Source organism: Podarcis raffonei, chromosome 16 (genome assembly GCF_027172205.1).
Source record: "Podarcis raffonei isolate rPodRaf1 chromosome 16, rPodRaf1.pri, whole genome shotgun sequence".
NCBI classification, from domain to species: Eukaryota; Metazoa; Chordata; class Lepidosauria; order Squamata; family Lacertidae; genus Podarcis; species Podarcis raffonei.
Genome location: NC_070617.1, coordinates 26281030 through 26406388, shown reverse-complemented (window position 1 = coordinate 26406388; position 125359 = coordinate 26281030). Strand labels below are relative to the sequence as shown.

Here is a 125359-nt window from a genome sequence, read left to right as displayed (position 1 = left end):
CAGGATTGATGGAAGTCAAAAATTTGAATAAGATGTAAAAGTATGTTTAATTACTGTTGAAAATGATATGTTAAAAAAACTAATAAAAATTATATATATATATATATATATATATATATATATATATATATATATATATATATAAAATGAGTAAACACTTACAACTAATAAAATAAGCATAAAAGATAAGGAACAATGATCTGGAAAGCAATTAAGTGCAAGATGTAATCTGAATGATATGGTACAAAAATGATAAGAAAATAAGAGCATTTAGTTAAAAGATTTTGAAATTAAGGTAAAATAATGTAAGCAGAAGCAGCAAATACTTAAAGAACCAGAAGGGGAAGTTGAGGGAAGTCGCTGGGTGGGGGATGGGGGGGGGGAGAATGGGATTTATGCATTCTTGTTGTTTTTTCTTGTTTATTACTATGTTGATATAAAACTGTAAAACCCAATAAACAAATTAAAAAAGAGAGAAATTTGATTCATGTGGCAAAAAGTTCCGGCCTCCTTTGCTTTTGCCAGTTGCTGTGGAAGCAGTTAAATGATTCTGCCTCCACGGTGGCAGTTATGGAACTGTGTGAGAATGGAATGCTCAGGAATGCTTCATTCCCAGCAGCAAACTGACGCAGCCATTACCCTCCAGAACCTTCCTTCCTTACAGACCCTCTTGGTGATTCTTCTTGGTAATTTCTTCTCCCTTGGAGGCTTGCAGTGGGGCATCCCCCAGGGCAGGGCCTTCTCTGTGGTGGCCCCTAAATGGTGGAACTCCCTCTCAAAAGAGGTAGGTCTGGCACTTTCCTTGCACAGCTTCCAGAGGATACTGAAGACTCACCTCTAGAACCCGGCTTCTGACATCTGAGGTGTCTGTTTTTAGGACCCAGCTCGTTTTTATGCTTGTAAGGTAAAGGTAAAGGGACCCCCGACCTTTAGGTCCAGTCGCAGATGACTCTGGGGTTGTGGCGCTCATCTTGCTTTACTGGCTGAGGGAGCCGGCGTACAGCTTCCGGGTCATGTGGGTAGCATGACTAAGCCGCTTCTGGCAAACCAGAGCAGCGCACAGAAACGCTTGTAGGTTGTTTTAATACTGTGTTTTAATGTATCCCAAACTGGGACCTTAGGATGAAGGGCGGCAACTAGGGAGGGGACTTGGAATAAGCCCCAGACGAAAAAACTCCACGATTACACAGGAGTAGTAGCCATGCAACGCCCAATTCAAAGAGGTGACATGGTAGGAGTTGTAAGAAAGGGAAATGTCACTTTTCGGTAAAAGCAAAGGGTCTCAGAAAAGTTGAATCTGAGTAGAAGGATTGCAAACGGTGAGGTAATTGTGAATTAGAATGCTTCTATGGCGGTACCTCGGTTTACGTACAGCCCTGTTTACAATCTATTCGGTTGACAAACTCCACAAAACCGGAAGTAGTGTTCTGGTTTGCGAACTTTACCTCAGTCTGCAAACGGAATCCAAATGATGGAAGAGCACCAGCGGCAGGAGGCCTCATTAGGGAAAGTGCGCCTCAGTTTAAGAATGGACTTCAGGAACGGATTAAGTTTGTAAACCTGTTTTCAAAACCTCCACAGAAGGAGAGTCCACAACTTTCTGAAGGAGCCCCTTCCACTGTCAGACAGTTCTCACTATCATAAAGTTCTTCCTGGTGTCTCTTTCAGAATCCCCTTCCTTGTCATTTGAATTCATTGGTTGGGGTGACCCCCTCTGGAGCAGCAGAAAACAAGTCTTTCAGATATTTGAAGAAGGCTATTTTATCACATCTCAGTCTTCTCTAGGCTAAACATCCCCAACTTCGTCAACCCTTCCTCCTAAGGCTTGGTTTCCAGACCCTTGATCATCTTGATTGCCCTCCTCTGCACGTCTTGCAGCTTGTCAACATCCTTCTCAAATTGTGGTTCCCAGAACTGGACATATGACTCCAGCTGAGGTCTGGCCAAGGCAGAAAAGAGAGGGACCATTACTTCCTTGGATTGGGGCACCAAACCTCTGTTGATGCAGCCCAGAATAATATTAGCTTCCCCCCCTTTTCCTCCCCCCTTTTTTTTCTGCTGCTGCTGCTACTACTGCTGCATCACACTGTTGACTCATGTTAAGCTTGTGGTCCACCAAGGCCCCTTGATCCTTCTCCAGGTGTCCCTAATCCTATATTTGTGCATCTGGTTCTTCCTGCCTAGGTGAAGAACTTTACATTTGTCCCTACTGAAATTAACTCTGTTAGTTTGGGCCCAGTTCTCCAATCTGTTAATGTCATTTGGAATTCTGATTCTGTCTTCTGTGGCATTAGATACCCCTCCCAGTTTGGTGCGCATCCTCTCAATTCCTTCATCCAAGTCATTTAAGAAGACGTTAAACAACAACTTGCCCAGGACAGAACCCTGCGGCACCCCACTTGTCGCTTTTTTCCCAGGATGACGAACCATTAATGAGTACTCTGGGTTTGGTCAGTCAACCAGCTACAAATCCACCTAACAGTTACCTCGTTCAGCCCACATTTTACCAGCTTCCTCATGAGAATATCATGAGGGAATTTGTCAATAGCCTGACTGAAATCAAGATACACTATGTCCAGAGCATCCCCGATCCACCAAGCTTAATTCTGTCAAAGCAGATATTCTGCCACTGAGCTATGGCCCTTCTCAATGGGCCTTCAGGGGTGTGAATGTATGTTCGGATTCTGTTCTTTCCAAAGGAATTGATCTGAATATGGTTTGCCTTGGAGTACCAGAAATTCTCAGGCAGGGTGGGCGATGGGGGGAGAGAAAAGATTAGGATTGGCTCCACTTTGACCTTGGTTCCCCACTCCCTTGTTTTTTTGCAACAGTTAAAATGGAAGAACAATTTGAGGATGGGAACCTTGTGCAAGACCTGAAGGAAGATCCCGAGGAGCGAGACCTGGCCTCTAGTCTCCCCGATGGAACCCTCGCTCACAGCAGCCCAGAGACAGGAATTGACCTATGGATATGGGTCCCGTATTTGGAGGGTGAGGCAGAGTCCAGACAGGGTGGGGCGGATGGACTGGTTGGTTCAGAAAACATGGGGTGGGAGGGTATTTGAAGAGAGGAGTGACGCAGTCGCAGTGACTGGAGAAGGCAGAAGGGATCTACACTTGTCCACACTTAGCCAGGTCCTGTGTTCCACCAAGGGGGCTCATCCTGGCCTTGAAAACAGATATAGGAGAAATGAAAAGAGATCTAGGTGAAATGAAAAAATAAATGAATGAAAGGATTAAAGGACTAGAAGAGAAATTAGACAGAATGGAAGGAAGAATGGAGGAAAACTCAAAAGTCTTAGAAACATTTGTCGGGCAGGTGAATGAGCTTACAGTACACTAAAAAAATATACAAGAAATAAAAAACAAGACTCAAGGTTAGGAGGAAGTTGCGAAGAAAATAACAAAAGAGAATAGAGAACCAAGGAAAGAATATAATAAATTAAAAAAAGAAATAGATGAGTTTAAAATCAGACAAAAAGCTACCTAGGATACACTTGCAAAACTACAAATGCAAAGTACCGTGGTACCTCGGGTTACATACGCTTCAGGTTACAGACTCCGCTAACCCAGAAATATTACCTTGGGTTAAGAACTTTGCTTCAGTATGAGAACAGAAATCGCGCAGCAGCCGCACGGCAGGAGCGGGAGGCCCCATTAGCTAAAGTGGTGCTTCAGGTTATGAACAGTTTCAGGTTAAGAACAGACCTCCAGAACGAATTAAGTTCTTAATCCGAGGTACCACTGTAGAGAGAAAATACTGAGATTTTGAGGGATACCCGAGGAATCTGGGGAAAATTTACAGAAGAAAATAATAGAGAATCTAACCACCTGGTTAGGATTACAGAAAGAGGACGTACTCAGATACACAGAAAAAATATTCAGAGTCAACTCCGTGAAAGCGAAAGCTAATAAATGGCCAGGAGATTGTATTGTAAGGTTTACTTCAAACTGGATTAAAGATAAGATACTAATGACAAGTAGAGAAATGAAATAAAAATCAATGGAAAGGAGATTATAATTTTAAAGGAAATCCCACCCTGTCTGCTTAAGAAAAGAGACAAATTGCAATTTCTAGCGAAGGCATTAAAAGCTAAGTCTATTGATTTTAGGTGGGAATTTCCAGAGGGAATTTCTATTTCAAAGGGAAAAGAAAACGATTTGAAATGGTAAAGGATGCTAATATCTTCTGCATAAAATAGTGGAAAGAACTTGGGGGGGGGGGACACAAACAGCCCATAAATGGAGAATCCAACAACAAACGATATATCCGAACCAGAAGAAGATAGTGAATAACCTCAACTAGAGCCAGGACTTTTTCGGCTGCGGCTCCAATCTGGTGGAACGCTCTGTCACAAGAGACTAGGGCCCTGCGGGACTTGACATCTTTCCGCGGGGCCTGCAAGACAGAGCTGTTCCGCCTGGCCTTTGGTCAGGGAGCAGCCTGACTCCCTCCTTTGGCAATCTTTACAAAACTTTAGTTTATGGTTGCCATCAATTTGATTTTAATTAATTTTTATAATGTTTTTAGAATGTTGCACTATTTTAGTGTTGTTAGCTGCCCTGAGCCCAGCTTTGGCTGGGGAGGGCGGGATATAAATAAATTTTTTTTTTATTATTATTATTATTATTATTATTATTATTATTATTAACAGCTTATGAACAATGAAAACACGACTGACTGCTAAAAAAGTAATCATTATACTTGAACCTCAACCTAAAAGATATTTCCCTCCCTCACACTAGTAAGTGATGTAGCAGAGCAGATGCCCCTCAGTATAGCTGGAAGCTAGTTTGCAGATTCGTTTTAATCTCTTAGTTAAGTTTATTCCTGGTGTTCCCTTTTGATCCCTCTTAAAAGAATAAAGACACAAGAGACTTTCTGAGTAAAGTAACAAAAAGTTGACACATTTCAGTTCGCATTATGATCCCTGAAAGACAGACTTTGCTTGATAGTTACACAAAGAAACTGTGTGAGTTTGTTTCATATGGAGACTGAACTCGTGCTGCTGGCTGAGAGCCAGCAGAGAGCAAGATTATATTAAGATCACAAAATGGCTGCAGGAGAGCAGCGTGGCAGCAAAAGATCAGCAAGCAAGACAAGAGAAAAACAACAACCGAGAAAATGGCTGCATGACTCGGCTCTTTTATGGAGTCAGCCAGAGCCAGGCACATCTCCCAGGTCACGTGGAGGAGGAGAAGATCCAGACCAGTGGAACAGGCAGTTACACTGACTGGATGTCCGACTGCCTGTGCCCCTCTAGGCAGTGGCGTAGCAAGGCCAGGTGGTACCCGGTGTGAAAATATTGTTGTCGCACCCCCACATTGAAGTTTCCCCTCCCTCCCTCCATGCCCATCAAAGAATGCCATGCTGGCAGCTATCCGATGTAGATCCCACCTTCTCCTCCTCCCTCCCTCCACCCCTGTCAAATAAAGCCACGCCCTGCCCTCCTCCAGCAGCATATATAATGAATAAAAACAACTACGCAACAATAAAAACAACCCAACAATAAAAACAACCCAACAATAGAAACAGCATATATCATCAATAAAAACAACAACCCAATAACCCCCTCCCCATAATAGAACATCAAACATCGAAAACTTCCCTATACGGGGCTGCCTTCAGAAATAATAATAATTTTCAATGTTTTATGTTTTAGGGAACGGCTAGTCAAACTATTTTAATTGTTACGCTGTTTTAATGTACTTGTACATTATATATTTTAATTACGCATGTTTTATACCTGTTGTTTTACTGTAAATTTTAATTCCAGGTAGCTGTGTTTCTGCAATCGGTTTGAGTGTCGTTTTGTTGTTGCCCTTTCTTAAGATACTATCTCCGTCTTGCATGGGGTTGGTCTAGATGACTCTATGAGTCCCTTCCAACTCATGATTCCTCGTGATTCCATGATTCCTTGACTGTTTTGGTATTTCTTCTTGGAATGAAGTTGGTACCTAGATAATAAATGAACAGCAGCATGGTGCAGTTGTGTAGCTGACAGCTTTGCATGCCCTTTCTCGGTAGGACCCAGCTGGAACAGCGACCCCTTGCAAGACCTGGAGCGGTGCCTGAGGGAGCTGCCCCAGAACCCCCCCAGCCAGCTGTGGTTGCCAACTGCCAGCTCCTCCAACAGCAGCTCCCCGGAGAGGCAGCACCCGTGGACCATGGAGGAGGTGGAGGCCCTGAGTTCAGCCCAGGAAGGTGAGCCTCTGGGGTTGCACCTCTAGCAAGGCAGTGGGAAGGGCAAGCAATGGTGGTGGAGGCAGGTGATGTCGTCTGCCCTGCACCTTCTTGGTAGTGCAGGTATACATTTAAATCGGAGCTTACTAACATGACATCAGTACCTGGAAAGCCTCTGAGCACCTACATCACCCTTTAGTTGTGAAGGGCTGAGGAGGTTATATTTTTTTTCTCTTGGAAAGTAAATAGAGGTTTTCAGGGCGCAGATTCTATCGGATCTGACTTTGACCCAGATCCCTTGGAAAAGTTTGGGTGCAAACAATAATAATAACAATAATAAAATAATATTTATTTATTTATTTATTTATTTATTTATTTATTTATACATACCCCGCCCATGTGGCTGGGTTGCCACCTCCATGTGGCTCCCAATAGAATATGAAAAACACGATAAAACATCAGTCATTAAAAGCTTCCATAAACAGGGCTGCCTTCAGATGTCTTCTAAAAGTCAGATACTTCTTTATCTCCTTGACATCTGATGGGAAGACGTTCCACAGGGTGGGTGCCACTACCGAGAAGGCCCTCTGCCTGGTTCCCTGTAACCTCACTTCTAGCAGGGAGGGAACCGCCAGAAGACCCTCGGATCTGGACCTCAGTGTCCGGGCTGAACAAAGGGGGTGGAGATGCTCCTCCAGGTATACAGGGACGAGGCAATTTAGGGCTTGAAAGGTCAGCACCAACACTTTGAATTGTGCTCGGAAACATGCTGGGAGCCAATGTAGGTCTTTCAGGACCAGTGCTATGTGGTCTTGGTGGCCACTCCCAGGCACCAGTTTAGCTGCTGCATTCTGGATTGGTCGTAGTTTCTGGGTCACCTTCAAAGGTAGCACCATGTAGAGTACATTGCAGTAGTCCAAGAGGGAGATAGCCAGAGCATGTACCACTCTGGCGAGGCAGTGTGCTGGAGAACCATTGCTGCCAGCTGATGTAGTCTTTCTCAACCTTGGGTCCCCAGCTGTTGTTGGACTGCAACTCCCATCATTGCTAGCTAGCGGGTCCAGTGGTCAGGGATGATGGGAACTGTAGTCCCAAAACAGCCGAAGGCTGAGGCCTCGGAGAGGATAGGAGAGGCGTCCCATCCCTCAGCGCCTTCAGTTGGAGTGTTTTTGTTCTTCCTAGACACAGGATCAAAGGTGGATTGGACTTTGTGGCAGAAGGGGACGGAGTTCAGTCCTTGGAGCGCATTGCTCTCTCCAGAGGAGGAAAGGGGGCTTCCTTCCACCCAAAAACCAGAGCTTATCACCATGGGCAGCCGAGCTTTGTCGGCCTCCCCGCTCCCCATCCTGGACAGATTCCTGGCCAACATCGCCATGAGCCAGCTGCTCCCCTCCAACATCCCACCTGGCGATGCCAAGAGTCCGGGCAACGTGGCACCCAGGAGATCCTGGCAAGGGATGGTTGGCTCACATCCCACAAGTAAGTGAGGCTGTGGGTAGCCCTTTATGGCGGTAGGTTTGACCTGGGACCTGCACCTTGCCATTAATTCATTCATTAGTTTGCTGTTCATCCTCCATAGATCTCAGCGGGGTTCACAACATAAAAATACAAGGTAAAAACCCACAATGTATCCAAACCAAGCCTCCTCCTCAAGCCACGCCCACTGACCCTCTGGACCGCCCTGCAGCAGGAGAGGCGGAGCCAAGCAGAGGAGGTCCTGGAGGATCCCCCCACGGCGGTACGAAGGAGAGAGGGAACCCCACAGTCCAATTCAAAGAGGTGACATGGTAGAAATCGATAAACTGATGCCTGGCGTGGAGAGAGGGGATAGAGTCCCCCCCTCCCCCACTGGTGCACAGGGATGTCCCATGAATCTGAAAGTTGGAAGACTCAGGGGAGATAAAACAAAGTCCTTCCCACAGCACAAAGTTGAACTGTGGAACTCCCTGCCACAGGAGGCAGCAATGGCCAGCGACTTGGATGGCTTTGAAAGAGGGCTAGACAAATTGATGGAGGAGGAGAGGGCTGCCGGGGGCTCCTGGCCAGGATGGCTCTCCTCTGCCTCTCCTCTGCCTCCACAGTCGGAGGCAGCAATGCTTCTGAATTACCAGTTGCTCAAAACCGCGGGAGGGGAGAGAGCTCTTGGGCTCGGGTCCTGCTGCAGGATTCACCACAGAAATCTCTTTGGTCACTGTGAGAAGAGGATGCTGGACTAGAAAGGCCATTGGCAGGACCCAGCAAATTCCTCTTACGTTCTTACGTTTATTAAAGGTTAGGAAAAGAGTTCTATAGTCCTGGCTGTCTGGTTGGAGAGACAAAGAAGACAGCCTTGCCCCTTTCTTCTCAGGAGGGAGAGACAAGAGGACCTCTCCCCCTGGAGGTCCAGATTAAGAATGGGAAGAGGAGCAGGGAATCGTAAAGCTGGATGCAACCTCCGGTTTCTCCCTCTAAACATCAAAGAGATCAGAGAGATGTCAGCATAGAGAAAATGGTCCAGGGGAGCTGGGGTGGGGGTCCCCCACTCCATTAACCCATCAGGGCATGTTGAATTTCTTCAGCTTCCAGAAACAAGGGGTGCTCAAAAGTTGCAACGTGACTTGGAAACTCAACAGATATTTTGTTTAAATTAATACAATGTAGCTTTGCTTGGTATGTAAAATGTGTGTAAAATGGCATAGAAATCATTAAAAATGATTGCCAACTACTTGCAGTTGTAGGATGTTTTATTTTATTTTATTTATCATTTAGCATTACCTGACATTTCCAGAAGGTACAATTAAAATTATTTGGTTTTCCGAAAACGCTTCATGTTTTTCTTTGTCAAATGTAGAGTGGCCAAGCTAAACGTTGTCCAATCACAAAAATCACAGCAGATTTGAATTCCTCACATCCCAGAAACCTATTTTTAAGACCCTTCACTGAAGAAATGAACAACAGTTAAGGTTCACCTCCTAAACTGACGAACCCTGTTACCCCATGCAAACTCCTCTCAGCAAGCTGAGTTGCACCCAGATTTATTTATTTGGTTTTTCAGATTCAAACTTTACAGTCACATATCAGACATACAACATAGAAACAAGATTCCAAGGAATCTCCTGGACTTCCCTCCTCCCCTTTGTGGGTGCTGCTGTTAATCATCTCCTCCTTCATCTTTTATGATAATCCACATCTTTCACAGCTCCACTGTGTCCAAACTTCACCCTTAAACTGCAAGTGATATTCCAATCCTACTGACGATTTTAACTGTTTGCAATGCTTTTAAATATAGTTTATACATTTCCCCCATCCCTTATTGAAATTTTGGTCTTCCTGACTTCTCATTCTTCCGTTCATTTTGGCCATTTCAGCATAGGCCACCAACTTGATCTGCCATTCTTCTCTGGGAAGGACTTTATCTTCTTCCCATCTAATGGAAAGGGCTACACCTGAACTTCCAGCAGGACAGCCTAAACGCTGATGCAATGCATTCCTTTATTTCTTTTGTTTCAGCAGAAGCTACTGCAGATCCTGGCCACCAACCTGTACTAGATTCCTGGAAGGAAGAAGAGCAAGGTTTGTAAACTTGGGAAGGAGGAGGTTTGGGACAAAGGAATGGACCTGTTCTCTTGGCTGTGGTCTGTGATGCTTGTTCCACCATCAAAGAGCTCTTCCCGTCAGAAAGTCTTTTCTGTGATTGAGTCAGAATCTCCTCCCTTCTCTTTTTGTTTTTTAATAATTGTTTTAATTTGATTTTTTTAAATATAAACATACAACAAACAACAATTCAAAATCCAAATACTGAGATTACTCTGAATCTCCTGACTTTCCCCCATCCCTTCCATAGGTCCTAATGAAATAATTACAACTGCATATAAATATTTATCGAAATATTTTTCCTGCTGAATTGTCCATAGTTTCCTTTACATTACAAGTGTGTTTAAAATCCTGCCAATGTTTTAACCTGCTTGCAGTGGTCTCGTATATAAATTATAAACTTTTTCCATTCTTTTTTAAAGTTCTTGTCTTCTTGATTTATGAGCATCCCAGTTAATTTTGCCATTTTGGCATAGTCCATCATCTTGATTTGCCATTCTTCTCTGATCGGGGTTGTCTCTTCCTTCCATCTCTGGGCCAGTAGCATCCGTGTGGGTGTTGTCGCTTACATAAACAATATTTTCTGATCTTTTGGAAATTCGTTATCTGTAATTCCTAATAAGAAAGCTTCTGGTTTTTTAACAAAAGTTATTTTGAACCTTTTTTTTTCATTTCATTATACATCAACTCCCAATTTTTTCTTTACTACTTTACATGTCCACCACATATGATAAAAGATACCTTCTTTTTGTTTACATTTGCAGCAAGTATTTGTACTCGTTCTGTACATTTTTGCTAATTTAACAGGAGCCAAATACCTCTGGTACATCATTTTCATGTACCGTAGTTTTCTTTTAGTGAACAACATGCCATGAATTTCAAATCTGTTTTCCATAGCCTCTCCCAATCTGAATCCATTGGTTCAGGTCCTGCCCTCTGGAGCAGCAGGAACCCATCTTGTTCTATCTTCCATGGTGAGACAGCCTTTCAGATATTTGAAGACAGCTGTTTGGGGGGCTGATGGGAGTTCTAGTCCAAAACATCTGGCAGGGACCCATTTGGGATGTCCGAAGGCTGACCTGTTTGCACTGCCCCTCTGGATAGCAGTGAAATTCCTGAGTCTTTTTCACCTTCCTTTCCCAGCCTGGCTTGGTGCCGCTTTCCCAAACAGTGACATGGCTTGTTATTCTTCTTGTTCAGAAACAGCAGCAAAGAAGAAGCCCCTGAAAGGGGTGCTGAAGCGCCTGAAGGAACTGATTAACCGCCACCCGCCTCACATATTCCGCAGGAACCTCAACAGCAGCCGGCAGTCAGCCCTGCAGCAGAAGACAAGGAAAGGGACCTGTAGGTCTCCCCATGGCCAAGGTGGGTCTGAACACAGCTACAAATCCACCTAACAGTTACCTCGTTCAGCCCACATTTTACCAGCTTCCTCATGAGAACAGCATGAGGGACTTTATCAAAAGCCTGACTGAAATCAAGATACACTACGTCCAGAGCATCCCTCTGATCCACCAAGCTTAACTCTGTCAAAGCAGAGCTATGTCCCTTCTCAAAGGGCCTTCAGGGGTGTGAATGTATGTTTGGATTCTGTTCCTCCTAAAGGAATTGATCTGAATATGGTTTGCCTTGGAGTACTGGAAATTCTCAGGCAGGGTGGGAGGTGGGGGGAGAGAAAAGATGAGAGCTGGCTCCACTTTGACCTTGGTTCCTCCCCCCCCCCTTGTTTCTTTGCAACAGTTAAAATGGAAGAACCATCTGAGGACGGTAACCTTGTGCAAGACCTGAAGGAAGCCCCTGAGGAGGAGCGAGACCTGGCCCCTAGCCTTCACTTGGCTGTGGAAGAAACGAAGGGACAAAACTTTTATTAATTTGGACACAAATGAGAAGTTATTAAACATTTTCCTTATGTGGGTTTGAGTCTTCCTAGAGGTTCACATATCCTGTTTGAAAGGAAAAGTTATTTCCTGGAAAATCTCTGTCAGGAATGATGTTCCTATAATGCATAGGTATATACACACAAAACAAAACCTGATCAATCAATAAAAATCTATTAATAACAACAACAACGAGACAATTCAGAGTGGGAGAACTCTGAAATTTAGCTGTGGAAAGAATTTTGCATGTTATAATTGGAACTTGGCAACCTTTTTTGCATTGTTGATGGTTCAGTACTTAACCATTGAGGCCAACAGAGGCCAACCAGAGAATATTGAGAAGCAAAGCAACTAGTAAGCCTGATCTTTATGAAAGCTGTTGCAACAGGGTGCTCCCTCACACGCAGGAGGGAGGAGGAGACCAAGAACAAAGGTGTGCAAGCCCCCTTATATAGACTTTGAAATTGCCACCCTGTAGCTCAGTTGTTGTTGTTTAGTTGTTTAGTCGTGTCCGACTCTTCGTGACCCCATGGACCAGAGCACACCAGGCACACCTGTCTTCCACTGCCTCCCGCAGTTTGGTCAGACTCATGTTTGTAGCTTCAAGAACACTGTCCAACCATCTCATCCTCTGTCGTCCCCTTCTTCTTGTGCCCTCAATCTTTCCCAACATCAGGGTCTTTTCCAGGGAGTCTTCTCTTCTCATGAGGTGGCCAAAGTATTGGAGCCTCAGCTTCACGATCTGTCCTTCCAGTGAGCACTCAGGGCTGATTTCCTTCAGAATGGAGAGGTTTGATCTTCTTGCAGTCCATGGGACTCTCAAGAGTCTCCTCCAGCACCATAATTCAAAAGCATCAATTCTTCGGCGATGTAGGTCAGTACCACCCCCCAATACATACATCACAGAAGGAAGTGGTCCCCAGCAGAAATACATCACAGGGGTGTGGTCTACAGCAGAAAACCTGTTAATCTGTCTGCCAGGATACCTGATAATGGTTGCAGATTGCATTACCTGGGCAGTCTGGCCACTCTTTTGTGATGAAAAATACTTGATTCCTGAGCCCAGGTCACAGGCTGACTCTATTCATACACAGATACACCATTAAGACAAATACATATACAGATGTTAAGACTTATTTTGTATCCATAAAAAGAAACTTGGAAAATATTTTATATTACAGATATATGCTCATAACCACAAGGTATATTTCAATCTAAAGCATTAAGACAATTTCTTCATATAGTCGCTGTTGTGACTGAGACGGAAGGGAGATTACTATTGTTATAGAAATAGGAGGGGATCCCCCTAAACACTAGTTACAAATAAATACTAGGATTTTGACTGGGATATGGATTAAAACATAAACTGCAGGGCTGTGTCAGTCAGGGAATTCCTGGGCTGCCTTATGCAAACCAGCCTGGCTAGCTGAGGGAAGAGCATTACAACAGAGAGCCATTGAGGGTCTTCAGGAACTTCTTGTCCTAGTTGTGACCAGGGACTGAGATTTGGAAGGTTACCAGGGTAACTGTTCTGCGGGAGGACAAGGTGCTTCTGGGAAGAAGAAAGGGGAAGAAAGGCCGAGATCCATCTTGGCGAGGTAGAAGGAAGGACTGCCTGCAATGCTTTGGGTCATGCTGTAAGATCTGGACCTCCTCCATGCAGACTGAGGGTGTAAATAGGCGAATAAACCCTATTTCTTAAAGCACAAGAGTCTCCACAGTGTCTTCTATTCTCCAAAGGGACACCTGTTGGCACCTGTGACCCCATGCACTCTGGCCACTGTTTGGTAGAAAGAGGGGGCAGGCACTACAGTGGTACCTCAGGTTAAGTACTTAATTTGTTCTGGAGGTCCGTTCTTAACCTGAAACTGTTCTTAACCTGAAGCACCACTTTAGCTAATGGGGCCTCCTGCTGCTGCTGCGCCGCTGGAGCACAATTTCTGTTCTCATCCTGAAGCAAAGTTCTTAACCTGAGGTACTATTTCTGTTTTAGTGGAGTCTGTAACCTGAAGTGTATGTAACCCGAGGTTGTTGTTGTTTAGTTGTTTAGTCGTGTCCGACTCTTTGTGACCCCATGAACCAGAGCACGCCAGGCACTCCTGTCTTCCACTGCCTCTCGCAGTTTGGTCAAACTGTATTATTAATAAATGTGAAATATACTCAGAGTCGAGCGTGGATTTCATGCTCTTTATTCAGCTCACAGTAGTGAGGAGGAATGGAAGTTCCCCCGAAATGTCTGCTTTATATACATTATTTACACAATGAGCCCCACGTGATTGGCTAATTCCGGGATTCTCCTGTAGGCCAATCAGGTTGCGGATTCACTTCCACCTGGAGTTGGATTGGGTGGTTCCTGCGGAACAATCAGACTGCTGCATTCTGAATCCTATTGTTCTAGGCATAGCTGTCAACTTACAGATTTGAAAATAAGGGACCAGCAGCCTTGAAAATAAGGGACCTGCAGCCTCACCTGTTCCAGGCACTCCAGTCTTCCTGTCCTCCTGCAGTCTTGTCAAACTCATGCTGGGTAGCTTCGAGAACACTGTCCAACCAACTTTGTAACCAGAGGTTCAACTGAATAGAATCTGAATCACATGCACCACAAGGCCTATGCAGCCTCAACTTAAGATGGCTCCCCGGCCTGGCTTTGCACTGCAAAGTTTGCAGCAGCACGTGCAACAAAATGGCATCCAGCATTCAAAAAACCCCTCAGCTTGCATTAACTAGCCACACACAAGGCATGCAAGCTCCACCCCCAGTCATTCTTAGACTTCTTATTGAGTGAGCAACGCAGCCAAGCAACACAGTTGGAGCCTCCCTCCTCCCTGGCCGGCAGGGAGGGAGAGGAGCTGCTTCCTTTGAAATTTAAGGGACATCATTTAAGGGACATTTAAGGGACATCCATCAATAAGGGACAGCAGCGGGACATGGCGCTGGAATAAGGGACTGTCCCTTCAAATAAGGGACACTTGACAGCTATGGTTCTAGGACCAATCAGACTGCTGCATTCTGAATCCTATTCTAGGACCTATCAGACTGCTGCAACTTGGATCCTATTCAACTCAGTACATAACAAAATTATATAAATTAAGTCAAACCCGCCTTTCTTTGGTATTCTTCTTATCACTCTCTGAAAGGAATTAAGTGTTCTGTGTTCTGTATTCCACACATATGCTGACCATCCCAATGAAGACATTTAGGATCATTTTCTCCAACAGTTTTGGACTACAACTCCCATCAACCCCAGGCAGCATTGTAATGCTCCCATCGGCCCAAGTATCATCTGGCTATGCTACTGGGAGTTGTAGTCCAAATCCAGCGGAGAGCACCAGGCTAGGGAAGGGCTGAGCAATGAAGCCTGGACCACAGCCCCCAGGATGCACTGCGACCGATAGGATTTCCATCATGCCGGCTACTAGGGGTTCCCGCAGCAGCAGCAGCGAGGAGAAGGATTTGGGGCGCCTCCGGGAGGCTGCCTGGGATCCGGTGCTGCAGCGAGCAGCAGCAGCGGCCCTGCTGGTGCCCAAAGGCAGTAGGGAGAGCCCTGAGCGGCAGGTCTGGCAGCACCTTCCTCTCTCTAGATAGAAACTTTACCCATCCCAAAAAAGCCCTGCAGGAAACCCATTTTTGTGTGTGCCAGAAATAGGGTTGTATCCAGTTGATCTCTTAAAACCAGGAATGAGGAACCTGCAGCTTCCTTGGACTGCAACCCCTGTCATCCCTGGCTGGGGCTGATAGGGGCTGGGCGCTCCAAAAGCCAATGGCCACATATACCTGCCTTAGACTGATGGATGGATAAGAAGCCTTTAAAGTCAATTAAAGATTGGCTCAAGGCACGTGACTCAAAGAAAAATGATCCACAAAGGGGTGGTTGCGATGCTTTTTTTTGAAACAACAAGAAGAATCTTTTCGTGTAGCAGCACCTACACTGTACTCTTACTCTTCGACGTCTGATAAGAACATTTTCGTTTAGGCAAGCCTGTGAGGTTGGAAAGGTGTTTTCGTGAATTGTGTGCAAATAAAGGTGTTATGGTAATATTAAAGGTATTCTTTCAACAGAGTTGGTTTCCAGTTCCCCATTCTCTGTGATGTGTGTGTGTGTGTGTGTGTGTGTGTGCAGTGTCAACCTGTTGTGTGTGTTGGGTTCATGCTTGTGATGGGATGATGAGCTGCTTGTGCGTAAAATTCCTAGTCCCTCAGAGTTTGGCTAAGTCCACAAACCTCTGTCTGTGACGGAGCTCCTTAAGCATGGCTCCGTCAGTCGCTTGTAGAATCAGACAGTGGGCGTTTACGGAACTTCTTCCAGCATAAAAGTTCCTTAACGGAAACGCGTCTTCTGGACTCTCGGCGTGACAGTTTCCGGCGAGGAGTGGGTGTCCCTATGGGAGGTCCTGAAACCTCCCCACTGTTTTCGCTTGAAGTGTCTCTGAGCCCTCCCTCCGACTCACTTTCCCTTGGAGCTCCTCCTCTCCCCCTGCTGGTCCCCTCCTCAGCTGATAAGTCTCTCTCAGCCTCTGTGAGCCCTTTCACCTCCTGTTTCTCCGATGGCAGTTCCCTGACATCCACCTCCCCTCCAGGGCCCCCTTCACCACCTCCCCTCCCCTCCTCTGCGGGAGGCGAGGGAGCAAAACCCCTGAAAGAACCTCCCTCATCTTCCGAAGTCTCGAACACTTCCCTCCACCGGTTGCTGTTTCTGGTTTCTAAGTACTCCTCCTCATCGGAGTCTATTCCTTCTTCCAACTCCGATTCCCTGAATCCTTCCAGTTCCTCCTCCTCGTCGTGCAGCTGTTTGAGTACTCTCCCTCTCAATTCCCCTTCGGGTATATATAGTGCCCCTTTGTAATACAATGCCCCGTTTCTTTCTTCAAAACCTCCGGGGTCTTCTCCCTCTCTCCTTAAACCTCTGAGCTTATTCTGGGCGTATTCATCATTCACCGTTCCCTCTACCAGTTCCCTTTGCCCCACCCAGGCCGCCCCACACACCCAGCGGTCCTCTGGGATGATATGTCTCTCTTCGGGTGCTCCCCCCCCTTCCAAATATTCAGGTTTGCGTGAGAGAGCGTCCGCTCTGACGTTTTCTGGACCTGGCACATAGCAAATTTCAAAATGGAATTTGGAGAACTCCTGTGCCCACCTCACTTGTCGTTGGTTGAGCACTCGTGCCGTTCTCCAATACTCTAAATTCTTGTGGTCCGTGCACACTTGCACCTTATGTTGTGCACCAATTAGTAAGTGTCTCCATCTCCGGAACGCTTCGTGAATGGCGAGTAGTTCTCGGTCATATACGGTGTAGTTCCTCTTGGATTTGTTTAGCTTACGCGAGAAGAAGGCACACGGTCTCCACTCCGACTTATTCTTCCCCGGCTGAAGAAGCACCGCCCCCACCGCCCGGTCTGATGCATCAGTTTCAACTCTCATTGGTTTTTGTAAATCCACATGCAGGAGCTGTTATTCCGAAGCGAATGCCCTTTTCAATTCCTCAAATGCTTGCTCCGCCTCCGCCGTCCAAACAAATTTCTTCTTGCTGCTGAGACAGTCCGTGATGGGAGCCGTTAAGTGGGCAAAGTTCTTGATGAACTTACGGTAAAAATTCCCAAACCCTAAGAATCTTTGCACATCCTTTTTTGTTTTCGGCGTCTTCCATTCCAGCACCGCCTGGACCTTGCCTGGATCCATGGCTAATCCCTTGTCTGACAAGCGGTACCCCAGGAATTCCACCTCCTTGGTGTGAAACTGACACTTCTCCAATTTCACCCACAGCTGGTTTGCTTGCAGTTGGCTCAGCACTTCCCTGACATCCTTTACATGCTGCTCCTCATTCTCTGAATATATTAACACGTCATCTAGGAAGGCCACGCAATTCTTGTAGAGCAGAGGTCCCAGGACGTGGTTCATGAACGATTGAAAACATGCTGAGCCTCCTTGTAATCCGAAGGGCATAACGAGATATTCAAAAGCCCCCAAAGGGGTGAACATGGTGGTTTTCCATTCATCCCCCTTCCTTATCCGTATCAGGTTGTATGCCCCCCTCAGGTCCAGTTTAGTGAATATCTTTCCCTTCCTCACCCTGGTCAAAATGTCATCAATTCTGGGCATGGGGAAAGCCACTGGTTCTGACACTGCATTTAGGACCCTAAAGTCCACTACAAGTCTGGGTTTATCCGTGTTTTTTTTGTCCACAAAAAACACTGGGCTGCCCCCCACCGCTCTGGACTCTCTGATGAAACCTCTCTTCAGGTTTTTATCAATAAACTCCCTTAACTCCTGCATTTCCCTGTCTGACATGGCGTACAGCTTGCCCACTGGGAGCTGGGCCCCAGGGACTAGATTGATTTGGCAGTCAAAGGCTCTATGCGGTGGTAGTTTGTCTGCTTCCCTTTCGCTGAAGACCTTGCTCAGGTCAGCGTATTGTTTGGGCACCTTCCCTTTGTCCGTAACTTCCGTCCCTGCTATAAAGGCTTTTGCCCCTTCCGGCGCCTTCCCCTCTTTGCAGTGTTCCAGGCAATGTGCTGACCCAAAGGAGACCACTCTCTGATGCCAGCCCACTAGCGGATCATGCAACGCTAGCCAGCTCATTCCCAAAATAATGGGAGCCCCTCCCAAGGTGGCCACATTGAACGCTATTCTTTCGGTGTGCCTGGCAACCCTCATAACCATTGGGACGGTCTGTAGGCTAACTTCTCCTCCCAACAGCTCCCTCCCATCGATCGTGGTCACCTGCAGGGGGTTACTTAAAGGGAGTGTCTGTATCTGGTGTTCAGCTGCAAACTCCTTACTCATAAAATTACAGGAGCTGCCTGAGTCCAATAGCGCCTTTGTCTTTAGTGGGTGTCCGTTTGCCAGCTCTAGCAACACCTCTATCACTAGGGCTGGTCTTGGAGGTTCCGGCGTGGGCACTTTTACTGCTCCTTGGCCTGGCTGCTGTGCCCTGACGGTGTCAGCCAGGCGTTGGCTTTTACTTGCTCCTGGACTTCCTCCTCCTTCCCCCCAACAGCTCCCGCCATCCCTTGCCATTCCTTTCTTTGCGGGCAGACTCTGGCAAAGTGACCTGGCTGCTGGCAGAGATAACATTTCTTGGCGCTCTTCCCCTCCTTCTTCCGCCCTTCACTGGGATTTGAAACTGGGCGCGCGCGCGCTGTTCCATTTTCTATCGGCTCTCCTGGCGGGAAAGTTGGCTCCGGAATCTCTGGAATGCGGAAATCCCTCCAACGCTCTCCTTTCCCTTCCCGCTTCTCCAAGGCTCTTGCCTCCTGGCGCGCTCCAATGGTCAGCGCTGATTTGGTCAGCTGGTCCATAGACTCCGCCCTGGGCGCCCGGGAAAGTTCGTCTTTCACCGCCGAAGAAAGCCCCTCTTCGAAAAGCATTTGAATGGGTTCCGCCGATAGGTCCCACCCCAGCTTATGTATCAGCATGGTAAACTCAGTCCAGTACTCACGAACAGATCAGCTCCCCTGTTTACAAGCCATCAACTGTCTGCGCACCACTCCCTGCTCAATCTCGCTGGAAAACATCAAGTCCATGGCGCGAAAAAACTTCCTCGTGTCCTTCAGGATTTCATTATTCCCTGCCATCAGGGGTCTAACCCAGTCTCTCGCCCCCCCCCCTTCGAGATGGCCAACCACAAACGCCACTCGCGATTCCTCATCGGGAAAGTCGTCAAACTGCAGATTGAGAGCATACTGCATCTCTGTCCTAAAGGCTTGATAGTTCCTGGGGTCCCCCCCAAACTTCTGCACCAATCCTGGCATCTTTCTTGCTAGTGGGGCGCCTTTTGCCTTTTCTGCATCCTGGGCCCTCCTCTCCTCTAGCCTCGCCGTTTGCAGCGCTAGCTGGACCTCCAACACCCGGTACCTTTCTTCCAGGCTTGGACCCTCTCCAGCTCCTCCTGCTCCTCCGGTTCCAGCTGGGTTGCTCATGATGCCTCTCTGCACAAGCTGCTTTCAGGGACTGTCTGATTGCTGTGATGGGATGATGAGCTGCTTGTGCGTAAAATTCCTAGTCCCTCAGAGTTTGGCTAAGTCCACAAACCTCTGTCTGTGATGGAGCTCCTTAAGCATGGCTCCGTCAGTCGCTTGTAGAATCAGACAGTGGGCGTTTACGGAACTTCTTCCAGCATAAAAGTTCCTTAACGGAAACGCGTCTTCTGGACTCTCGGCGTGACAGTTTCCGGCGAGGAGTGGGTGTCCCTATGGGAGGTCCTGAAACCTCCCCGCTGTTTTCGCTGGAAGTGTCTCTGAGCCCTCCCTCCGACTCACTTTCCCTTGGAGCTCCTCCTCTCCCCCTGCTGGTCCCCTCCTCAGCTGATAAGTCTTTCTCAGCCTCTGTGAGCCCTTTCACCTCCTGTTTCTCCGATGGCAGTTCCCTGACAATGCTGCTCCTTCAGTTACAAAACAGATGCTCTTATAAGAAAATAAGAATTGATAAGAAGGACTCCTCATAACCTCATGACACAATATTAATACTAATGTTCAGGTATATGCTGAATCTCTTGCAGAATATATGTGATATACTAAGATGTTTTTAAGTCACAGGAATACTCTGTGAGAAGCAAATGTGATATATTTAGTATGTTTGATGGGTCTGAATGCAGATATGAATTTAGTCCAACCCCCTTCAATACAAGACAATGTAACCATATGGGAACCTGAGACTATGTAAGGACCTGGAAGGCCATGGGAACTTTGTGTGCTTTCCTACTGCAGAGGATGCCGTCCAGAGACTCATAAAAGAACCTGGCCAATTCATTCAGTGAATCTGACCATCTGGTAGGTATGAAAGGAATGAATGAGTGATGAATTAATGAGTCCTTCTTGCTTAGTGCTTAGTGCTTATTACTTGTTAATCAATAAAGGGTTGTAATCTTAAGAGAACTCTGTCATTTTGTCTTTCTTGAAAACACTCTGATAGAGGTAAAAAGGGAATTAACTCTGTTTTCATAAGAAGCCTACCCCAATATCTAGAACGCTGATGGATGGATGGATGGATGAATAAAACTTTATGTGCGTTAGTTAGCGATCGGCCATAGGAACAATAACACTGTTGTGTTTTTAGTTTGTTGCTGGTTTTAATTTTTTAAATAATTGCTTTTACTAATAATTTTAGTGCTTTATTCTTTTTGTAAACTGCTTTTGTAAAGGGTCATCTAGTCCAACCTCCTGCAATGCAGGAATCCCACCTAAACAAAGGGCACCTCTGGGATGTGAGATGCCCTCAGCAGTGCCCCCTCCGAGCAGTCCAGTTGATGGGCACTGATAGAGGAAATGAGCGGTGGCTCCGGTAGAGGCGTCAACCTTTTCGTCTGATTCTTCTGTCTCAAACATCAGCTTCCTATTGTAGCTGCAGCTCAGCAGGCAAAACCAAAAGACAATAAAAACCCCCTCACATGAGGGAGTTCTCACAGCCCGCTTTGCTTACTGAATCTCTGCATCCTGTCTGAAGTTAAAGTGCAGGAGGATTGCCAAGGAAAACAAGGCGACAGCCTCTCCCAGGATCTTCTCCCCAGGCACCAGGTTCCCTCAAGTGGAACTAAAGTGGTTTCCTGCTGGTCTTCAGCCTCAAATGCCTTGAAGTAATAGGAGAAGACACAGGACCCCCTCCCCTCCCCGCAGCTGTGCCAGGTAAATTCCTGACTTGGTCACATCATTGGAGAGTGTTTTAGACACTCTTGTGAAGCAGTCCTGCAAACCAGTGATCACCTCCATAGTGCTGTTTGAGTGGGGGTGGGGGTGGGAATGGAACCCCAGAATTTCCAGCTCCACCAGGCAAAGATCACCCTATCTTCCCTGTCTCTTTTCCCTGGAGTGTTGTGTTTTTTAGATGGTAAGCCTGAGGGTAGGCACAGTCTTGTTTTGATTGTGTGTGAGGGATGCGGGTGGCGCTGTGGGTAAACGCCTCAGCGCCTAGGGCTTACCGATCGAAAGGTCGGCGGTTCGAATCCCCGCGGCGGGGTGTGCTCCCGTCATTCGGTCCCAGCGCCTGCCAACCTAGCAGTTTGAAAGCACCCCCGGGTGCAAGTAGATAAATAGGGACCGCTTACTGGCGGGAAGGTAAACGGCGTTCCGTGTGCTGCGCTGGCTCGCCAGATGCAGCTTTGTCACGCTGGCCACGTGACCCGGAAGTGTCTGCGGACAGCGCTGGCTCCCGGCCTCTTGAGTGAGATGGGCGCACAACCCCAGAGTCTGTCAAGACTGGCCCGTACGGGCAGGGGAACCTTTACCTTTACCTTTAAGGTTCTCTGAGAGGGATGCAGGTGGTGCTGTGGGTTAAACCACAGAGCCTAGGACTTGCCAATCAGAAGGTTGGCGGTTCAAATCCCCGCGACGGGGTGAGCTCCCATTGCTCGGTCCCAGCTCCTGTCAACCTAGCAGTTCGAAAGCATGTCAAAGTGCAAGTAGATAAATAGGTACTGCTCTGGCGGGAAGTTAAACGGTGTTTCCGTGCACTGCTCTGGTTCACCAGAAGCGGCTTAGTCCTGCTGGCCACATGACCCGGAAGCTATATGCCGGCTCCCTCGGCCAATAAAGCGAGTTGAGCGCTTTAACCCCGGAGTCGGTCACGACTGGACCTAATGGTCAGGGGTCCCTTTACCTTTAAGCTTCTCTGAGAGCCGCTTTGGCTATACGGTGGGGTGAAAAAGTGCTGGAAATAAATAAATAAATAATATGGCCGTGCTGGGTGGGGTTCATGGAATATGTAGTCCAAGGAGATCTGGAGGGCACCAGGTTTGCTAAGAATCCAAAAAAAGAAAAAAGAAAGATGCAATGCTAAAATATGGCTCCTCTCTGTCTCTTGGCAACTGGCAAACATTTTGTCTCCGTTTTCCTTCGGAATGGAACTCTGGGTAAGGATCTTACCAGACCTTGATTATACTTGCACTTTTTTTGCAGGGAGGGAACTATTAAAAGTCCATTGAGCCACAGCTTTGCTTAGCTTTATAAACAGGCAGCATGACACAGTAGTCTTATACATAACAATCCCTGCCCTACCCTCTGTTTGATTTACTGACAATTTAAATATATTTACAAGATAGAGCCAAACTGGCAATTGATGGCTGGAAGAGGCCTCTGGCACTGTGTGGAACAGCAAACACTTTGGGCAGTGATGCTTGCTTTATTGAGACTCCAAATAAGCAGGGTGATGGTTTAAAGGTCCCAGGAGTTATTGGGTGGGTATCATTGGGTGCTGTTTTCCCCTTCTGTTTACATGCTTGAATACTACTGATTTCGCTTCTTTCCCCACGCCCACCCCCTCAGCTGTGGCATGTTTTGGTTTCATTTTAGCCACCAAAAAGGCTTTATCTGCTCTGGCATGGCACTGGAGAAATCGGTCATCATCACAGAGCCCAAGGGGTGCCATCCCCCCCACCCAATAAATTATACAGGGAGGAAAATTGAATTCTGCCAGCTTTTCAGCTGGCATGATTTAGGACGGGAAGGAATGCTCACATTTCAGATCGTCTCCTTCTCTTGCTAGGCCAATGATGCATTTCTCTCTCTCTCCTGAGCGCTTTTCAAACTAAGGAATGATGAGAGCTACTGGGGCGAGGGGGGAGGAACTGAAATCCTGTACTTAAAAAAGTAATGTCTCGTGGTGAGAGGTTCTGATTCTGGTGCAAATTATGCATTTTAAGTGTCTTTATCAGGGTGTGTTGGACAGTTAATGCCACAAATGAGGTTCTATGTAGGCTAGGAAAGGAGGCTAGGGATTCTTCGGGTTAGGCAACGTTTCTCAAACTTAGGTCCCCAGCTGTTGTTGGACTACAATTCCCATCATCCCTAGCTAGCAGGACCAGTGGTCAGGGATGATGGAAGCTATAGTCCAACAACAGCTGGGGAAACACTGGGTTAGGGTGTAGGGGGACTTGCTGCGGAGATAACTGGGGGAGGTCGAGGTTTCCATGTGTGAAGACCTACTCCCTGACTATTGGAAGCTTCAACTATTGGAAGCTTGCTCACACAATATTTGGCTTTGCTTTGGGCGTTGGTTTTTTCTAGCTACCATGAGGACTGGCAACTTGGTTTGCTTGTTTTGTAAGAGCAAAGTGAGGTTCTTAGAATGCAGCGTGCATTACCAGATTCTGCATGTTCTAGGTTTCACAGCTTGCCTGTACGCATGCATCGTTCAGTAGCGGGGACAGGGAAAAGCGGACTTCCAACCTCCTCTTTCTGGCCCTCACGATTCTTGTCAGGTCACATTCCTTACTGGCCTTGCTCAGTGCCCTTAAGTGGTTTTTGCCTGGCTAGAATGTGTCTCTGAATTGCACTAAAGGCCCTTGATTTGCTGGTTGGAGGGACTTCTGTGTGTGGCTGAAATGTTAACCTATCACAAAAAAGGAAGAGGCACTTCCGCTGCCCTATGCGCTTTTGCTTCTTGCCACACCAAAAACTGAGCTTCTGAAAATGCTTCCTGTATCATACGTTCTTCCCATTAAAGACTATTTTAGAGCAAGTTCATCTAGTCCAACATTGCAGAAATCACAGCTGAAGCTGGGCCTCTCTTTTCCCTCCCTTTTCCTGCAAAGGTGTCACACGTGGCTCCTGTAAGGCGATCTGTGGCTGCCAAGAGCCAAAGTCCTATTTTCTCACGCCGATGAGCAGGAGACTTTATAGAGTCTCTGGCTCTGACCCGTTGGCTTCGTGGCCTGGCTGAGCTCCTGAGTTTCCTCCTCAAGGACATTTGCTTGACCCCGGACAAGCTTGTATCTTGATGATCGGCAGGAACAATGAGTAAGAGGATGATTTTCTTTCTCATTTTGCACCAAGATGCGCCTACCTGCACAGGGTCTGCCTGAAGCTTCAACCTGTCGGCAGAAATGTATAGGACACATGTCTCTCGCTGCCGCCGGAGCCAAGCCCTCCTTGCTTCTGCCTGCAGGGCTGGCTGGCTCTTGCCTGGTCTAAGCTGGGCTGCAGCTTCTATTGCAGTCCTGTCCTGAAGGCAGTCAAAGAGCATGGGCCAGCCAGACGTTCCTCTCTTGTTTGAAAAGACACAAAGTTCCTCTTGGCATTCATAAAACAGTTGAGTTTGAGAGGAGGCTAATCTAGTTCAACCTAAGAATCATGGCTAAAGAATCCCTGACAGATGGCCAGTCAACCTCCAACAAAGGAGAGTCCACCACCTTCGAAGGAGGTCCGTTCCGTTCCTTGTGCGCATATTTTCACCTCTTGAGGAGGGTTTGGGGTGTGGAACAAGGGTGTGTGTGTATGCACACTGTCCTGGAGGAGAACAAAGGCCCCCTGGCTGGCTGCTCCCTCCATCATAGGCAGGCAGGCAGACATCAGCGGGTGGTGGCAGCTGCGAATGAGGCTTCTCTGCATTTTGGGTCCTTGGGTGGTCATCAGGCTACTGGGTGGAAGAGGCCATCTGGGTGGAGATAAAAGTCTCTATCACACCATGAGTGGACGGCAGCAAGTGGCTGTGACTGTTGGAGGAGTCGGAGCTCTGGTAGAGCACCAGGCTACTGGAGGAGACTGTTTGGAAGGAAAGGAGAAGAGGGGAGGGGAAAACACCCATAAGCACACGTGAGTGTAAGCAGGGAGAGATCATCACTTGATATGATGCGATAATATGATAATCTTTATTGTCATTGTCCCATACAGAACAACGAAATTGAAAAAACCTACATCAGACATTCAAAAACCAACAAGCCTGCTATCCCAGCCTGGTTAGCCCCCTAAAAACTCTGATACCCCATAATTAAATACAATATACTCCCATAGAGACTACCTTATACTGCGTTTCCTTAGGAACATAGGCTGGCTTACACTGTGATGGACCATTGGTCCAGCTAGCTCAGCAGGGTCAACACTAGCCAACAGCAACGTATTTCAGGTAGGGGTTGCTCCAAGCCCTACTGGAAGATACTGGGGATTGAACCAGCCATCGTCTGCAGGCAAAAAAGGCACTGTGACAGGGAGCTACAGCCCTTCCTTCAGTTCCTATACCCGCAAAAGGGAATATACACACATGCACACACCCCCCAAACATTTTAGGGTTGCAGTGCTTAGTTCAACCTTCCCCAACTCCCATTGGCCCAGGCCAGCGCAACTATATGACACTGGAGCTGAAGAGGGAGCAGCTGTGAGTCAGTGTAGGCAATACTGAGCTCAATGGGCCAACCTATAAGGTGGTTCTTTGTATTCCCACAGCACAGATGTGGTGGCTGGGGCTGATGGGAGTTGCAGTCCAAAACATCTGGACAGGCATCGGATTGAGGGGGGACAGCTTGGACAAACTCCAGGGATAGCCAACCATAAGTGGACTACAAATCCCATCATCCCTGATGAATGGCCATACTGATTGGGCTGATGGGGGTTGTAGTCCACATGGGCTGCCCCAACACTAACCAATAAACACTGCAAGTTACTGTCTTGAGGATGCAATGTTTATGAAATCCCCTTGCTCCACCAAAGAATGGAAAGCCCTCAATGCTGGCAGGAGCTTCAGTTGCGCATTCTTCAAAGCAGGGCTCCCCACCCCCACTTACCAGCAGGGCTAGAGGTGAGTCGATGGCTGGGCTGGAGGTGCTGGATGGTGGCATCTTGGTTCTGTAAGTGTATGGTGGAAGCCTGCACGGGGGGCGTGTGCATCCCAGACTCTGTGTGTGCCTCAGAGTCTGATGTGAACACCTGTAAAATGTGGGAGGGAGAGAGAGATTAACAACACAATAAGAAATCTGGAAACTGCTGGTTTTGGGAATTTCAGACAAAATTAAAATTAAAATTAAAATTAAAATTAAAATTAAAATTAAAATTAAAATTAAAATTAAAATTAAAATTAAAATTAAAATTAAAATTAAAATTATTATATTGATTGAATAGAAGAATATCAACAAGCTGGAAAGTGTGCAGAGAAGGGCAACCAAGATGATCAAGGGTCTGGAAACAGAGCCTTATGAGGAACGGTTAAGGGAACTGGGTATGTTTAGCCTGGAGAAAATGGAGAGGTGATAGGATAGCCAAATATCTGTCGCATGAGAGATGGAGCAAGCTTGCTTTCTGCTGCTCCAGAGGGTAGCGCACGATGGATGGCTGAACTGATGGATTCAAATGACAAGGAGATTCCGGCTACATATTAGGAAGAATTTTCTGATGGTAAATGCTGTTAAGCAGTGAAGCAGACTGCCTCAGAAGGTGGTGGACTCTCCTTCCTTGGAGGTGTTTAAACAGAGGTCGGATGAGTTTGGATTTCAGGGCATCTTTCCCAGGTTCCTCCTTTCCCGGCTTCCCCATCTTACCTGCTTGGTTGGCGTCAGGCTGGCCAAGGCGCTGAGGTTGGCTGTGTCTGTGATCACCATGGTCTGCGGCAGCAGCCCAGTGTGGGCGTACTGAGCCATCTCTGGTTTGTGGCCGTAGAGAGCTAGGGGACCAAAAAGGCATGAGAATAGAGGTTGTATGGAGGACTCTTGAGGGAGAAGGGAACCATGGAGTTAACTCCGGCTTCCAAACATCTCTAGGGTGACCATTATCCCTTATTTGCTTTTTAATCATCCTTTGTACCCTGCTCTCCTTCGTCCAAAAAGCTGAATGTGCTTAGTAAGGGAGCCCTTCTCGTTTCATCCTGAACAACAACCCTGTAGGGTAGGTTCCCTCTCTCTACCACCACCACAGCTTCTTCTTCTGAGGTTGTCCTCCTAGGGCTGACAGAAAAAGGAGGAGGATGTTATTTTAGAAGGCGACCAGGGGAAGGAAGGGAACACTTTCAAGATGGCTGTACAAAGGCGTGGGGGTTAAGAGGAGGTGGAAGGGAGGCCCAGTGTAGTGTTGCAGTTAGAATAACAGACTAGGACCTGGGAGAGCTGGATTCGAATCCCCACTCAGCCACGAAGCTCACTGGGTAACCTTAGGCCAGTCACCGACACTCAGCCTAACCTACCTCACAGGATTGTTGTGAGGATAAACGAGGGAGAGAACTGCGTACGCCACATTGTGCTCCTTGAAGGAAAGGTGGGGAATAAATGTAAGCAAAAATCATAATAAAACAAGGCAGGGGCAATTAGCTACGCTTTCCTCACAATCCATGTGTTCCTTTTAAAATGGGCAGCCTGATCTTCCTTTGCAAAGCTCTGTGTGGCTTATTTCCTTCCATCCAAACGCTGCAGCATCTGATATTCGGAGGCAGACTGCCGCTGCCCATGGAGGCTCAGTTTAGCTGCCAAGTCTAGTAGCCAAGGGTAGGTTCATCCTCTCTGCATTTGCCTTTTCTCCCACAATGTGATGTCCTGCAAGTGCTTTGGACTACAAGTCCCATTAGCCCCACCCAACACAGCTGTATGATGAGAACACAGCTGTGCTGACTAGCTGGAGATGATGGGAAATGGAGTCCAAAGTATCCGCATCGAGTTGAACAAGGCCTGCCGTGAGTCCTTGGCCCACAATTCCAGGGAGCCTCCCTCCCTGCCTTGCTGGCTCCCCAACCTACCGTGAGGTGCCTGGATCTGGGCCATGGTGGCCATGAAAGGGCTCTGGTTGAGATGGCCCTGGACCTGTTGCATGATGGGCTGCTGGTACGATGGGTGCAGCTGCTGGGAGAACTGGACTGGCTGCAGGGTGGTGAGGCTGCTGCCCATGTTGTTGATCACTGGGACACTCTGGGGCTGAGTGGAGGCCAAGCCTGGAAGACAGGAAAGAGCATCTTCAGTAGTTCACTTTCTCTCCCCGCCCCCCCCCAAAAAAACACCAGCTAGTTCCAGCCAGCCAGGGAGCAAAGTCTCCCTTTTTTTGCAGGAAATTTGCAGCGATGGAAAGCGAGAACCAGTGTTTGTCGTCTTGAAGCATCCTGGCACTGTTCTGCAGCTTTACTTCAGTGGGTCTTTGAAATATACTCGGAGTCGAGAGTGGATTTCATGCTCTTTGTTCAGCTCATAGTAGTGAGGCGGAATGGAAGTTCCCCCGAAATGTCTGCTTTATATACATTATTTACACAATGGGCCCCATGTGATTGGCTAATTCTAGGATTCTCCTGTAGGCCAATCAGATTGCGGATTCACTTCCACCTGGAGTTCGATTGGGTGGCACCTGCAGACCAATCAGACTGCTGCATTCTGGATCCTATTGTTCTAGGACCAATCAGACTGCTGCATTCTGAATCCTATTGTTCTAGGGCCAATCAGACTGCTGTATTCTGAATCCTATTGTTCTAGGACCAATCAGACTGCTGTATTCTGAATCCTATTGTTCTAGGACCAATCAGTCTGCTGCAATTTGGATCCTATTCAACTCAGTACATAACAGTCTTGCTGCACAATGAGGACTAGAAAGCTACTTGTTTGCTACTGTATGCAAACGGCATGCCTTGCCTATGTCTCTCCTCACTTACCGATGACCAGAGTGGAGGCCCCTGTGTTGGTGAAGGCTGGTGTGAGCGAAGACGTGTCTCCCGGCCCAATTGCCATGACACCTGGGAGTGATGCCATGATGAGGTTCTGGGTTTGCTGGCTCAGGGTGTGGTTCTGCTCTAGGCTGTGCAGGGCTGTCAGGGTGCTAACTGGGGGGAGAGAGCCCCCAGGAGCGGAGATCTGTGCACAGGAGAAATAGGGAAGAATATCAACATGCTTTTTGAGACAGGATTGTGGGATATACATTTGGGATAGCTTAGAAGTAGTGTGATATTAATTGCATTTATTGGGAAGCTTGGCAGTAAGCAGAACCACTGGCAGATTTCTGGATGACTTTCAGGAGATCTGCAAGGATTTCTGGTCCCCAGTTGTTCAACAAGAGCAGCAACAAAATGGCTCCCAACCGTCCAGTGGAGGCTAGTTCCCCTTTGGGACTAATAGGGCGCAAGGCAGGGAGCCCAACAGTAGGTGGTGCCAACGAGCCCAGGCAGTGCTTGACTCACCAGCTTTGCATCTCCTGCAGAACTAACTGAGCACAGGCCAGGGGAAGAAGCATGGTGCAAGATGGTCTGGGTGGTCACAATGGAATTGCTTCCCCCATGCTGGTTGCCGTCTGAGGAATCTGTCTCACTGACGGGCTGCTGGTTGTACCTCATGCCAGAGTCGGAAAAGGAGAGTTGTTGCTGCTGCTGCTGCTGCTGTTGCTGCTGCAAAGGGGATTGTTCTATAAACAAACAAAAGAAGGGGGAGATAATTCTTAGTAATTTGTGCTTAAGCTGAGGACGCTTAGCTCTGACCTCAGACAGGGCCGGCCCTACCCTTAGGCAGAGTGAGGCAGTTTATTTAAATCATCAATTTCTTCCTCCACTGGTTCTGCTGAGAGACCACATGTCATGGCCTCTTCCTCAACTGTCACCCAGCAGCAGCCAATCCATCCGGCTATACCCGAACGAGCGTCTCCACCCCCATCGTTCAGCCGGGACACAGAGGCCCAGCTCCGAGGGCCTTCTGGCAGTTCCCTCACTGCAAGAAGCGAGGTTACAGGGAACCAGGCAGAGGGCCTTCTCGGTAGTGGCGCCCGCCCTGTGGAATGCCCTCCCATCAGATGTCAATGAAATAAACAACTATCTGACTTTTAGAAGACATCTGAAGGCAGCCCTGTTTAGGGAAGTTTTTAATGTTTGATGTTTTATTGTATTGTTAATATTTTGTTGCAAGCCGCCCAGAGTGGCTAGGGAAACCCAGCCAGATGGACGGGAAAGAAAGAAAGAAAGAAAGAAAGAAAGAAAGAAAGAAAGAAAGAAAGATCTGAAATGCTTCCATTGCAACTGGCCATTGTGTGAACTGTAACTTGTAGCAACGTGTCCTGGACTTTGCTTTTTCCCCATCCTCCCTCCCTCCTCCTCCTCGCTCTTTCCTTTTGGGCTGTGTCCTTTAGATTCTAAACTGGAGGGCAGGAACTGATGGTGGTGGTGGGGATTGATCCGTAAGCGACTCTGGGAGTCATTTTGGCTGAAGTCTAAGAGCTGTGTGGATGGGGAGAGATTTCAAATAAATAAATAGTGCCTGACACTCACCATGGACCTTGCTTGGTGAGAGGGGCGTTGCTGACTGGAGCGAGGAAGAGCCCAAGGTGGGCACAGATCCGGGCTGCGGCCCACTGTAGCTGTCCATGGCGAGCTTGTGCCGGAAAGCCTCCTCCTTCCGGCGGTTGGCAAACCAGTTGTAAACTCTCACCTCAGTCACCAGGTTCGAGCCCAGACCCTGGGCCTGGGAAGGGGATACACCGCGCTGGATGCACTCTGCCCTGCCGGAAAAGGCCATGGATTTGTCAGGTCGGGGACGGGAGTTGTGTTAAGGCGAAGCCATTTCTCCAAAGGGAACCCCTTCAAATCCAAGGAGTGGCGTGTCTGTTGCACCATTTCCAAAGATATATGAGCTGCATGAAGAACATAAGAAGAACTCTGCTGGACCAGACCAGTGGCCCATATAGTCCATCATTCTCTTCTCACAATTAATCTCCTCCATGAATCTGTCCAATCCTCTTCTGAGACTGACCCAGAAACTCCAGCGGGTGCAGAATGCCGCGGCAAGACTCCTTACGGGGTCCTCGCTGCGAGATCACATTCACCCGGTGCTATACCAGCTGCACTGGCTCCCGGTGGAGTACAGGATCAGGTTTAAGGTGCTGGTTTTAACCTTTAAAGCCCTATACGGCCTAGGACCCTTGTACCTACGGGACCGCCTCTCCTGGTATGTCCCACAGAGGAACTTACGGTCTTCAAACAAAAACATCTTGGAGGTCCCAGGCCACAGAGAGGTTAGGCTGGCCTCAACTAGAGCCAGGGCTTTTTCGGCTGTGGCTCCGATCTGGTGGAACGCTCTGTCACAAGAGACTAGGGCCCTGCGGGACTTGACATCTTTCCGCGGGGCCTGCAAGACAGAGCTGTTCCACCAGAGCTGTTCCACCAGGCACAGCCTGACTCCCTCCTTTGGCAACCTTCACAGAACTCTAGCCCAATGGTTGCCATTAATTTGATTTGAATTAATTTTATAATGAAATGATTTTAGAATGTTGTATTATTTTATTGTTGTTAGCCGCCCTGAGCCCGGCTTTGGCTGGGGAGGGCGGGATATAAATAAAAATTTATTATTATTATTTTAAAGCCATCCCTATTGGAGGCCATCACTGCCTCCTGTGGGAATGTGTTTTGTTCCATTCCCCCGATGTTTTCTTCCCTGAGAGTTTTCTCCTTTAATGTGACCCTTCACTTGCCATAAAGGCCACTTTCAGAAATCTAGCAGAACCTAGTGGACGTTTAGCACGCCTTTCCATGTTAGGAAAATAAGTCTGTTCCCGCTTCCCTGGAAAATCATGGAATGAAATCTGGGGCGATATTTCAGCTTTCTCAAAGGATTCTGAGCCCTGTAGTTTGTTAAGAGTTCTTGCTTTGAATTGTAACTTGGTGAAGAGTGAACCACCATGTCCAGAATAATTTGAGGAGGGAAAAATGTGCTTTGGGTGTATTTTAAAGGTGTGAGGAGCACACAGCTGACAGCCCCTGAGCTATGAAGCATTTCATAAGATCCCAGTATAGGGTGCAAAAGAATCCTATCGTCCCTGACTGCAGAGGTGCTTTCAGGTAATTACTTTTGGCGCCTCCTCTGCATTAATTATAGTCTAACCATAGTTGGCTCAGATCTCTCTGTACTTTTGCATTTTTAGTCCTGAGGTTCATCTAGACCTCATAGCTGATTATATGTTTAGGTCTAATTTGGGGTGAAATAGTTAAACTGGGGGCAGAATGAGCAAGGAATTATTAGCTTCAGCTCAGCCAAAATCAGTAATTTACTTCCCCCACCCATTTCTTCCCACCCCTTACTTTGTGTAACATAAGTAAGAGCCGGCTGGATCAGGTCAATGGCCCATTCAGTCCAGGATCCTGTTCTCACAGTGGCTAACCAGATGCCTGTGGGAAACCAGCAAGCAGGATTTGAGCACAAGAACACTCTCTCCTGTGGTTTTCAGCAACTGGTATTCAGAAACATCACTGCCTCTGACTATGGAGGCAGGGCATGGCCACCGTGGCTTGTAGCCCTTGATAGGCTTATCATTGCATTAATCTGTCCAATCCTCTTTGAAAGCCATCAAAGTTGGTGGCCATCGCTGCCTTTAGAGGGAGCAATCCCCATAGTTTAACTATGGGTTTATCCACACTCACCTTTCACCAGCCCTTTTCAGGCACAGTCTGCACCTTAAAGCTCTGTGTCCAAGCGCCTTTCTTTCCGCTCTGGTGCTTGCCCTGCGAAAACCCACTCTTTAAAGCTCTATCGGAGCAAACAGCAATCTGCGAAAAACCAGAATTGACTTTTTCTCCAATGGAGCACTAAAATGTGGGCTTTTGCAGGGGAAACTCTGGGGCAAAACAAACAAACAAACAAACCCATGCTCGGACAAGGAACTTTTAAGCGCAGACTTGTGCCTGGAAACAGCAGGGCAAAAGGTAATTGTGGATAAGTGCTATGTACTGCATGAGTTTTTTTCGTCTAGGAGAACAGGATGCTGGGCTAGCTGGGCCAGTGGCCTGATCCAGCAGTGTCTTCTGATGTTCTAACGTTCTTAAAAGAGAGACCTTCCTCCATTCACCTGTTGCACTCCTCCACTAAGGCTTCCCGTTCCTCCTTGCTGGGATTCTTCTGCCTCTCATAGGCTTGGAAGAGGATTTGCTGTGAAGCTGGGCCCCACTTGAAGCGATTGCGTCTGCCTTTCTTCGTCGGCAGGTCCTCTCCCATTGCATCTTCCACCATTATGCCCTGGCCAGCATGGGTGAATTCTGGAACCACAGAAAGGGTGGGGTGCAACCATCTCTGGGGCAGCCCTTATGTTGTGGAACTCCCTCCTTCATTATTCTTTTTTTTTTGTCAAACACACATCTCTTTGCCCAGGACTTTAGCACCTGACCCACCATATCCTTGTGTTTCTAAATTGTTTTAAACAGTTTTTAATGTTGTATTTTAAATTGTTATGTGACCTTAGGTTGAAGGCTGATAATAATAATAATAATAATAATAATAATAATTACAGTAGTAATAATAATACTGTTCATTTTCTAAAAAATGTTTAGGGGTACTCTCATTTTGACTCAAGAAAAATCACCATTTTATAGTTCAAATCAGGGGAAATAATTACAGTAAATGGACAAAAGTACAAAGATTCACAAAATGTTTAGTGTATGTGTTCCCCCAGAAAAAAAGCACTGCATAGAAACATAGATATAAAAGCATGTGTTAAGGGTATAAACCCCCCCCCCATCTCATTGTCTGGCTAGGTCACTTCCTGGTTCATACTATTTTTAGCATCCCCAAAGACAGAAGCCCACCCTACAGGAAGTTGTTGCTCCCTGCGTATCTTCTAAGTTTGGCTTGAAGGATGCTCCCCCAAGCCAGATCATTCATCTAGATATGCAACAGGCAGCCTCATCTAATAGAGGGAGACTTCCTTTTGGGTCTGCAGTAGGAATGAATGAATGATCCTGACTGCAGGCTGACCGAGAGGCCCAGGCAGAGGATCCGTGGTCAGCCTCTTCTATGGGAGTGGGTCCTTTGGGTTCTAAGCAACCAGAGGCTCCCATGTGCCTTTGGCAAGGACCTGTATCAGTGCTTCCCCATCCCTTGCACCCTTGGCAGTAGGGCTGGGTGATATATATCATCCAGAATTTATTTGAAGTCCATATCGTGATATCGGTTTCGTAATTTTTGACCTGGCAATATATTGCAAATCATTATATGGGTGGGTGCTATGCAGAAATCACAATGTGGGAAAAACCATGCAGCCAGCCAATGCATCTACATAGCTCCATCCTTATTTCAGACATGGTGATATATCAGTATATTGTGATGTTTAGCTGTTGATATAGCACAATGTTGAAAACCAGAGGAGCCTATCCACCTTGCCTGGCCATCCTGGGCAGCGGTGGAGCTGGCTGGCAGGTTCCTAGTCACTCCAAGCAGGAGTGGAGAGGCATGGTTTTTGTGCCCCCTGGGCCTGCACCCTTGACAGGGGCCAACTTGGCCAACCTCTAGGCACACCCCAGGCAGCGACTTTTAGTCACTGAATTCATTTATTTCTCGCAGCACATTTGAAGCTGCTGGCCATGTTTTCTCCAACTAACAGGAGCAACATTTTTCAGACATGGAAATTCAGCGTGCATCATGGCACACGAGTGTTGCAAATTGGCCCAGAATCCCTTGCAAATGTTGCGCTGACCGGCTCTGCTGCTGTTGAGCAGGTAGATAATGGCTTTGCTCTGGTACATGCTTTGGGGCTAGGAAAGAGCTGCTGGTTGCTGTACTTACGCTGAGCCACCTCTCGCTGCTTGCGGACGTACCAGGTGTAGAGGGCAGCCCTCTTCTGAGTTTTCATGGGTGTGCCCTTGTTGAGATGCTGGGAGAGGTGGGATTGATTCAAGCCTGTGGTGTCTACCACCTCCCGCTGGGGAATATTGTGCTGCTGTAGGTAGGATTTCACCATCTTGGCTACCCTCCAGGGATCCTCTCTGGAAGGAACAGAAAGCATACACTACATGAAAGAGGGTTACAGGTGGTTGGACTACAGTAGATGACCCTTCGTGTCCTTTCTCCCTATGTGTCCTGAGAAGCAAGGAGAATCAACCAATGAAATTTATGGTAGTAGATGTTGGGTCAACACTAGAAGATGCTGTTCAGTCTCCTCTATGCGGCAGGCTGTCCCAGCTGAATAAATTTATCTTTACCATGAGTGTCTACTTGTTAGGGTTTTAGTCTTGTTTTAAATTTATTTGTCTTTTTTGTGTTTATGAAGTGTTTTTCATTATCTTATGTGTAAAGGGCCCTGAGATAGTAGTTTAGAAGGTGGTTAATAAATTATTTGTAATAGTAATATTATTATATACAGTGGTACCTTGGTTCTCAAACACCGAAAACCCGGAAGTAAGGGTTCCGGTTTTCAAACGTTTTTTCGGAAGCTGAATGTCCGATGTGGCTGTTGGCTATTGTTTCCAGGCTGCCTGCACCATTCAGAAGCTGTGCCTTGGTTTTTGAACATTTCAGAAGTCAAATGGACTTCCGAAACGGATTAAGTTTGGCGCTTTTGTTTTTGCTATTTATTTTGCATTTTTGTTGTTGAGGCTTTTCTGGTTAATTTGTTTTTGTGACTGTATGGAACCCTGTTCAGCTACTGATTGATTGATAATGTGACTGCGGAAATGGATAAAAGCCCCCCCATCCAAACAATGACTATCATCAGTGCAGGTATCATCTACAATACAGTGGTACCTCGGGTTAAGTACTTAATTCATTCCGGAGGTCTGTTCTTAACCTGAAACTGTTCTTAACCGGAGGTACCACCTTAGCTAACGGGGCCTCCTGCTGCTGCCGCGCCACCAGAGCACGATTTCTATTCTCATCCTGAAGCAAAGTTCTTAACCCGAGGTACTATTTCTGGGTTAGCAGAGTCTGTAACCTGAAGCGTATGTAACCTGAAGCGTATGTAACCTGAGATACCACTGCACTGTCTTATTTATTTTATAGTACAGTACATTGATTATTGCTTTCATTTTATGGAACAATGGTCTTGTTAGATAGTAAAATTCATGTTAAATTGCTGTTTTAGGGGTTCTTTTTAAAAGTCTGGAATGGATTAATCCGTTTTGCATCGCTTTCCATGGGAAAGCACGCCTTGGTTTTGGAACGCCTTGGTTTTGGAACGGATGTCCGGATCTGATTAAGTTTGAGAACCAAGGTACCACTGTAGCTATTAAGTTGTATGCACAACATGGAGATTCTTGAGTCAACCTCTTTAGAACATTATGGCATCCATCCGCCCTCTTTCCATACCTTAATCTCATTCCTATTCTATTCCTATCCTATTCCTGGATCAGGCCAAAGAGGCCTCATTATAGTCCTGGTCTCAAAGTGGCTAACAAGATGCTCCAGTGAGGAACCCTCAAGCAGGATTTGAGCACCAGAGCACTCCCCACTCATGCTTTACATTTTGTATTCTATGAATACTGGTCATTGACAATAATAAAGAGTTGAATAGTTTTGTATTGTACTCCTGTGCTCCACTCCATATTGCTGATTTATTATGCTCCTATATTTTGCATTTTTATATTTTGTTGTTCGGTGGAGTTGGGGGTTTTCAGAGGAGATTGTGAAGCTGCTTTGTGAGGAAGTTCCTCAAAAAGCAGCGGAACAATTTTTTTAAAAAAAACAACCATGGAGTTAAGGGAAATCCTGAGCTTCTTTCAAATGATCGAAGCTTGAACTAGCTCGTTCTTTGATAGCGCAGTTCAAAGTGGTCCTGTTCACTGTTCACTGTCTCGCAGGCTGCTTCCCACCCGCTAGGCCTCGGCCTGCTGACACTGGTGCCCCTTATTATCCTTCTCTGACCCTTTTCCCAGCACCAGTTCAAGCTTCCCTTTTCGCTGGGCTTCTGAGGTCCCTTTTTTTAAGGGCTTCTCACCTCCCTTTTGTTACCTGAACAATAAGTAACCCAGGTAGTTAGTTATAAACTCAAAGGGAACAAGAGCCTGGTTGATAATTTATAGCAGCATCACAAATTTAAATGGAAAGTAAATATCAAGTTGTTAGCATTAAAAGAAAACCCAATCCCGGAGAACTGGGAAAGCAACATTCATGGGGGGGAATGCCACGATGTTCCACTCGTAATGAGCCTTTCGCTTAAATGTTATTTTCCTTTTATTTTGGTTTAACTTGCCCGCTTTCCAACATCTGTCTTCTTGCTATTCATTTTCTATGCTGCCTCTCCACCCCATTATTCTCCACCACTTCCTTGAGCAACGTTGAGCTGGGTTTCTGAGACCCATTCTTGGTACAAGAAAGAGGACCTTTGATCCCTTTGAAAACTAATTTGGGATTCCTGCTTCGGACCAAGCCCTGGACTCAAGATCACCACCGCTCACACCATCCCTGGTCTTTGAACCCTGAAGCCTGCATCTTTGTTGATTTCATTGAATAAATTGGACTTGGAAAGGACAGAGGAGGAAGAAAGGTAAGAACTGTTCCTCCTGGTAACATTTCCCCCCCTCTCTGTTGAATTTGGCCTTTAGGCTGGCCTGTGTACTGTGTGACACAACAAATATGATGTTGCAATTTGAGCCCAGAGCCCCAACAGCCGTTGCCATTCGCAGCAAAACAGAATCTAAATTTTAAAAAACCCACATGCATTCTCCTCCACCGCATCAGAAAATACAATCCACTTTCCTACTCCTGCCTTCCCAAATTGATTAACTTAATATTGCAATTTTAAATCCCTCCCCTCTTTTCTCTTTCTCTTTCTCTTTCTCTCTCTCTCTCTCTCTCTCTCTCTCTCACACACACACACACACACACACACACACAATATTTTCGGTTTGCTCTTCAAGGAAATATTCACATTTTCCTCTTGGAAAAAACCCAATCCTAACACATTTTAAAAATTGACCTTAAACACCCCATTTTAATTCTCCGCTTCTATAATCTGAACAAAGTAATGGCACTGAGAAGCAACAGAAAATGATTGTTCTCTATAGCACAGAGATTTTCAGGCTTTTGGGATTCTGTTCAGCGCTAGTCTACTGGCAATTACCAGCGCAAAGCATAGAGTCCTCTGAGGCTGCACATTGTAGGGTAAGATTGGTAGTGGTGAACAAAACTTGCTTCCAAGGAAGTTTTTCTGCCATTACTGATACTCTCCCAAGAGGAGGGGAGGTAGCCAACAGGGTGCCTTCCAGGTGTATTTTGAGCCCAGCTCCAATCAGCCCCAGCCACATCTGGCGGGCATCACATTGGTTTGGCCAACCTGAGAGGAATCCTTGATCAGCTTTTAATATTTCTGCAGAAGGACACTCTTTGGAAAAAAAACCCCCACTGCTGGAGCAGATTTACAGCACTTAAGAGGGCTATATCGGTCTCCCCACTGATGTTTAAATTACATTCTTAGCTTCACTTGTCAGAATACTCGACTCTTACCAATGGAAATGTTGCTCTAATTCCTTTTTGTGCTGTATCAGTACAATAACTATCGTGGCGGATAGGGCCTATGGATGGCTTCTAGTCAGTATAGCTGTGCTCTGCCTCCACAGTTAGAGGCAGCAAGGTTTTTGATTACCAGTTGCTAGAAACCACAGGAGGAGAGAGGGATCTTGTGCTCGAATCCTGCTCGCAGGTTTCCCTATGGGGCATTTGGCTGGCCACTGTGAGAAGAGGATGCTGGAGTGGGTGGCCATTGGCCTGATGCAGCAAGCTTTTCTGATGTTGTTAGGATTGCTCCAAACACTCCTGGGCCTCTTTGTGAATGCAATGGCAACAACTTGTTCAGGGGAAGGGCTGTGTCTCAGGGGTAAAGCAACTGTATTACATCCAAAGGTCCCAAGTTTAATCCCTGACAACATCTCCAGGCTAGGTTGGGAATGTCACCTGCCCGAAACCCCAGAGAGCAGCTGCCAGTTAGTGTCAACAACACTGAGCTTGATGGACTGATAAGTCCTGACTCAGTATAAGGCAGCTGGTTCCTGATTCCAGTTATTCTTCTGTCCCTTTCCTTTATGGGGGGGAAAACCCCACCCTCTCCGTAGGGTGGGGGAAGGCCTGGTGAGGGAGTTAGCTCAGCTGTAAAACCTGCCTAGGTACTTTTGGTGTTATCAGGACATTTGCTACAGCCAAAGTCCAAACTGCTTCAGTGGTTTGAGCAAACTAATCATCTGGCATGGCTGAGCATGTGTTTGCTCTCTTCCTGAGCTGTGTGAAGCACAAGGTAGTTAGCTATAGAACATGAAATTTATATGAAGCAACCCAGAGGTTGGCCTGCCAATGTTACAGACCCAAGTTTGGGGTAGAACTGGATCATGAACTTAAAACATCAGACTTGCTGTTAATGGCCTGATTGATCAGGCCTGAGACACAGTACAAAGTGAGGTAGCCACCTCAAGTGGTAGGTTTTGAATGCTATCATAAGCAGAACCTTGGAAAGACCTCCGGGGCACTGCTATGTTCTTGCCTTATTCCTGTTAACTTTATGCGCTTTGCACAGCAGAATTCCCTGTTGGCTTGAACTTAATGATTAATTTATTTATACCCTGCCTTTTACTCTGGCAGGGACTAGAGGCAGCTTACAGATAAAAATAATAACAACTAAAAACATAGAAAAAAAACCATTTAAATTAAACACTGTTAGAATTAAAACTATATATAAAAATCTATTTAAAACACACAGATAATTACAATAAAAACAGCGTGGTGCCAGCTCTTTTGTTAAAAGCAGTTCCTAAAAGCAAATTAGATCAACAAACTCTTCACCTGTGAGTAAAAGGACAAAAAGGGGGCAGCCACTCTAACCTATTAAAAATAGTCAGTTCCTAAAATCCAGTTGGGACATAAAAGTCTTCACCTGCCACTAGAAGGACAACGAGGAGGCAGCCACTCTCAACTATTACCACCCTAAGTCCCATAGCATTTTGGATGCATCTTAAATACATCTTAAATATAGTTAAGAACATGGGAAGAGCCTGGTAAATCAGAAGAGTGGCTCATCTCGTCCTGCATCCTGTTCTCACAGTGGCCAAGCAGATGCCCCTAGGGGGAAGCCCACAAGCAGGTTCTGAGCACCACACCACTCTCTCCTAAAATAGGAGCTCAAGGCAGAGTTCATAGCCCGGTCCCTCTCCACTTCATCTTCACAAGTACCCTCTGAGATAGGTCAGGCTGAAGGTTGGTGACAGGCCCAAGGTCACCAAGTGAGCTTTGTCGCTGAGTGAGGATTTGAACGCAGGTCTACTCTGCCTCTCTAACTCAGTTTCCCCAAATCTTCCCACAGCACATAGTTAAACTATAGAACTCACTCCCACAGAAGGCAGTGATGGCCACCAACTTGGAAGACACCAAGAGAGGAATAGACAAATTCACAGAGGAGAGGGCTGTTGATGGCTACTAGCTTTGCTTTCACACTCATGTTTCTGAATACCAGTTGCTGGAAATGGCAGAAGGTGGTTGTGCTCTTGTGCTTGAGTCCTGCTTTGAGGGTTTCCCTTAGGAGCACTTGGTTGACTACTGTGAGGGCAGGATGCTGGATTAGATGGGGTATTTGCTTGGTCCAACAGGCTCATCTTATGTTCTTAACCTGGTTCCTTCCAGATGTTTTGTTTTTATAACTGCCATCAACTCCAGCATAATACAACCATGTAGATATGTTGCAGGCCAAAGCAGCTAGGTGGAACTGAATTTGTGGAGGCTGCTCTCACCAATACATCACACTCCCTCTCATTAAAACACACCGAGCAGATAAAGGTAGAACTAAGAGCTGGTTGTCTAAACCTGGTGGAGTGGTCTGGTGGAGTGGCTCCAAGTGTGAACTGGTTCATCTCTGGTTCAGAGTTCACATCAGTGGGCAGAGGGTCCATCCAGACTGGTATGTGTGTGTGTCTGTGTTCTGCAACACAGCATTGATGCAATAACAGCGCACCAGTGATGGATTTATACTGGACCATCCACACTAAACCATTCAGTTTATTGGTTGTTCTACTCTGCTTGCCTTGTGTTGCTGCTTTATTGCTTTCTAGAGGGGCACTTTAGCACTATAGTGCAACACCCTTCCTCCCCTGCCCAGAACATTTGTGGTATAAAAGGTTACAGGATATTACCTTTACTGGAGATCCATTGAATGGAAAGGAATCAGCATGCCCACCCTAAAACCTGTGCAGGCACAAATAGTATTCAAAGCAGGATCGGTATAATTGGGTATAACATGCCCAATACCATCATAAAAATAATAATGAACCCAAAATTAAAAGGACATATGGGAGGCCCCTTAGAGAAGCCACTCCCTTAGCCTTGATCCTTTGCATATGAGAATAGTAATGCTACTGACCTACCTAGTAGGAGTGTCTCCACCCCCATCAATAAGCTGAGATCTGAGGTCTACCTCTGAGGGTCTTCTGGCGGTTCCTTCACTGCAAGAAGTGAAGTTACAAGGAACCAGGCAGAGGGCCTTCTCGTTGGTAGTGCCCTCCCTGTGGAACACCCTCCCATCAGATGTCAAGGAGATTAAGAACTACACAACTTTTAGAAGACATCTGAAGGCAGCCCTGTATTGGGAAGTTTTTAACATTTGATGTTTTGTTATGTTTTTATATTCTGCTGGAGATAATACATGTGAATAGTAGTAGTACTGACCTACCTAATAGGGTTGCTGGAAGGATTACTGAGATAATACCTGTGAAGTGCTTTGAATGCTCAAATATGCCATATGAAATGTTGTGTCCTCATAGTTGCAATCCATTTTTCATGAATTAGTTGAATTGCCTTTACTACAGCCCACTAAGCATCGGAGGCTTGCCATCACTTGAGAGCCCAGTGTGAACCCACCCACAACGCTCCTTTCCAAACCCTAATAGCACGATCCTTGCCCTCTTTCACCTTTTCACAGATGTCCATCACAAAAGAGGAGAGGAGAACAGGTGTTCTCCTGACTCCTTTGGCTTCCTCTGAGAGGAGACACCTGACAAATCATCAAAAGTTAATGATCAAAAAGCTTATCTGAGCCTTTTCGTTTATAAATTTATAAGACAAAAGAGAAATAATAAAGCCACTGGATAATTAGTAACCAGCCTGAGGCTTTGGAAATCAAACTGACCCTAGATCTCGACACAGACTCTGGGAGAGGTGGAGGGGAAAGGTGGGGTGAGGCAAGGGGTCATTTGGGAGTCGGGGAGTTTTAAAGATCGACCCCCAAAAGGGGAAATGAGCAAAGAAAGATGATTTGAGGGGGTGGGTGCAGTTAAAAATAGGAGAAAGAAAGAAAATACAAGACAAGAAGGAACAATGGTGGAAGAAAAGGACTTTTGGAGTCTTGAGGCCTTTCTCCCTCCACTCACAGGTAAGAAGAGGCTCTTGCTTTGCTTGTGACACTGGGCTCAGAAGCAAAAGCAGTACAGCTAATTAATGTGACTCCACTGGGATCTGCATCACAGGGGTGGCTATTGCAAGGTCTTTGCTTAGTTTTTGTCAATCTTTTTGTCCAACGTAGAGCTCAAACCTACATCCCCAAGATTAAGAGTTTCATGCTCTACCGAATGAGCTATCCCACAGATTCCCCACTGACCTGCCTTCCATTTGCTCCCAAAATCAGAGCTGTGGTCTTCACAAGCTCTCCCTATCAGTAACAGAAGGGGCTGTTTTTGCATTCATATTTTCCCCAAGGAGCCCTTCCAAAGGAGCTCATGTAAATCCCTTCCCTGCGTACAGAGATTCTCCCCCAGCCCCTAATAAATATTATTAGATTTGACAACAGTCTGGAATTTTAAAAGAACATTTTTACTCCCCCCACCTCCAAATGGAGCTCATTTATAAGTAGGTTGTGGATATATTATGGTTAGCGAGAGTGGGAAAGAAAGTAAGGGAGATAGGAAAGAATGGTCACAACCTTCCTGCTAGGAACATTGGCATGAATTCCTAGGGAATCCTGTCTTTGTCCAAGGCTGGCAGCGCATACTTTGAACATGCCTGTTTTGTCTGTAACGACAAGATGGCTTATCTGAGTTATTCGAGACTGAGGGCAAGAGTGTTGTGTGTTTGGGGAACATGTCTCATGATGGCAACTCTATGGCGCTTCATTTCACATCTTTGAACACTTCTGCTGTAGGAACAATTATGTGGGCAGTTCCCCATGCTCATCAACCCCAACTGCCCGAAGATAGTTCCTTGCTTGCTCAGGTTTAGAAAAACGATTCTGGGATCTACAAGGCTAACTCTTCTACCTCCCATGTAACATCTGAAATGGCGGACAGGATAAAAAAAAAGAGATGTTTGCTGAGTGAGTTCCAAAGTTATTCCTCACCTAAAGAAGTACCTTCTTATCTGAATTGGACTTTGGGGCACTCTGTTGGCATGGGCCTGAAATTTTAGGTTTTAACTTTACCTTTTATTTAGAATGATCTCAGACAGGGAAGCTGGGTTCTTGTCCAGTAGTTGTGCTACAACATGAATCTCTATGCCTTTAGATCGGCTGCTAGCACTAAGGAAAGGGTTAGGGTGATTTGAGAAGGTAGAGGATAAAAAGGGACAGAGAGAGAGAGAGAGATTAGGCAGGAGATGCCCTTACTGTAAGAGTCTTTCCACCACGGCTTTCTGGTGTGCAGCCTCTTCTGGGCTTAGGTTTTCCAGCTCCTTCATTATTGGCGGAGTGAAGTCTTCTCCATCGTCAGAGGTCTCCTCTTCGGACATCCTGGACTCCCCCATCCCATTGGCAAGAGCCGTGAGTTCTGTGCAGGGTTCTCTTTTCTCAACTTGGATGGTGCTGGCAGTACGCTGCTGGCTGTCGCCATGCTGTGGGTAGGGGTCCGATTCCATCAGAGCTTTGATCAGTGTCTCCTTGCTCAGCCCAGATTCCAGGAGAGCCCCCAGCAGCTCCACCTGAAGATGAGTGAGTTTGGAAACCATGGTCTTTTAGTTCTGGCCGCTTCTCCTAAGGCCCGAGGTTTTTCTGACGTGCTCGACGCAGATCCCCGTGTTTGCTACACCATGTTTCTGAAGCCACCCGTCGGAGCGGAATAGAAATGGCAGCAGGTTCGGCCTTTGCAAACCCCCCCCCAACAAAAAAATTCCCCAAGAGGGGAAAAAAAGCAGCTTCAGACCCCCCACAACTGTCCTGAGTCAGTGCTGATAAAGGGACCCTCGCCTATCTGTTTACATTGGAGCAATGCAAATTCTCCAAGGTTCATATTTATCTGTGTGCTTAGGCAAGTTACTGAACTTTGGACTTCGGCATTGCAACAGCAGTTCACAAAGTGCCCAGGAAGGGAGGGAGAGAGAGAGGAAAAATAAGAGGGGGAAGAAGAGTGGAGGAAAAGGAGATGAGGCCGCACAGGAGACACCTCTTGAAGAAAAAGAAGGGACCAGGTGGTGGTGGAGAGGAGCAGGATCTGGGCATGGGAAGAAGTTTAATGGCATCTCCTAGAAAGGTACATAATAGAATGATACCAAGCTCAGTAGCAGAACATCTGCTCAGAAGCAGAAGCAGTCCCTGGCATCTCTAAGCAGAGTTGGGAAATAATCTTGCCTGAAACCCCGGAGAGCTGTTGCCAGTCAGTGTAGACAGTACTGGGTGAGATGGCCCAATGGTCTGACTCTGTATAAGGTAGCTTCCTATGTACCTTTGGGATGCGGCTGGAAAGTATAGAAAGGGCTGGCCCAGCACATTCTGAGATGTAGATGGTCCTCTCCTCCTCAAATGGTTCTCTCCCTCAGCTCCTAACTCACTGGGTCCATCAGGAGGTTGTCTTCCGGAAGAAGCCCTGTTGCAATGAAAATAAGCTGCAGAAGGGCATGGCCACGCTGTTCATGATAGATTTGACTTGAGGATGACAACCTATCTGTCCCACGTTCTGCTGCCACCAGGGATGGGTGGATCTCTCAATCTGGGTTTCCCTCACTTGTTCATATTTCCAAGTGTAAATTCAGTTCTTCATATTTCCATATCAGTTTGTGTTGTTTTTTTAAAAGTCCTCTTGAAAATTCATCAGAATTTTGGTGCAAATTTCTCCTAATTTGCATATTTTTTATTCTTCTTGTTGCTGTTTATATACAGCCTTTCCCCCAGACTCCTACTCAAGGGGACTTACACAAATTAAAACAACACAGATGAAATACAAAAAGCTATAAAGATGATAGTTTAAAAGTAATTGGACTAATAAATTAAAACAATATACAAACTTCTATGCAATTTTCCATAATATGTTATATTTCCCTATGTTATTTTCTCCTAATGTATGCATGTTTATGCACACTTTATCCCAGTCAATACAATTTTCTTTTTCACATTCGCTGGCTAGAGAACTGCACTGCAAAATTTGTAAAAGTGCACATTTTGAAGGATGGTTCTGCATTTCAGTCCGTGTATTGTTTCAGAAAGTGCAAATTCAGTAGGTCTGTCTTTATAGGAAAACCAAAATGACTGCCAATGAAAAACAAACCTGAGTAATCCAATTCCCAGGACAGTTCTGCAATTACACATTTCCACCCATGTTTTTTAAAAAATAAGATAAAAGACAAGTACGGTATATATTGCAGCTACACTGAGGAGATGTGATAGCCCTATATGCAAATATCTAAAGGGTTTTCATATGGAGAATGGAGCAAGCTTGTTTTCTCCTACTTCAGATGCTAGGACCCAAACCAATGGATTCAAAGTTACAAGAAAGGAGATTCAAACTTAACATCAGGATGAATTTTCTGACAGTAAGTACTATTTGACAATGGAAAAGACTCCCACAAGAGGTGGTAAAACTCTTCTTTGTTGGAGGTTTTCAAACAGAAGTTGGATGGCCATCTGTCATGTATGATCTAGTTGAGATTCCAGTGTTGCAAGGGGGGGAGTAGATGGCCCTTAGGATCCCTTCCAACTCTACAATTCCATTATTATTTTTTATTATATTATCAGGCAGGCACCTTCACAGTACTCTCTGGCACCTGCTAACAACATTTTGGTTTAGACAAGTCTATCCAGATGTTTAGAAAGTTGATTAGAGTTTTAATCTATTTTTAGTCTATTATTTTAACTTTTCAAAAATGTTAAATTACTGTATTGTTGCTAATTATTCTTATTGATAATCTTAGGGAAAGGTAAAGGGACCCCTGACCATTAGGTCCAGTCGTGACCGACTCTGGGGTTGCAATGCTCATCTCGCTTTATTGGCCGAGGGAGCCGGCGTACAGCTTCCGGGTCATGTGGCCAGCATGACTAAGCCGCTTCTGGCGAACCAGAGCAGCGCACGGAAAAGCCGTTTACCTTCCCACCGGAGTGGTACCTATTTATCTACTTGCACTTTGACGTGCTTTCGAACTGCTAGGTTGGCAGGAGCAGGGTCCGAGCAACGGGAGCTCACCCCGTCGCGGGGATTCGAACCGCCAACCTGATCGGCAAGTCCTAGGCTCTGTGGTTTGACCCACAGTGCCACCCGCATCCCTCGATTGATAATCATACCATAATCTTATTGTTTATTTATTATAATTATTATAGTAACACTTTGAACTTAGCCTAGTAACACTTCCATCCCTCTTTTGCAAAAGAGCCCAGGTTGGGAAATAAAGCAGGAAAACAGCAGAGCTTTTTAAAAACATGTAGGAACATCTGAAAACATTTCAAAGCAATTCAATATCCTCACAGTAAATAATTTAATGGCTGCCAACAGTGCCATTTTTCTAGAAAAGGAGGTGCTACTGCCAGAACTCACCATGAATGCCACCCTTGTTCTCTTAGAATGACAATGGTGCCCACCTGAGAGGTGCTGGAACTCAGGTTCCAGCTGAAAAAAACCCTCTGGTTGCCAGTAGCAGTATCTGTCAGCCTTCAAAGGCCTGGGTGAACATGATTAAAATAAATAAATAAATAAAATCTTCCTGAATGTTGTTAAGGAGGGAGACAGATGCACCTCTCCTACTGGGAAGGTGTTCCACAAACGGGAGCCACCACTGAGAAGACCCTGTAGTTTATCAGCACCAACTGGACAGTTCCATGTAGTGGCACCACCAGCAGAGCCTCCCCTACTGATCATAAGGCCCAAGATGGTTGATACTGAGGGAGCTGGCCTGCCCTTGGATACCCTAGTTTTCAACCTTTTTGAGTCCACGGCTCCCTTGCCCAACTACATTCTTTCTGTGGCACTCCTGTGGGGCTCAGGAGCCCAGTTATGTCGCCCCTCGCTTGCAGAGTTGGCAGCCTTTCGCCCTTTTTCCGAATACCCTCCCTTGTGGAGTGTTCCCTCCTCTCCCCTCTCCATGGGAGTCCTCTGGGCAGCCACTGCTGCTGTCCCTGGTTTCTTAGCTGTGCCCCCAGCCACAAAGAGAGGTGCTTTCTCCCACTGCCCTGCAAGGGCCTGGGACTTGTCTGTCCATTCCCAGCAGCAAGGGCTGGTGGACTGGATGGGATCCCTCACCCGCTTGCTTGCTTGCTTGCTTGCTTGCTTACTCCAAGGCCACCTGAGCTCCTGGGAACCAGCACTCCCTGGCCAGCCCTAAAGGCACCATTTGCCTGGGGAACTTGTAGCCTGGGCTGTTGCACAAACAGCTGCATAAACCTTTGGGAGGCAGAGACACAAGAGGACATCAGAGGAGGGAGGGAAAGAAGGAAAGAGGGACTGAGGCCAGTGTTGCCTGTGGCTCCCCTGACCATCATTCAAGGCACCCCAGGGTGCCACGGCACACTGGTTGAAAACCTTTGCCCTGGTGCTTTAATAGACAATCTGTGTATTACATATTCCTATTTGGCAGCTCAGGTACACAAAATGAAAGAGATCTTGACAGATCTCATCCTGCCCATTTACTTCCTGGCCTGTGATTATCCCATTATAGAACCAAGCCAGGCGTCTCCCTTGATGACTGGGCTGGTAGCTCCACCCAAAGTTTCTACGCCCACCTGTCCTCAGCAGCTGACAGGTAACTTATACAACCTGGCCAGAACCAGCTTTCCACAGGGAAACTTGTCATGTCCAGGGCTTGGCTTATGGTTTAAAAGGTTTTTGGTCAATTGGTCCTCAAGGCAATCTATATTGATAGCCATCTGTCAGGGATTCTTTAGTTATGATTCCTGCATTGCAGGGGGCTGGACCAAATTACCTTTTGAGTCTCTTCTAACTCTAACATTCTATGATGGCGACTTACAACAGATCAGTCTTCACCAACCTGATGCATGCCCACACCCATGTTTTTTGGACTACATCACCCATCATCTTATCTTTCCATCCCTTACCTTTCCTGCCCCGACCTGGCCACAGTGATCCATGCGACGGTCACCTCCAGGCTTGACTACTGTAATTCGCTCTACGTGGGGCTGTCCTTGAACCTGTCCCAGAAACTCCAATGGGTGCAGAATGCTGCAGCGAGGCTCCTCACGGGGTCTCTGCCATGGGAGCATATTCACCCAGTGCTTTTCCAGCTGCACTGGCTCCCGGTGGAGTACAGGGTCAGATTTAAGGTGCTGGTTTTGACCTTTAAAGCCCTTCACGGCCTAGGACCCTCGTATCTACGGGGCCGCCTCTCCCGGAATGCCCCACGGAGAGCCTCAAGGTCCATAAATAGCAACACCCTAGTGGTCCCCGGCCCTAAGGAAGTTAGATTAGCTTCAACCAGAGCCAGGGCCTTTTCAACTCTGGCTCTGGCCAGGTGGAACGCTCTGCCTCATGAGACCAGGGCCCTGCAGGATCTGATTTCTTTCCGCAGGGCCTGTAACACAGAGTTGTTCTGCCTGGCCTTTGGCTTGGAGCCAATTTGATTCCCTCCCCCTCTTTTTTTTCCTTTTCCTTTCTCCTCCTGCGATGAGGCTACATTTTAATATTTAAATGTTTCTGAAATATCTTCGTCGCCAGTGAAATATACTCAGAGTCGCGAAGTGATTTCATGCTCTTTATTCAGCTCGTAGTGGTGAGGAGGAATGAATGAATGTCCCCTCAAAGTATCTGCTTTATATACATTATTTACACAATGGGCTGCACATGATTGGCTAATTCCGGAATTCTACTGTAAGCCAATCAGGTTGTGGATTCACTTCTATCTGGAGCATGATTGGGTAGTTCCTGCCAACCAATCATACTGCTGCATTGTTCTAGGACCAATCAGACTGCTGCATTCTGAATCCTATTGTTCTAGGACCAATCAGACTGCTGCCTTTTGGATCCTATTGTTCTAGGACCAATCAGACTGCTGCAGTTTGGATCCTATTCAGCTCAGTACATAACACCCCTCCCCTCTAAGTTCCAGTCCTGCCCGGGAGGTCGCATTCATAGTCCTCGAGGTACGCCGGTGGCCTACGTGTGCGTTGCGGCCTGGGGTGTTCCCTGGTCCGGGGTTCAGGTTCTGGCTCGTGTTCCAAGGATGCTGGCTGTGATGGGGCTATTTGGTCTGGCGCAACCGGCTCGCTCAGTCGTGGTTCTGGTTCCGGTGTCCTTTCGGCCTCGCAGGTCCTCTCTGTATTTACTGATTCTGCCTCTCCTGCTGGCCCCTCGTGCTCTATGGGCCTCACTGCCCCTCTGTTCCCTTGGGACTCCTCTGACCTTTCCTCCTCCTGGTTTTCTCCCGGGAATCGTCGCCGTATCTGGTCGCAGTGGCGGCGCCAGCATTGCCCCCCATCTGTTAGCACCTCGTACGACACGGGGCCAGTGACCCTGGTGACTGTGGCGGGTACCCATGCTGGGCCTGCCCCAAAATTCTTTGCGTACACTGGGTCCTGGGCCTCGAAGGTCCGGGGGTTCCTGCCTTCCCCCACCACTACCTCATCCTGAGCTCTATCGGGGTGAAGGCGGTCCAATCTGATTGCAAGGCGCCGACCCATTAGTAGTTCAGCGGGGCTCCGGCCAGTCGTTGAGCTGGGGGTGCTGTGCTGTGCTAGAAGGAATGTGGCAAGGCGGTACTCCCAATCCCCTTGCGTCATGCGGCGAAGGGTGTCCTTGGTGGTCCGCACCATGCGTTCTGCTTGGCCATTGGTGGCAGGATGGAATGGCGCCGAACGGATGTGGCGGATGGCGTTCTGCGCTGTGAAGGTTTGGAATTCTCCTGACGTAAATGCAGTCCCGTTGTCTGAGACGAGAGTGTCAGGGAGCCCGTGGGTTGCAAACAGCCTGCATAGTACCCGGATGGCTGCGGACGTAGAAGTGGACGGTACCAGTGCGACTTCCAGCCATTTGGTGTAGGAGTCCACCACTATGAAGAATGTTTTCCCCTGAAAGGGGCCAGCGAAGTCCACATGCAGGCGTGACCATGGTGCCCGGGCGGACTCCCAGGACTGGACTGGGGCCCTTGGGGGATCTGGGCGGGATTCTTGGCAGGCCTGGCAGTGTTTGACCCAGGCCTCTATCTCTCCGTCGATCCCCGGCCACCACACATAACTCCTGGCAAGGGCCTTCATTCTTACTACCCCTGGGTGTGTCTCGTGTAGGGCTGTGAGGACCCTTTTGCGGAGGGGCTGGGGAACAACGACCCTGCTTCCCCATAACAGGCACCCCTTGTGGGCCGACAGTTCATGTTTGCGGGTTGTGTAGCCGGCGAATTCTGGCCCGGGGCTGCTGCTGGGCCATCCCCTCCACACCCAGTCCAGGACCCGGGAGATGACCCTATCTTTCTTGGAATGGTGTGCAACTTCTTGTGCCTGAATGGGGCGGTCGGGAAGCAGCTCCAGGCTCATAACCTCTTGTGCAGGTGCTGGGTCGGGGCCTGTTTCCGGTAGTGGTAGCCTGCTGAGGGCATCCGCATGGCCCATCGCCTTCCCTGGACGGTGAATCAGTGCATACTGGTAGCTGGCAAGGAAAATTGACCACCTGAGGACGCGAGGAGACAGCACTTGGGGGGTCTGCTTTTCAGGGGCAAATAAGCCAAGCAACGGCTTGTGGTCAGTCACCACGGTGAAGGGCCGCCCGTACAAGAAATCATGGAATTTTTTTACTCCCTTCACGATTGCCAGACCCTCCTTGTCGATTTGCGAGTAGTTCCGCTCGGTTGCGTTGAGTGTCTGGGAAAAGTATGCCACCGGTACCTCTCTTCCATCCGGGAGTTGGTGTCCCAGGACAGCGCCAATTCCATAGGGCGAGGCATCGCATGCTAGCACCACCGGCAGCCTCTCGTCGAAGTGTGCCAAGACCGAGTTTGAGACAAGCAAGTCCTTGACTGCCTGGAATGCGGCCTCCTGGCGCTGGCCCCACACCCAAGGGGCCCGCTTGTCCAGGAGTCTGTGTAGGGGCTCCGCTACCGCCGCCTTGTGGGGAAGGAAGGAATGGTAAAAGTTCAATAGTCCCAAGAAGGCCTGAAGTTCAGTCTTGTTCTTGGGCGCTGGGGCATCACAAATGGCCCGTACCTTGTCCCCAGTCGGGTGGACCCCTTCTGCGTCCACCATAAATCCCAGAAAGTCCACCTGAGGCACTCCTAGTAGACATTTTTCCCGCTTCACCTTGAGACCCGCCATCTGGAAACGGTGCAGAACGGTGCGGAGGCGGTCCTCAAACTCCTCTGGTGTGGGCCCGGCAATCAACACATCATCGAAGAAGGGGGTAACGCCAGGAATCCCTTTAAGTAGAGAGTCCATTAGATTCTGGAATATGCCTGGTGCCACGCTGACACCGAATTGCAGCCGCTTTACCCTGAATGCTCCTCTGTGCGTCACAATCGTCTGTGCCTCTGCTGTGGCCTCATCTACTGGCAGCTGTTGATATGCTTGGGCCAAGTCCAGCTTGCCAAAAATTTTCGACCCAGCCAGGGTGGCAAGAACATGGCTGACCACTGGCACTGGGTATGCATGGGCCGTGAGGGCCTTGTTTATGGTACATTTGTAGTCTGCGCAGATGCGGACCGAACCATTAGGCTTGACGGGCGTGACGATTGGGGTTTCCCAGGGGGCATTAGGCACCGGCTCCAGCACTCCTTGCTCCACGAGCCGGTCCAATTCCTCGTCCCCGTACGGGCCACCACTGAGGGCTGCGGCGAAAAGTGCCCCTTCAGCTGTTCCATTATTGTTTTGTATGGGACAGTAGCGACATCTTCAGGCGCAAGGAGAGCCCGGGCGATTTCAAACGTCTCCTCTCCGCAGACGCTGAAGAATATCGCCCTCTTCTTGGCGTCTTCTTCATCGGTGACCCCTTTGGCTTCTAGGAGGAAGGTGAAACGGGAGGCGTACGCTTCCCAGTCTCCGGATGCTGGGTTGAATGGCGAGAAGCTGTTGTCGGTTGCCATTCTGAGTTCCTTGTGTCCCGGAGCTGAAGCCTGGATACACGGTGCGAGGCAGCGGTGCGGCAGGTGGCGGTGCTGCGGTGCTGTGTGTGGCAGTCAGCTCAGCGGGATCCCACCTTCGTCGCCAGTGAAATATCTTCGTCGCCAGTGAAATATACTCAGAGTCGCGAAGTGATTTCATGCTCTTTATTCAGCTCGTAGTGGTGAGGAGGAATGAATGAATGTCCCCTCAAAGTATCTGCTTTATATACATTATTTACACAATGGGCTGCACATGATTGGCTAATTCCGGAATTCTACTGTAAGCCAATCAGGTTGTGGATTCACTTCTATCTGGAGCATGATTGGGTAGTTCCTGCCAACCAATCATACTGCTGCATTGTTCTAGGACCAATCAGACTGCTGCATTCTGAATCCTATTGTTCTAGGACCAATCAGACTGCTGCCTTTTGGATCCTATTGTTCTAGGACCAATCAGACTGCTGCAGTTTGGATCCTATTCAGCTCAGTACATAACAGTTTCAATATTTTAATGTTGTATTCTAATTTTGTTTTAAGTTGTATTCATTCAACTTGTTTTTATTATTGCTTGTTAGCCGCCCTGAGCCCGGCCTCGGCTGGGGAGGGCGGGGTATAAATAATAATAATAATAATTATCATTATTATTATTATCAGCCCCATCCAGCATGGCTGTGCTTCCATTAACCCCAGCATCGCACAGCTGTGCTGGCAGGGCCTGATGGGAGCTGTAGTGCAAAAGATGTTTTAAATGTACAAGGTGTATGCAGCCAAGCAAACACATGCAACTGCTTCAGCGTAGGTGCCGAGTTGGGGCTAGAGAAGTTTAGAAGCAGTGAGCAAATCTGAGAAACACAGGGGTTTCTGTTCTCCACTGCCGGCTTTCTGATTCTTCTTTTATCCAGGATGGAAAGGCAAGAAGACTGAAGAAAAACGTGGATAGGATGTGCACATTGTTGGTATCGGAAAGAAGAGTGCCACTTAGTGGTCAAACTGACCTGTTGCACTACTTTAAAACAGCCTGTTTGATGCATCGGATGCAGGAGTGAGGAACTTTTTCAAGCGGAGGGCCACATTCCCTTCTGAGTAACCTTAGAAGGGCCACATGCCAAAAGTGGGCAAGGCCAGAGGCAGAATAAAAAGTGGGTGGAACAATGAGTGCAAAATTTACCTTTGTACAGTAGGCTTGCTTCTACACACCTCACTCTCTCCTCCACCCAGACAAGCAAGAGGCATGATCGGAATTCAAGGGCACGTTAGGGCTGGGTGATATCTGATTTTCAACATCGCAATATATAACCAGCTAAACATCGCAATGTATTTATATATCACCATGTCTGAAAGAAGGATGGAGCTATGTAGAGGCATTGGCTGGCTTCACAGTTTTCTCCATACAGTGCTACCTCTGGTTACATACGCTTCAGGTTACAGACTCCGCTAACCCAGAAATAGTGCTTCAGGTTAAGAACTTTGCTTCAGGATAAGAACAGAAATCGTGCTCCGGCGGCACAGCGGCAGCTGGAGGCCCCATTAGCTAAAGTGGTGCTTCAGGTTAAGAACAGTTTCGGGTTAAGAACGGACTTCCGGAACGAATTAAGTACGTAACCAGAGGTACCACTGTATTGGGGTTTTTTTGCATAGCACGCGTGTGCACACACACACTATTTCACAATACAGTATATTGCCAGGTCAGAAACTATGAAACCAGTATCATGATGTGGACTTCAAAACGGTTTTGGAGGATATATCACCCAGTCCTACTGTGGATATAATTGGATCTCACCTATTGACTTTAATGCCATTTTGAGAGATTTGTGGGTTTTTTTACTGGATAGTGAGGTACATTTTAAATAAATAAATGTATATTAAAATTGTGTAGATCTCTCTTATATTTTTTACATTTTACTGCACCTTGAAATCACATGCTAAGGAAATTCCTCCCCCCCCCCAAAGTATTCTGGGCACTGTAGTTTTCCCCTCACAGAGTTACAGTTCTAACAAGCCTTAACAAACTGCTGTTGTTGTTGTTTAGTCGTTTAGTCGTGTCCGACTCTTCGTGACCCCATGGACCAGAGCACGGCAGGCACTCCTGTCTTCCACTGCCTCCCGCAGTTTGGTCAGACTCATGCTTGTAGCTTCGCGAAACTACTATAACAAACTACTATACCAAACTACTATACCCATAATATTTGGGGGGGGGGGGTGCGGGGCAGGGGCGGAAATGCCTTTTGAATGTGAGAAGAGGATCCTGGACCAGGTGGGCCTTCTGTCTGATCTAGCAGGCTCTTCTTATATTTTAAGGAAGTGACAGAACATGCCCAGTTCAAAACAAAGAATTATGTATGCAGTTAAACTATCAAAGGTCCAGAGTCCAGACCATGGGTAGGCAAACTAAGGCCCGGGGGCTGGATCCGGCCCAATTGCCTTCTAAATCCGGCCCACAGACAGTCTGGGAATCAGTGTGTTTTTACATGAGTAGAATGTGTCCTTTTGTTTAAAATGCATCTCTGGGTTATTTGTGGGGCATAGGAATTTGTTCATTCTCCCCCCCCCCAAAAAAAAATAGTCAGGCCCCAGACAAGGCCTGAGGGACAGTGGCCCCCTGCTGAAAAGGTTTGCTGACACCTGGTCCAGGCAGCATTGAAAGCAGACAGGTCCTTTATCACCTCAATGCCACCATGAGCACAAGTCATTGTGACGCACAATAAAATGGACTTTGGAGGAGGGGCTCAAAGGCTGCTACTCAAGTGTTAGATTCAGTTCCCTGTTAAAAAAGGAAGCTTTCTTGTGTACTGACCTTTTCATTCTCGAGGAGAGGAATAATTTCAAACCAAAGCAGCCTCAAACAAACCCAAGTGCCCTTAACTATCAAACCACTAAAATTGGTTCCCACTGATGAATCAACCTGTAGCTGGTGCCCCAAGGCAAGCTTGCAGCCCAGCAGAGCTGTCTCCTCCAGAACTACTCTCAAAGAAGCCCTGCTTACATCAGCAGTAAAACAAGTGTAAAATGAGCAGCAGACATGTGCAAAATTGTGAAACTTGGGCTCCAGCCTGTTTCACTTCATGTCCCTCTCCCCCACCCCCCATCTTCCCTCAATGTGGGAAACATTCATTTGCCATAGGCCAGACGACGACTAGCCCAGTTTCCAGCCCGTCCCAGTGGGGGAAAAAGACTGCTGAGGAGGAGCAGATGAGGCTTAACAGTGTTTAAAGTAGATGAAGCAATTCCACTCATTATCATTATGGTAATAATAGTAATTATGCCATTAACCTTTCTAGCAACTTTCCCAAGAGAGCCAGCGAGTGCTGTAATGCAGACACATCATAATGATGCTGTGGTCATACAGGCTGCAATCTTCAAACCACTTACTCTGAAGTAGTCTTATTAAAGTCCCTTGGGCACTTCTCAAGGGTAAGAAGTGGGAAGAGACTCTGTTTAATGTGTTCACTTCAGGGTTCTGGAGTGATAGGGAGCGTGCATCCCCCCTCTTTCTCTCTCTCTGTCGTGATATCTTTTCCAGCCCCTCCTCTCTCTCTTCTTTGATAGACAGAATCATTTGGTGTGTGTGGGAAATGCATTATTTTTCAGCATTATTAAAACTGCAGAAATGGCAGTTCTCCTGGGTTTTATCCAACTAAAATTTTTCTCAGAGTAGATCAATTGAAATTAATGGGCCTAAATTAGTCAGAGCATTAATTTCAGTGGACCTACCCTGAGGACACTTGACTATCACTATCTTCAGTTGTATTGCAGCAAATTAAGGGTGCACAATGAAAGCTGATTTGGAGTGCAAGAGCCTGCTGGTTAAGGCCAAAGGGGAACCCACCCAGCTCAGCACCGTTCTCACAGTAGCCAACCCAATTCCCCAAAGAAAAGCCCTCGACCAGGACCAGAGAACATCAGCACTACTCTCCTCAATTGTGATTCCCAACAAATGGTATTCAGAAGCATACTGCCTCCTAGTATTATCAACCTTGGTGAAAGTCAGTGTAAAGAGAGAGAAAAATGACAAAAATGTTTTACTTTTTAAAAATACAATGATACATTGTTTAAATTGAAAAAGATTTATTTCATTACAGATAATATAAATCTGTATATATGATATTATAAATTTATGTTTTCTTCTTCTTATTTGAATTTATATACTGCCCTAAACCCAGCGGCCTTAGGGCGGTTCACAGAACAAAATCAAAATATAAAACCACAAAATATATACAGTGGACCCTCTGGATACAAATTTAATTTGTTCCAGGGGTCTGTGTACACCCCGGAAAATCTGTATCCAGAGGTGCCTGTTCTGCACATGCGCGCAGGGCGGTAGTCCACTTCTGCGCATGGGGCGGTAGCTCGCTTCTGCACATGCGTGGCCGGCGGTAGCCTGCTTCTGTGCAGGCGCGGCCGCCAAAAGCCTTCCTGTTACTTCCAGGTTCGCTGCGTCTGTATCCTGAAGAATATGCAACCAAAGAGGTATGTAACCTGAGGTTCCACTGTAATCAAAATAAAAGCAACCCAATAACTGCCCCTCCAAAAAACACCCACATTTTAAAAGGGCATAGGTTATCAGTCAAATCAACCAAAGGCCTGGTTAAAAAGGAACTTTTTTGCCTGGTGCCTAAAAGTGTATAATGAAGGCGCCAGGCGAACTTCTCTGGGGAGAGCATTCTACAGATGGGGAGCTACTGTAGAGAAGGCCTGTTTTCGTGTTGCCACCCTCCAGACCTCTCTAGAAGGAGGCACATGAAGAAGGACCTCATAAGATGATCTCAGGATCTGGGTAGGTTCATATGGAAAGAGGTATTGTGGTCAAGGATTTATAGGTCAAAACCAGCACTTTGATTTGGGCCCGGAAACTAATTGGTAGCCAGTGCAGTCGGACCAGGATCGGTGTAATATCCTCAAACGGTCTTGCTCCGGTGAGCAACCTGGCTGCTGAGTTCTTCAGTAGCTGAAGTTTCCGAACCGTCTTCAGAGGCAGCCCTACGTATAATGCATTGCAGTGATCTAACCTTGGAGTAACCAGAGCATAGACAACAATAGTTAGGCTATCCCTGTCCAGATAGGAGCGTAGCTGGGCCACCAGCCAAAGCTGATGGAAGGCACTCTGGGCCACTGAGACCACCTGAGCCTCGAGCGACAGCAAAGGATCCTGGACTACCCCCAAGTTACAAACCTGCTCCTTCAAAGGAAGTGTAACCCCTTCAAGGCAGGTGACCTCCCAGCCATCTGGTCTAGGGAACCACCCAATAACAGTGCCTCAGTGTTATCTGGATTTAGTTTCAGTTTGTTGGCTTTCTTCCAGTCCATTACCGAGGCAAGACACTGATCCAGCACTTCTACTGCCTCACCTGCAGATGTAAAGGAGAAATAGAGCCGAGTGTCATCAGCATACTGCTGACAATGTACTCCAAATCTCCGGATAACCCCACCCAGTGGATTCATGTAGATGTTAAACGACGTGTGGGATAGGATTGAGCCATGCGGAACCCCACACTTTAGGTTCTACGGGGCTGAAAAGCACCCCCCAAGCAACACCCTCTGGGAACGACCATCCAAGTAGGACTGGAACCACTGCAAAGCGGTGCCACCCACCCTAGTTTGGACAGTCGCTCCAGAAGATACCATGGTCCATGGTATCAAAAGCTGTTGCGAGGTCAAGAAGAATTAACAGGAACATGTTTCCCTTGTCTCTCTCTCAACAGAGGTCATCATAAAGGGCAACCAAGGCAATTTCTGTGCCAAAACCGGGCCTAAACCCCAATTGAAATGGATCCAGAAAATCCGTTTCTACCAAAAGCACCTAGATCTGGTCTGCGACCTCTTGTTCAGGAAAGGAAGATTAGCAACTTGCTGGTAGTTACTTAGGTTTTCCGAATCCAGGGAAGGTTTCTTAATGAGTGGTTTTACCACTGCCTCTTTCAAACAGGCAGGGACCACCCCCTTTCTTAAACAGGCATTGATCACCTCCCTGGCCCAGCCAGCTGTTCCTTCCCTGGTGGTTTTTATCAGCCAAGAGGGACAAGGGTGTAGAGTGCAAGTGCTTGCCCTGACTGATCTGAGCACCTTGTCCACATTCTCGAGCCTTATCAGCTGAAATTCATCCAACACAACAGGACTAGACTGTGCTCTGGACGCCCCATGAGATTCATCTGCTATAACAGCAGTCAAGGTCTTGGTGGATGCAAGCGAATAATATAACTAATAATTAATATTAGTTATATTAACTATTAAATTAATTCAATTAGATATATTAAGTATATTATTTTTATCTTGCCAGTAGATACATCATTGTGGGGAAAAACATGTACATAAAAGAAAAGCATCTTTTTGGAGATCAGTGCCCCTTGTAAAGAAGATGAAATTTAGAGAATCTTCAACAAAAGGGGATACCTGTTGGCATCTTTTGAAATTAAAGAGACAAAACCTGAGTCAAAACTGCAAATGAATTCACTATCCCTGAAACTAAACCCACGGCTAAAGCCATATAACTTTTTGGGGAAGTCTTAACAGCTGTCAGAACTGATCTTCCTTCTGGTGTCCTGCAGGTGCTGCCCTGTGTAGCCTGAATTCCAATTGTATTTGGCTGTATGTCATCTGCATTGGCATTTTTTTGTACCATCAAATGCGTCACTTAGAAATTCAAACCATCTGACACCTGTCAAATAACAGTGCAATCATTTAAAGAAAACACTTCTTTCTCTGTAAAAATGGTTAAGAGTGATGATTCTGCTTATTGGCAGGATATGACTACAGACTTGGTGATTGACTGTAATGGCAATGTAGAATATGTCCACCATTATAAGAGTACTAAGGGTGACCTTGGGCCAGCCACTGCCTCTTAACCTTACCTACTTCACAGGGTTGTTGTGAGGATAAAATGAGGAGCTGGAGAACTATGTGTGCCGCCTTGAACTACTTGGAGGAAAGGTAGAATATAAATGCAGTAATAAATAATGATGTTTTAAGCAGTCATTGCAATTGTTCCTCTTAAACTAAGTGGGTGTCCAGAGATCCAGAACAAGGCTGTGTATACTTCTGGTCGCTTCACCTGAAAAAGGTTATTGCAGAATTGGAAAAGGTTAAGAAAAGAGCAATCAAAATGATAAAGGGGATGGAGCAACTCCCCTATCAGGAAAGACATCAGTGGTTGGAACATGATAGAAGTTTATAAAATTATGCATGGGATCGGGAAAGTGGATAGAGAAAGGTTTTTCTCCCTCTCTCCTAACACTAGAACTTATGGACATCAAACAAAACTGAATGTTGTTAATATTTAGGACAGAGGAAAGCACATTATGGAACTTGCTCCTACCGGAGGCTGGGATGACCACCAACTTGGATGGTTTTAAAGGAAGACTGGACAAATTCAATAAGGCTATCAATGGCTATTAGTCACAATGGCTATGCTCTAGGAGGCAATAATATTTCGGAATGCCAGTTGCTGGAAAGCTTAGGAGGGGAGAGTGCTCTTGTGCTTGGGTCCTGCTTGCAGGGTTGCCACATGTATCTGGCTTGCCAGAACAGGATGCTGAACTACATGGGCCATTGGTCTGATCCAGCAGGCTCTTCTTGTCTTCCAAAAGAGAGCCAGCGTGGTGTAGTGGTTAAGAGCAGTGGACTCGTAATCTGGTGAATTGGGTTCGATTCCCCGCTCCTCCACATGCAGCTGCTGGGTGACCTTGGGCTAGTCACACTTCTCTGAAGTCTCTCAGTCCCACTCACCGCACAGAGTGTTTGTTGTGGGGGAGGAAGGGAAAGGAGATTGTTAGGTGCTTTGAGACTCCTTAAGGGGAGCGAAAGACGGGATATCAAGTCCAAATTCTTCTTCTTCTTAATTGGAGAGTCCTTGTCAAGGACTCTAGAGAGCTTTAGGGGGATCAGGACCAAAGGTCTACATATTTTCAAAATCCTCTTTCCCACTGTATAATGCAGCTTCCTATGTCCTCATCATTTGAACTACACCACTGCATTGAATCTACACCTAGAAGGCCTATGTATAATATACATAGGCTGAAGGAACAGCTCGGCCACTTTGTATGCCAGCAGCATCTTCAGATATAGTTCTGCGCTTCCAGGAAATGTGAAAAATATTCAGGAAGCACAAGTAGGGAGGAAGGACAACACAGTTCACTGGTCTTCACTGATGGCTGTGGAACGAAAGGAACCCAAACAAGTAGGCAGAGCCAACAAATTACAGGTTTCTTCCAATCCTCTTTCCTGCTGAGTTCAACAAGAGCAATGCTGAAACTGAGGAGGAGGAAACTGACAGCCGGTTCCAAAAGAGAAGGCAGGCAGGTGGGAGCTGGCTGAGAGCAGAATATGGTTGGTGGGGCAGAACCCCATTTGCCCTAATGGACCAGCCTCCACTGTTCATCCACCATCTCTTAGAACAGAATAAAATTAAATAGAAACCCACATTGAAGCTTAAAAACAAAATCCCACATATGGACATCTCCAAAGCCTACAATCAGATGTTTCAGCTGCTGTGGATGCCAATAAGAAGAGCTTACTGGATCAGGCCCAATGGCCCATCTAGTCCAGCATCCTTTTCTCACAGTGGCCAACCAGATGCCCCATGGAGACCCCACAAAGCAGGACCCCAGTACAAGAGCGTTTTCCCCTCCTGCAATTTCCAGCAGCTGGTATTTGGAAGCATTGCTGCTGCTGCTGGAAGCAGAGAATAGCCATCCTAGCTAGTTCCCATGGATAGCCCTCTCCTCTATGAATTTGTCTAAGCCACTTTAAAAGCCATCTAGATTGGTGGTGGGATGCAGGTGGCGCTGTGGGTTAAGCCACAGAGCCTAGGACTTGCCGATCAGAAGGTCGGCGGTTCGAATCCCCGCAACGGGGTGAGCTCCCGTTGCTCAGTCCCTGCTCCTGCCAACCTAGCAGTTTGAAAGCACATCAAAGTGCAAGTAGATAAATAGGGACCACTCCAGTGGGAAGGTAAACGGCATTTCCGTGTGCTGCTCTGGTTCGCCAGAAGCGGCTTAGTCATGCTGGCCACATGACCCGGAAGCTGTACACTGGCTCCCTTGGCCAATAAAGCGAGATGAGCATTGCAACCCCAGAGTCGGTCACGACTGGACCTAATTGTCAGGGGTCCCTTTACCTTTACCTTGGTGGTAAGTTCTGTAGCACCACGTGCTCACTAAACGACCTTGGGGGCCAGTCGTGAACTCTCAGCCCAACCTCCCTCACAGGCTTGTTGTAGGGATTAAATGGAGCGAACCATGTATGCTACATTTGAGGTAAAAGCAGGATGCAAAAGTAACAAATATAATACAATACTGCACAATGCTATAAAATTATTGTAATTGTTTTAGATCCTCCTAGATTTTTTAAAAAATTATGGTTTCTTTTTTATATATATAGCAATTTTATTGAAAGTTCTTTTAGCATTTTAAAAGACTAAAATTCAAACTCATTTATAAGAAACAAAAAACGATTCTCTCTAAAAAGAAAAATAATAAAGAAAAAATATAAAACAATCTTTACAAAACACAATTGATTTTTTAAAACGATGGTTTCAATGTATATATATGTGTGGTTTTTCCGCTTAACATATTTTAAGTTGCTATGACAGAAAAACACCGCCTAATAAATTTAATAAATAATAGTAACAATGCTATATAAAGTATATGTGTATATTGCCAGCTCATATATAAACAGAACAATCTGTAAACAGCATGTGCTAATAACAAAGCAATACTAATAATACTCGCTGGTGCGAGTGAGAGAAACAGCCCGCCCGCCCGCCTGCATTTTCCGAAGGAGCTTCGCCGCACTCGTCGATTCCCGGCGGGGGAAACAAAAAAGAATCCCTTCTACCCACCGCGGGTGGATGCCGCGCAGGCGCAATGAGATCATCTTAATCATCCCCGCCCACTCTTCTCCTTAAACTCGCCTCCATCTGCCGGTTCACCTTCATCCCAACAATATCCCACAGCGTGCTGCGCGCCGGCCCTCCAAACAAACATATAAAGACGAAAAACTCCGTCTCTCTCCCTTGTCTCTGACTCCTTCCTCAAAGGCTGCTGCGTCGAAACACGTGAGCCTGTTGTGAGCACGTGACCCGCCAGCGTCGATAGCCTGGCTTGGTGTGCGCGCGCGCTCCCTATCAAGCCCCGCCCCCTCGCGCTCTCTCTCCTCCTCCTCTCCCCCCCCCGCCGCCCGAGGACGCGCGAGCGAGCAAGCGCGGTCTCGCCTTCGGAGTTGTTCGTTGGCCGCCCGTTCCCCCTCACACACCTCGGCCAGCGCCGCCGCCTCCTCGTCGTGGTAGCTGTCGGTCATGAGGCCCGCCCGCCGTCGCTGGAGCGCGGCCCAGCTGCTGCCGCTGCGGTTCGTGTGGTGCGGCTGCCGCTGAGGCGTCTCCGCCCGGGCGGAGGGGGTTCCCTTCTTCGCCTCTCAGCCGCCGCCGCCGCCGCCGAGGCCGCCATGTTGGGCCGGGAGCCGCAGCGGGACCGCCGCTGAGCCCTCTGAGAAGGGGAGAGGGAGCCAGGAGGACACGACGAAGACGACGACGGGAAGGACGAGGAGGGAGAGGAGCGGCCGGCGCCGGCGCCATGGCGGAGCAGACCTACTCCTGGTGAGGAGGCGCCGCTACTGCTGCTAGGCCTCTCCCGAGTGGGGGAGCATCTCTCTGCCTGCCTATGGAGGGGCTTCCATGGAATGCCCATCACCGCCGCCTCGGCCTCTTCCCTCCCGCCATGGGAGCGAGAGCTCTCGGCCTCAAAAGCAGGCTCCGGTCCTTGGCTGAAGGGAAGAAGAGCGAGCGGGGCAGGTCTTTCCCCCATATGAATAGTTTTCTCCCCACACCCCCCTGAGCGAGGTGGCTCTGTATTCCACTACTACTGCTGTTAAAGGCACAGGAGAAAAGGCCCGTGGGGAAGTTGGCATCTAGCAGCCGCCACCCCTCCTTTCTCTTTCTCCCCTCCTTTTCCTGACCTACCCCGCTTTAAACCCACCAGCTGGACCCAAAGGATGCCTCCTACAATGGACGTTCATTGCTGTGCATGAGGCGATAGGACGTAAACAAGCAGGAAAGATCTGCCATGGGGAAAGGCCAAGCTGCAGCAACCTGTTGAGAGGTTGGCAGCCTTGCGCACCCCCCACCCCCAAGTTTATTTCGTCCAAACTTGACACGGTGTCAGAGAGAGAGAGAGAGAGAGAGAGCAGTGGGATCTGTAGGCTCCTGGCAAAGCTGCCCTTGCTGGTTCCTGCGAGTGGCTTGGCAACCTCACTTGCCTCCTTTTGCAGCTTTTTGGGCTGTTTGTGTTTTGGAAGTATCAAAGCATACTATGGGGGTGGGATTCATTCATAGTTGTCTCCTAATTCCCAAGTTATTGAAAAGTAGCCATGTAATAATGATCTTTTGATAACTTGAACATTTTACAAATTACTGTGAAGAGCCTCCTGATTCAGATGCATGAAGTAAGTGGGCAGTGGTGTTTGGCTGGTGTGTATTCAGTATGTGTTTATGCATCTTGCAAAATCTGATTCTCATACCATGAAAAAAATTACAAGTGTGTATATACACTAGTTTCACTCTTCCCCGCGGTGCTTGCTACAGAAGATCCTGTTACAATAAACTACTTGGGTTTTAAGGCGCCACAAAATCCCAGGTGCACAACGTTGGGGTGGTGATGTATTTCACCACTTGCTAGGCTGAATTAGAGACACCTGTCTGTATGGTGCAATCTATTTTGCCATCAACCAGTTGTTATTTAGAAACCTGGTAGTGAAAGAGCACAAATGTGTCTCTGAGAAGATAATTTCTTACATTAAAAATGCGGAAGTGTAGAAGCATCTTTCTCAGGGTCCAGGTGCAGTGTACCTGGATTAAAGGAAGAAGACAAATACTATAAGCTTACATTGTCTTGATGATGTGGTGGTTATAATTTGCTTGGTCATGGGGACAACTCCAATATCAGCTTTTGGTGAAGGGCTGGTTGTGAAATGTCACACACCTTGCAGATGTGGTCATGTTCTGATGTCTCCCTGCTGTAATAGAAGAGATTGTGTTTGAAAAAAAGCATTCCTATTTCTTTGCATATTTACTGAAAAGTAAGTATCACAGACTTATTCTTGAGCAGCTATGCATAGTTGCAGCCTGACCCGAAGCAGATTTGCTTGGGATGTAAGTCCCAAAGGCTTGAATGCAAGGTGGATGGATAACATTGGAGCTAATGTCACACAAAGTGCTTAAGAAAAAAACCCCAGTTGTTGGATAAATAAGTGTTTTCTACTTAGTGCCTTCTATTATACATTATCTTTGTGATCATTGCAACAACCTCCTAAGTCATGTTAGGTTGATAAGAGCACTGACTGAAAGTTCTCAACCTATATAGGATGGAGTTGGTTTCTTATCAGACATTGTTATTATCCCACAGTAGGAGATTAAGTGAATGACCTGAGTTGGGACTGTCTAGGGACTACTGGCTGAAGTAAAATTTGAACTAGGGTCTTGGTGGTTCATATTCTTAGTCCCTTTGCTAAACTAAAGGGCTAGCTAGACTTACTTTCAGTTTGTAACAGTTGCCAGCTAGATGCCTCTGAAATTGCACAAGAGGGTGTGATGGGAGTACCATCTTCTCTTCCTCCTAGCATCTGGTACCCACAAGCACACTTCTTCTAAATATAGTGTTTCATAATAAAATTGCAGGGAGCTAGGTTTTAAAGTGATGTGATCATCCAAGAAATGGTGTGTGGATTCTGGATGATGACTTAGATGGGGAAGATAATGGTTCAAATCAGTTTTTAACTATGAACTTTATTGGTTGGTCTTGGGCACATGGCAGTGACCTGGTTCAGATGTTACAGATAGCCGCCAATCCATGTTTGATGGTTAGGCTTGTGTCTTGGACTTCTTCCTTCACTTTGCTTTGCTATAACTATAGTTTGCTGTAATGTCCAAATCAGGGAAACTGGGATGGGGAACCTGTGGCCCTCCAGAAGTTGCTGGATGCCAACTCTCATCAGCTCCAGTCAACATGGCCAATGGCCAGGGATCGTGATAGTTGTAGTTGACCAACATCTAGAGGTCTAAAGGTGAGCCAACCTTGAGGTAAGCTATGGTTACTGCAAACCAAAGTTTGCTTCCAAATCAGATTTCTAACTATAGTTTCTGTTTTGGTGTGGAAGCAAACCAATAGCTGTAACAAACCAGGGATAATTGATGGGGAGATGTGATATTTCATTGACAGTGTCTACCCTTGACTGATGTATATTCTGAATAGTGTCCAAATAGCTCTTATGTGCATCCTGGGATTAAATAAAATGTAGAAGGAAGGATATGTGTGCACAGCTTTTTCAGTGTTACTGGGGGTGCTGAAGAAGCAGGTTTCCTGATGGTATGGAAAAGCCAGTAATGTGGGTTTTCTAGATTCAGGTAAGTAGCCATGTTGCTCTGATGCAGTAGAAATATAAAATAAAAAATTGTCCAGTAGCACCTTAGAGACCAAGTAGGTTTGTTCTTAGTATGAGCTTTCGTGTGCATGCACACTTCTTCAGATACTTCTTCAGGTGTCTGAAGAAGTGTGCATGCAAACGAAAGCTCATACCAAGAATAAACTTAGTGGGTTTTCTAGAAATTTTTCTAGAAAGCCTTCAAGGCAATTTTACACAGAGCTAAGTGGGCCTTGTTGAGCATGTTTAGTTGACTTGCATTTATATATTTATTTGCAGCACTATTACTGTACATGCTGTTTTACAAAGAACAGGTATGACAGGTCCCAACCCCAAAGGGGCTTACAGTCTAAAATAGACACAAGGAAACAACAAAGGAAGGGGGTTGGAAATGGAAGGCACAGGATTGCTTTAATGACATGTGCTAGTGGGGTGATGAAAAGGTTTACCAGGAAGGTTGAGTTTTGAGGAGGAATGGAAAAGAGGCAAAGTCATAAACCAAAGTAAGAAATAAGGTCATGCTAATTTTGCATCCTTAATAAACACATGAAAAGCTTCCCCCACAAATAGCCAAAAGTAGTTGAATTGAAATATTAGGCTTCCCCTCCCTCAGTAATGTTCACTTGTGCTGCAGTCCTATAGACATGTGTGATTTAAATATGGTAATCAAACAAATTCAGAGTCTTATGTGATTTTTTAAAAATTGGAATACTAAGATGTAATAGCTTATACATCCCTTACATAGTTTAGATTTTAAATCAAAAATTGAAGACACTGAAAACTGTTAGCATACTAAAATCAACTATGTTCCAGTCCAGACACCAGTCCAAAAACTGCAGGTCAGGTCAGGTTTTTTTTTTAATTTGCAAGGAGCTTGTGCATGAAGCACCCTTACTTTTGAGTGCAGTTTTTTACCTATGAAGGCGCCCTTTGGCTGCTCTCTCAGCTTAAGGGAGACATGGAGTAGGCAGATTAAGGAGGTATTTTGATTTAAGGTTAGTTTTAACTTGCTTTATTTTTCTTGTATCTGTTTACTGTACACGACTTAGAGACTGAAGTGTTAAGTGGTATATAAACTGGGGAAATAATAATATTAGCATGAATATTATTCACAGAAATATATATGATTTCTAGGGATAGTTGCGTGAAAAGCATTAATTAAAATTGTAGTTTTAGATCTAAATAATATTGTATGGATGTTGGTGATCTGACACTAACTAAAAGCGAAACGAAAGAAGTGCCATGGTCAGATCACTTCCTGGTGCAACTGGACTTCTCCGCAACCCTTCCCCTCTGCAGGGAGGTGGGACCGATTCGGATGGTCCGCCCCCGCCACTTAATGGATCCAATTGGCTTCCAGAGAGTGGTAGGGGATGCTTTATCCCAAGTTGATGGCCTTTCAGCTGATTCCCTGGTGGCACGCTGGAATGCGGAGTTAACCAGGGCTATTGACTGTCTGGCTCCGAAGCGCCCTCTCCGATTGCATGGAGCCCGGACAGCCCCGTGGTTTTCCCCGGAGCTGAGGGTGATGAAACAATCGTTGAGACGGCTAGAGCGCCGGTGGCGGAAAACTCATTCTGAATCAGACCGGACACGGGTTAGAGCTCAACGTCGAGCCTACCAAGTGGCAATGGCGACGGCGAAGAGGGCCTTCTTCGCCGCCTCCATTGCATCTGCAGAAAACAGCAGCAGGAGACTTTTTCAGGTGGTTCGCAATCTATCGGAACCACCTGTACCACCGGGGCCTGGTAGGGACCCCAAGATCTCCTGCAATGCTTTTGCCAAGTTCTTTGCAGATAAAATCGCTCAGATTCAGAAGGAGATAGACTCCACCGTGGGAGCAGGGCCAGGGCGGGAGAGTGCTAGAGTTCTGTCTGGTCCTGTTACATGGGATCAATTCCAATCTGTTACCTCCGAGGATGTGGACAGGCTGCTTGGACAAGTGAAACCGACCACCTGTCTCCTTGATCCTTGCCCATCCTGGCTGATAAAAGCAAGCCGGGAAGGGCTGGGCGATGGGCTCTGCGGGGTGGTGAATGCTTCCCTCTGTGAGGGAGCCTTCCCAGACACGCTGAAAGAGGCGGTCATTAAACCGCTTCTTAAAAAAACATCTTTAGACCCGGCCAATTTGGCCAACTATCGCCCAGTCTCAAATCTGCCATTCTTGGGCAAGGTGATTGAGCGGGTGGTTGCTGAACAACTCCAAGCACGCCTGGAGGAAACGGACCATTTGGATCCCTTCCAATCAGGATTCAGGCCTCACCATGGGACTGAAACTGCCTTGGTCGCGCTGGTTGATGATCTCCGGCGGGCTAGGGACAAAGGTGAGAGCTGTTTCCTAGTTCTGCTGGATCTCTCAGCGGCCTTTGACACCATCAACCATAACATCCTTCTGGACCGTCTAGAGGGGCTGGGAGCTGGGGGCACTGTCATACAGTGGTTCCGCTCCTTCCTCCTGGGCCGTGTCCAGAAAGTGGTGGTGGGGGATGAGTGTTCAGACCCCTGGGCTCTCACTTGTGGGGTGCCTCAGGGTTCTGTCCTCTCCCCCATGCTTTTTAATATCTATATGAAGCCGCTGGGAGAGATCATTAGGGGGTTTGGACTGGGTGTTCATCAGTATGCAGATGACACCCAGCTCTACCTCTCCTTTAAATCAGAACCAGTGAAGGCAGTGAAGGTCCTGTGTGAGTGCCTGGAGGCGGTTGGAGGATGGATGGCGGCTAACAGATTGAGGTTGAATCCTGACAAGACAGAAGTACTGTTTTTGGGGGACAGGGAGCGGGTTGGTGTGGGGGATTCCCTGGTCTTGAATGGGGTAACTGTGCCCCTGAAGGACCAGGTGCGCAGCCTGGGAGTCATTTTGGACTCACAGCTGTCCATGGAGGCGCAGGTTAACTCTGTGTCCAGGGCAGCTGTCTACCAGCTCCACCTGGTACGCAGGCTAAGACCCTACCTGCCCGCAAACTGTCTCGCCAGAGTGGTGCATGCTCTAGTTATCTCACGCTTGGACTACTGCAACGCGCTCTACGTGGGGCTACCTTTGAAGGTGACCCGGAAACTGCAATTAATCCAGAATGCGGCAGCTAGACTGGTGACTGGGAGTGGCCGCCGGGACCACATAACACCGGTTCTGAGAGATCTGCATTGGCTCCCAGTACGTTTCCGAGCACGATTCAAAGTGTTGGTGTTGACCTTTAAAGCCCTAAACGGCCTCGGTCCTGTATACCTGAAGGAGCGTCTCCACCCCCATCGTTCAGCCCGGACACTGAGATCCAGCGCCGAGGGCCTTCTGGCGGTTCCCTCATTGCGAGAAGTGAGGTTACAGGGAACCAGACAGAGGGCCTTCTCGGTAGTGGCGCCCGCCCTGTGGAACGCCCTCCCATCAGATGTCAAAGAGATAAATAATTACCTGACATTCAGAAGACATCTTAAGGCAGCCCTGTTCAGGGAAGTTTTTAATATGTAACGCTGTACTGTTTTTAACACTGATTGGGAGCCGCCCAGAGTGGCTGGGGAAACTCAGCCAGATGGGCGGGGTATAAATAATAAATTATTATTATTATTATTATTATTGTAGGCATTTCAGTTGCCCAGTCTGATTTGTTATATTACTAACTGACCTCCTGAAATAGACATGGATATTTTTTTGCCAAAAATATAGCAATGATTTTTCTTCTAAAAAAAGAGCCCCCCCCTTAAATCACTGGTCCTTATGCACATACACCTCTTACACGTGCAGGATCTATTTATAACCTGAATGTAAGTAGTGGGTGGGAGCTGTTGCTATGATCCCACTTCCCTCCATTCAAGTGTGCATTCATTATCCTCAGCTTGTCATCTGAAAAGGACTTACGGTTTGCAGTAGCCATGATTTGGATGTCTCAGCAAATTAATACTGAGAGAGGTAACAGTGTTAAGTCTGTAGCAGCAAAAAAACAACAAAGACTCATGTAGCTCCTCAAAAACTATCATATAAGCTTTTGTGGACCAGAATCCACTTTATCAGATGGCAATTATCATTTTCATGAACTAGAGAGGAGGGAATGCATAAATCTGAGGCCTAACCCAGCTGGGCAAACTGGTTTTTTCTTGATATCTAAATCTCAGCCTAAAATACTTTGTAGAATTATTATGCTGAAACTCTGCTTTGAGGCAGATAAAATCAGTGTTAAAAACTCATATATTATAATATAGGCATCAAATGGCTCCTTAAACCAAGGTTACAGTTGCTAAAACAGAATGTCTAGTTGCCATTTTTGGCCAAGACAGCTCTAAAGTTTATTTTTTAAATGGACTGACTGTGATTGATTATCAGTTAAGTACCTGATAACAGCTAGATTAAGAACTTGGAGAATATAAAGAAAACAGGCACTTGATCCAGGGACAGCCCAGTTATATATTGGCCAATTACTACCTCTTTTTCTTAATGGTGACAAAGACCATCCATAACGTAAGAATATTCTTCACAACTGAGAGTACAGCATTGGGGTGGGGTAAGTGAAAACAAGCTACAACAAGTATCTATAATGTTCACTGCTCCTGCTCAGGCTGCATAGAAAAAAAAACCATTTTGGTTCCTGAAATTCATTCTTATTGTGCAAATAAAAAATAACTGATAGAATTCTACAGGATGTGGTATTAGTGTTTGAAAACAGTCAAGATACCATGATCCTCAGGCATGCATCTCCAGATGGTGGAGATTTCAGATGTCATCCTGGTGCCCAGGCGTCTTCACTTGGTCACAAGTGGCTGGCTGCCAGGTGCAAAATGTTCCTGGTGCCTGGCTAGTTTCGAACACTGGATAAAATGTAACAGGATGGCTAGAACTAGAAAAGAACGGATGTTCCTGATTTCAGGTTTCTCCAAATACTTAATTAGCTTTTGTGTCTCATATTTTTGTTTTTGCTCAGAATGCTGATTAGCAGTATTTTACAGACCAGGGTTAACCAGTAAGTTGTGACTTTGGAGGTGAAAACACTAATTCCAGAGTATCACAGCCTAATATAGCACTCCAGATTTTCTTTTAAACTGTGGCAGCACACCTGACATGTATAGTTTTTCACAGAACAAATATAATACTAATTTCAGAGAATCGCTTGTTGTTGAAATTATAAAGTGTCAATATGTAGAAAAGAGTTGATCATTATGTTACTATGTAAAATCATACTGACTTGCTTACAGAGTTATGGTAAGGATTACAGTTAGATAATGCATGTGAAGTGCCTTGACCACTTGAAACTGCTATACAATTTTAAAATACTAAATCACTACAGTACTCTGTGGAGCAGTTGTTGAGTTTCCTTGCCTTTGAAAATTTGACAAATCTAAAGGTATGTCTAAAGTATGATGACACCATGTGCAGTTCAGTGGGGAAAGGGAGAAATGTTATTTAAGGGTTGGAGAATTAATATTTAAAAGTTAAGAAGTGTAAAAGAGGGCTAATAGTAATCCTTAGTCTCACCCTACTTTTGCAGTTGAAGCTGAGCTCCTGCTTTAGGCCTCAAACAAAAGACCAAGATAATGTTCCCAATTTTTGATTTATAATATTCTTAGCTAACTTTTGACATCTGTCGTGTGAAGTAACTCACTAGATCAAGAGCGGGAAACCTTTTTGGCCTTGTGGGCCAGATTTTCATCTAGCTCTCCTGCCACCTGTGGACCAATATTTGACAGTTGGGCTGGAACACACCTATGAATAATCTGATGTAATAATATCAGGTGTTTGACATGTTGGTTGCCCTGCCCACCTTCCAAAGTTGGCGCACCATGGAGATAGTGGCCAAGCAGAATTCAACTCATCATCAGCTGATGGGCCAAGTGTTTCTGGATATCTTAAAACATTTTCTCTTCATTTTGAATTTTTTTAAATAAGGTTAATGGGTGCTTCAGGTTCTGTTTTTAATGTAATAGACTAAACACTGGTTCTAAATTTATAATCTCTTGAGGATAAGCTCTTCAATCGTCTATGCTGGGAGCAAAGGAAGATAACGGTCAGCTTGGATTTACATTGTTTCTAAATACTCAGTAGATTACTAAAGCTTAAATTCCTTTTGTATTGATTGTATTGTATTGTAGTCAAAAATGCCATGGAAAAATCTGTATTTGACTTTCACCTGTACAGTACTTGTCTTGTACTTGATTGCCTCTCCTTTGTTCTGTGATGCAGGGCTTGCTGGACCTCAATTCCTGTATGCAGGGCCAAATGAAATAAAACACACACACACATGCAGCAACCTAATTTAAAAGTGGAGTACTTTGTTCTCTTGTTTTATTTCTCCTCTTAACCTACGAAACCCTGCATTTTTTAAGATACAGATGTGTACAATGATATGGAACAGAACATATACCAATCCTTTATTTTTCCATGAAATTTTTTCCATGTCATGAATTCTTTAGTAAAAATGCGTGGATGCCAATTGCAAATACAATATTAGGTGAGCTTATTAAAGTTTTCAGCTTTATTTACAAGATTAGATCACTTTCTAGGGCATCAGAAAATTTTCTGATACAAATTACCTTATGCTGGGATTTCACAAAGATGAATAGTTCCTCTTTTGCTGCTGTTAACCCCTGTTCTTTCTAGTTATTAGACCTAGTTCCATTAGTTTGTAGTGGAAATAAATTACTTTCCTACCCTGTGCATTGGAGCTTTTGTGGGCTGAGGCTTCTGTGTTACAGCCTAAGCAACATTTTAAGAGAGGGGAAAGCTCAGTGAGACATTTATTTTCTGCATTCAAATTATTATACATGGGATGCAGTGGGGCATAAGGGTTTGCTAATAGGGTTTGACTTTGGTGTTGAGATTTACTGCAGCAAATATTTTCATTAATTTAACAAAGTTATTTGCCTTTGTTGGGAATGCTAGTTATGTAGCTTGTGATGAAACTTCATGGTACCCCATGCCCATTTGTGAATGGGCCAGAAAATAGCTTTGAGTTTTGAAAATAGCTTGTCTTCCATCGCTAAACATGAGATGCAAGAAATGTCATTCTCTGGTCCTCTGAGAAATGGCCTCCCTCAAGTCATGTTGTTAAAAAGATGCTGCATGTGTATGTTAGTGTGGGTGTGTTTCTAGAAAATTCTTAATTGAGAAAACTGTGGTATTCAGTGTCTTCAGTGCGATGCATGGTGTTTGACATTAATATTGCAAATATTTAATACTAAATACATTATATGACCTGATGTATAGGGATCGACAATTTTTGTCTACCTGTGCTAGGCATGTCCAACATTGTAGCCACCAGGAACTGAGTTGGTCCTGCATGGGGACCAACCAGGAAAGTGTATGCCTGTTTGGCTCAGTGTTAGAAACTGGGATAGAAGGGACCTGGGTTGTGGGTGCCAAAACAGAATGTCTAGTCGCTGGGGTGTGTGTGTCAGGAACACTTTTTATTTATTATTTTGATAAGCAGGAACTAATGTGTAACATAAGCGACACATTGTTAATATGCCATTTGTAGCAGAAATTGTTAATACATGTTTAAAATTGTGTTTATCATAAAAATATTGGTGCTGTACTTTAGTTTTCAAAACACTCTTTATTGTTAAACTCCTTAACATTTTGTTTGTCCTTAACGTATACTTCGAGGCTTCAAAGCACATACAGTGGTACCTCTGGATGTGAATGGGATCCGTTCCGGAGCCCCGTTCGCATCCTGAAGAGAACGCAACCCTTGTGTACGCGGGGCGCAATTCCCCGCTTCTGTGCATGTGCATGATGTCATTTTGAGAGTCTGCGCATGTGCAAGCGGTGAAACCCGAAAGTAACACATTCTGATACTTCCGGGTTGCCGCAGAGCACAACCCGAAAATGCTCAACCTGAAGCAACTTTAATCCGAGGTATGACTGTACATTTCAATAATGCTTGAGTGTCAGCCAGGTGCAAAAAATGGCACCCATTCTTTTTGAGGTGCTCACAAATGGAGAATCTTTAGGTGCAAAATGTGCATGGTGCCCTGCTAATTTTGAACCTTGGTTTGACTGCTGCAATGTGTGCTGGGTACCTCAGCAACTAAACAACCAAACAACTCCCCATCCTTCTTCCCAGCATTTGCATTTGGGAGGGAGATGGAATTGCCATGTAACTGCTGGGATGATGCCCAACCTCTTCTACGCCTCCCAAGGAAGGGAGGAAATCTGGTTGCTTGTCCTGTTTGGCATAAAGTGGTAGCACAGTTGCCATGGCAAACATGGCAAATAAAAAGTGGTATTATTTATTAGTTTATGTGTTGTTTTGTACACATATCTCACATAGAGAATCATAGAACCATGGGGAAATGTTCATACTTGATTGCAAAAGGTACTGGCCACTTTTTTGTTCTGTGAATTAAAGACTGTTTTTTTGTTTTAAAAAAATTTATATATATAAATGTATTTGATGAGGGAGTCATGAATCTACATTTATTTATTTAGTGTAGCGCCAGTGTTTGAAATTAGCCAGGTGCATTTTGCACCTGGCTATTGGCCACTTGCAACCAAGTGAAGATGCTTGGGCGTATTTTTGTTACTGTAACCTTGGTTTCAGGAGCCATTTGGCACCTAGATTATATATCTGAGTTTCTAACACTGTATACTGCCCTTCATAGATCTCAGGGAGGTTCACAACATAAAAATAAAATATTGAAACATGAAATAAAAGCAAAAGAACAAAAGAAACCCACAAAGCAATAAACCCCCTCCCCCTCATCCCACAAACACATTTAAAAGGTGTGTAATATGTAAATCAGCCAACAGCCTGTAAATCAGCCATCTTGAGCAGCATCCTTCTATCTAGAAGGCTTCCAGCCTCTGTAGCTCAGGGTTACTAGGATGCTGGAGATTCCAGGCCACAGTCCTTACCTAGCTTGCAAATAATAGACCTGTTGCTCTGCCTTGATTGGTATGAATATTAATCACTGGGCTTGTAAGGACAGTGTACACTGTATAGGTTAGGGAGGATTCTATTGTGTGAAAATAGTGAAGGTGTTCATGGATAGAATGATTTGCATAGATAAGATTGCAGGAACTATCGGGGTGTTTTTGATTTGCTCTCTCAGAATGTTCATATTAAAACAACTGATTAAAATGCTGGAGGACTTTTCTAGAGTAACAGTTGTGAATAAAAAAGAAATCTTTTCCTATATTTTGATGCAACTGTTCTGAAAACAAGAGAATAATTGTTGAATCTCCTTACAATTATGTCTGATGAAGCATTTGGTGCTGTGGCGTTGGAAGTGAGAAGGAATTGTGTTTGAACTCAGACATTTTCCAGACAGCCTCCCACATGTTGGCTGCAACTTAAAGCATGGTTGGCAAAGAACAAGCAAAGGAAAATGGTTGTCTTTCCTACAGCAAAACTTAACAATTGCTCACCTGCTTGGTTATTGTTTCAAGATTAAAACTCTGGTTGTTGACAGAATCTCATGGTTCACTTTTATAATAACTTGAATATGTTGTGCAACTTCATTGGGTGGGGGAAAATAATAAAATAAGAAATCAGTGTACTTAAAAGTTGAGTAAAGTTTCATGTTAGAACAAATGTATTAAATCTTAATTGCCTTGCAGTCATTCTTGTGTTTGCTCATATGGAATCTCATACTAGTATTGGCTACAGAGTCTACTAGGACATTGGATGAGACTTGTTTTTGAGTTTGTTCCATCAGCTGGAAACTACTTGCTCCTCAGTGTACTTTGGTAATGAATAACCCTGCTGACCATTGAAGCTCTTCACAAAATTTCCTTCAGTTTTTTGTCTATATTCATTAAAGCACAGACCTAACACAAATGTTTGCATTCTGATGGATTGAGAGACTGTGGCTGTAGCGCCTACACCAGGCACCCCCAAACTCGGCCCTCCAGATGTTTTGGGACTACAAAACCCATCATGCCTAGCTAACAGGACCAGTGGTCAGGCATGATGGGAATTGTAGTCCAAAAACATCTGGAGGGCTGAGTTTGGGGGTGCCTGGTCTACACTTTTTACCTAGTTTGGGAAATTCCAAAGGCTTGATATGATTAAAAGAAATCCCACAGTATTCTACTTAGTAGAAGTATCATGTAAAAACACATATAATAAACCCTTTTCATACATGTTAACTCAGAGGTAAGCCACATTGAGTTCAATTGGATTTGCTCCCAAGTAAGTACATAGCATTTCAGACTTGGGCAAGTATACCAGTTGCAACCGTACATGGACAGAGGGAGTCTGGCTTCAGTTGTCCATGCTGTGGTCGTCTCTAGAATAGAGGTTGTAATGTGTTTAACATGGGACTGCCTTTAAAGACTGTTTAGAAACCAGTTAGTGCTGTGTGTCTTTTAGATTACTAACTGAGGCAAGACTTTATGATCGCATTATGCCTGTCCTTTTCTGGGCCTAATTTAAAGGTTTTAACCTCTGAAATACCATAATCTGGTGAGAGAACCAAACTTTTTGTGGTTTTTTAACATAGCAGTTGAAATCATTTTGCCTTTTGTGTTTTTCCACTTGCACTTTGCATTTTTCTCCTATTCATGATAGTGTCATGTAGCATTCTGATGGGAACAATGGTATTGATGGAGGATGGAATATAAATTGTATGAATGAATACCTTTACAATGCTATAATATGATTATTGATTGATATTTTTTTTAACTGTCAGGTGTATTCCATCACATTGTCTGGAAATGTAAACCTGACTGTGAAGAACTTCATTTTCTGGAGATAGCATTTCAGAGTCATAGAAGGCGTATAACATCTTCAATTGCATGTGATCAAGCTATTGAACAAATGTGCCATAAAGATGCAGAATGAAAATGTGACTTGACTCTAATAACTATGGGATGTCAGTCTGTCTCACAACATCTTCATTTCTTTAGAAAACCATGCCAGCAAAATGATGCTCTGTACCATTACCACAGAAGAACAAATTGCTTTGCAGGTTAGAATGAACCACATGTGTGCTTCTTCCCACCTTAGCCAGGGCTGACATTTAAGGGAAGACATATTTGCTATCACCTGGTTGACTAGATGTCCAGCGACTGACAGTGTACCAAAGGCATTGTGTACTGTAGCCTCAAGCAAATGACTAATCAGACATTGAAATGTCCTGCTGTTGGGCATTTTTGCCATGAGTTATATAAATAGAGATGTGTGAGAACCTTTGACAGAAAACAGAGAATCACAGAATTCATAAAGAGATATGTGATGAGACTGACTGTAGTATGATGATTTGAGTTAAGAGCAGAGATGGGCAGTGTTATCTTGGCTAGACTGAGAGCAGCTAGAAGGGTTGCTGAAGCTGAAAGAATAGACATGATCAGTCATTGGAGGAAAGACTGCTGGATGCCCCAGTGGTATTTTAAGCCATCATTGGGATCTATTGGAAGGGCGAGATATGAATTCCTGTAATAGATAATGACAGAATGCAGTAAAATGATCAGAGAGTTTTCATTGAACTTGATAACTAACAGATATCTATTTTTAGGATGCCATGGTAATTGCCTTAGATAATTAGCTGTCCCTTCATGTTTTTGTCCGTTCCTATTTTGTTAGAAATTAAAACATCTGTTGAGAAAGTACAGCATGATCTGTAAGCCTGTGTTATGTGCTATATTTGTTCACTAGCTTTGTGTACGCTATTTCTCTATAATGTCGCCAATCAGCTAACAAACACTATTTCCCCATGAAAACAGAGGCAGTTGTCATTATTTCAAAATGCATTTACTGTTAATCAGGTGCCTAACCTGTGGCTTGCATTTGCCGCTCCTAAGAAGTTTTTTGTGGCCTTTAAGATTTTGCCTCCTTCGCTCCCATTCTAGCTATATCAGATTGCTAGTGTCTGACTTCCACTGAAAAGAACTCTGTCCTGAAGAAGTCAGTTGCAAGAATAGACAGTAAAAACCACCAAAATATTTTTAACTGTACTGACAGGATGGGCTTAGCACAAATGCTAGGTTTTGGTGTGTGCATATGGTAACCAGAGCTTTGTGAAAACATATTGTAATTGTATCCTTAAAGTGAAAAGCCACTGGAGAAAGTTCGTGTGTTTGTACTTTTTTCTCCCAGTAATTCATTTTAAAACATAGGCTGGCTACATTGTGTATTTCACCCTAAGCAATAGGAATAGTTATGGCAAAGGGTGGTACGTTAGGCTAACGCAGACTTGTAAGTAGCCACTTGTCTTTGGCAACCCGATGAGTCCCCATTCTAGTTCTAAAAAGCTACTGGCTCTTTAAGACTAAAAGTCTGCATCTTAGGTAGATCGTGTCTCTCTGGAAATACCCCTGGGCCCCTTCACATTGGAGTTCACTACTTCCAGCTACAGCTCAAAGATTTAAAAAGTCAGCCCCTCTCCCTCTATGACAGTGGAATGGGTAAGGGGGAACTCAGAGGCTTGTAGCTGCATGAGCACCTTCTTGTGTGCTCCATTGCTATCCGTTCCCCTTCTGCAGATAGAAAAAAGGGACTGTGCACCACATGGAAAAAATACAGTGGTACCTCAGGTTACATACGCTTCAGGTTACAGACTCCGCTAACCCAGAAATAATGCTTCAGGTTAAGAACTTTGCTTCAGGGTGAGAACAGAAATCGTGCTCCGGCGGCGCAGCAGCAGCAGGAGGAGGCCCCATTAGCTAAAGTGGTGCTTCAGGTTAAGAACAGTTTCAGGTTAAGTACAGGCCTCCGGAACGAATTAAGTACTTAACCCGAGGTACCACTGTACTCAGATGGCTGCTAGCCCAGGAGTAGAGCCTGGTGACCCAAGCACTTGACAAATGAATATGCTCCTGCTGCATTTTCTGAAACTTTTTGCCTTCTGACACCACTCCTTCCATGAGTACAAAAAGTGCAGGATGAGACAGAGCACTGAGTTGTATTTGCATCATTTGCCTGATGTGACAGATATTTAAGTGAAATTGAGATTGTGATCTAGCTGATTGAGGGTTGTGGTTGAGGCTGATGGGTGTGTAGAAGCAGCAACAGGGGTGCCTGATGTGGCAAGCGTCTTGGCTCTGCTCTCTCGTTTTCCTAGCAGGGTGGTGGCTGGAGTCTCATCTGGACTACAGCAACCTAGCCATTGCAGGAGAGCAGGAGAAAGACAGGAAGCTTGAAGACCTGACCATAGATCATGGTGGCTATAGCATCTTTCTGAAGGACATTCTAGCTGTTGGGCTTGATGTCTGCCTGTCTGCTTGCAGTTTTTCCTTTGCTGTAGTGGTTGAATTATTGTGCCAGGTGAGGTAAGGGATGAGAGTCTTTTGCGGCATAGTGAACAACATTTGAGCCTTGCCCCACATAGCCCTTGAAGGAGGTGTAAGGACTCTTACAGGTTTCTAGAGTCCTTCTGCCTCCTTCCTAAAGTGCTTTCCCAGCTTTGGGAAGGAGATGGGAAGACTCCAGGACTCTGCCAGAGCCTCAAACCTCCTTCCCAAAGCCCAGCACCTTGCATAGCTGACTTTGGGAAGGCAGCATGAAGGCTGGGGTGTATATCAAATGTTGGCCTTTCCTCTCCATGTGACAAGGCAGTGTGTGGTCCACAGGTCCCGTGTCGAAGTGCTCTTGAGCTCCACTTGGTATGAAAAGTTGGACTGCCCTGATTTAAGTATTTATAATATTTATTTCCCACTTTTGGCAGCTCACTTGTAACAAAGCCCAAAGCCTTCATTTATAATTGCACATTGGATTTACTGTCACAGTAGTTTCCACATATTCCTAGTGTGTAAGTGTGTGTGTAACTGGATTTTCTTACAGTTGCTTCTTGCTGTGCATCTCTCTCCCTTCTTTGTTGCCCTTCTCACTGTCAAAGCATAGATGGGCACCTTCTGTTTTGCTGTTATACTTGTAAAGCACAACACACATTAATGATGCTGGGTATATAGAAACAGTTCCAAGGTGATGAAGTAAATACTGTATAGGAAATCATCAGGGGTGGGGGGACCTGTGTCTGGTCTCCAGATATTAATTGGGACTCCAACTTCTATCAGCCCCAGCCTGCATGGTGAGTGGTCGGGTGATAGGAGTGGAGTCAAGCAGCAAGGAGAAGGCTACAAGTCCACCACTACACTAATACAGTCAACAACTATTTTGTGCAGGAGTTCTGTTCCTGGCCCCTGTGTGCGTTGGAGGAGCATGTATAAGTGTATTCAGCTACATTCAGCCCTGCCCCCTTCCCCCCTGCCATTCCACCCTTTTTGTGAAATGTTGAGTGATGTTTTTGGGTTACTACAGCACTGTGCGTGTGCGCGCAATCATGCGTCTTTTGGATGAAAGTTAATTGGTCGTTGCCTGTACAATAATTTCCCATGTCTCAAGATAACCCATAGTAATCATTTAAGTGAGAATGTTCTGCACAAATGACTTTTAATGCAAGTACCAATAGAGGTGGGTTGTGTATACAGAGACGTACATAAGAGTCCTTCAGCTGGATCCAGCCAAAGGGGGCCTGTCCAACCCAGCTGGCACTCTTGTTCTCACAGTCGCCAACCAGAAGCCTGTGGGAAACCTGCAAATATATAATTGTAATTTATTTAATTTTTGCTACATGGGGCTCCCCCCCCCATGTGCGTTTTTAGGATTAATTACTTTGCTATTCTTAGAATATGGCTTTGGGTGCATGAGCCACAGCATGACGAAATTTCTGGTTTGTCTGGTTTTAACTTGTTTTGTTTTGTTTTATTGTTGTAATTTTGGAATTTTATAGCTGCCTTGTGGGATCATCCTTGTGGTCAAAATGTGGGACAAAAATGTGGGGTGGAGGGGTGTGGAGAGGGAGAATAGCAAATGGGATACTCCAGGACTTCTATGAAAGGACCAACTTGCCTGGATAGCCAGGATAGAGCTGCTAATGGATATCGAAAATGTAAGACATTCTGAGACTTGCCTCCCCATTCAGTTTTGTTTGCTTTGAGATGAAAAAGTTTGTGGGATCTTCTCCCCAGTCCCCAAACTATGCTTTGCAGAATATAGCAGATCTGCAGAGTTTGACAACTGTTACCAAAACCTGGAAACTGTTTTCATTAAAAAAACAAAACAAAATGTTTCATGATTTCAGAGAGATGCTTGGAAACAAATGAACAATATCTGCAAAATAGTTAATTTTTAGAGAAGTAGTGGAACTTCTTAACCCCTTTGATGCAGTTGGTCCACTTAACCTCTCAGGCTGCTATCACAATGGGCTGCAAAACCTTTTCCCCTCAAATTGCCCTTATTTGCATAGGATTCCCCCCTCCCCCAGTTTGTTTATTTGTAATAGAAAACCACTTGTGACAGTCAGACACAGATTTCAACAGATTTGGTGTAGGGCTGCCAGTTACTATCCCCTGTGTGGTGGTTTGGATGTTTCGTGCTAGTAAGGGCCAGGATGAGTACAGATAGTTCTGTGTATCCAAGGGGGAATTTGGAAATTGATATTTACCAGTGTGGCAAACAAGTAAGTAACCACTTGCTCAGTTGACTGTTTTACCTCTAGTTGAGTAGGCATGGAAACATTTGTAAATGAGAGAAGTGTTTGTTTTGTTTCCCCCTACAATTCAGGCCATCAGTAAAAATGTTTGTGGGCTAGAAACTTCAGTGAACTTATTTGTAAGGCTGTAACATGGTTTAATTTGTTCTGGAAGCTCTCTCCCACCCCCCAACTAGCTAACTGGCTAGCTATTTGACCCTAGCAGCTGCTCTTTCTCTGCCTACTATTCATTCTGACATTGTCCATTTTCATTGTGCACTGCTAGAAAGGTCGAGTTGGAATGTCTGGAAGGACATATTTTTCATGTTGGAAAACTTTGGAGCCATGTAGCTGTGCAATGTGAGAAGCAGAGTCATTCTTGGAATTGTTCTGTAGGTAAAGATCTGTGGAGCTGTCTGTGACAGGCTAGAGAGCTAACTGCTTGGTTTGTTGTTGTGTAGACAAGAATGAGGTCATTGTAAAACATGGGAGGCTGACACCCAGAGCTGTTGCAGAACAGTGCTTGTTGTGTGTCTCTGGGCATGCCCCTCGCGGGGGCTGTGTAGCACTCTCCCCCCTTCTGTCATTAGCAAGCCACCATCATCCAGGGGGTCTTCCCTGGGATAGAGCAGCACATTGTGAACTTCTCTTTTCACTGTTCAGCTATTCTTTGCCCAGGCAGCCATTGGTGGCACCTTTTATGGAGAAACACTTAATATTTAGGGTGGGAGTACTATTTAGGGTGGGAGGAGAGGAATACATTAAAGCTCTTATAAGGTCACAGAACATTTTTTACAAAGTAGCTAACAGAGTCTGTAACACCAGAGGTGGGCAGACTTTAGACTTTAGTCTTCTCTACTCTTAACTAGAATCCTGTTTCAGGCAGGTAGCCGTGTTGGTCTGACGCAGTCAAAATATATATAAAAATAAAAAAATTGTCCAGTAGCCCTTAGAGACCAACTAAGTTTGTTCTTGGTATAAGCTTTCATGTGCATGCACACGAAAGCTTATACCAAGAGCAAACTTTGTTGGTCTCTAAGGTGCTACTGGACAATTTTTATATATATTTAGAATCCTGTTGTTCACCAATCTGTGTGTTCATATGCAAAGGAAACATAAATACTCATGATCACTGAACATACACTAGCTATGCCTTAATTATTAAAAGACCCTGAGATTACCCTCTTGCTTAAGAAAAGAGTGTTCTTCAAGCACATGGGGAGCCCCAGCAAAAGCAGAATCTTGGTAATGTGACAAAACATCAAGGTGTAACAAGTGAGTTAGGCATCCTGTGAGAAGGTAAATATTATATATTTATTTATTAAAACATTAGCTGAAACTGAAGCAATTCCACAGGGAAGGTGTTGTTCCAGCAGGTAAATCCCGGGTGGGTGTGTGTGTGTGTGGATAATTCCATAAAAAAGTACAACTCGGGAGCTGAATTTTAGTTGCAAAATTGTTGTAGATAGTTCCATAATTGCAGTCTTGAGTGCCTGCACCTACCAGAAATCTAGATTGAATTAAATTTTGAAGATTAGGGTAAAAACAGTGTATAATTCTACAGTGCAAACCTAGCTAGAGGAAAAGCCAGTTTATAATAAAAACATGTAGGTTTAGCTTTCTGTTCAAGCTCAGTGTTGGCTCTGTTTGGGTTATTAAGTGCAGCATGTAAACTTGAGTGCAGGCCTCAGTCCAAGTTAAACGTTCAACTTTTAGTTCAGGTTTTTTCCCTGTTTTAAAAAACAACCTAGAGTGTAACTTACAAAAATTTGCATTGAGGCATGTTGTAGAGGGATTTGGATCATAACATTCCCAGAAAGGGCCTTAACTGCCCACATTCTCACCTTAATCCCCACTAAATCACCACCCACTGTCCACTTCTGACAAAACTTTACATTCACATTGACTGAACTGACCTAATTGCCTCTTCTGAATTTCTACTCATTTCATTTCCGTATATGAGCCCCTCAATCTTACTACAGTACTAGTTGGGAAAAGCTAGCCGTGGCTATATGTTTAGGGTAAGGTAGCAAGAGAGCCAACCTTGCAAGTACAAAGAGACCTCATTCTTCATTTGTGTGGAGAGTCCCAGCTGAAGCACTGTGTCAGCTTAAGTAACAAAGTGTCTTGGTAATAAGCAAGTAAGGCACCTGTGCAAGTTCAGCAACATGTGGAAGAGGCAGGGTAGTTAACGCTCCCCGTTATTGATCTGCGTAATCAAAAGTTTTTAAAATAACTCAATAAATAAAAACAACAGGTATGCAGGTAGAAAGCTAGCAGGAGTGTGGGGGGGCGGCTATGCAGTATGTTCTAAAGAATGTTGCATGTCTGCTGAACAGAAGTTGCTTAACCAATGGGTTTGTTTTCCTTGCCATTGCTCATCAATCTGTAATATACATTTTTTATTGTAAACACAGTCATCCTTACTATTGTGGCTCTTGCAGGGTGATTGCAACCATCCTATGCTTTCTCTCTTGAGTGTCTGCCTAAGAGAAATAAACAAGCTAGCGTACTTTGTCATTCCTTGCTGTGCCTGCTCCTGCATTCACTTAGGCAACCCATCAATTCATCAGCAGCCCAGGTTGCCTCAGTCATTATCTCCTGCTAAGCTAGTTCTATTCCAGCTCACAGAAAGCTGTGTGTTTCCAGGGGCTCAGCCTCTTCCTGATAACTCCCTTCTGCTGACAGGTGAGGCTTAATCAGGCTTCTTTCCCATGTAGTTACAGAGAAAAGAAGGTTATCAGGTCACCCTGCTGAGAACCCATGATGTAATTTCACCACAGTGGTTTCCAAGCAAGTAGCTTAGCACATACTTCTGAAGCTTGGCATTATGTCTACTGTATAGTTTGAATCGACAGTATGTAATAAACATGCTTCACTTGCATTACTGCTGTGTATTAGAATTTATTTTATTGCTGTTCATTTCTTTGGAATTAATGTGTCACTCTGGCAGCCCTGATGTTGTTGGCTCAGTCGTCAGATGTTTGGGTACTTAGAACCGAAACACACGTGTTCACATGGGCATTGTATTGTGCAAGAGAAGCTTAGGTTTAACGTGGAGCTCCTCTGGTCAAACGGGTTACCTTGCTGTATTATGCATGTGAGAGAACTGATCCCTATAACCTAAGTACTAGATACCTAGATTTAACAAGCAGGCAGGCATTCTGTCAGCAGCCTCCTGCCTAGAGTGGAATGTGTGCTGATGTGACTTAGAAATTCCTGTGCTTGGGTCTTGTGCCAAGTGATATGGAGATGGTATTGGTGACTGGTGGTCCTTTTTATGTAGGTGGGAACAAGTAATCTTATCCAAAAACTGTTCAGATTTCTGGTCATAAATTGTAACTTGGCATCGTTCCCTCTTCCCCCAGCTTCAGGTTTGTGAGTTGTATCCAAAGCTAGTCCTACTCAGACTTAGACTAATTGAAATCCTGCTTGTTAGTTGCAGGAGCTGCTGTTGCTTGTTCTTCTTCCCTTCTGTGCCTGAAGGTGGATCAGAATAGTTCACATGGCTATGTGCTGGCCTCAGGCCACAAGGCTTCTCCTGTAAATCCTGCCCCCACCTTTTATTTGAGTTTGCTTCTCTGGAATTAAAACAAAGTGCCTCTAGGTTATCTGTCTTTGGTGATAATCCAGTCATGTGAGTAGGTGAACAATGAGAAAATGAGTAAATTCCCGGCTTGTTTAACTTACTGTTGTGTTTAGACACGTGTTTGGGTTTGTGATAATTTAAAAACTGAACAAATGTTTATCAGTTTGGTTCTATAATAATATACTGTACCTCTCTGTCTTCCTTTCCAGGGCTTACTCCCTTGTGGATTCCAGTCAAGTATCTACGTTCCTAATTTCTATTCTCCTCATAGTTTATGGTAGCTTCAGGTACGATTATTTTCTTTGGTATCTATAACAAGCCCACCCCTAAAAGAAAAGTCATGAATTGCTGGCCATATGTTGATGCAATATTCCCTAAAGGTAATCTTGTAGAACCATAATATATTAGGTATATTCTGTGTACCTAAAGGGGGTGGAAATGGAAGGTGAAGCAACATTCAGTTTGATCATGACTTGCTAAAGCTGTATTTTAAAGAAAAAATGAACATTTTGCCAATTTGTTCTCATCCTAAAGCATGGAGGCTTGCTTTCTAGCCACACATCACTTTCATTCTGGAAGGTTTAAGATTGTTTAGGGGGATGGAGTGACATGTTTTTTGAATCATTTGGCGGACGGACCCAGAAGGGAAGCATCCAGAGCTGCCAGGCAAGACTGGGTATTTTATTTTGTTTTTACAAAATTACTGAAAGCATTTTGAATTTGCTATTCTTTTTCAAGGCAATTTAATGTGAGTGCAGATGCATCATCTCCACCTTTGGTTGTTGGGTGACTGTCAACTGGGGGAGTGGGGGAGAGACTCTTGGGACAAGCGACTCACTACATCCCTGCATGTTCAATGCTTGCTTTGGACTCGACTAATCAATTTACTTCATGGAATCATGTTCTTGACTCCACTTCTGACGGTCTATAGATTTGAAGGGTACAAATCTTACACTTTAAATAAAGAAATGAATAAGTAATCTGTTTAGACTTCCCTTCTCTTTGCTTTTAGATATCTGTTGAATACATGTTTTTATTTCAGCAGGCCTTTAAGGTTCTGCTGAATTCAATGGTTTTTCTCCCCCTTTTGACTTCTGCTTCTAAGCTTGTTCTTACGTTTGCTGCTTTTATCATTTTGTTGCAGCTGTTTATACATTGCTTTAGTAATTTTTTCTGCTTACAGTTTCATGTTTGTAAGCTGTTCTGAGTATTTTGCAGAAAAGTAGAGGGGTATCACTTTTGGGCAGCCTCTTAGTAACACTCATTAAATTTTGCATTAAATTATATCAAAGCTATGTATTAAATTTCAATAACCACTGCAAATATAAAGTAGAAGGTTTACATGTATTCTTTTGTCTGTAGGTCTCTTAACATGGACTTTGAGAATCAAGACAAAGAAAAGGACAGCAGCAGCTCATCTGGACCCTTCAATGGCAACAGCACAAATAACAGTAAGGACTTCTTGCTCCATAAGCTGAGGATGCAGAACTTGGACTGACCTTGGTCTTGCAGGCTTGTGATTGAGGCCATCCTATACGCTGTTGGAACAAGGCTACCCCTTCTGGGTGTGAACCACATAACATGGCTGTCCTGTACAAGCCCTGCCAAATTGAAGGGTGGATAATTGATTACAAAGTCTTGTAATAATTCATTTTGTTTTGCATTGTTGACTTGAAGTTCAACATTGCACTGTGTATGGGCTGTAGATGAGTGGTTCTGTCATTGGTGCCTGTAGTATAAAGTTTTCTTTGAGACAGGTAATGCTAAACTGTTGTAGATGGGCAAAGCTACCTCCTTTAGTTCTGAAGCACATTTGTCTTTCTTTACCTGCTGTTCTACTCCATTAATCAGTCCTCTGATGAGTCACAGATTTTCCCCCTTCACAAGCACACACATTTTTTCCACTTCAGTACAGTATACAATATTATAACTATTTTTCCATGCAAGATACACTGTGTGCTTTTTCTGCTTCTCCAATTTCCATTGCCTTTTCTTTAGAGTAGAGACCAATAGTGCAATCCTATGCAACTTTACTCTGAAGCAAGACTCATTGTCTTCTGTGGAGCTTATGCCCAATTTAAACATGTCTGAGAGGTACATGTAAGCTCATCCAATGCAGGCGAGACCCAAACTGTGTATTTGATGAACACTGACAGTATGTTTTGAGGGTGGGTGGGTGGGGTGATCAGCTCCTTGCCCTCCCGGTTATCTCAGTTTGCTACTTGGTGTTACGAGCAAGTGTGTAGAGGGTGGATTCTGTGCACATACACACGCTCTCTCTCTCTCTCTGGGTGGCATGGTGGAGAGTATTATTGGGATCGCAGAAGGAAGGGGGCAGAATTTTTTCCTTTCCTCTCCTGCCACAATCCTGACAAAAAATTTCCTTTGCAGCTGCAGTTTGCATTGAGAGGAGAGCTCCCCTTGGCACCCCGAGGCAGTTTTCTCCCAGTGCAAATAGCAGCTTTGGGACTGCAGCAAGAAAGGAAATGGTTTAACTCCACTGCCTGTTGCAATCTCTGATTATTATCAGCTCCCCTCCTCCCAAAGCACGGGCACACCAACTGCAAAAGTATATATAACATCATGCCTAGTTAGGCCTAAGCTTTGGTTGTAAAGGGGGAGGGGTGAACATCAGGTAGGAATGCACCTGAACGCTAAATGTGTGCCATGTGATGCCAAATAACAAATGTTTCCTTTCCTTTGAAACTATTAAAATAAAATAATATTCCTGCAGGTATCCAGACCATTGATTCAACACAGGCGTTGTTCCTTCCCATTGGGGCATCTGTCTCTCTCTTAGTCATGTTCTTTTTCTTCGACTCGGTTCAAGTTGTCTTTACAATATGTACAGCAGGTAACTGCCTTCTCTTCACTTTCCCCCATCTTACATAGGGACTCATTGTTGCTGGAAATTGACACAGTTTTGAGGATGTCATATGAAGAAACTGCTTGTAGAAATACTGGTGGTTTCCTTCTATTTGTGTATATAACAGCTATAAACTACCTGTCAATGTATATAAAGTCAAGCACATAGAGGCTGCAGTGTTTTGTCCATTACTTGCTTAAATATTTTTTTCTCTGTTACAACTTTCTCCACTTTAGCTGAGCAGCAGATTTTAAAAAACAAGTCTGGTTAAACGTACTTGCAAAATCACAGGCATCTTGGATCCTCTTAAAGGCATTTCCTCCTTTTTCGCATTAGGGCATAAATGTTCCAAGATGGTGCCTTTTGGTGCATCCTATAAACAGAGTATGGTGGGGGGGGGTTTTCTCCAGAACTATTGTGTTTGTTCATAATGCAGGTTTCATTGGTCAGCTTCCTGCCCTACAATGGCTTTTGTGATGAGGAGTGGCTAAAAATATTTTAAATAAATAAACTGGCAGTCCCATGCACATTTGCATAGAAATTCCATTAAGATTGGTTGAACTTCCTTCACAGGAAATACAAATAGAAATGGGCATATTGATAAGAGAAGATTGACTAACATCTTTAACAACAATTCATTCTAAGAAATGATTGAATTCTCTACCACAGGGTTTAGTAAGGGCCACCAACTTGAATGGTTTTAAAAATGGATTAAACAAATTCTTGGAGGATTTACAGTGGTACCTTGGGTTAGGTACTTAATTCGTTCCGGAGGTCTGTTCTTAACCTGAAACTGTTCTTAACCTGAAGCACCACTTTTGCTAATGGGGCCTCCTGCAGCCGCTGCGCTGCCGGAGCATGATTTCTGTTATCATCCTGAAGCAAAGTTCTTAACCCGAGGTACTATTTCTGGGTTAGCGGAGTCTGTAACCTGAAGTGTATGTAACCTGAAGCGTATGTAACCCAAAGTACCACTGTATTTAATAAACTCAAGTTGCTGATTCAAATGTCAGTGTCTATAATAGACTTTAACTTATATTTCTCTTGATGTGATCTGTCAAGCTATCAGATTTGGTAGGTAGTTACCTGGAGAGGAGCCTTCTTAGTGGTGGTGCCCTCCCAGTAGAATCCTCTCCCTAGGGAGGCTCACCCCAATACCTCCTCTATTAGAGGATTTTAAGCAGAAACTGGATGTTAATTTAGGGGTTTGTAGGAGTGGGTTTTTTTTGCACTTTGGCAAATGGTTGGACTAGAGCAGGCACGTCCAACAGGTAGAAAAGGTAGACTGTGATCTACCAGTAGATCACTGGACTTCTGCGGTAGATCACTGTCTCCCCAAAGAAGCTCAAAAAATCCCTTAAAAAAGCTCAACAACTTTGACCTGAACCCCCCAAAAGTGGGTAGATCACTGCTAGTTTTTAACTGTGAGTAGATCGCAGTCTCTTGGGAGTTGGCCACCCCTGGACTAGAGGATGTTGAAGCCACTTCCAGCTTAATGATTCCAACTCATTTTTGCACCAGACAAAGCGAGTTTTATTTTCCCATGCTTTTTATCTTGCCTCTTTTATCTCTGCTGATTGCTTTTACACTCTTTTGTATTTGTTTTATTTCTGCTATCGTGTTAATGTTTTTGCCTTTACATTTGCCTCCTCCTCTGTATTTTGAATTATTTGCAAGTCACCCTGTGAACCTGTTGAGAGGTGTGGTATAAATTCATGAGAAGGTTAATTAAAAAGAGAACTGCAGAATTCTCCAAAGCCAATGGGCACATTCTTCTGAGAAGTTCTCCTGTAGAATACCCATTTAAATAAATGCCATGCAAGGGGCCAGAGCCCTGTTTGTTTCAGTGGGATTTGCATGGGAGGACTTCCTGCAGGATTGTGCTCAATATGTGGTGATGCATTTAGACGTTTGCAACAGTTAAATATTACCCATGGAAATTAGTCTCTGCGTTCCACATCTTTGGCCCACTGACAAAAATGTGGCATTTCAGAAGAGTTTCCTAGCCAGACTTAAATGTTTTGGGTCAGTCTTTTGACCAAAGCATTCTGTGTGGGCTCTCCCCACCTTAGGAACATACTAGTTTCATGATTATAATTTACTGATAAATTGCTTGGACTTCAGATGTTTTCCAGCAAAATGCAAAAAGCCCTTCACAGACGTTTTAATTAAAGTTCAAATTGTGTTTTGGCCACAGATACTTTTTTCTTCACATCCTTGGCCACAGATGTTGACATGTGTTAGTTTTCTGTGCTTGTTTTGGAGTTTTTGCAACATTGGTCTGTATTAACATTGCCTTTTCTTTCTCTCTCTCTCCATTTCTCCAGTTCTCGCAACAATAGCCTTTGCTTTCCTTCTGCTCCCAATGTGCCAGTATTTAACACGACCTTGTTCACCTCAAAACAAGTAAGGAAGGTTGTTGTTTTTTGTTCTGTGCAGTGCAAAGAACCTGTTGTTGATTCAACAAGATGGGCCTCTCTGTTGTTGGTAGAGCTTTTGGCTCTGAGAAGAAGTTCAAATACAGTCCTGTCCCTGTTTTCCACGCCTGTGTTTATAATGCACAAAGAGGGTATTGCAGAGTTCTTCTGCGGTGAGCTCTAAACAGGGCTGACCCACATTTGATACCTCCCCACAGTTAATGTGAGGCACGCCCTCCTGGGAAGTTCTCCTGCACAAATAGCACTGGAACGAAGAGGAGCTTGCACAACTTTCCTTCATCTCAAGGCTTTCATATTCAGAAGAGCATCCAAGCAGGCTTTGCCTTGGGAGTCACAGCTGCCTAATTCCCACTCGCCTGCTCATGGTGGCTTGAGACAGCTGCTTCCCCCAGGTCTTGAGGACAATGTGCTGCTCCCACCCCTGCAAGACTCCTGCTTTTGATCTTACAGCAGAAGGGGTGGGGGCAAAAGTGTCACACACACTACTTCTCATTTTTCAGCCGCTTCTCAAGAATCACCACTTCACCCTGCCAAAACTGATGTATATGGTTATAGGCAGAAAAAATGACCTGTTTGGATTGACACCAGTAGGGTTGGTTCATAGTGGTGGTACTTTTCTAGCTGGGGGACAGAAACACAGTTGAAATTCATTTTTTTGCAGGGGGAGGGAAGAATTCTGGTCACAAGCACTGGCTCTAGAGATCATAGGGAACGTTTAAAAAAAGTCCAGCCTTTATGACAGCTTTGGAATAATGTCTTCTGAAATAAATCGTTCTCTTCATGGATGGAAAGCTGTATCTTAAAACTACGTCCCCAATCCCCAAATTGGCATGAAGGGGTAGAACACTTCTGACACCATCTCAGCAGAAAGCCCAAGAATAGAGTAGCCAAAATAACCCTTTCATCTAATTTTAGGATCTTGGCAAATGAGTCAGGTTTGTGGGGGAGATCCTTGAGTTCATGCCTTCAGCACCTTTCCTTTGACAAAAGCCTTGTCGCTAGGGCATTTCTGGTGTTCTTGAACACAGTCCAAATAAGAGCCACAAGAGATTCCCCCCCCCCTTATCGCTACATACCAGAGAAGAGCCTTCATTGTTTTTGTGTTTCTGGTGGTGTTTTCCAGGATTTCTTTTGGCTGCTGTGGGCGTTTTACAGCTGCTGAGCTGCTCTCTTTCTCCCTCTCTGTGATGCTTGTCCTTATCTGGGTCCTAACTGGTCACTGGCTCCTCATGGACGGTAAGTGCTGCTGAATATGTGGATCTGGTTACTTGCTTGTAACAGTGACAGGTTGAAAAATTGTTAGTGGAAACTTTTCTTGCATTCTTTACTCAAAATGAACTCTGTACTTGCCATGGAAGTGTGTGCGCGTGTGTGCATTGTGTAAGGCAGTTTTTTCCAAGTAGTGTGGCAAGAGAGATTAATAAACTGAAGGTCCCTATGAACACAAAGTCCCCATCCAGAGAGTATGCTGTTGTTGTGCCTCTGCCTGATTCACTGCTTTTTCTTTTGACGGCATGGGATGTGACGAATCCTAAAATCTTGGAAGGCACCCAAGGGTCATCTAATCCAACCTCCTTCAGTGCAGGAATCTCTGCTGAAACATCCATATAGAATAAGAGAATCTTAGAGTAATCATAGAATCTTGATCATTCAATTGCTCCTGATGCAGGCAGGCAGCAGAATGGTCCACCCTCAGAGGAGACTGCCTGTTGTATGTCAGCAGCAGAAACTGTTCAGGGTTTGGAAAGAAGCAGGCAGAAACACGGAGATCTGTACTATGACATAATTTTAGTGACTTTAATATAAAGCAAATATATAAGGAGGAATGAAGTTCTTCTACTTTTAATTTAGAAAAAAAGGGAGTATCCAAGCTATCAGAAGCTTAGGAAATGCTCAGAAAAGGCTCACACAATTACTGTGAGCCAAAAAAAAGTGCTCTTTTCTGTCCGAAGTGGGGTGTGGGTTTAGAATTAGTCAATCTAACACTTGTCATTATGTAATAGACTGCAGAGAAGGAGAAGTGCAGGACTTCCAGGTTCTTAGGTGTGGCAACAGCCTCACTGGTGCACTCATGGAGGAGTAGACAGTTGTGCAGACTAGTGACTGATTTTCAGAGACAGAACACATCCACACACATAATGAGTCATGGCTCAAATACAACAACAAGCTTTGCAAAGTGAAACATTTTTGAAGTGCTGGTGTCTCCAGTACTGTACATGTAGCACCTGACGCAGAAAGGGTGCAGCCTCCATCACTTGTCACACAGGCCTCAGCCGCTTTTCCAAGGGGCGGAACAGCAAACAGACAAGAAAGTTCTCTCTCTGCAGAAACTTTAGTTCAAGTCTATGCTAATGTCAGCTCAAGCCTGTCTGTTGTGGGGGAGGATTTCAGTTTTACAAGTAGCTTGGGGAGAGTGTTCTTATTATTGTTCTGAAAATTAATTATTAAAGTCACACATGTTTCTCTTCAAGCAGCCTTTCTTATGGTTGTGATCAAAGCATTAACATTACTGGGTTAATATGACTGCTAAGAACTTAAACTTATTTAAAGATAACTATGAGAAATGTTGGACAGAAGTGAAAAAGGACTTAGAAATATGGTCAAAATTGAAGCTTTCCTTGTTGGGTCGAATTGCTGTTATAAAGATGAATGTATTGCCAAGAATGTTATTTTTGTTCCAATAATTGCAAATTTTGGACAAAATGGATTGTTTCAAGAAGTGGCAGAGAGACATTTCTAGATTTGTCTGGCAGGGCAAGAAGCCCAGAATAAAATTTAAAATATTAACTGATGCAAAGGAAAGAGGTGGATTTGCCCTGCTAGACCTTAAACTTTACTATGAATCAGCAGCATTCTGCTGGTTGAAAGATTGGCTGCTTCTTGAGAACAGACATTTTGGACTTAGAAGGTTTTAATAATGTTTTTGGGTGGCATGCATATTTGTGGTACGACAAGGTTAAAGCACATAAAGCATTAAAAAACCATATTGTCAGGAAAGCATTGTTTAATGTCTGGATAAGATATAAAGACTTACTTGAAAATAAAACCCCAAGGTGGCTATCACCGATGGAAGCAAAGGCTCAGAAAAAGCTCAATATGGAGGCCAAGTGGCCGAAATATTGGGAAATTTTGGAGCAAGAAGGAGACAAATTGAAATTGCAGAGTTTTGAGAAATTAAAAGATAAAGTGCGAGACTGGCTTCATTATTATCAAATAAGAGAGGCCTATAATTTGGACAAAAAAAATTGGTTTCCAGGTGGAAAAATCAAAATTGGAAACAGAACTGTTAGATCCCAAAACTAAGATACTTTCAAGAATGTATAACTTGCTGTTAAAATGGAACACGCAGGATGAAACGGTTAAATCTGCTATGATTAAATGGGCACAAGATGTTGGACATAACATTATGTTTGCTGACTGGGAACAGTTGTGGACCACTGGTATGAAATTTACGGCATGTAATGCCTTAAGAGAGAATATTATGAAAATGATATATAGGTGGTACATGACACCAGTCAAGCTTGCAAAAATATATCATCTGCCCGATAATAAATGTTGGAAATGTAAAGAAAATGAAGGTACATTCTTTCACCTTTGGTGGACGTGCCCAAAGATTAAGGCTTTCTGGGAGATGATCTATAATGAAATGAAAAAGGTATTTAAATATACCTTCCTGAAGAAACCAGAGGCCTTTCTCTTGGGCATAGTCGGCCAATTGGTGCCAAAGAAGGATAGAACTTTCTTTATGTATGCAACAACAGCAGCAAGAATACTTATTGCAAAGTATTGGAAGACACAAGATTTACCCACCCTGGAAGAGTGGCAGATGAAGGTGATGGACTATATGGAATTGGCGGAAATGACTGGCAGAATCCGAGACCAGGGAGAAGAGTTGGTGGAAGAAGATTGGAAGAAATTTAAAGACTATTTGCAGAAATATTATAAAATTAATGAATGTTAAAATGATGCTGGATTGAAATTAAGTGGCATTAGCAACAAAGTTAAGAAGAATATGCAAAAATGGATTGATAATGGATGAAAATATATAGCTATAATATGTTATGATATTGAGTTAAGATAAATGAAAGAGGGTAAGGATTTGCTGAATTGATTATGTAAATGGGAATACAAAAAGGGGAGGTGTGAGGAGGTCAAGGAAACAAGCAAATGAGCTTAAAAATATAAAAAAATGGATTTGTTTTTAATTTTTTTTACCTATTTGCTTTTTGTATCTTGTATTTCCCCCCCTCTTTTTTCTTCTCTATGTATTTTTGTATTTTCTGTATTATTTCTTATCTCTTTCTTTTTTATGCTTTTTTATTTTGTAAACTTCTGTTTTTTGTAAAACCTTAATAAATATTTCATAGGGAAAAAAACACAAACCATTAACATTACCATTTGGTTGACTGCCTTTCCCACATGTGGATAATTATTCCTGATGAGTCTTACCTTTCCCAACCTGTATAAAGAATTGGCAAAGGCACTTTTGAATTGCTGTCTCTTGTCTTGAACAGTATATCTCATGTCAAAATTACCAAAATATTATTGCTTATATGGAGCTTGTCAGTAAATTTTGGCTAATGAATCGTGGAGTGCTGTGTACATTCCATGCTGCTGCAGGTTTACTGAATGCTTTTTGTCCTCTACTCTTTTTGCTTTTAATCGTTCTTAATCTCCAACATTTGAAAATGTTACATTGTGTTAATATTACTGACATAGTTGGCTTACACAGATACTGAAAGAGCAAGTGTCTAGGCCTTAAGATTCAGAGAGATAGTGTTCCCTTGCGTTCCCCCATTTTGTTCCCTGCCCAAAGCAATTTAGAGTTTTTGAGAGGTTGATCTAGAGAAGCATGTTAAACTATGAAAGCAGATTAATTGCTTGGATATACAAATTTACACAACATATTCAGAGGACGAAACAGGATGCCTGCCTTGCAGAAATTTGACATTTTTTTTGTCAAATACACATAGCCCTATATGTCCGTAGTCTACACTGGCAACTTTCCTCCATTTTCAAGCTGCCACTTCATTTCCAAGAAGTATCCCTACTCTGGTGTGTCTGGGTACAGTAGATGTTTTGTCTGTAGTCTTAGGCTTATTTACCAGCAACTGTCACCTTGCATAGTGATCCAACTGTTTTGTTGCATTTCTGTTTTGTAGCTCTGGCCATGGGCCTGTGCGTTGCAATGATCGCCTTTGTCCGATTGCCCAGCCTCAAGGTTTCCTGTCTGCTGCTCTCGGGGCTATTAATTTATGATGTCTTCTGGGTGAGTTTCTTCTAGTTTCTTACGTATCCCTATAACCAGACAAAGAGTTCTTCTGACCTTGATGGCAGGCTTGCAGCACCCATCACCCTGGACATCTTGAAATACTGTCACTGGGTACCAGGGGGCATCTATAGGCACATCCCATTTTGTTGCTGCATCTGTCAGTCATAACTTTCCCCTTCGCTTACATTGTATTTTTTCCATATCACTCCCTGGGACCTTCCCCAACTCAGTTTTATCTTTTTCATAAACTTCTTTGAGGTTTGTTTGTTTACAATCTAGCAGCCTATAAGTTTAATTACTTAATGAATTCACTTCAACTTGTGTAGGAAATAGGTGATGAAGATCCCCCCACTGTTCAGAAGGGGCTGATTACACACCTTGGCACACCTTAGAGGGTACCACCTTGGTCTCACCCGGCAGCCACTCCCAGGCAGTCAGAGAAATTTGCCTCTTTAGAAAATTTATATGTGGCTTTTCAATTAAAAAAATGCAACAAGGCAACCATATAGTTCCACTATTTGATTTTCATGTTTCATTGCATCTTGAAGGCCACATTGGTCAGATGGTATCAACACCTCTTTGTTCCCTGAACACTCTGTGGAGGAAGCTGTTGGAGCTTCTGGGGGAAGTGGTGTGAAAACTTCTCACCCTGTCCTCTTGTTGATTACTTCTTTGTGAGGCTTGCAGTGGCCGCAGTGCCCCCCACTCAATGGCAATGTGTTATTGACCACCAGGTCTAGATGGTACAATATACACTAAAGGAAAATCTTTTGAAGATGTTTTACAGGTGGTATATAACTCCCAGCAAAATATCCAAAATGTATAAAACGAGATCTCATACGTGCTGGAGGTGTAAACAGGCAGAAGGGACACTGTTTCATCTGTGGTGGGGTTGCAAAAAAATTAAGAATTTTTGGGATATTATATATGAGGAATTAAAAAAAATGTTTAAGCAAACTTTCATAAAGAAACCAGATATTCCAAATGAAAAAAGAGAATATTCTTATATGCTACAACAGCAACAAAAATATTAATTGCCAGAAATTGGAAAGGAGGATTAGTACCAACAAAAGAGGAATGGCAGGATAAATTATTTGAAAATCTCGAACTGGCAAAAATGGTGGAGACAATTAGGAGACAGCCAAACCAAAAGTTCAAAAAGGAGTGGGAAATTTATAAAGAATATTTAAAAAAACAGTGCCCTCAAGTTAAAACCTGGACATGCTTTGATTAATTTTCGCAAACCATAATATGGATTATAAGTATAGTATTCAGATAACAAGAAGTGGCAAAATGATTAAAGAAGCAGTTTAGTAAACAGATAAGACAGACCTGCTTTGAGGAAGACAGAAGTCTATTGAGGAAGATAAGAACGTATGGATTTATGGATGTACTTTTTTGTTTTGTTATTATTTCATCATTTTTGTTAATTTCTTGTGTGTGTTTATTAAGTAAGAAAACTAATAAAAAGCATATTAAAAATAAATAAATGGCACAATTGGTTGGTGCCCCCAAAGGGCAGGGGTTGTTTCTCACCTGTGTGGGTGGTATCAACAGGTCCCTGTTGAGCCAGCAAACCTGAGTGTCCTTGTGGGTGTGTCCACTGCTGCCATCTTGCATCTCCTATAGATGGAGGTGGGCTTCTGTCTCTTAAGGAACATAATGCTATCATGTATATCAGCCCATCTTGAGACTAATCAAAAGGGTTAGTGCCATGTCACTGGGAACTGGCAAATCTGCAAATCCTGTATCGTTTCATCTACTTGCTTCACTTACTGGTCTCCTGGCTCACAGGTTCTCTTGATCCTAGGCTGGATAATGAGAGAGATGCATAGCTTTTGAGGTGATCAAAAATAGCTTTTGTGTTTCCCCTGCCCAGGTCTTCTTTTCCGCCTACATCTTCAATAGCAATGTTATGGTGAAAGTGGCCACACAACCAGCTGATAATCCGCTTGATGTTTTATCACGGAAGCTCCACCTTGGACCAAATGTAGGTCGAGATGTCCCCCGCTTGTCGCTGCCTGGCAAACTTGTATTTCCAAGGTAGGAGTCACCTTTTTGCCTCACATCCTTTACTGAGGCTTCTTTACATTTTGCTCTTGGGAAATTGTTTTGTGGTAGATGTGCTGTTTTAAGAAGAACCCAAGAAGCTTTGGGGCCACAATTAGGAAAGTGGTTTCCTTTTTGCTTGCACCCTAACCCGAGGGTCTGTGTGCTGATGGTTGGTCAGAGAAGAAAGGTTTGTGGGGTGGGGAGGGGAGCTGGCTCCCGAGTTAACCTAGCTCCTTGTTTTCCAGTTCCACAGGCAGCCACTTCTCCATGCTGGGAATTGGAGACATTGTGATGCCTGGCCTCCTTCTCTGCTTTGTCCTGCGTTATGATAACTACAAGAAGCAAGCCAACAGCGATTCCTGTGGTGCTCCAGGACCAGGGAACATCTCTGGCCGCATGCAGAAAGTCTCCTATTTTCACTGCACACTCATTGGATACTTCGTAGGTAAGGGGAAGTGTGCAGAAGTTGATGTGGTGTGTGCATTCTGGATGGATCTCCCCCCCACCTTTAAAGTTTGATGTATCTTGCAATTTTGTGCAAGATGCTTTTAACTGTAATGTTTTTCCTAAAGGATAGAAGGTGCTCACGCAGACATCTTGGTTTGGAGCACATTGGTTTTATTTGCCAGAAGCGAGTAGACAAAGTTGCTGTTTGTAAACCTGAACTGAAGAGTGATAGAAGAGAAAGTTTTAAAAGTGTGCTAAAGGATAAGATTCTGGGATTGAGGGAAAGAGCAACGGTTGCACTTTGGGGTGTGCTAAAGTTTTCTTTCCAAAAAGTGAATGGAGTTCAGTCACTTGGCATTAGGCTGATATTGGAAAAACAAGAGGACAGAAGTCTTCCGTTGGCAGTGACTGTTAAAGAATTGGAATGGTTAAATTGCAAGACTTAAAATTTCATTGGGAACTATTTTGTAAACATGTGAACTCCATTTATAGACTTCTGAAACAGGAATTAAAGCAAACTTGTTTTTATTTTGAGAAGTTCTCTTTGTTACAAGCAGGATTTTGATGTTTTTAAAAAAACTTTGCAACAAAGGGTATCTTAAATCTAGACACTGAAAGCAAAATACCGAGAATAGCCATGCATGTTTGATGTGTTGACTGCTTTCAAAGTATGTGTACAAAACATGTGTGTTTAGGGGATTTGCAAAGAGGAAATTGGTTTTGGAGTGCAGAGGGCAATTAAAGGAAGGAGCAAAAGAGCTCAGGGGCAAACTTGCCTTCTGTCTCTTTGCAAGGCTGCCACAGAGATCATTTCTGTGCTTTGAAGTTTTTCCTCACTACCATGAGATTAGAAGCCATTTGCTCTGGAAAGTTAAAGCAGAGGCTTATTATTAAAAAGCTGTTAACAGAACTTTAGTTCAGGAAGCCGTTCACTTGACCTTGGTGCAGTTTGCATTGTGGAATCATCCTGCCATGATACACAGTGTCTCTCAAGAGAAAACAAGACAGCAAATACATCATCTAAGAGAGAAAGGCGCCCATCTGGGTGCTCTCATGTCATCTTGTCTTTTCTTATATTGCAGGCCTCTTAACTGCGACGGTCGCTTCTCGCATCCACCGGGCAGCTCAGCCCGCCCTCCTCTACTTGGTACCCTTCACCTTATTGCCACTCCTCACTATGGCCTATTTAAAGGTGAGAGGAGTGCTGGGAGTCACATCTGTGGGAATCTCCTTGGGCACATCAGTGATGTACTGTCTAACCCCCTCCCCTCCCCAGCATCTGCTGTGCTATTGCAAGGCCCATCCTTTTGAATTGTTGTGCACAGCCACTGAAAGCAGCAAAAAAAGAAGAAGTTATTTTTGTTAGGATATATGCATCCTACAACATACTACCACTATATACAGTATATACTATACTGGTACCTCGGGTTACATACGCTTCAGGTTACATATGATTCAAGTTACAAACTCTGCTAACCCAGAAATAGTACCTCGGGTTAAGAACTTTGCTTCAGGATGAGAACAGAAATCGCGCGGCAGTGGCGTGGCAGCAGCGGGAGGACCCATTAGCTAAAGTGGTGCTTCAGGTTAAGAACAGTTTCAGGTTAAGAACGGACCTCCGGAACGAATTAAGTACATAACCAGAGGTACCACTGTACTGTATACACTATATACTTCCCCACTTACACATGCTTGACTTGGGCGCAACTGCATGTAGGGCAACTCCACGAAATAAATAAATATAAATCAGTTCAAGCCTGGAAATGGTGGGAGAGAGCTGGAAAGTCCTTGTGACTCGCAAGGAGACCCTCCCCAGAGCCTGAAGAGGTTTTAAAGGCAGAAAAAAACTTGTGGGCTCCAAAATAGTGCACAGGAGCCCTCGCTGCTGCCAGGCTAGCCCGCTCAACAGCTGTTGGGCAGGAAGCTGTAATGCGGCGGGCTCAGTCCTCTTCCCTGTCCATTCTGGCGATCTGGAGGCAAAGATACAGTATAGGTTGCTTTTTGTTATGTAGGGTTCCAAAGAGCTCTGAACTTTTTTGTTGTAAAAGAAGAAGACATCACCCTAGTTCCCCGCCCTGACAAGGTTCCCCACTTACCTTTCGCTTATGCGCATGGGGGTCTGGAACGTAATCCCTGCGTAAGTGGGGAGTTGCCTGTACAACATCAAGAACAACAACAACTCCTCTAAACAAATACAATAAAATAAATACCTGAAAGTCAGCATAAAAGCCCACTTAGTAGGTATTAAGGTTCACAGTTGGTAATGAAATGATGTCAAGATGGGTGCTAGGGGAGCATTCCCTGAGTTGGGTGGTGCCACTACCTGTCGCTGCCTGTCCTACCTCCAGCTGGTGCATCCAAAGAGGTCTCTGCTGTATCAACCTGAGCTGCCAGAGGGCACTTGATACCATGGAAGCACTGCAGGCCTGGCCCTTCCTGATGGGAGTTGTAGCCCCAAACATCCGGAGGGCGCCATGTTGGATCCCCCTGGCGTAAACGTTACAGAGCAAAATAGTCATCGTCCAGCTTCACTTTCTGAATTCTGCCATCCTTGAGCCCCTTGCCCCAAAAGGGAGCCTTAGCAGCCTTTTATAATCTGGGTGCAGGAGCAGCCCCTTTGAACTCTGTGAGTCTGTGCACACTCAGTTGCTCACCCTTCTGTCCCTTTCCTTAGGGAGATCTGCGTCGCATGTGGTCTGAACCATTCCACTCCAAGACCAGCAGCTCACGTTTCCTGGAGGTATGATGGAACGGATGGAAAGTGACCGGAACTTCTACCTGGTCCTTTTTTTGTGGCTCACAGCTTGGTTGTCCGTCCCTGTGGCTGGGCTGGTACTCAGGAGAGAATTACCAGTTTGTGGAACTTGTACAAATGGACTTGCTTTCTGGGAAAAGGAGGAAAGAGCAAAGGCGTTTTGGTGGTGGTGGTCGAGGGAGTGGGGGCTTCTCCCCTTCCTTCTTGGAACTGGAGACAGTTTGCCATGGCAGCCGCCTCCCTCTTCTTCCTTCCCCTCCTCCTCCTCCTTACGGATTAGTGCTAGGCCCATCCAGTGTTCCTCAGGGGAGAAGAAGGAGGAGGAGGCAGACTGACAGACACTTTCTGGTGAAAACGGCATAGAGTCATTGAGGAACTTGTGAACACTAAGAGGAGACAAATGGTCACTGCGCTTGGAGTTTCTTGGGAAACCCTACAAGTACTTTGGGACCAGTTTTCTGTTGGACTCCGGTTTCAGAGAGAACTGAGACAGAGGTTTTTCTGTCGCTATAATCTCCCCCCCCCCATTCAAATTTATTAAATATGTTCTGTGGTGTGAGGTGACTTATTAAATCCACAGACATTTGAGTGACTTCTTGCAGTACACGATATAAAGACTTTGTTGTAAACAAGTTACATTTCCACCCAGATGTCATGTTGCAGTGAACAAGGGCACGACTTTTATACACACACAAATGCATACACAGAAACACACACACACACATGCAATGGGAAAATCTGCTAGGATCATGCTTTGTAGCTGACAGGGGCTTGCTGTAATTTTTAGCATGTAGAGCAGTTTACTCTGGGCTTTCTTGTATATGGATCTGCAAATATGCTGCTGTCTTTCCCATTTCCCTCCATGAGTGAAGCTTCAGTTAAAAAAAAAAACAACCAGTGTAGTATTTTGTACTTAATGTGCTCCTGGATTTTAGGGGATTCTTTGATTTTTTCAATCAATGTAGCAGACTTAGGGGAGGGAGAAAGCTGAAGCCCTTGACCCCCTCCCCCCCCGCCGAACCCCTATTTTTGTTTGTGGGTTTGTTTTTTACAACTTAATCCATTACAGGTTTTTAGTAGCTCCCCTCTTGACCCTGTGCATGTATTATAGCAGCTGTTGTCTCTGTGCGTTCTGATCATAGTAATGTATGACTTGTAAATACATTTTTTCTATTTTCTATTTTTTGTATTTTTTTTTTTGCATTGTTTGATTAGTGTGCTGTATTTCCCCCCATTCCCTTACGTTTAAAAAAAAAAGGGAGAGAGAAAGAGAAAGAGAGAATCCTGTCCTCTGCTGTTGTGATTGGTCAAAGTTTGTGATGACTGCTTTGTACCTGGGAGTCTCTTAAAACGTGGACTTTTCTAAACAAATTGTCCTGGCTATGTTATTTTTAACTGTTTCAAAGGTTCCTAAGATGAACTTTATCTTTACTGTCAAAAATGAAAGTTTCCTTTCTGCCCACTGGTTTAAAAGACCTGCCCCTGTATTGGGGTGTGTGTTAGCTTAGCCCAGATTCTGGGAATTCCTGGCATTAGGTGGTGGTTTTAAGACCCTTCTTCTCCTAGACCAGATTAGGGAATCATTTTACTGAATATTTTCTCCCCTTCCCCCCTTTTCTTGCTGCTTCCTCAATTCTTTCTGGGGAGGGCTGTGTCTTCATGTCCTGTGAGAGCTTTCCAGGAGCATCTGGCTTGACTACCTTGGGAAACAGGATACTGGGTGCACTTCTGGCCTGATCCAGCAGGGCTGGTCTTATGCTTTATGAATTAGAAGCTGCCTTGAGGGAGGAAACAGGACCAGAAGATAATAAATAATTATGGAAACCACATATTTTTATTTGTTTATTTACCACATTTATATCTTACCGTTTCTTCTATCGTGGAGCTCAGGGCAGCAAATGTGGGATCCTGAGGTGGTCTTCTCCTTGCTCCACCTATGCATTGACTGAGACCTGAGTTCTCTTCATTTGCCCTCATACCATGCTGAGGACAAGCAAAATCTTGGAAGAAAATGCTTAAATGAAATGCTATTTCACCCCCATCTACCGCTGCCTTTTTTTAACGCGTCAAAGGGAGTAGTATGAGCTGAAAAGTTGGGATTGGTTGGGTCGTTCCTAAATGATTTAGGGAACAGCTGCATACAATTCTTGCATACGACTCCACACAGAATTAACTAAGCCCAGCTTTATCCTAAAGTTCTTTTGCCAAGAACAGTTCTTGACCATCCTTGTGGACACTAGGATGATTATTATTATTTTAAGATGCATTGTTTCAGGAGATATGCTGAGGAACCACATTTGAACAGATCACAGTGTAAAGTTATTTTGCAAAGCCTCAAATATTGAAAATAATGTTCATGTTGGTTTGTTCAGCCGGCAGAGCAGGAGACTTGGCTTGCTTGCAAAAAAGGAGGGCTGTGTTCAAAAGTTTCATTTGTGGGGACTGGCAAGGTCCACTTATATGCCACAATACTGAAGACTCATTCTGTTTGGTCACCTGCAGAGAGGTAAGATTTTTATTAAAGGAACAGAACATCACAGTTGTGTGTGAAGAGCACCATTTCCTACATTCTGCTGGGAGTTCTGTATCCTAAACATTCCATTTAATTTATTCTAACATGTGCTTGCTTTGCATAACTTGCGCACCCCTAAGCCAAAGTACCTAGACTTTGGAAGTGTGAGCCGTGAGCCAGCTGTTCTCAGATTTGGGTATGTGAAAGACAATACTAGGTTGGAGGTCTGGCAGTGGGATGGGGGGCAGGACAAAGGGGCATTGAAGCCCCCTCTAAATGAATGTGAATGTTTTATTAATACGGCCAAACAGCCAACATACCCCCTCCAAATGGCGGAACTTTTATTGCCTGCTGTCCTAATAATTACAAATTGTTACCTGCAGTTGTGAAGGATATACAGTAGTACCTCGGGTTACATACGCTTCAGGTTCCAGACTCTGCTAACCCAGAAATAGTGCTTCAGGTTAAGAACTTTGCTTCAGGATGAGGACAGAAATTGTGCTCCGGCGGCGTGGCAGCAGCAGGAGGCCCCATTACCTAAAGTGGTGCTTCAGGTTAAAAACAGTTTCAGGTTAAGTACGGACCTCCAGAACGAATTAAGTACTTAACCTGAGGTACCACTGTATTTGTAATTTTTAAAATGAAAAGCTCTGGTCATCATTAACTTTTTCAGACAGCATCATATCATTGTTCATCCTCAGCTTAGCAGCCTAGTTGTCAGTATGAATTAACTGTTTGTTGCTTAAATGTATATACCAAACGATCAGTGCTCCTGTGAGGATGGGCTTTTCTAGTGAATTTAGAATTGGTGCAAGATGCCTGTGTTTTGAGTCAAGTAGCGAAGGCACCAGTGGGGCTCACCCAAGAGGATAGTAATTTGCTGTGGCCCTCCTGCCCTGTTCCTCCACTAGCTGCATGTGGCAAGCACACTTCAGAACATGCAGGAAGCAGGTCTGGCCACCTTCGGTAGAAGCAGCCTTCAGTACCTAAGACAAGCCTGCTGCATCAGGCCAAAGGGGGCCCATCTAGTGCAGCATCCTGTTCTCACAGTGATCAACCGGATGTCTGGGGGAAACCTCCAGGCAGGATTTCTGCACAAAAACACTCTTGCCTTCTGGTTTCCAGCAACTGGTATTCAGAAGCATTCCAACTGTGGAAGCAGAGCATAGCCGTCATGGCTAGTTGCCCTCTCCTCCATGAATTTGTCTAATCTTTCAAAGACATCAAGGTTGGTGGCCTTCATTATAAACCCAGATTACATGTTGTACAAACTTGTGGAAAGGCTCTCCATGGCATGTAAATCTTACTTTACAATTGGATTATATAGCAGTGGAATCTGACTCTTTCATGGTGCAGTAATTAATGCCCCACCATCATCCAGAGTGCCTATTAATTTGCTGCCTGTAGTTCTCTAAGATTTCCTAAAACCAACTGTGTGGAAATTATACATAATTGAGGCATTGACTCTCAAGGCCCTGTTTACTCAGAATTCTTTTTAAAAAACGTTTTGTAATAACCAGCTCTCTCAGCACATAAGGAGGCGAAACACTGTACAATAGTGGGTTAAATAACAGCCCTTGCTTAAGACAGGTAGCATTTTCTGCTTTGACTTGCCACTGCAGGAGGAAGGTGTGATTTTATAGTTGATGTTCCACACCCTTCAACATTACGTACCTGCTATGCATTTATGATCACTTAAAACTATCATCTGGTTTAACTGGGTTTAAGCTAGTTCTGTAAGAGACGGATTCATTTATTCCACTACTAGTGATACTTCAAATGCGGCTTAAGTATATTCCTTTGTATTCTCTTTCTATCCTGAACAGCCATAATATCACCCTGTTATGTGCCCTCCTGCTGAGGGGGACAGTGGTCTGCTGTGTGCTCATTGCTGGTGGAACTGAAGCAGGAGGCTTCCTGATTCACAGCAGTCTTTGGAGCCATTTTGCCACATGAGCTATCACGATGCCAACTTCACCGTAATCAATTTGTCCAGTATCCTGGCTCTCTTTACAAAGCAGGTTTTCCTGTGGAAGCGGCAGCTGTTAATCCCACTGTTGTGTAATTTGGGATTGGGCCAGGAGGCGTTGGCCAGGGTAGTGCCTGCCCAACCTCATTGTATTGTGTTGACAAGTCTAGGGCTTTACTCAGCAGTCCTGTGCAGTTCCTGAAGCCCTTTGCTTGCTTCACTGGCACCGCCTTGGGGAATTAAGGGCACACAGTGCTGTTGAAATGTCTTTTGCTGAAAACCCATTCAACTGCCGCGTCGCCTCCCTTGTGCTTTCCGCAGAACTCTTCCAGGAGGTCGGAGGAACAGACCACATTTAGTGGGTGTTCACATGGAGGGGGGAACATTCAATTGCTCAACAAGAAACCTTTACGCGGTTAAGTTGAGAGTAGTGGCACCAAATTGGATTCTACCCCTAGCAAGTGCCATGAATTCTACAGTGGCTGCAGCAGCATTGTATTGAATTGGAAGGGGCAGTGAAGTGTTCAGTCTTCAGTAGACAAAAAATGGCTTTGGATTTTTTTCGTTGCTTCCTTTGTCTGCAGCATGTCAGGGGGCACAGCATCTGGAAGTTAAATTCTTGAACTGATGAGGATGCTTGTCCATCCTCATCATTATTTATTAATTAAATTTGTATGCCGCCCTTCATCTGAAGATTACAGGGCGGTTCACAACAAAAACGCAAGATACCTAATAAAAAAGCAAAGCAAAACAAAATAATAACACCCCTCCCACAGACACATTTAAAAGGTCGTAGAATGTTAATCAGCCGAACACCTGGGTGAAGAGAAAGGTTTTGCCTGGTGCCTAATGATATGTAATGAAGGCACCAGGCGAGCCTCCTTGGGGAAAGCATTCCCCAAAATAAGCTGCCGCAAAAAAAAAAGGCCTATTCCTGTCTTTCAACCCTTCAAACCTCCAGTGGGGGGGAGGAAACATGAAGAAGGGCTTCAGATGATGGTTGCAGAGTCTGGATCAGTTCATATGGGGAGAGGTGGTCCTTGAGGTATTGAGGTCCTGAGCTGTATAAAGCTTTATAGATCAAAACCATAGAATAGCGCAGAATAGCATTAGCTTTATTTGCTGCTGCATCACACTGTTGACTCATGTTAAGCTTGTGGTCTACTAAGAACCCCTAGATCCTTTTCACATGTAATAATGGCAAGCCAGGTGTCCCCCATCTAATATTTGTGCAGCTGGTTATTCCTGCCTAGGTGTAGAGCCTTGTCCACATTTAAATTCATCTTGTTCGTTTGGGTCCAGTTTTCCCAAGGGCTTCAGTTGAATCCCAATTCCGTCATGATTATCTTTCCATTCTCCCCATGGGCTTGCAGCGGCTGGTGTTTGAAAGTAAAACCGTGCAGCTGAAGAGCACTGAGAATTGGCGGCAAACTATTTGGGGGAGAAATGTCTCCCAACAGTTTTTGAGGAGTAAAAACTGTCAGAAATCACTTGACGTGCCCCACAAGGGTTTTATTTACAGGGAAACTAAAATGCTTGTTTACAAAGGTATTGTACTATCAACCTTACTATATGCTTGTGAAACATGGACCACTTATAAATGCCATCTCCAACTCCTTGAAAGATTCCATCAAAGGTGTCTCCGAAAAATTTAACACATCACTTGGGAAGACAGGCAAACTAATATCATAGTGTACTAGAAGAAGCAAAGCTCACCAGTGTCAAAGCAATGATTCTTCAACATCAACTTCATTGGACTGGTCATGTTGTGCGGATGCCTGATGATCATCTTCCAAAGCAACTACTCTATTCCAAACTTAAAAACAGAAAGCGTAATGCTGGTGGTCAACAAGAGAAGTTTAAAGGCTGTCTCAAGGCAAATCTTAAAAAATGTAGTATAAACACTGACAACTGGGAAACACTGGCCTGTGAGCGCTCCAGCTGGAGAACAGCCTTTACCAAAGGTGTCATGGACTTTGAAGATACTCGAACTCAGGACACAAGGGAGAAACGTGCGAAGAGGAAGGCACCCTTGGCAAATCCACGCCGTGATCAACTCCCGCCTGGAAACCAATGTCCTCACTGTGGAAGGATGTGTGGATCCAGAATTGGCCTCCACAGTCACTTACAGACTCATTGTTAAAACCGTGTTTATGGAAGACAATCTTACTCGGCTACGAGTGATCGCCAAAGAAGAAGAAGATATTAGCAAAGCAGTAGCTGTAAATTGCTCAGGACCGCCATACCTCAAAGACTGCCTCTTTTCATATGAACTGATCCCAGCCCTGCGTTCTTCCTCTAAAGCCCTTGTGTGCCTCCACATGAGGTCTGGAGGATGGCAACACGAGTGGGCCTTTTCTGCAGTGGCTCCCAGTTTGTGAAATGGCTCTCACTAAAGAGGTTTGCCTGGCACCTTCATTATATATCTTTAGGTGCCTTGTGAAAATGTTCTTCAACCAGGTCTTTGAATGATTTAACATTCTACAGCCTTTTAAATGTGTTTGGTGTGCGGGGGGTGTTGTTTTTGTTCTATTTATTTGTGCTTTTACTTGTGTTTTGATGAAGGGTGGTATAAAAAAAATAGTAAATGGACAGGTTGCTTGCTGCATAGTTCTCAGGAAAGAGGCAAGGGAATTCACTGACCCTCACTTACCACAAATGGAACTGCAGATCCGGCAAGCTTGATAAAATGCTGAATAAGTTACGCTGGTTGCTATTGCCCTCTTTAAATTAAGAAAAACTTGTTGGGTTAAGTTTGGTTTGTTTGTTTTTTTAATTAAAACTGGGAGCCCAAGTTGCCTTGTGAGCACAATGCACTCTGCCGGAAGCCATATCTTTCATTCATACTTTAGATGAGGCCATGCAGACTAATTCCCCAAGTAAACAAGAAAGCAGCTTTGGGATTTTTCTCAGGCATCAGATTAAACATGTTTATGGCCTTTCTAGGTTACTGTGGGGCGTGAGTGTCCCCGGAGGAGTGTTTCTGGTGTGGAGGAAGTAGGATTTGCATACAGAACAGGGATTGCCACTTCTACCCTGGCTTCTTACTGCAAGTGGTGCTGAGAGTATTATGTTCCCACTAAGAGCTTGTTCTGCTGCTTCAGAGCAAAAGGCCACCAAGTCCAGAACAGTTTCCACTGTAACCAGCAAGTTATTTTTGACACATTCATAAAACACGTTAGAAAGCTGACTTCTCTCATTAGTTGTCTAGTGCTAAAATCCTATAGTAAGAGGTAGAGTGCTGCTACTTGAAGTTTATTCTATTATCATACTGAATAGCCACCACACCTTATCCTGTATGTACACTGTTGTATGGCAATAATTGTTATCCATGGTAGGAAAGGTGGAAATCAACCACAGATGGCTGTCTGCAATTCTAAACATTGATTTTAGAAATTGGGCAAGGAGGTGGGGTTTGGTTGTATTTTTAGAGTGGAATAAGTGGCCTGCATCTTGAATCTCCTTGCCCAGCTGAAGAGGAGCCATTAGCTGTGAGAGCATTTGCAATAGCAGTACTCTTAATTGCTCTTCACACCAGGGGTCAGCAACCTAAGGCCCATGGGCCACAAGCGCCCCATGGGGGTCGTTTAACCGGCCCGTGGACCCCCGCCACCCACTCAGGGAGTTCCTGCACCCAATGGGAAGCTGCGCACGCCTGCTCCGTGCTGGAAATCATGTTTGCGAGTGCGTGCGTCCGCACTCTGGCCCACCACGGTGTCTGCGGGACTGTGAACCGGCCCAAGCCACAAAAACCTTACGGACCCCTGCTTTACACTGTCAAAGGCCTTAACTGCTTTGATCGAATCATAGAGTTGTAGAGTCTGAGGATCCAGCCCCTTGCAATATACAGCTGTCCCAAACGGGGATTGAACCTGCAACCTTGGCATTATCAGCACCGTGCTTTAACCAACATCCAGGCTGAGATGTGGAAAGCTTTGCAGAGTCCAATGTTCGTCTCTTTCTCCCCCTGCAAGCGAGAGCCCACATAGTCGAGACCCCAGCAGAAGGAACGCTGGCAAGATTCCTTATTATATGTGAGAAAAAGATGCACAGGCACCTCCGTTTCTTTCCCAGACACTTCACATCACAGAGAGGATAAGGAGGCTGCCTTTCACCAACCAGCAGGACATTGCCTAAGCACCCAGACCTTTATCTGTTGCCACTATTAACAAACATGAACATAATCTTCCATTTATTGCCAATGGTCCAAGGCAATAATTACTATGCTTCCAGATTATTATTTATTATTTATTAAATTTGTATACTACCCTAAACCCACAGGTCTCAATGGGTATTCTTAGTGGGTGCCCACCCCCTGCACCCAACTAACATATTCAGGGCAGTATCTGATGCTGGAGAAGAGTTTTCATTTAGCCTTTTATCCACACAACAGTTCTGCACTCCTGATCTCTGCTGCAGACAGAGGTAGATTAAAGAAACATCACACAAATGAATGTCCATTAAACGCAACCTGAGGCTGTAGTGCAAAGTGGGGTGAGGAGAGAGAAATCAAACCCTTGGTAGTGCAATTTATTCATTTTGTGTATGTATATATATATATATATATATCTTTATCTAAGGCACCTTAAAGGCAGAGGACACTTTTATCTTGCTGTCTGAGACTCTCCTCTCTGGCGTACTGTTCAACTCTCACAGTGAATGTTGTGGCATGCAGCAACTGGTGGCCCAAATCTCCTACTCTGTCCAAACTCTGGCAAATGGGGCTCTGTGTTGGCTTGTAACCAACCCAGGGTCTACCATCTCTAATCGCACGTGCATCTCTGCAAGAAAGTAGGAGGCGCTGAAACACAGATCTTCTCCCCCTCAGCCTCGATAAGCTTTCAACAGCTGCCCTGCAATGACCAGCCTCTGTATCTCGCTAGTTCCCTCGTAGATCTCCGTAATCCGAGCATCCCGGTAGTGGCGCTCTGCCGGCATCTCTGTCACGTAGCCCATCCCTCCCAGGATCTGGATCGCCTGAAATAAAAAAGCATCCCAAGTGCGTCAGCATTGGATGCTGTGGCTGCAGTACAACAACAGAGATGAAAAATGGGGAGGGATGCACTTACATCCAGGAGATGGAAAGGAAGTACACCACTAGCTCCCCCTACCTCATGCTCTCTTCGTTTGCCAGGGTCATTTAAGAGCCCCACATACCTACAGACATTCGTTTGTGGCCACAGTGACAGAATGGTCCAAGGAGAGAGATTTCGGCTGTGTCTCTTGCTCCATGTAAGCCAGCACCGTGCCAACTGTATGGAAGGGGAGAGCTTCTCCCTCTGTGCTCATGGGCACAAAGAGGCACAGGCTTACCTGATGGGAAATCGAAGTTGCAGCCTCGGAGGCAGACAGCTTTGCCATCGCAGCTTCCTGTTTGGAGAAGAGGAGAGGAAAGTGCTACAGTCCAGGTAAATCTAACCCCACCGCCCTAAGTGTTGCATAAGTGATAAGGAGAGTCACTTACCACCCCAGCCCAAATAGTACACCAGCTCACCTTGCAAAACAGGGTGGGGTGGGGGATTTTCTATAGCCCAGGGAATGGGGTTTTTTTTGCCTTTGCACACATTTCTAGGGTGCCTGCAACCTAGAAATGTCCATTATCTGTGAAGACAAGCACTATTACCTTTGTGTAGGGCTTTCCGTTGTCCTTCAACATGGCGGCTCTCCATGTCAGCAGACGGGCGCTCTCGAGGGCCAGTGCCATGTCAGCCAGCTTGAACTACAGACACAAAACACCATGGTGGGTTGAATAACCCCGGTGGCCCTAGATATTCTGCACCAGCCTTCCCCAAGCCAGTGCTGTCCCCATGTTTTGAACTACAACTCCCGTTTGGGGCTGTGCTGCCTGGGGCTGATGGGAGCTGCAGTTCAAAACATTGAAAGGCAAGGCTGGTCTGCGTGCAACAAATCAAAATGAACACAGCAAATACTTAACAGAAGCTCAACCACAATCCAGTTTCTGAATAAAGCAAAGCGTATGCCTTGTCTCACTAATTTTGAACAGGAACATCAAATGGAAGACTAAGAAATCCATCTCATGTGGAACCATACACTGGGGATGATGGTTCTTTGAATGCCCTTGTGCCCCATGTCCTTGTGCCCTATGTTAATTATAGGAGGAAGGGTGTACCCTCTGGACTGGTCCTGGTCATGGAAACCATTTCACTTTTAAGATATTGATGTTCCCAAAGTAATCAAGTTGTGTAACAAGTACACAATGAATTCCAGCTCTTCTGTTTTGACATGTTTCTCTAAAACACGGTGGCAAACCTGCAGCCCATCAGCTGCTGCTGAACAACAACTCCCATGCTGCACAGAGCTGATGGGAGCACTAATAATAATAATAATATTTCTGTATCAGCCTTCATCCAAAGATCACAGGGAGGATAACAATATAAAAACACAAAAATACATAACACGGTAACAAACGAAAACAAATACTCCCCCACAGTTTAAAATGCCAAAGATTGTTTAATTAGCCAAAGGCCTGGGAGAAGAGAAATGTTTTTGCTCAGCACCTAAATATGTAACGAGGGCGCCAGGCAAGCCTTCCTGCTCTAGTTCAGCAAAAACAGTGGGGCTGCAGGCTAGCCTCCCTGATTTTTTTCTTTTTTTAAGTATTGATGAGTCCTGGAACTACAAAGAGAATAGCCCCTGTAAGAAAGAGATCTATCTATGTACCTGAATGGCCTGCAGCTTAGTAATGGGGGAGCCAAAAGCCACCCTTTTCTCAGCGTAATCCACAGCACAATCGAGAGCTGCCTGGGCTATTCCTAATGCCTGAGATGCAATTCCAATCCTCCCAGAGTCCAGGGTTTGCTGAAAGGAAGGCGGAAAGACAAAAAAGTGAGTTTGTGCACTACAACCAGCCACATCAGAAAAAGCCAACTTTAACTGAAGACAATCTTTAAGACTATGGAATGACTGGGCAGACTTTGCAAAGCCCAGCATCCAGTAAATATAGGCAGCTGTTAGTGAAGCATGGAGTGGGGCAGTTTTGCTACTACCTCCAGATGAGCCACAATGAAGAGACGCACACAGTACAAACGTATATTGTCTTACGCTATTTTAAATCTATCCTGGCTTTGCCAGAAGATTCCTGGGAACTGCAGTCTGGCAAGGATGTTTAGAGAAGTCCAGTTCTCACAATCCTTGGGGTGGAAGCAGTATTATACCAGTGTAAGTAGATTATGGCTTCAGGCTTTGGTGTCTCAGACTGTGATCCACCTGACCTTATCTCTTATCTATGACAAGAGGCTAATCTCAAGGCCTCTCTTTCTTTCCATTACTATTATTTATGATATGAACCACTTTGGGAAAGCAAGAACTGTCTTAAATGGGGGGTTAAAAAACCACAGTGCAGCTCTTGGGTTCCCCCAGAACTACAAACCTTTCGGAAGGGACACATACTGGAGGACCTCCTCTCCCACTGCCTCCCACTGCTTTAATCTCTGCCTGTGGAAAGCCCCAAGCTCAGTCCCTTGGCAGCATGGCCAGGTTGAGCCAAGGAAGGAAAAAAACATCCCTAAATCCCCTGGAGAGCTGTTGCCAATCACTGCCAACAATACTGAGTTTGGATGGACCAATGGTCTCAATATAAGGATGCTTAATAAGGACACAAGGTGCCTTTGCTGGATTAGGCCAATGGCCCATCTGGTCCAGCATCCTCTTCTCACAGTTGCCAACTGGATGCCCCAATGGAAAGTCCTCAAGTAAAGGACCCCTGGACAGTTAAGTCCAGTCAAAGGTGACTATGGGGTTGTGGCGCTCCTCTCGCTTTCAGGCCGAGGGAGCTGGTGTTTGTCCACAGAGAGCTTTCTGGGTCATGTGACCAGCATGACTAAACCGCTTCTGGCGCAATGGGACACCATGACGGAAACCAGAGTGCATGGAAACGCCATTTACCTTCCCGCCACAGTACCTATTTATCTACTTGCACTGGTGTGCTTTTGAACTGCTAGGTTGGCAGAAGCTTGGACAGAGCAACAGGAGCTCACTCCGTTGCAGAGATTTGAACCACTGACCCTCCAATCGACAAGCCCAAGAGGCTCAGTGGTTTAGACCACAGAGCCACCCGTGTCCCATGCCCAAGCACAAAAGCCCTCTTCCGTCCTGTGGTTTCCAGCAACTGGTATTCAAAAGCATTGTTGTCTCCAGCTGTGGAGGTAAAACACAGCTAACATGGCTATTGGCACCAACCTCTTTTAAAGTCAACCATGTTATTGTCCCTCACTGTCTCTTGTGGGAGTGAGTTCCAGAGTTTAATTTCCTAAGTGGAGTAGGTGCCCCCCCTTTCTCAGCCAGGGGATACACATTATTATTTAGCAAGTTTTATATACCACTTACAAAAGTGTATAAAACATTTGTTAAAAATAGCAATAAAAAACACTAGGCGTAATAAAAAGTAGCGAAAACAGAAAATCAAATTTAAAAAAACCACAGATGTTCTCATAGACATAGGCTAGTTCCCACGTACACTTGGGCAATGACTACCTATCCAGACAAGCAAGAGGCATTTATTAGAGTTCACGGACAGGCAGTGAGAGGGGTGCATTGTCTAAGGAGGGGCCTGTGGGCCAGACAGAGTGGGCATGAAGGACACAAGTCTTCCCCAACACGGCTACATAGTGATCAGCTGAATTCCTGAAAGGCTGAAAACAGGGCATGGAGGGGAAGAGGGTGCGAAGGCCAGAACCGCCACCCTTTGTGCTTCCAGTGCAGGCAGAGGGTGCTGCTTAACCCCATTCCCTCCCCTCTTCCTCACCGTTAAAAGAGTTTACTCACCATGGCAATCTTGAAGCCCATCCCCTGCTCCCCCAGAAGGTTGGCCTTGGGGATCCGGCAGTCCTCGAAGATCAGGTTGGCGGTGGAGGAGGCACGGATCCCCAGCTTGTCTTCTTTCTTTCCCAGGGACAGGCCAGGGGTTGGCATGGGGACGAGGAAGGCGCTGATGCCCTGCGCGACAAGACAGAACAACGTTGGCAAGTTGCTCACGCAGAAGGAGGTCTGCTGGCATGACCGGTGGTCCACAAGTGGCTTGACAAGTCTCTCAAGTGTGGTGTAGTGGTTAAGAGCGGTGGACTCGTAATCTGGGGAACCGGGTTCGCTTCCCCGCTCCTCCACCTGCAGCTGCTGGGTGACCTTGGGCTAGTCACACTTCTCTGAAGTCTCTCAGCCCCACTCACCTCACAGAGTGTTTGTTGTGGGGCAGGAAGGGAAAGGAGAATGGTAGCCGCTTTGAGACTCCTTCGGGTAGTGATAAAGCGGGATATCAAATCCAAACTCTTCTTCTTCTCCTGCCTGCCTGAGCTGGGATCCCTGGCAGGCTATTTATGCATTGCATTCCACTTTTTCCTCCAAACAGCTCAAGGTAGCTCTGAATCCCCACAATGACCTTGTGAGATTATCAAGGTTGAGAGGCAGTGACTGGTTTACCCAGTGAGCTTCATGGCCATGTGGGGATTTGGATCCTAGCCTCCCAGACCCTAGTCCAACCACTCTAACTACTATACCACCTGGCTGGCTATAAACCAACCTTCCCCAACCTGATGCTCTACAAGTAAAAGGTAAAGGTAAAGGGACCCCTGACTATTAGGTCCAGTCGTGACTGACTCTGGGGTTGCAGCGCTCATCTCGCTTTATTGGCCGAGGGAGCTGGCGTACAGCTTCTGGGTCATGTGGCCAGCATGACTAAGCCACTTCTGGTGAACTAGAGACAAGTATTGTGGACTAAAACTCCCATTGGCTTCAGCCAGCACGGGAGCCATACCCTTATGGGAGTCGTAAGTCCAATGCATCTAGACCAGCAGTTCTCAACCTGCGGGTCCCCAGATGTTGTTGGACTACAACTCCCATCATCCCTGAGCTATGGCCTTGCTAGCAAGGGGTGATGGGAGTTGTAGTTCAACATCATCTGGGGACCCACAGGTTGAGAAAGGCTGATCTAGACAATCTATCCCATTTCTACTTCTGCTGGGCAGAGAAGGGAATAAAGGCTAGCAGCAGAGTCAAAAGTTTCTCGGTCCCTCTTACATCACTGGGAAAGGCTGCATTTAAAAACAAACCAATACACCCATGGGACAGAGCCCCTTTGTGTGGGGACCTAGCTCAGCCCCAGCTTGCCTTGTTGTGAAGACTGATCCTAAGGGCTACACTCACCTTATGCTTCAGAGACTTGTCTGTGGTGGCAAGGACCACCGTTGCAGAGGCATCCCAGGCGTTTGTGATCCAGGCTTTGGTGCCGTTCAGGACCCACTCGTCCCCAACCAGCCGTGCAACCGTTGAAGCAGCTCCGGCGTCGCTGCCATTGCCTTAGCAAGAGAAAACCAAAAGGGTTTCTGACCCAAAGACCTGGCGCTGCTCCCTCTCCGAGAGGGGACTGCGAAAAATCAAGTCTTGACTCGGCAGAGGAGTCCCATCTCCTCGTGCAGCCCCATCCTCCAGCTGTATTTCAATTGCAGAATAGGCCTTTTTAAGACACCCACCCCTCCTTGCCAGACCAGACTTTCTGGCTGCTGCTGGTAAGAATAAACAACCATCCTGAGTTAGAGACACCACCAGTATTTTGTGTGTGTGTGTGTCCCCCTCCATCCTTGACCATTGGCTATGCTGGTTGAGAGTGATGGCAGTCACTAGTTCAACCACCTCTGGGGACCCATGGCTGGCACGACTAAATGTCATAACACAAGTTCCTCAATGCTCCACATGCCTAGGGAATGGATAACAACTTGCGGGGAACAGAATGAATGCAAAATATGCTCATGTGTGGTTCCCATATCATTGCATAATTGCACACTAAGCTTTATCTCCTCTCGGTTATTCCAGTTACAATAATTTTGTAAGATTCTCCTATTACACGCAGGTAAGTCAGTCCAGACCTGCCAATGGATTTCAATTTTTGCAATGTTCTTTTAGATAAACTCTATACACTTCCCACTCTCTATTAAATTTTTCATCGGTAACATCTCGGAACCTTGCTGATAATCTGGCTTGCTCTGCATACGATCGCATCTTATTTTGCCAGTCTGATTTGGAGGGAATAGTGTCTCCTTTCCATATAAGCACTAACTATGAAACAAATGTTTGCTTATATGATCTTTTTTCTGTTGATTACATATGTTACATAGTTTTTTTAAAACCAATAAAGCATTTTAATTTTTTTTATAAAAGCAAAATATACTCATTTGTGTAATGTATGCAGGACACAGATTCCAGATTAAGAGCATAAGAGTAGCTCTGCAGATGGATAAGGCCAAAGGGGGTTCCTCTAGTTCAGCATTCTGTTCTCACAGTGGCCAACCAGATGCCCAAATGGGAAGCCCACATGCAGGGCAGGAGGGCAGCAGGTCTCTTCCCACTTGATTCCCAACAACTGGTATTGGAGGGGTCCATTGCCTCTGACCGTGGAGGCAGAATATAGGCCATGCTGATAGCCTCCTCCTCCATGAATTTGTCTCGCCCTCTTTTAAATCCATCCAAGCTGGTGGCCACCACTCCCTCTTATGGGAAGCTGTCTGAGTATAAATTTCTTTTTAAGGACTCCAAGGTATTACCTGTGTGCCTAACTTACCTGGTTCACTTAGGGCAAAGCATCCTATTTTGTCCCCATTGGTGAAAGGTGCAATCCACTTCTGTTTCTGCTCTTCAGACCCAAACTTCAAAACTGGTCCTAAATAGAGGGACTAAATGGGGAGGGAAGACAAGTTATATCAGGGGTCGGCAACCTAAGGCCCATGGGCCACAAGCAGCCCATGGGGGTCATTTAACTGGCACACGAGCCACCCCCGAACCAAGCCGCCCGCTCGCCAAGTCCCCATGCGCTGCGCTAAACCGGCGCAGCACGGCGTGGGGACTCGCTTCCGTGGTGCCGGAAATCGCGTCTGTGCAGAAGCCGGAAATCGCGGGTGATCCGGCCCATGGAGGGATATCCACTGGAGTGAACTGGCCCAGACGAGGTAAACCTTGCCGACCCCTGAATTATACTGATTTACACACTGCCCTGAACAGAATGCCAAGCAAGCAACTCCACCCCTCAGAAGAATTATTCAGTGTGGAGGGGCAAGGGAGAGATGACACACTGGAGGAGGCTGCATTGAACAGATCCTGGAGGCCTTAATATTATTACAATCTAAAAAAACTTTTTATTAAGTGGCACAACAAACATAACAAAGCTTAGAAGAAGGAAAAAATAATACTACAGAAATCTAAACCACAAACAACTGAATGAAACTAGAAACAAAAAAACCCCAAGAGATTTCTACATACAAACTCTGCAGAAAACGTTCTAATAAATGCAGAGGTACAGTATTTTAATTGATAAAGAAAGAAAACAAACCTTTAACAAATCCATATATTGGAGTACACTCTACTTCCTTTCATTGCCTAAAATAAGTCTCCACCAGCCTTTTGCAAATGTGCCTCTGCATTTTATTTCTCTAACTATCCTTAGTCTACATGTATGTTTCTTGACTAGAGCTACCTGCTGAACCCTTGCGTTTCGTGCTATTAAATTAGCTCCTTTCAGGTCCTCCTAAAAAGTGGCGACAGTCATATGTGCAGGAACCAAAAAGTATCCTATGAGGGGGTTTAATAGCTCAAGTCCATATTATCATCTGCAAATAAATTTAGTAGAGCAAGTGGGCAGGTTCTTCCTAACCGACTGCCACGTAAGTCTATCAATTTCATTGAATACTTGGAACACTGATTATCCTGACACATGTCTGTTAGATGTGTTTATACCTATCCCTTTCACTACATTCCTGTCAACAAGTTGCTGAAACATTCCTATAAAGATATAACTTTACTGGGGTGAGGTACCACTTTTGCATGAACTTCAAGCATCAGGCACCCTCACTGTGCCAGCTGGTCAGTGTAGGAACAACTGTTTAGAAATTGATGCCTGAATTTTGATGGTTTTCCTCTTCCCTCCCTGTCCGTTTTGCCTTGTGTGCCATGTTTTTTTAGATTGTAAGCCCGCAAGGCCAGAGATTGCCTTGTTTTGATTGTATCTAAGCCACTCATGAGAAGCCACCTCATGAGAAGAGAAGACTCCCTGGAAAAGACCCTGATGTTGGGAAAGATTGAGGGCACAAGGAGAAGGGGACGACAGAGGACGAGATGGCTGGACAGTGTTCTCGAAGTTTGACCAGACTGCGGGAGGCAGTGGAAGACGTGCCTGGCATGTTCTGGTCCATGGGGTCATGAAGAGTCGGACACAACAACAAGCCACTCGCTCTTAGATACAATGAATGAATGCTAATCAAGGTTAACATCTGTGGGAATCTCTTACATTATTGACACTCATGATCACGCCAGTAGATGCACAGCCTCGGCTGATTTCCTCGACGGCGATGGAATAGGCCAAGTAATCAAGACCAGCTCCTCCATACTTCTCAGGTACGTCCATTGCAAAAAGTCCAAGGCTACCCATTTTCTTGACCTGTAAGTGGGGAAGGAAATGATGATGTAAAGCTGATTAGGGGAGACAGCAGCAGTGGCAGAAACAACCCAGCTGAAAGACGAATTAAAGCAATTCCACACTTGCCCTTGTCAGTCATCCGGCAGCAGCCATAACTTCTTCCCTCCCTAGCAGAACCATAGCAATTACTTAATTACAGAACAGCACATACTGCCAGGAGAAAGCATACCACACGTCGTGCAATTCATTCTTTTATTTACATTAAACTGCTCTTTGAAAGAACATTTGTGCAAGGCAGCCTTACCAATAAAATCTAAGGAGTGTGAAGCCAGTGCAATACAAAACAAGGTAATTTGTGAGCTGGCAGCTAGGATGGGCATAGCTACTGTTTCTGAGGACAGAAAAACTGTGGTTATGTGAGAGAAAGCACAATTCAGTTTCGTGAATCTTGGCTTTCACTTTATTTTTTGCTCATTTTATAAAATTTACAAACCACTTGGTTGCAGAAAAAAATCTCAGAGCGGTTTACGAAAAAAGGTGTTGACACATTGAGTGTGTGGAGGGGGAGGTGTTTGTTTTTAAATAAATCAAGTTCCTAGCCCTCATGGTAGAGAAAACATGCTTGAAAGCATATGAGCAAGGTAGCATCTTAGAAACCAGGAGGATAGTAGAATAAGCAGGCAAGAGGAATGGGTTCAGTGCAACAGAGTGCTCATGTGGTCAGGTCCTGATTGTAGCACTTAGTTAGTCACTATGAAAACAGGCAGGATGCAGGACTAGATGAGCCCCTTTTGGCCTGATCCAACAGCCAGGCTTTTCTTATGTTCTTAGAATCAAAGAGGCAAATTTGGGCATAACAAAGTAAACAGCCTGCATTATACAGGTTGCAGAATTCAGCTTTTCTGGATGCAGAATTCTGGTTCTAATACAGTCAAACCTTGGATCCTGAATGCCTCCGTTTTGAAACGTTTTGGCTCCTTTTTATTTTCAATGCTCCAGTTTTCAACGTTTTTCAGAAGCAAATGTCTGACACGGCTTCCGCTTGAGTGCAGGAAGCTCCTGCGACCAATGTCTCTGTGTTTGAACATTTCGGAAGCCGAACAGACTTCCAGAACGGATTACATTTGACAACCAAGATTTGACTGTAATCAAGTGGATATGAGCCAAAGGATTAAAAGTTTGTGCTTGCCTTGGGCATTGCCGAGACCAAGCTAAAAATCCCAATGGTCAAGGTGACCAGGGCATTAGGTCTCAGTCTCAACATGGATGCTCTTCTCAGGGACAAACTTGCTGGATTGCGACAGGCCTTTAGGGTCATTCACAATATCAGACAGGAGACCTGTGTTACCCGGAGATGAGTCACATACATACCTGCTCTGCAGGGAAGCGATGCTCCTTGTCCAGCTGAGCAGCAATGGGGGCCAGCTCCTTTTCAGCGAAGTCCCGGCATGTCTGGCGAAGCATCTGGTGAGTTTCCGGCAATTCTACTGTCTGGTACACCGTGTGCAGCCTTCGCAGACATTGAAAAGTCCAAGCTGCAAATGGAAAAGCATGAAGAGCCCTTTCAGTCTGGCCCAGAAGACGTAGAGCTGGGCTGCTAAACAGGACACCCTGTTGGGGACGGGCCGTAGCTCGGTGGTAGAGCATCTGCTTTGCATGCAGAAGGTACAAGGTTCAATCTACAGCATCTTCAGGCTGGGCTGGGAGAGACGCCCTGCATGAAACCCTGGAGAGCCCCTGCCAGTCAGGATGAACAATACTGAGCTTGATAGACCAATGGTATAAGGCAGGGGTTGGCAAAGTTTTTGTGGCTTGGGCCGGTTCACAGTCCCGCAGATGCCGCAGTGGACTGGAGCGTGCACGCATGTGTGCATGCACACATACGCAAACACTATTTCCAGCACGGAGGAGGTGTACGCAGCTTCCCATTGGCTGCAGGAGCTTCCTGCAGTCAGTGGAAAGCCGGCCAGCGTCACAGAAGGCAGTCCCCGCTCTGCTCCGGTTTAGTGTGGCACACGGGAGCCAATCAAGCAGGCGGCAGGGGTCCATGGGCCGGTTAAACGACCCCCATGGGCCGCTTGTGGTCCTTTTTTTAAAAAAAATTAATTTTATTGAATGATTTTATGTTACAAAAACAATACAGCCATACTACCACTAAATATAATTAAGAAATAAAAATTACATACATCGATATTTAGTTTATTTGTTATTTACCGTCTTATTTCCTCCCAAACATTGCATATAACAATACACATATGTGAAGACACCCACACACCCACACCCAAAATGATAATAATGAAAGTAAATATTTTCCCCCTTTTATCTTCCAAAATCTTTTCTTCAACTTTGACTTCCTATCAAGTCCCTTTGCATATATTTTATCTTACATTTGAATGTACACAAAACAATAAACCTTTGTATATAATTTTTCTAATACATTCTGAAAACATAATAAATCCTTAATTGTTGTCCATCTCCTTTTAGTTCCTTTATCACTCGAATGCTAGCACGGAGTCAAAACTATTATTGTATTTTTGAACATATCTTATATAACCATCCCATTTTTCCGCAAATTTTTTGCTTTGAGTTTCCTCTGAGTTTACTAGTCAGTTGAGCCGTCTCTACCAATTCCTGTAATTTGATTTGCCAATCTGTTATTTTTGGAACCTCGTGATCTTTCCATCCCTTGGTGTGGCCCATGGTCCTTAGGTTGCCGAACCCTGGTATAAGGCAACCTCCTGCAATCCTACTTGGGAATAGCTGAAGCTCTACAAGCTTGGCATGCAGAAGGTCCCTTACAGCATCACTAGGTAATATAATAATAATAATAATTTTATTGTTTATACCCCGCCTATCTGGCTGGGAATGTCCGAAAGCCTGGAGAGCTGTTGCCCATCAGTTTACACATTACTGAGCTCCATGTAGGAATGCTCTGACTCTGTCTATGTTCTGGTCTCTGCAAAGGGGCAAAAAGAAAAAAAGAGATGTCTCTAGCCATGTTTCGCAAAAGAGTCTGCAAGGTTTCTTGCGGCACCAGCTGCTGAGTGAGCAGAAGAATTTAGTCAGGCTAGGCTAGGCTGAAGATCTGCCCCTGTCCCTTTCCACTGGGGAGGTCAGGGTTAAAGTCCTCAGTGCGCAAAATGGAGGGGGGAGAAAGGCAAAGAGCCACTTGACCACTGTGACACTAGCTCCTAAAACTCAAGCACCCAGAAGCTGCTTTGAACCTGAACACCCAGCACCCTGCCTCAGGGTCTTTTCATTTTACAGCACCCAATGGAGAGGAGACAAGTAGTACTCCAACTTTACAGCAGGGGCAAAAGTTTATCTGCCTATAAAAGACACCCGGCTTGTAAAGAACAAGAGGAATTGCAGGGAGATGAATTGCAATCCGAGAGGGAGCAGCAAACCGACAGACGCCCACAGGCTCCTGGCCAACTGAGCGGAAAGGTGAAAGGAGCCATACCCCTCCCTCCGCAGCCCCCTTGCTAGAGGTGAGAAAGCAAGCAAGGCCTCAAGGCCTGCATTTTCCTGGCTGGCCTTCTGCACATTGAACACTCCCTTGCATGCAGAGGGTCCCAAATTAAATCCCAGGCAGGGAGGGCTGGGAAAGGCTCCCTGCCTGAAATCCTGGCTTCTGATAGTGTTGGCAATACTGAGTTAGATGGTCCAGTAAGGTGGCAGCTTCCTTGTTACTATTTAAACCAGGTCTTTATCCAGAACAATGAGGACTTGAATGTTACTGTATTTATAGGAGAAGTGCTATAGCTTCTTTACTCAAACATGCATTTTTTTGTTGTTTAGTCGTGTCCGACTCTTCGTGACCCCATGGACCAGAGAACATGCATTTGGGGACTCCTAATTTATTTAAAACTACATACAGTGGTACCTCAGTTTACATACGCTTCAGGTTACATATGCTTCAGGTTACAGACTCTGCTAACCCAGAAATAGTGCTTCAGGTTAAGAACTTTGCTTCAGGATGAGAACAGAAATTGTGCTCCGGCAGCGCAGCAGCAGCAGGAGGCCCCATTGGCTAAAGTGGTGCTTCAGGTTAAGAACAGTTTCAGGTTAAGAACAGACCTCCAGAACGAATTAAGTACTTAACCCGAGGTACCACTGTACAGAACTTAATTTGTTTTGGAGGTCTGTTCTCAACCTGAAAGCAAAGTTCTTAACCCGAGGTACTATTTCTCGGTTAGCAGAGTCTGTAACCCGAAGCTTCTGTAACCTGAAGCGTCTGTAACCCGAGGTACCGCTGTATTTGTATGGTGGCAGTGTTAGGGATGCAAACCCCACTTGGCTAAGGCTGTGACCTGGTAGCCACAACCTGGTAGTCCCACTCAGTTGAAGACTGGCTTTTAGGGGTGCTGGCTCCAAGCCATTTATGGCCACTGAAATTTTAACGGCAGCATCTTGGGCTAAGTCTGGAAATGCACAGGTGGAGCTGGTGGCACAACACTGGCGTTTGGACAAGCATTTGCTCAGCCACAGTTTGCACCAGGAAAGGTTTCCAAACAGTCTTCAAAGGCAGGCCCATGGAGAGCGGATTATAGTACAGTGGTACCTCGGGTTAGGGACGCGGGTGGCGCTGTGGGTAAAACCTCAGCGCCTAGGACTTGCCGATCGCATGGTCGGCGGTTCGAATCCCCGCGGCGGGGTGAGCTCCCGTTGTTCGGTCCCCAGCGCCTGCCAACCTAGCAGTTCGAAAGCACCTCCGGGTGCAAGTAGATAAATAGGGACCGCTTACCAGCGAGAAGGTAAACGGCGTTCCGTGTGCTGCGCTGGCTCACCAGATGCAGCTTGTCACGCTGGCCACGTGACCCGGAAGTGTCTGCGGACAGCGCTGGCTCCCGGCCTATAGAGTGAGATGAGCGCACAACCCTAGAGTCTGGCAAGACTGGCCCGTACCTACAGGGGTACCTTTACCTTTACCTCGGGTTAAGTACTTGATTCATTCCGGAGGTCCGTTCTTAACCTGAAACTGTTCTTAACCTGATACACCACTTTAGCTAATGGGGCCTCTTGCTGCTGCCGCGCTGCCGGAGCACGATTTCTGTTCTCATCCTGAAGCAAAGTTCTTAACCTGAAGCACTATTTCTGGGTTAGCGGAGTCTGTAACCTGAAGCATATGTAACCCGAGGTACCACTGTAATCTATATTTTTATACATATACAGAGAGTGAGTGGGCCACTGAGCCCGGGTGCAGCTTCTGGATACTTGCAATCTGAGCATGAAGGTGGCTGTGGTTTGCATCCGGTATTATTTTGAGACAGACTGCCCCTGTCCATGGAGGGTCCTCTGAGCTATCCCCCAGTGGTATGTGAAGGGTCCCAGGGGTGTGTGGAAGAAGCCCCCAGAAAGGGAACAGCTCCTTAGATTCCCTCCCTCGCCCCAACTGCTGCCGCCCCTCACGAAGTAAAGGAGTCTTCCCCAGTATTTTGCTCACGCTCATCTAACACCCTCCTCCCCGCTTCCACCCCTTCTTGGTACGTGCCAGTCCCACCTCCGTTAACAGCCGTGTGGCTCCCGGCGTGTACCAAGGGGAGCGCTCAAAAGTTGCGGGGGGAGACAATTAAACTTGGCCGCCTCTGTTTACCTCCAATGCCGCCTCTACGCCGCGCGAGGAGACCCGTCACCGCCGCCATGCCGAGCCCAGGGATAAACCGCCCTCTTCTGCTGCCCTTCCTGCCTGCCTCATTAAGCTCCGCCTCCTCATTAGCATTAATAAGCTCCCAGCCCCTCCCCCAACTTTTTTTTTTAAAACAAAAATTTTTTTTCCTTCCAGTAGCACCTTAAAGACCAACTAAGTTAGTTCTTGGTATGAGCTTTCGTGTGCATGCACACTTCTTCAGATACGGTACTTCTTCAGTGGTATCTGAAGAAGTGTGCATGCACACAAAAGCTCATACCAAGAACTAACTTAGTTGGTCTTTAAGGTGCTACTGGAAGGAAAAAAAAATTTTGTTTTGACTATGGCAGACCAACACGGCTACCTATCTGTAACTTTTTTTTTAACCATTGAAAGATTTTTAATTTTTTTGGAAGGTTTTTTTTTTTAAACACTTTTCAGTACTTTGCACTGGGCCGGTTAATTTTATTTATTTATTTATTTTTGCAATGGAAAAAATGCCTACCTATTGCATTTTTAAATGCAATAGAAGCTTAAAAAACCTCTCCCCACCCCCTAGAACGGGATGAGAAAGAAACTGAAGGGTCTGGGCTTGTCATGCTGGTTTTAATCATGCTTAATAACCCACAAAGTAGATGCAAGTTTTAATGTTTTTTTAGTCTATTGTTTTTACCTTTTCAAGTCTTTAAATTACTGATAACTTTTCTTACTGATAATTCTTTTTCGTAAACCACTTTTGAGTTGTTTTTACTATCAAGTGCTGTATAACTTTTATGAAATAATGAGATGCGTTTTATTTGAGGCTATTTCAAATGTTACATTTTATGCAACTGCACATTGAGGATTTTATTCTTGGAAAGTGCTAACAGGTGTTTATTAAAAATGTATTTTAAAATTTATTGCAAGGGAGCAAAACACTAAGAAACCCAAGCACGTGTACGCAGGGTTCACCTGGTGCGAAAAGGTATGTATCGAACACGCCAGAGCAGCCTCTCTGGGGAGAGCATTCCACAGACGGGGGAATATGAATCTTGACATTCCAGAGCACATCGTGAAGATCACACAATCCGTGATAAATCTTATTGACAGATGCAGGGGATAAACAAGTAATGGCTTCTTCTGTGGTGCAATGCACCTGGCAACTAACCAGAAGGTTGGAGGTTTGAGCCCACCCAGGGCTCAAATGCAGGAGGTTTAACTAGAAGACCCTTCTAACTCTATGATTCTATTGCTACATGCTCTACTTGGTCACTTCCCAGAGCCAACAGGCTGGTCTTGTGTCAGGAAGAGCCCCCTGGGCCAGATGGAGCTTCAACCAATGCAGTTTTTATGTCCTCTTAAAAGGTATTCCCATGAAATCATGCAAACTCGTGTTGTTGGAGC

At 45.3% G+C, this 125359-nt stretch overlaps 4 protein-coding genes across 8 annotated transcripts; 2 read left to right on the top strand and 2 right to left on the bottom strand.

Annotated features, from left to right (window-relative positions):
- The first annotated feature begins 653 nt into the window (after window positions 1–653).
- Window positions 654–11667, top strand: LOC128404001 (uncharacterized). 3 transcript variants are annotated; one of them, XM_053369243.1, is made up of 7 exons: window positions 654–863; window positions 2832–2990; window positions 6028–6204; window positions 7366–7662; window positions 9673–9735; window positions 10957–11121; window positions 11497–11667. In XM_053369243.1, the coding sequence occupies exons 2-7, from the start codon at window positions 2837–2839 to the stop codon at window positions 11625–11627; spliced, it is 987 nt and encodes a 328-aa protein (XP_053225218.1). In that variant the 5' UTR covers window positions 654–863; window positions 2832–2836; the 3' UTR covers window positions 11628–11667. The 3 variants fall into 3 exon arrangements, with proteins under 3 accessions (XP_053225218.1, XP_053225217.1, XP_053225219.1); XM_053369242.1 differs by having other exon boundaries at window positions 655–904; XM_053369244.1 differs by having other exon boundaries at window positions 656–904; window positions 9676–9735.
- A 12356-nt stretch (window positions 11668–24023) lies between these two features.
- Window positions 24024–71305, bottom strand: HNF1A (HNF1 homeobox A). 3 transcript variants are annotated; one of them, XM_053369234.1, is made up of 12 exons: window positions 71223–71305; window positions 64197–64230; window positions 64010–64063; window positions 34825–35024; window positions 33116–33302; window positions 30546–30775; window positions 29472–29692; window positions 28950–29148; window positions 28053–28244; window positions 26869–26990; window positions 26119–26260; window positions 24024–25102 (listed from the first exon to the last, which is right to left on the bottom strand). In XM_053369234.1, the coding sequence occupies exons 4-12, from the start codon at window positions 34997–34999 to the stop codon at window positions 24975–24977; spliced, it is 1596 nt and encodes a 531-aa protein (XP_053225209.1). In that variant the 5' UTR covers window positions 35000–35024; window positions 64010–64063; window positions 64197–64230; window positions 71223–71305; the 3' UTR covers window positions 24024–24974. The 3 variants fall into 3 exon arrangements, with proteins under 3 accessions (XP_053225209.1, XP_053225210.1, XP_053225208.1); XM_053369235.1 differs by lacking the exons at window positions 64010–64063; window positions 64197–64230; window positions 71223–71305 and adding an exon at window positions 64101–64187; XM_053369233.1 differs by lacking the exons at window positions 64010–64063; window positions 64197–64230; window positions 71223–71305 and adding an exon at window positions 43604–44948.
- SPPL3 (signal peptide peptidase like 3) lies at window positions 62410–102276 on the top strand. The gene is made up of 11 exons (XM_053369241.1): window positions 62410–62815; window positions 84829–84906; window positions 85982–86070; window positions 87354–87473; window positions 89813–89891; window positions 91047–91159; window positions 95086–95192; window positions 97075–97238; window positions 97493–97692; window positions 98777–98886; window positions 100369–102276. The coding sequence occupies exons 1-11, from the start codon at window positions 62793–62795 to the stop codon at window positions 100438–100440; spliced, it is 1155 nt and encodes a 384-aa protein (XP_053225216.1). The 5' UTR covers window positions 62410–62792; the 3' UTR covers window positions 100441–102276.
- Window positions 102277–109444: 7168 nt separating this feature from the next.
- ACADS (acyl-CoA dehydrogenase short chain) lies at window positions 109445–124066 on the bottom strand. The gene is made up of 10 exons (XM_053368917.1): window positions 123944–124066; window positions 119719–119882; window positions 118219–118368; window positions 116500–116611; window positions 115089–115240; window positions 113715–113885; window positions 111612–111749; window positions 110554–110649; window positions 110244–110300; window positions 109445–109907 (listed from the first exon to the last, which is right to left on the bottom strand). The coding sequence occupies exons 1-10, from the start codon at window positions 123990–123992 to the stop codon at window positions 109755–109757; spliced, it is 1242 nt and encodes a 413-aa protein (XP_053224892.1). The 5' UTR covers window positions 123993–124066; the 3' UTR covers window positions 109445–109754.
- Between the last annotated feature and the right edge of the window lie 1293 nt (window positions 124067–125359).

Excerpts from the sequence above, each read along its gene's own strand:
- HNF1A (XM_053369233.1), bottom strand. The coding sequence starts at position 43,941 with ATGGTTTCCAAACTCACTCATCTTCAGGTGGAGCTGCTGGGGGCTCTC. Across the intron at positions 33,303-34,824 it reads GCAGCGAGAGGTGGCTCAGC|AATTCACCCATGCTGGCCAG; the intron begins GTAAGTACAGCA and ends CTGTGGTTCCAG. Across the intron at positions 29,693-30,545 it reads CTCACCAAGCAAGGTCCATG|AACAATCCCCTTTGCAGCAG; the intron begins GTGAGTGTCAGG and ends GTTTGTTTATAG.
- SPPL3 (XM_053369241.1), top strand. The coding sequence starts at position 62,793 with ATGGCGGAGCAGACCTACTCCTG. Across the intron at positions 89,892-91,046 it reads CCTTGTTCACCTCAAAACAA|GATTTCTTTTGGCTGCTGTG; the intron begins GTAAGGAAGGTT and ends GGTGTTTTCCAG. Across the intron at positions 97,693-98,776 it reads ACTCATTGGATACTTCGTAG|GCCTCTTAACTGCGACGGTC; the intron begins GTAAGGGGAAGT and ends CTTATATTGCAG.
- ACADS (XM_053368917.1), bottom strand. The coding sequence starts at position 123,992 with ATGGCGGCGGTGACGGGTCTCCTCGCGCGGCGTAGAGGCGGCATTGGA. Across the intron at positions 118,369-119,718 it reads ATCGCTTCCCTGCAGAGCAG|GTCAAGAAAATGGGTAGCCT; the intron begins GTATGTATGTGA and ends CCCCACTTACAG. Across the intron at positions 109,908-110,243 it reads CAACTTCGATTTCCCATCAG|GCGATCCAGATCCTGGGAGG; the intron begins GTAAGCCTGTGC and ends TTTTTATTTCAG.
- LOC128404001 (XM_053369243.1), top strand. The coding sequence starts at position 2,837 with ATGGAAGAACAATTTGAGGATGGGAACCTTGTGCAAGACCTGAAGGAA. Across the intron at positions 7,663-9,672 it reads GGTTGGCTCACATCCCACAA|CAGAAGCTACTGCAGATCCT; the intron begins GTAAGTGAGGCT and ends CTTTTGTTTCAG. Across the intron at positions 11,122-11,496 it reads TAGGTCTCCCCATGGCCAAG|TTAAAATGGAAGAACCATCT; the intron begins GTGGGTCTGAAC and ends TCTTTGCAACAG.